At 32.6% G+C, this 144,179-nt stretch overlaps 6 protein-coding genes and 1 long non-coding RNA gene across 10 annotated transcripts; 6 read left to right on the forward strand and 1 right to left on the reverse strand.

Annotated features, from left to right (window-relative positions):
- Positions 1–3,933: 3,933 nt before the first annotated feature.
- On the forward strand, positions 3,934–9,364 carry LOC134726494 (uncharacterized). The gene is made up of 6 exons (XM_063590899.1): positions 3,934–4,031; positions 4,765–4,930; positions 5,935–6,560; positions 6,829–6,945; positions 7,156–7,259; positions 9,173–9,364. The coding sequence occupies exons 1-6, from the start codon at positions 3,944–3,946 to the stop codon at positions 9,362–9,364; spliced, it is 1,293 nt and encodes a 430-aa protein (XP_063446969.1). The 5' UTR covers positions 3,934–3,943.
- Positions 9,365–12,250: 2,886 nt separating this feature from the next.
- On the forward strand, positions 12,251–24,957 carry LOC134727111 (uncharacterized). Its single transcript, XM_063591495.1, has 6 exons — positions 12,251–12,513; positions 13,193–13,349; positions 15,358–15,812; positions 16,911–17,015; positions 17,617–17,720; positions 24,703–24,957. The coding sequence occupies exons 1-6, from the start codon at positions 12,363–12,365 to the stop codon at positions 24,901–24,903; spliced, it is 1,173 nt and encodes a 390-aa protein (XP_063447565.1). The 5' UTR covers positions 12,251–12,362; the 3' UTR covers positions 24,904–24,957.
- Positions 24,958–29,733: 4,776 nt separating this feature from the next.
- On the forward strand, positions 29,734–33,229 carry LOC134726495 (uncharacterized). Its single transcript, XM_063590900.1, has 4 exons — positions 29,734–29,884; positions 31,258–31,414; positions 31,899–32,353; positions 33,090–33,229. The coding sequence occupies exons 1-4, from the start codon at positions 29,761–29,763 to the stop codon at positions 33,227–33,229; spliced, it is 876 nt and encodes a 291-aa protein (XP_063446970.1). The 5' UTR covers positions 29,734–29,760.
- A 1,006-nt stretch (positions 33,230–34,235) lies between these two features.
- LOC134727112 (uncharacterized) lies at positions 34,236–35,276 on the forward strand. The gene is made up of 2 exons (XR_010108719.1): positions 34,236–34,349; positions 34,996–35,276. It is a non-coding gene; the product is annotated as an uncharacterized LOC134727112 (long non-coding RNA).
- An 886-nt stretch (positions 35,277–36,162) lies between these two features.
- Positions 36,163–41,251, forward strand: LOC134727113 (uncharacterized). The gene is made up of 6 exons (XM_063591496.1): positions 36,163–36,352; positions 38,589–38,745; positions 39,087–39,568; positions 39,952–40,041; positions 40,498–40,601; positions 41,065–41,251. The coding sequence occupies exons 1-6, from the start codon at positions 36,241–36,243 to the stop codon at positions 41,236–41,238; spliced, it is 1,119 nt and encodes a 372-aa protein (XP_063447566.1). The 5' UTR covers positions 36,163–36,240; the 3' UTR covers positions 41,239–41,251.
- Positions 41,252–43,453: 2,202 nt separating this feature from the next.
- LOC134726496 (uncharacterized) lies at positions 43,454–48,564 on the forward strand. The gene is made up of 6 exons (XM_063590901.1): positions 43,454–43,578; positions 44,193–44,349; positions 44,818–45,317; positions 46,907–47,020; positions 47,614–47,717; positions 48,385–48,564. The coding sequence occupies exons 1-6, from the start codon at positions 43,470–43,472 to the stop codon at positions 48,562–48,564; spliced, it is 1,164 nt and encodes a 387-aa protein (XP_063446971.1). The 5' UTR covers positions 43,454–43,469.
- A 3,849-nt stretch (positions 48,565–52,413) lies between these two features.
- Positions 52,414–62,197, reverse strand: LOC134725227 (uncharacterized). Of its 4 annotated transcripts, none has more exons than XM_063588878.1 (2): positions 62,067–62,197; positions 52,414–53,390 (listed from the first exon to the last, which is right to left on the reverse strand). In XM_063588878.1, the coding sequence occupies exon 2, from the start codon at positions 53,386–53,388 to the stop codon at positions 52,432–52,434; it is 957 nt and encodes a 318-aa protein (XP_063444948.1). In that variant the 5' UTR covers positions 53,389–53,390; positions 62,067–62,197; the 3' UTR covers positions 52,414–52,431. The 4 variants fall into 4 exon arrangements, with proteins under 4 accessions (XP_063444948.1, XP_063444947.1, XP_063444945.1 ...); XM_063588877.1 differs by having other exon boundaries at positions 62,062–62,196; XM_063588875.1 differs by lacking the exon at positions 62,067–62,197 and adding an exon at positions 61,564–61,940.
- Between the last annotated feature and the right edge of the window lie 81,982 nt (positions 62,198–144,179).

A 144,179-nucleotide genomic window follows, 5' to 3' on the forward strand; every position in this document is an offset into this window, starting at 1 on the left:
GAAAAAGCTGAATTATGTCCCTTGGGAGTATCAAATTCCAACAAAAGTCCTTTCAAACAGTACAAAATGACAAATTATATATGCCTGATATAACAAAAGATAGAAACTACAAAATGAAGCACTATTGAAATATTTGCTGCATGAATTGCCAACAATGTGAGCAATTCTTTACACAGGAGAGTATAAATTCTATCTAAATTTAGCCGCAAGTGGGCCTCTTTTTTTTCTTAGATGAGCAATTCTTAGAGTGAAAATGCTTCTAGTATGACCAAATACTGCCTTACTATATAAGCAGTACAAACTTAACCAGATAATATCCAATTTTAATAGATTGTGTCAAGGGAAATACCCAATTGAAACATTTAGGGAATTCCACAGCAAAAAAGGCAAATATTTCAGTTCAAATATTTGTCGCGACTTGAATTCTGGGTTTTCGAATTGAATTAATCATTGCGAAAGGTGAAAACAAATACAAAAGAACAATAGTTTGGTGCAGTTTATACAATATAGTTAATATTGACACCCTAGAATAAAGTTTTATATCAGTACCCACCAATTTGACTGATTAACATGACTCAGCACTTTTCTCAACACAGTACTGTTCTCAGAAAAAAATCTCTATTCTTTGTGATAAAAATCAAATGTTCTTATCAAATGCTTCAAAATAGTATAGTATGACTGAAGTCTGATTGATTTTGATTTCCCTTGCTATCTTGAGTATAGGAAAACGGTACTATTTATTCTGCCATAGGCGACAATACTAACATTTTCTAAATTTACCAGTTTTTATAATAAAAACCTGGACAAAACAGGTATGTGTGGTGTTACAACTGTATTATTGTATTCTAAAAATTGAAGCCAAATAGTATCATGACCAATTTTCAACGGAGCTAGTTTATGTTATCCATGCCCACCGTCATTTTGCACCAAATTTTTGAAATTTTGTAAGCCTTTTCGAATAATTATCTAGAAAATATTTCAATAGGTTTTAAAATTTATTTTATAAATTTACACACTGCAGTTATTCATAGATAAATAAAAAAAATATATTGTACCCTACATCCAATCACAGCGCTCCTAATTTGACTTCCTTCACCTGTCTTGGGTACACAAAAGGCCAACCTAATGCTGGGAAAATTAAATACTACCGTTTTCCCTATAACGTTCACCTTTGTTTCAAGTTTCTAACATGAAATTACTTGCATGTTCTCAACTTTACATTACAATTTGCCTTACTAGTATATTTTGAACATAATTATACATCGTTCATCATTTTTAGACGAAACATTCATCTGCCAAACACACTTTCAATCCTGTTACAAAATGCATATATGAAGAGTTTATAATGTCTGATATTAGACTTTATATTTGTAGGTACATCTGCTAAATAAAATGTTTTTTGTTTGAGGTCCAAAATCCTTGCCAAACTTCCAACTATAACATTATAACCACCGTTAAGGTCATTTTATAAAAATCATTAATATTTTGATATGATCCAAGGGTTTTATTGCTATTGGATATACCGTGTGCGAAAATCATCATTTCGTTAAGACCTTGTCTCATATCTACATTTTCCAAACACTACGTGTACAGCGTACATAAACAAACAGATAAATATGCTAATAAAAACACGTTTAAAACAAAATAACATAATAACGACAACTATTTTCTTTGAAATTTTCAAGATTACATCACACTATTAATTAAGCTTTGAACTTGCATAATTGTAAACGCACTAGAAAACTTATGTTCATGTCAGATAAAAACATTTGTAAACATTGGTAGACCTCCTCCTGTTGCTTTTTTAGTCAAAGGCGTCTACACTTTAGAAAATGATACAATAAACATTACAATATGACATTTATATATATATTTATTAATTAATAAGATAAATAAAGGCAACAGTAGTATACCGCTGATTAAAATTCATTAATCGATTGAGAAAAAATCACAAATCCAGGTTACAGGCTAAAACTGAGAGAAACACATTAAATATAAGAGGAGCCGTACGACACAAGAGAAACAACATTAAAATGTAACACACGCAGAAGCGAACTATAATATAACAATGATAATTTGAACCTGGATGTGTGCCATGCCAAAACTCCCGATTGTATGGCGATGTTAAATATAACATTACAATGACGACATTACATGACAGGACTACTATACACATAAATGGGAGAACATATAGGACAGAGAAACACACAAATAATAGCTAACAAAAGGTACCAGGTTTAAAATTTAATACACCAGACGCGCATTTCGTCTACACATGCCTAACAAGTAACGCTCAGATGAAGAAGGTTCGAAAGCCAAAACAAGTACAAAGCCGATTAGCATTGAGGACCAAATGTTCCAAAATGAGTTGCATTCAATGTAAGTGGTATATCTTAGAAAAAGTATTCCACCGTATAATCTGTTACGTTTATTGAATACTAAAACTATTTTTCTACTCTTAGATTTCTCATATATCGTAATATATTGACATTTGAAATTCAAAATCCATGTCACATTTTGAATAGAAAAAAAAATCCAAAAGGTTAGGGTATATTGTTTGCTTCTGTTCGTCCTAATATACGTTTTTGCGTCTATCTGCAGAAGCCACATATCTGTCGTTTTTATGTCGTCATTTTCAAGTCTGTTTATCTTGGGTACACAGCTTCATTTCGTAATATCATGTCTTCAACACCAGGCGAAACTTTATGTTTGACGAAAAGATGGATTTTAATTATTTGCATATGAAGATATTTTGAAAATGTTTATAATATGAAGTTGTCATCCCATATTTCTCAGCAATCAACATCCAGTTTCATAATATTGCTTCAAGCCTTTTTCTCATATATTTACTGTCATTCCGATCCGTCGTAAGTTACTGCGAGTTCGTTCACCCTAATGTCATATTCGTTTCACAGATAATTACACTTCTGTTCATAATGTAGTGACTACCCTTCCATCATCTTTTTCCCGAATATGTCCTACTGAATATGAATGTTATTGGGTTTGTACTGACGTGAGCAACATGTGGATCAGGACCTACCTACCATTTTGGAGCATCTGGAATTACTCCCAGTTTTTGTGGGATGCGTGTTGTTCATTCTTAATGTTTTGGTGTTTGGTGTACTAATGCGTGTCTGTTAGCCTTTTCTTCCTTTCAACCATGATGTTGTCGGTTTATTTTCTTCTCATAACTTTGAATGACCTTTTGGAATTTTTTTCCACTTTTTAGCATGTGACCTGAAATATTTAGTTTTTTTATTGTTTGTTAACGATGCTCAGTCATTTTGTATTCATCTGGTAAAATGTAACATTGTTGAGATGCTATCCTCTTAGAGCAATTTGAAATATTCATGTGCAGGTCAATTTGGCAAAGATTAAGTAGGTATAATCTCTTACATGATACAGATACATATATGAACGTAAGGGGAATATTTTAACATTATCTAAGTTGTAATACGTATTTAATAAAAAAAAAATCAATTTCGATGTGGTTTCCCAAAAAACTTATAAACAAAATTAATACTTTATAAATTTTGACAAGTACGTAATCGCCTTGTTTTTGCATGTACATGCAGTACAATAACATAAGTGCACTGAGGTGCGTAAAAGGTTTGTTCTTTTAACTTGAAGCTTATTCTGAAAAATTTAAACAAAAACCAATTTATTTTTTGATATCACAAAATTAAAATGTCTCAAAATTTTAAGATATTAAAGTTTCAAACGCAGATTAAACAACAAACATTCCTTGGTTTTATAAACATAGATGTCTCTTTGACACATTACCCATTTAGATTCTCAATTTCGATTACACACTTGGCTACACGTATCACGTATATTTCAATAGTTTTTTTATGTTAATTAGTTCTGGGAAATGTCGTTATTTTGCTATATAAACATACATGTATATCTGCTTCCAAATCACTCAATGTGTGATACCTATAACATGTTAATTCCTCATATCGTGGCCGTAGTTGCAGCACTTTGTACTTGCAATGGAGAATTACTGGCAATACAACAATATAAATTGGATAGTAAGTTATACGAATAGTAAGAAATATAATTTGTCTTTAGACCAATTCATTATTGAAATGTTTTACAATATTGTCATACCACGTGTACGTTAACAGTACTCTGAAATATATATTTTGTACAGTCCACACCATATATCTTAATGTTTATAAACATATATATGCAATCTAATATCTTAATATTCCAGAAACAAACTAGACGTCTTAACATAAAAAATACATACATGATAATATATAATATAATCAATCAATAAAATCTCAATTATAAGTTTTTTTTTATTCTGAGTTATCTAATTAAAGTATACGTTGCTAACACTTTTTTACTTGAATGCACTATATGCCATATTTAGAACAGTTACACTAGCACTGTTCTGTACATACATATATTTAAACATCTATATTATAAACTAATTCATTGCCTTTTTCTTATGTTGTTACCGACCGGTCAAAATCTATAAAAAAAAAATTGAGAAAATATCATTTTTGAAATTAGATTCGTTTATGACAATTGTCAACTATTGATTTTGACATACGAAAGCTGTTTATTTGTTTTGCTTAATTGAAATTTCTTTAATATATTTACTATTGAACAATAAAAATAATTTAAACGTCTCCTTTATTTTAGAAACAAGTTCCCGATCGCGAATAGAGTAAAGCAAACCTTACACAAACTTAAGTTTTAATATGGTAAAGATATTATGAAATTAAAATGATTTGAAATCTTATATATTTTCAGTAATAAACGTCCAAACAAGCGCAGTTCTGTTTGACTATATCGTTGCTAAAATTAATGACACGGTAGATGAGGAGAAAGTTTTTACACAATCATGTGACACCAAAGTAAACCAAACTTTAAAGTCATGCGATGAATGTTTACGAAATGTTTGTGAACAGGTACCAGAGTAGGTAGAAATGATTTCATAATTTAACTTAAGAAATTCTTATAATATTGGAATTAAATGCATTATGCTGAACGCTTAATATTACAACACATGTTCAAAAGCCTGATTCCTTTGAAGGACTTCATAGAGGCAATCATCATATTGAGGTTTGTCTCCTATATAGACTTACAACGAAACTTCATCATCTTGAATTCAGAAATATGTCCATTTGTAGATAATAAAAGTATATTTGTGCCGAATGTAAAGTTTTGAGTTTACTATTCAATGTTTTTAAACTGTTATTTGTTTGTTGGTCGTTTGTCTTCATTTTCCCTGGCGATGCCAGTTTATTTTTCGACTAACGGTATCTGAATCATTTATTTTGTAAACACCTTATCAAGATTTCGTCCAGTCCGAATAATGTTATTTAATCATCCTCCTGTTTAGGTCAAGTGCCGCAAAAATAAAGGTGAAGAATCTTTGTTTGAAGTATTACATGCATTAACGATAGCTTAAAAAACGTTTCTTTGAAACTTTTTATGCACAATAAATAAATCATACAATGCACAGATTACACCAATTTGATTGTGTGTAATTTCAGAATTTATATGGTGTAATACTAATGATCATTATAAAAAAAAACCCGAATATTAGATGGTTTTCTCAGCATATATTTATGATTGTGAGTTTTTTTTTACAAAACACGTTGAAAGTTACATTTACCCATACTTGCATTGTGTAAAAAAAATGGAGTCGAGTGAAACACATGTCTTTATTCGCTTGGGTTATAAAATATATGAGACACTTAATAACTTTGAATATTTACCTCTAGCATGGAAAGCTCAGATATGTCCCATAACCGAACATAATGTCAGTAATTATTTTTCACGGGGAAATGTGATTTTGTTATAAAATAAAATATGTTTTAATGTTTGTATTTAAATACAAAATATAACATTACTTTCGTATAACTTTAATATTTCTTTTATAATATTTGACGTTGTCATCATTTTTAATCTCAATAGAATATCTAGACCAGACTCGGAACATTCGCTGAGCCCAAACCCAGAAATGTTCCCGCAAATGATCAACATACCTATTCCAGATATAGCTAAATTAATCAAGGAAATTGGTAAAAGAGTTGGACATGAAGCTGCTAGATTTGGAAAGAAAATAGGAAAGGTTTTACAAAAACTTGGTGGAGGAGTCGGACGTACCATAAGAAAAGTTGGAGGAGTTCTAACAAAAGTTAGAGGTGGGATTAAGAAAATTGGATCTAAAGTAGGAAGTCATGTTAAAAGATTAGGAAAGGGTGTCGCGAGAGTCGGTAATCATATTGGACAAGGTGTTGGTAGAATCGGCAAGCATATCGGAAAAAGTGTAGGCAGAATCAGCAAGAATATTGTACGAGGTGTTGGCACAATCGGAAAAAATATTGGACGAAGGGTTGGCAGTATCGGAAAGAATATTGGACGAGGCGTTGGCAGAATCGGTAAGAATATTGGACGAGGCGTTGGTAGAATTGGAAAAAATATTGCACGAGGTGTTGGCAGATTTGGCAAGAATATTGGACGAGGTGTGGGAAGATTAGGCAAGAAAGTTGGACACGGTATTAAGAATACTGGCAAGAAGATTTGGAGTGGATTTAAAAGTATGTCATAAATAAAAAGATAAATGAGTTAATTAATTCATAGTTTCATTAATCGAAATCAAATAATGTAGTTTATGTATTTGATGATTAGTTGGCCGTCTATAGATTTTCAAGTAATATTAAGTAAGTTCCCACTTTGGAATTCTCCCGTTTTATCATCAAACATTTATCGTAATTTTCAATTCAGGGTTTCAGTCGATTTATTTATTTTTCTCGATCTACGTTGTTTTTCATTAGTAATTGACACCCTTGGTTTTTTTCATTGCAGAAATATTTGGAAAACGATCCACACGACATTTAATTGCGAAGCGTTGTGTTCACAGTTGTCCAGTTTGTGATGTACTTGATACAACTAAGAACACTGACGAACAAATAGTTCGAAACAGTAAGTGTATATAGCTTCATTAAACATGTCTATTTTAAAATTGAAGTGTTGATTTAAAAAAAATTACCTGATACCCAAAAATCGATTTGTATATCATTGAAAAATTTTGTCTTTTTTTTTAACAACAAACGACCATTTAAAGATAGAAAATGTGTTGTCTGAAGTTTATATATAAGGAAATGTAAAGAATAAAATTCCCTTTATTTGCAGTATGCGGATCAGATTTTGTTTCAAGACAGCAACAAGTATTTGACAAAGTGAGAGGTTTCGAGGACACATACAACTACATAGTTGATCAACCTGTAGTTACAAAGGTAAATGTTTTACTAGTATTCAAATCATGCAAGAACGAAACTTCGTTTGTCATACTTTATAAAGTTACAACATACATGACAAAAAAAATGTTTCCGTTTTACTATTGATACAAAAAATGTTTTTGCTGATACATGTATTACCTTTTTAAAGATGAAATGAGATGTTCATATTTATAATATCACGTTCTGTAACTGACCTGCATTTATTCTGTATAATTGACATGGGGTACACTACTTAGGAAGCAACCAAACAACTCACACAAAACCAAAATAGAACACATGCTGTGTGTGTATAAACAAATATTTAAAATGCAAAGTTGATCATCATTTCTGTTTATTATTTTAAATATTTTATATCAAATCAAAACTGTATGGATCATATTTTATCTAACAACAAAAATGTTGTGTAGATATACGGCGGATAGATTTTATGTTGATTTTGTTCTTTCTAAATAAAACGATTAACAATTACTGAATCATTATGCAATTGTAGAAATTTGAAAATGTAGAAATATAAAAATGTAGAAATATGAAAATGTAGAAATATGAAAATGTAGAAATGTGAAAATAGAGAAATGTAGAAATAAAGAAATTTAGAATAATATATTTTTTAAATCTATTTCATTAGTGTTGGATCACCAGCTTTACTTTGATAAAAACGATTATACATGAGCTATTTATTTTTATTCAACATATAGGGGAAACTATTACATACATTTTCCACAGAGTTCAAAACATTAACGGTCTCATTCAACTATTCACAATGCTTTATATTCAAACAAGTTTAAGAATTTTAACCCATCCTTAATAATTTTTTTACCGTGACGTTAAGTTCTTGACAACTAGATATATTCTTAAATGAAATTGTATTATAATAACCTGCACAATGTAGCACAATTATATGAATATTTAAATGCTATTCACGGACAAGTAAAAGTGGGATCAAAATGGTCTTAACACATGTGTTTATTTCATTCATCAAATGTTTCGTTTATGCAAATTTAGTGAGTTTTAATTAACAAAAGAACTATGTTTGGTGAGAGTAGAGCTTTTCTTTACCCTACGTCCCCAATGCTAGTTGGTTGACTTATAGTCGCCATCACGTAAAATTGACACCATGTTTTTTTGTCAAAATTTTCTTAAATATCGACCGCGTTTACTTAAGTCATGTTTTTCAATTAGCGGAAGAAAAATCCTGTCCAAATATCCACTACTGTCCTACCTTTTATTGTGTTGGCACTGTATAATCCTGACCTTCACATAATCCAAGATTCTTTTGTATGGTGGAATCCGTTAATGTTATTACCGGATGTGTTGCCGTGGAGTTTCACGTGCTCTCCATTTACTTTTGTCTCTCGGAGCTCTTCACCATCCTTTCGTAAAAAGCGCGGAAAATTGTATCATCACGGACAATGATATTACCGGAAAGTAACGAATGTTATTGAATAAGGGATCCTCATAGAAACCAAGGTTTTACAATGTAAATAATCTTGAAAAATGTGAAGGTCAGGATTATACAGTGCAAACACAATAAAAGGTAGGACAGTAGTGGATATTGGGACAGGTGTTTACTTCCGCTAAATGAAAAACATCATTTTTGAGTAAACGCCGCTGACATATAAATTTTTTTTTGGTTAAAAAACATGGTGCCAATTTTACGTGACGGCGACTATAGTATCAATAGTTTTAATAGGGCGTTTAATAAACTGTCGTTAAAATATGAATTAAATAACAATCTTTAAATCAATGATCAACAGACAACAACAGTGTTATTGTTGAGTAACCTTCAGGTAATTTTAATATATGATTTCCTTTTTTCATTGGTATCGATTAGAAAAAACACGACTACTGGTTTATAATAATAATGTTATATTGATAAGTACTATTGACTAAACTTTATGTTTTTTTTTTAGGTGGAATATGACACAAGCAGTCTTATTGTTGCTAGCGGGAAAATGGCATTCAAGAAATCCTTTGTTACATTCCAAACGGACAAAATTAAGAAACGATTTCAACTATCCGGAATATTTGAATTCTCTAACATAGAAGACATGGCCATACAAATTTCAAAAGACATATTAGCTAAAATGCTCTATGTGCAATAACATGACAATTTATCTTCATCAATACAACTGTGTGTGATATTTTAATATATACTTGTTAAAATTGTAAGTTTATTATAATTAAATAACAAAAATTATTTTGTTAAATATCTTTTTATCTTTTAATTGTATTTCAATTTTTGTTTTACTTTTTACTTAAAAATAAAATTTAATTATTTATCGTTGTCTTTAATATGCTGCTTTTTAAAAGAAATTATAAAATACAGATTTTACCTTTGCAAGGAGTGATGTTTTAAACATTCAATGTATGTATAAGATTCTACCAAGAAAGACATGTTATGAAACAATGGTACGGAGGAACCTAGTCTTTTGCGTTTTATATGATATAGTGTGTACTATTGTCTTTTCTGTTTGTCTTATTCTTTTTAAGTCATGTGTTGTCAGTTTTTTTTTATCTATGAGTTTGATTGTCCCTCTTGTATCGTTCGCCCCTCTTCTAGAGCTGTTTAGCAATGATTTATATGGTGCTTACTCCGACTTGAAAGCAACAAAGGTGAAGGGATAACTAAGAATATTAAGCTAGGAATAAAATCCCAATCCACTTATAAAAAATGATTTTAACATGGTCTACGTTAAAAAAATGCGTCTTCCAAGAAAAATAGAATTAAGCGTTGCGCTGGTTGCTAGTTCCAATAAAACACAAATGGACACATAGGTTATATACTTTCTGCATTCAATTTCTCCGTTCTAATGAAAATAATAAAATACAAATTTTGAACTTGCGCTGATCTGCATTTCACTTTTTATTCTTTTACTTGCGCCGATTTTGACTTTCATTTGTGCCGATTGTGTACAGGTCAATTATAGGTGAAAGTTTTTATTTATTTATCATAATGATAATCCTCCTCCGTTATTTAGCTGTAAATAATAATTAGACCTATACGTAATACATTTAGAAGATTCGATATACTGGCAACGAATGCATGCTGAGATTAACTTATATCTTGATGATTCTCGTTAAATAACGTCTGATCTTGAATGAGGTTAAATTTTACTTATTCTGCATGATTAATAAAGATTCGTTGTCTTTTGTTATTTGTTTAATTTCATTACGTCTTAAAGAGAATTAATAATGATTTCGCCTGATCCAAATAAAGCTAAAGGCAACACATATAAGAAATTAATACTCGGTGAATGTGAATGAAAATGAAAATTTACGGTGTGTAAAACTAAACTGGTAGTAAAAATATTATAATGATAAAAACAATTGCTTTAAGAATAAGATTTAACATAAGATTTCTCACTTTCAAAAATCTACAATGATCGGAAAGATTGAAAACAAATTTCAATTTCCAATGCTGGCAATCTATACATGCATCAACCTTGTCTTTGTTTCAATTTACAAAACGAGCAATTTTGACGCATACTATTTCATACTGTTTTGAGAAATACTTTATAGTTTTCACGAAAAATTATTTCTTAGATTCTAAATTATTCTAAATTAAACAATGAATATTTGGATTTTAAATTTACTGTCTCGTTTATTCAAACAATATAGTATTACCGGGGATCTATTTAATGACGTTAAAAATCAACAACTTTTCATGGATTATAATAATAATTTTAATTCCTTATGTTTTAAATATTCAAAAATAATGAATCTACAAACTGAATGGAATGATTTGCATACGCCCGGTTGAGTTGGAACACATATTAAAATAAAGAATTCCATGCTCATGTCTGTCCGTCTGTCAAAAAATTCCCTCTACATATGTTGTGTAATATAGTCAAATAGTCTGTTAGTTGGCAATTGTGGTCTTTCATTTCTCCTTTAATTTTCAATTAGTTTGCTAATGAGAGGGAGAAAACAAAAAAAGACTAAAGTGGCATGAAAGGTTATTTCGAACAATTTTCCATTACGACGGATGGTATTTTGAAAGATAATTTTGTGCGGCAACAATATCATGTGATCTCACACTGGTACATACATGTGATCTCTTATATTACTGGAAAATAAAGTAGATGCATAAAGTTGTTGTTCTTGAAAACTTAAATGTGGGTTTTATACGTCTAATTTGCGATTTTGTCAAAAAGTGCGCCAGCAAGGACAACTTGTTATATGACGTCATATTCAATGTTCTGAAGTAAGACAACACTTTTCTTCAAAACGAACGAAAAAAACATGAAAATTACTCATAAAGGTTTTTGAAAGGTCGGTGATATATTCATTTTGATATTCATTTTGAAGAGTACGTATGGTACTTTCCTTCATGAATTTGTTGTAAAGAAATCACTGGTAGATATTTTTTAATACTGAAAACGTTTTTCATTCTTACGTTTATTTTTGGCGGAAATGAAATAAATCATTTTTTTTCAGATCAAAACAATAAGAGTGTTTACCTCTTGAACCTGTATTTGATATATACAAACCTGCTGCTTAACGTGAAACAAGAATTATTCTTGAAGGTGTGACCGTGTGAAATAATTGGAATTTTCGAGAGTTTAAATATCAAGCAAATTTCATGTTTATATTTGCGAAAACAGGAAACTGAGGTTGCTATAGTGACAAAACTAAGTTGGTGTCCCCTAATTATTTTCATCATATTTTGTTCCTTAAATCACGAAATACCTTCACACAGAAATTTAAGGAAAAATCACTAGTGAACTGAACAGGCTGTTTGGTCTTTAAATACACATTACAATCGATTTCTTATGTCATTGTCCTCACTTTCTAGATAATTCGCAGTCGACATATATATATATATATATGATGTCCAGTGTATGACATACGAACACTTCCTCTTTTAGACGAAATAATTGTGAATGATTTATTGTTGGCAAGTTTTACATTGTCTGAATGAATTTTCATAAATAAGGAAATGTTTTAAGGTAAATCATGTCAAAAGTTTTGACAACTTACATGCGTTTGTATACAAATTAACATGTCAAAACAAACGTATGTGGTATTTCTGTAAATGTGTAATTTGAAGGTATATAACACACAGTGCTACAAGTTGTGTATATTAACCTCTAGATTTAAATGACTGTGCAAGCTGTAACGTTTACGATGACTTCAATCTCAGTGTATCTTTTTTGCTTTTGTTTCATCAACTTCTCCTTTACGTTAGCTGAAGGAAGATATAAGCGTCAAGCAATAAACTTGACGGAACTTGATATAACCAGTGTCAGAAGTAAGTTATGAGATTTATTTGCTTTACAAACTGCATGCAAATTTTATCTATCTGTTTGATAAGTTTTAATATGATATACAAAATGCTTTCAAAATAATATTATTAAGAAAAAGTACTTTAAATATGTTCATGTAAATTTCTTTTTTAATCACCTAGTTTTGCAATTTGAAAACATGATCGGTATGATGATGGATGACTTCTTAACGTTCAACTGTAAAGATCAATTTTGCGGAAAGGATTAAGTTTATTTAAAATACTCGTACAATTAAAAGTAAAAGTTAATAAACTTCATCATATTAGAAAGGAAGTTCACCAGCAGCGGCAACAATTAATTGAAAGTTACAGACAATGAATCTGATTTTTCTGCTCACAAAACTTGTTTCTTCAATGAATACGCCTTATCATGTACGCTCTAGGCCAAACGTTTGGAGCATACAAAATCATTGAACAGACCATTCCACATCGGTTCAAAGGTAAACATAGACGTATGTCGTTGGAGCATTTTAGAACAATTATATCATTTACAAATGGCCTAAAAGGTCGTAAATGAATTTTATATACAATAAGTCAACCTGCTGCTAAGCAAGGTATAGGTAGAATATATTATCTTATCATTATATTTTCTGTTTCCATTAATTACTTCTCCAAAAGAATGTTAGGAATAGTCAGAATTTTTCAGGTATTGACAAAGAAGCTAGGAAACAGCTGATGTTCCTGATAGCAGATCGTTTAAATGATACTGTGGTTACACAATCAGATTTGGCTGGCACCTGCCAAAGTAAACTTAACAGTACAATAGATGGATGTACTACGTGTAAAGCAGATATATGTGCTAAGTATGTGGATTTTGTACAATCATGAAGAAAAAATTTTAAAACAAAAGTTTTGTAAGAATTCAAAAAAATATCATCTAACTCAACTTGATTAAAAGTATACCTTTAGATATATATATATATAAATTAACGTCCTACAATGATATAATGTTCCGTTGAAATATACTAATTAGAGTATTATTACGGTGAAATTACTAGTAACATATACCAATTACACATCAGCAGATTAAGTCGCTCTTTTGATATGTTGGTTCGTTGGTTTTTTCCTAAAAAATATTGAGAAAGCCTTCGGAATATACATATATGTCAAACTTGGTAGATAAGATTTGAGTACCAGTCTATTCTTCTTCGCACACGCTATCAAAACCAATAAATTTACCCATCATAGATTCCAGGATAAAAATTTAAGTATATATGACTGTCCGGTCATGAGATCTTCACTTGGAACTTTATTTGACCTTTTGTAAATTTTAATCCGAGCGTCACTGGTGTAAATGGAGATGCTCTGGAAGAATACGTAAAATCTCTTTAAAACGTTTTTTTCATTTGAGCGTCCCTGGTTATTGGTGTGTTTTTTGTCTTATATGTTCTCCCATCTATTAGTATTGTAGTCATGTCATGTTATGTTGTCGTTTAAATGTTATATTAAACATTGACATAAAAGCGAAAGGTTTTGCATGCTACAAAACCATGTTTAAACCACTTTTTTTTCTTTAAATGTTCTGTACCAAGTCAGGAAAATGGCCATTGTAATATTATACTTGTGTCGTAGTTCTCCTCTTATATTTGATGTTTTTCCCTCAGTTTTAATTTGTATCCCGGATTTGCCTTTTCTTTCAATCAATTTATGAATTTCGAAACAGCGGTATACTACTGTATACTACTGTTGCCTTTATTTACAAATTGAATTATTGGTAAAACGGTAAACAATTGTTTTGAAACATCGTACTTGTAATTTTGATGTAAATTAAATATTAAAGAAGATCGAATTCAAATCAATTTCATTTTTTTTTTTTATCTATAACATAATATATAATAATATAAAAAAGAAGATGTGGTATGATTGCCAATGAGACAACTATCCATAAAAGACCAAAATGACACAAACATTAACAACTAGATGTCACCGTACGGCCTTCAACCATGAGCAAAGCCCATACCGCATAGTCAGCTATAAAAGGGCCCGCTAAGATAATGTAAAACAATTCAAACGAGAAAACTAACGGCCTTTTTATGTAAAAAAATGAACGAAAAAAGATGTAACACATAAACAAACGATAACCACTGAATTACAGGCTCCTGACTTGGGACAGGCACATACATAAATAATGTGGCGGGGTTAAACATGTTAGCGGGATCCCAATCCTCCCCCTTACCTGGGACAGTGGTGTTACAGTACAACATAAGAACGAGCTAAAAAAATCAGTTGAAAAAGGCTTAACTCATCAGATGGACAAACAAAAATACTAGTGGAAGTGGCATTATATAATATTTGAAATAACAAGGATTTTCTACCTTAGCCGTTTTCGCAACATCTGAGGGGGATTTTGGGTTCTCAAACTTTATACTTGTTTAGGTTTTTAACTGTTTTGATCTGGGCTTCACTTATGAGTCCTATGTAGACGAAAAGCGCGTCTGTAGTATTAAATTATACGCATTATACCTTTGATAACTATTTACGGAAATTGTTATAAAAAATAAATGGCAAAATTGACTGACAAATACTTATACCGTATAGCAGGTTATTTTCGCGGGTGTTAATTTTTCGCGATTTTCATTGAATAAGGTGTACGAAATATTTTGGCGGATTCCAATCATTATCTTTACCTTTGCTTGTGCATTTTTTAATTGGCGGAATTGTTTTTTTCAAGTTTGTTCTATCCGCAAAAATAAGCGACAATTTACACCCCGTGATAAATAACCAGCTATACGGTACCAGACAATCACTTATTCATTACACATCAGGATGTCACATAATGATAATTGAATGTTTACATAAATTTTGTTACAGTGTAGAAATTCCATCGTTGTCTGAGGAAGTGTTTAATAGAATTTCAAATGGCAACTACCGTCCGATTACCTATGCCGGGGAGGTTATGAAGGAAATTGCTCAATGGGCAGTTGGAGCTAAAGACTTCTTGGGAGATCGAATGGGTCCGTTCCTTAAAAACATAGGAGAAGATCTGCTAGAAGTTGCTAAGGTGCTTATAAAAGGTGGAAAATATATAGCAACACCTGCAGTTAATGCGTTCCAAACACTTGGAGGAACAATTGCGAATGCCGGAAGGGAGATAATTCAATCTATTAGTGGTGATGTAAACAATGTCATAGGCGATTTAAAGGGGATAGTTGGAAAGCCTTTCGAAGACTTTGAAAATGCATTGAAAACAGTTCGTCAGACGGTATCAGAAAAGGCACCTGTCGTTTTAAATGCAATTAAAGATGCAGTATTACCTGTCTGGGAAAGTAAGTTTTTACTTCAAAAGATATTTAAAGTAGTACCAATCTTTTTTATATATAACACTCCGACAATAAGAATAGAATAAGTTCTCTAATGTTTCACCAGCCCGGTTGCCTACTGCGCTTCAGGACGTCTTAGTGAAAATTGCTGTTATGTAATATTTAAATCTTTGAAAATACAAGAATTATCTGACTTTGGATTTTGGAAACGTTGTTGTATCAGCTATTCGTCGTTTGGTTAAGGTGTTTGCTTTTTAATTATTAGTTAAACATAAGGGGCAATGATCAATAATGCTATCATTTCTGAGAAAAATAGATAAGTGACATCATTAGGGAAAACTAAATGGTATGAATACTAAATTTAAGTCATAAGTTTTTTTTGAATAAACAGGAACCCCCGATGTACTGTTAGAACCGGTTCCATTAGTGAAGTTTGAATTTTAACCTCCCGAGTAATTGAGGTCATCGCCAGCTTTGTATGGCGCTCGTGCTGGTTTTTTTCTGTAAAGTATTTGTCTGTTTGCTCTTCTTTTGAAATGATTTTGACATGATGCTGCATCTCTCTTTAGGTTATGTTATTGATTGCCCTCGATCGTTGATACTCACCGTCGTTTTACACAAACTGACTATAAAGAAAGGAATGAATACAACGAATTGTATGGTTCTTAGCCTGAAAAATGACGTTATATGAAAATAATTAACTTAAAATAGTATTACTGCCTAACAGATGTGTAACAAAATTTTACAAACTGCTATGACCATCATATATACCGTTTAGGAACAATGTTTGGCATTTTTTGTCTATTTTCGATGCAAAGAAATTCCTCCGTTAAAAATGTTCAAACACCTAATAGAGAAAAGTACACAGATAATTTTAAAATATCGACCATTTTTTTTAAGACTGTGTTGTAAGCGACAGGAACATGCAGATCATAAATCAATTAGTTGAAAAAATTTCAACAAATCATTATAAATAGTAACCAACGATGTTGAATTGTTTCAAACATAGATTTAAGTTCAGACATATAACACCGTACTGAATTTTATAGAGTAAATAGCCAAAACATGACACATGAGTTGACGTATTCTTAACATTTATTACAGAGACACTTGGAAAATTGTTCAGGAGAAAACGTTGTGTATCCTCTTGTCCGTCTTGTGACAAATTGGACATTAAGAAAAACACAATAAGTCAGATCATCGATTCAGGTAGGTATTTGGTTATATCAGTCTCCAAGCATAAGGAGAATAGAACTCATCTGAACTCCTTTTCAAATAATATTGACTCATTAAAATCTAAAATGCCCCTACCATTTCTTTTAGGCAAATTCATAAAGCATTAATTGCTACTATTATTTTGTTATCATGTTTACATTTCTGATAGGGAAGGTTTGTCTGTTGAATAAAAATGAGTGTTTAACATTTCGGAACAAGTATGAAAACGGAGTTAACCAGTGTAAAGAAGTACACTTCCGAAGAAGTTTAAGTATTCCCGTAATAGATAGGACTGCGTCTTGTAGATTAGGTTCAATTTCGATGAATCAAAAGCTGACTACCGTAAAATATTATCAATTTCAGTATTTAATCTGTTTATAATAGTTAAGCTTACATGAAATTTGAATTATAATCAGCAAACAATGAACTTTCAAAAGACACCCAAAATAACCATCATATTTATTTCTATCCATTCAAGGGAAGCCTTTATTTACCATAATCGATTCCTCATTATAAAATATAGTTTTGTGAACAATTTTGCGATCACATTGAATGTTACATACCTTATATCATTGACACGTACTTTTTATCATAGTTTGTGGTGCAGATACAACAAAACAAAAGACACAAGCAATGACCGAAATAACATACCTCAAAGACCTGTACAATAAAACAAAAGACAACGAACAGATAACAAAGGTATGTACCTATAATGTCTTTCATAAATACAATTTGTATTTTACTCGACTTAACTGTACAATATTACAAACTGAAAAGGTAAAGATTTGATTTGTTTTTAATGAGTTTACTTGATTTAACAGTTTGTTTATTTTCAAATGCTTTTCATGAACATAAAATGAATACTTTGTGTCGCGAGAGTAACAATATTTGTACTATTTTCTCCTGTGAAATTATCATGATTATGTCGGTTTTTGCTTTAACCAAGACAGTTTTCCCCTGTTCTGTGAATGACTGCATGTATGAAAGCGTATTTGGAAGTACAGCAACAGATTTTAGATTGTACGCCGGAACGATTTCGCATTATCTTTTAGACTTAAATATAAAAAAGGCTACCTGTCTAATTATAGTTATCAAAAGTACCAGGATTATAATTTTATACGCCAGACGCGCGTTTCGTCTACATAAGACTCATCAGTGACGCTCAGATCAAAATAGTTAAAAAGCCAAACAAATACAAAGTTGAAGAGCATTGAGGACCCAAAATTCCAAAAAGTTGTGCCAAATACGGCTAAGGTAATCTACTCCTGGGGTAAGAAAATCCTTAGTTTTTCGAATAATTCAAAGTTTTGTAAACAGAAAATTTAAAAAAATGACCATATAATTGATATTCATGTCAACACCGAAGTGCTGACTACTGGGCTGGTGATACCCTCGGGGACGAAACGTCCACCAGCAGTGGCATCGACCCAGTGGTGAAAATAGTTATCAAAAGTACCAGGATTATAATTTTATACGTCAGACGCGCGTTTCGTCTACATAAGACTCATCAGTGACGCTCAGATCAAAATAGTTAAAAAGCCAAACAAATACAAAGTTGAAGAGCATTGAGGACCCAAAATTCCAAAAAGTTGTGCCAAATACGGCTAAGGTAATCTACTCCTGGGGTAAGAAAATCCTTAGTTTTTCGAATAATTCAAAGTTTTGTAAACAGAAAATTTAAAAAAATGACCATATAATTGATATTCATGTCAACACCGAAGTGCTGACTACTGGGCTGGTGATACCCTCGGGGACGAAACGTCCACCAGCAGTGGCATCGACCCAGTGGTGAAAATAGTTATCAAAAGTACCAGGATTATAATTTTATACGCCAGACGCGCGTTTCGTCTACATAAGACTCATCAGTGACGCTCAGATCAAAATAGTTAAAAAGCCAAACAAATACAAAGTTGAAGAGCATTGAGGACCCAAAATTCCAAAAAGTTGTGCCAAATACGGCTAAGGTAATCTACTCCTGGGGTAAGAAAATCCTTAGTTTTTCGAATAATTCAAAGTTTTGTAAACAGAAAATTTAAAAAAATGACCATATAATTGATATTCATGTCAACACCGAAGTGCTGACTACTGGGCTGGTGATACCCTCGGGGACGAAACGTCCACCAGCAGTGGCATCGACCCAGTGGTGAAAATAGTTATCAAAAGTACCAGGATTATAATTTTATACGCCAGACGCGCGTTTCGTCTACATAAGACTCATCAGTGACGCTCAGATCAAAATAGTTAAAAAGCCAAACAAATACAAAGTTGAAGAGCATTGAGGACCCAAAATTCCAAAAAGTTGTGCCAAATACGGCTAAGGTAATCTACTCCTGGGGTAAGAAAATCCTTAGTTTTTCGAATAATTCAAAGTTTTGTAAACAGAAAATTTAAAAAAATGACCATATAATTGATATTCATGTCAACACCGAAGTGCTGACTACTGGGCTGGTGATACCCTCGGGGACGAAACGTCCACCAGCAGTGGCATCGACCCAGTGGTGAAAATAGTTATCAAAAGTACCAGGATTATAATTTTATACGCCAGACGCGCGTTTCGTCTACATAAGACTCATCAGTGACGCTCAGATCAAAATAGTTAAAAAGCCAAACAAATACAAAGTTGAAGAGCATTGAGGACCCAAAATTCCAAAAAGTTGTGCCAAATACGGCTAAGGTAATCTACTCCTGGGGTAAGAAAATCCTTAGTTTTTCGAATAATTCAAAGTTTTGTAAACAGAAAATTTAAAAAAATGACCATATAATTGATATTCATGTCAACACCGAAGTGCTGACTACTGGGCTGGTGATACCCTCGGGGACGAAACGTCCACCAGCAGTGGCATCGACCCAGTGGTGAAAATAGTTATCAAAAGTACCAGGATTATAATTTTATACGCCAGACGCGCGTTTCGTCTACATAAGACTCATCAGTGACGCTCAGATCAAAATAGTTAAAAAGCCAAACAAATACAAAGTTGAAGAGCATTGAGGACCCAAAATTCCAAAAAGTTGTGCCAAATACGGCTAAGGTAATCTACTCCTGGGGTAAGAAAATCCTTAGTTTTTCGAATAATTCAAAGTTTTGTAAACAGAAAATTTAAAAAAATGACCATATAATTGATATTCATGTCAACACCGAAGTGCTGACTACTGGGCTGGTGATACCCTCGGGGACGAAACGTCCACCAGCAGTGGCATCGACCCAGTGGTGAAAATAGTTATCAAAAGTACCAGGATTATAATTTTATACGCCAGACGCGCGTTTCGTCTACATAAGACTCATCAGTGACGCTCAGATCAAAATAGTTAAAAAGCCAAACAAATACAAAGTTGAAGAGCATTGAGGACCCAAAATTCCAAAAAGTTGTGCCAAATACGGCTAAGGTAATCTACTCCTGGGGTAAGAAAATCCTTAGTTTTTCGAATAATTCAAAGTTTTGTAAACAGAAAATTTAAAAAAATGACCATATAATTGATATTCATGTCAACACCGAAGTGCTGACTACTGGGCTGGTGATACCCTCGGGGACGAAACGTCCACCAGCAGTGGCATCGACCCAGTGGTGAAAATAGTTATCAAAAGTACCAGGATTATAATTTTATACGCCAGACGCGCGTTTCGTCTACATAAGACTCATCAGTGACGCTCAGATCAAAATAGTTAAAAAGCCAAACAAATACAAAGTTGAAGAGCATTGAGGACCCAAAATTCCAAAAAGTTGTGCCAAATACGGCTAAGGTAATCTACTCCTGGGGTAAGAAAATCCTTAGTTTTTCGAATAATTCAAAGTTTTGTAAACAGAAAATTTAAAAAAATGACCATATAATTGATATTCATGTCAACACCGAAGTGCTGACTACTGGGCTGGTGATACCCTCGGGGACGAAACGTCCACCAGCAGTGGCATCGACCCAGTGGTGAAAATAGTTATCAAAAGTACCAGGATTATAATTTTATACGCCAGACGCGCGTTTCGTCTACATAAGACTCATCAGTGACGCTCAGATCAAAATAGTTAAAAAGCCAAACAAATACAAAGTTGAAGAGCATTGAGGACCCAAAATTCCAAAAAGTTGTGCCAAATACGGCTAAGGTAATCTACTCCTGGGGTAAGAAAATCCTTAGTTTTTCGAATAATTCAAAGTTTTGTAAACAGAAAATTTAAAAAAATGACCATATAATTGATATTCATGTCAACACCGAAGTGCTGACTACTGGGCTGGTGATACCCTCGGGGACGAAACGTCCACCAGCAGTGGCATCGACCCAGTGGTGAAAATAGTTATCAAAAGTACCAGGATTATAATTTTATACGCCAGACGCGCGTTTCGTCTACATAAGACTCATCAGTGACGCTCAGATCAAAATAGTTAAAAAGCCAAACAAATACAAAGTTGAAGAGCATTGAGGACCCAAAATTCCAAAAAGTTGTGCCAAATACGGCTAAGGTAATCTACTCCTGGGGTAAGAAAATCCTTAGTTTTTCGAATAATTCAAAGTTTTGTAAACAGAAAATTTAAAAAAATGACCATATAATTGATATTCATGTCAACACCGAAGTGCTGACTACTGGGCTGGTGATACCCTCGGGGACGAAACGTCCACCAGCAGTGGCATCGACCCAGTGGTGAAAATAGTTATCAAAAGTACCAGGATTATAATTTTATACGCCAGACGCGCGTTTCGTCTACATAAGACTCATCAGTGACGCTCAGATCAAAATAGTTAAAAAGCCAAACAAATACAAAGTTGAAGAGCATTGAGGACCCAAAATTCCAAAAAGTTGTGCCAAATACGGCTAAGGTAATCTACTCCTGGGGTAAGAAAATCCTTAGTTTTTCGAATAATTCAAAGTTTTGTAAACAGAAAATTTAAAAAAATGACCATATAATTGATATTCATGTCAACACCGAAGTGCTGACTACTGGGCTGGTGATACCCTCGGGGACGAAACGTCCACCAGCAGTGGCATCGACCCAGTGGTGAAAATAGTTATCAAAAGTACCAGGATTATAATTTTATACGCCAGACGCGCGTTTCGTCTACATAAGACTCATCAGTGACGCTCAGATCAAAATAGTTAAAAAGCCAAACAAATACAAAGTTGAAGAGCATTGAGGACCCAAAATTCCAAAAAGTTGTGCCAAATACGGCTAAGGTAATCTACTCCTGGGGTAAGAAAATCCTTAGTTTTTCGAATAATTCAAAGTTTTGTAAACAGAAAATTTAAAAAAATGACCATATAATTGATATTCATGTCAACACCGAAGTGCTGACTACTGGGCTGGTGATACCCTCGGGGACGAAACGTCCACCAGCAGTGGCATCGACCCAGTGGTGAAAATAGTTATCAAAAGTACCAGGATTATAATTTTATACGCCAGACGCGCGTTTCGTCTACATAAGACTCATCAGTGACGCTCAGATCAAAATAGTTAAAAAGCCAAACAAATACAAAGTTGAAGAGCATTGAGGACCCAAAATTCCAAAAAGTTGTGCCAAATACGGCTAAGGTAATCTACTCCTGGGGTAAGAAAATCCTTAGTTTTTCGAATAATTCAAAGTTTTGTAAACAGAAAATTTAAAAAAATGACCATATAATTGATATTCATGTCAACACCGAAGTGCTGACTACTGGGCTGGTGATACCCTCGGGGACGAAACGTCCACCAGCAGTGGCATCGACCCAGTGGTGAAAATAGTTATCAAAAGTACCAGGATTATAATTTTATACGCCAGACGCGCGTTTCGTCTACATAAGACTCATCAGTGACGCTCAGATCAAAATAGTTAAAAAGCCAAACAAATACAAAGTTGAAGAGCATTGAGGACCCAAAATTCCAAAAAGTTGTGCCAAATACGGCTAAGGTAATCTACTCCTGGGGTAAGAAAATCCTTAGTTTTTCGAATAATTCAAAGTTTTGTAAACAGAAAATTTAAAAAAATGACCATATAATTGATATTCATGTCAACACCGAAGTGCTGACTACTGGGCTGGTGATACCCTCGGGGACGAAACGTCCACCAGCAGTGGCATCGACCCAGTGGTGAAAATAGTTATCAAAAGTACCAGGATTATAATTTTATACGCCAGACGCGCGTTTCGTCTACATAAGACTCATCAGTGACGCTCAGATCAAAATAGTTAAAAAGCCAAACAAATACAAAGTTGAAGAGCATTGAGGACCCAAAATTCCAAAAAGTTGTGCCAAATACGGCTAAGGTAATCTACTCCTGGGGTAAGAAAATCCTTAGTTTTTCGAATAATTCAAAGTTTTGTAAACAGAAAATTTAAAAAAATGACCATATAATTGATATTCATGTCAACACCGAAGTGCTGACTACTGGGCTGGTGATACCCTCGGGGACGAAACGTCCACCAGCAGTGGCATCGACCCAGTGGTGAAAATAGTTATCAAAAGTACCAGGATTATAATTTTATACGCCAGACGCGCGTTTCGTCTACATAAGACTCATCAGTGACGCTCAGATCAAAATAGTTAAAAAGCCAAACAAATACAAAGTTGAAGAGCATTGAGGACCCAAAATTCCAAAAAGTTGTGCCAAATACGGCTAAGGTAATCTACTCCTGGGGTAAGAAAATCCTTAGTTTTTCGAATAATTCAAAGTTTTGTAAACAGAAAATTTAAAAAAATGACCATATAATTGATATTCATGTCAACACCGAAGTGCTGACTACTGGGCTGGTGATACCCTCGGGGACGAAACGTCCACCAGCAGTGGCATCGACCCAGTGGTGAAAATAGTTATCAAAAGTACCAGGATTATAATTTTATACGCCAGACGCGCGTTTCGTCTACATAAGACTCATCAGTGACGCTCAGATCAAAATAGTTAAAAAGCCAAACAAATACAAAGTTGAAGAGCATTGAGGACCCAAAATTCCAAAAAGTTGTGCCAAATACGGCTAAGGTAATCTACTCCTGGGGTAAGAAAATCCTTAGTTTTTCGAATAATTCAAAGTTTTGTAAACAGAAAATTTAAAAAAATGACCATATAATTGATATTCATGTCAACACCGAAGTGCTGACTACTGGGCTGGTGATACCCTCGGGGACGAAACGTCCACCAGCAGTGGCATCGACCCAGTGGTGAAAATAGTTATCAAAAGTACCAGGATTATAATTTTATACGCCAGACGCGCGTTTCGTCTACATAAGACTCATCAGTGACGCTCAGATCAAAATAGTTAAAAAGCCAAACAAATACAAAGTTGAAGAGCATTGAGGACCCAAAATTCCAAAAAGTTGTGCCAAATATAAGAACTATTATCATAATTTAAAACATCATGAGCTTGAGATGGCATTGTTGTGACGCAGTGTTACTTCTGTTTAAACATACAATAATATTATATTACCTAATTTACCAATTAATTGATCAAGATTTAAAATGGGACGAAATGACGTTAGGTATGTTTTAATGCCATGAACAACCTTTTCAAGGAAATACTAGTACTACGAAAAGAAGTAAATCCCGCCTAATGTTAAGGAATAACGTTTTACTACGACACATTATTTTTAAACCAACAAATGAATACATGTCGTTGTATTCTGTCAAGATCTACTTTCAACCTATGACATTGGAATTCATGCTATGTTAACAATGAATAATAGATAACTTAACGGATGCCAACTACAGTATTGTCATTTTGTATTTCAGATTGAGTATGATTTGTCTTCAGTTGCACTTGATAGTCCAGATAAGATTTATATGGACTCATTTTACACGATCGGAGGATTACAGATGCAATTGTTTGCCGGTGTCCTAAACATTTCATCACCCGAAGAGACAGGGATGTCAATAGCACAACAGTTTTTCGCTACCGAAATAGCTGATAGACAATCACGCACGACAGTCTAGTGACTTGTATGTGTTTCATATAACCTAAACTAACCATTTGTATCATTTTCTGTCATACAGATTTTTTTAGAATACAGTATTGATTTTTATCAATATGCTGTTAGCTTCTGATTATATTTCATCTGCATGATCTTAAACATATTTTAGCCTTAAACAAAACTGATAATTTTTAAGATAATTTTGCTCTATATGTGAGAGAAAAAGGGCAATATAACGGACTTTTCTTCAAATAGGTATTTCACGAAGTTCAATTTTAGATGACTCTTAGAGATTATGGTTTTTACAATAATTTTTTGTCCCTATCATTTTTGTTCGAATGTTTATAAAAATGTGATCATTCTGAGGCAAATTTCAGTTAACATCTCAATTTAAATGATTTCTACTGACAAAAGTTATTACAATGACTAAAAATGTTTAATCAGTTAATGGACAAGTAATCATATAATCCGGAAGAGTTATTTTTAAAAGCTTTTTAAAGAGAGGCAAAGATGCATAGGTGAAAATAAACTGACAATGCCACAGCAGAAATACTAAAAAACGACAAAAAGACAAACATTATACATAAGACAAAATAGAACAACAACAACTGAGCAGCATGATCCCAACCAAAAACGGGGCTGTCATTTCCAGTGTAAACATCGGCGTAAACTGGATAATGAGATTAAAAAAAACTTGTATTCTTATTTGAATAAATTTATAAATAATGAGTATATTCGCATGCCACATCAAAGAAGACACACATTAATACTAACAAACACATAACTCTTACGCCTTTTACTTGGATATGACAAAAAAACTTCAATAATATTTGTTTACATACCAGATGAGAATACAGATAATAATTGTATGACGTAAATACAACAATAAAGTCATAATTTTAATATTATTATAATTTTTTCCATATTCACGGTTGTGAACTATCACAGAGTCATTTAACAAATATCCATAGTTTAAATTACAACATCTTACCTGAATGCAACTCTGAGAAGTTTAAGGTCTTTAGGATGTTTCTCATCAGGAAAAGGTTTTCCTCGAGTCATTTGAAAAAGTGCGAAATTTAAAGTGAATTTTCCTCGGCGTTCAGTATTTTTGTGGTTTCAATTTCTTCAACCTTGACGACACATGACATCTATAACATTTTGATCAATCTCTAGTTAGTGAGTTAAACTAGCCTTTCTTTTTTACCAGTTTTGTTACTACAATAGTGTATCTGCTAATTCTCTTCTTAATTAATTATTTATTTTAACAAATGGTTTCACTTTTGAAATAACATACATTTTCATCGATATTAAAGAACTAGCTAAAAGAGAAAGATTACTGTACATGATGTGTCTTACTGTTAAGTTTAAAAAAAAATCTTTTCAATTAAATACATTTTATTTCAATTTACCAACATTCCTTCAATAATTTTCAACAACTACTGGAAAAGTATTTCAGCAAATCAAGCTGAATAAATTAATATTTTTGTATAAAGATTTCTCTTAAATGGTATTACTACTACTCATGTGTTGGAAGTACTCAAAGCGTATCTTTGAAAATAGTTCAGAATAAATAAAATATTTGAAAACAAATATGACTTCTAGTAACTACTCCATTTGTATCTGTGACCAGCCTGTTGTCCTGTTCAGTGTGGAACTGTATAAAAAGCCATGTGTGGTACCTAATCAAAATGAAGAATATTGCAAACTTTCACCATCGATGCCTTCCGTAATTCTATAAACATACACTTGCGACTTCTTATCGTCTATTTATTTTTGATTGTTCTTTTATCTTCAGTATCTGTTCTATGCTTAGTCTTTGTTCAAATTTATTGTTCCCACAAATTTTGGTTGCCTTTCAGAAATTTGTTCAGGAATGTTAAAATCATGTTCATTTTTTTTGTAGAGGTCAGAGTTACCCTTTGACTTGACGTTTCGCTTTATATTTCGCCTTCCAGTTATTAATCCAGACTTCATTGACTACGTATATAAGTTCATTCTTTGAGACTTAAAACAAATTATACTTCGTAATAGTATAGTACTTTATAGTTGATGGCTTACACTCGTATTCTATATATTAGCAATTAGGTTTGAGATTGATAAGTTTGAAGACATGTCGAATGCTCATTTATAATGCAAGTTGATTCTTAAAGCACCTACAATCAGCATATCGAACTTTTTGTATCTTCTAAATACTTATCATGTCATGATTTTCCTATATACAAATCTCAGTTTCATAAATAAGGAATAACGTGGCTGAAGATAAACTCATCCCTGTGTCTTAATGATTTGTGAGACATTGCACAGTGTTTTCAACTTTGCGTTAAAACCACCATACAAAGAGTTGATATGAATGCATATTTTAGCTCGGAAATGTGACAACAGCGACACACATTGTTTCAAATAAAGCTTCGAATAAAATCAAATTGATCAGATCATACACCGTCAGTATCAAGAATGGAAAACATATTTGTTAAACAGGAAGTTTAAAGATGTATACTTATGGTTCATAAGCGTTTCTCGTTTTTTTTTATATAGATTATACCGTTGGTTTTCCTGTTTGAATTGTTTAATACTTGTCCTTAATAGGGATCCTGTAATAGCTTCATTGTGAATCTTTCATAAATTTACATCATACCAATGTATACTTTGTAACGGAAATGATATAGACTTCAACAGACAATACAAATACTGACCGAATTGTTCATCCGATATTTTGGGATGACCGTGAATGCAGTTACGGTCATCAGCTTTACCCCAGTGATAGCTTGCTGTTCGATGTAAGTAAAGGCTTCGTGTTAAAGGTCGAGTATTGACTTATAATTGTATTTTTTTTGTAAATTGTGACTTGGATAGAGAGTTGTCACATTGGCAATCATACAACGTCTTCTTAATTCTATGGATAAATTCAGAAATTCAGCGGTGTGGCAGTCTTATTTCGATAACCAAGATTTTAAATAAGCTTTATTTTCTTATTCCATATTTAGGGCAAATTAACATCTGACAACGTTTCTGCAGATTCTAAGAAGGTTTGGCTATACATAAAAGCAGGTTCGACCAAAAGTTTTGTCTTAAAATGTTCTGTACAAAGTCAGGAATATGGCAGTTGTTATAAAATATACCGTTTCTATGTATGTTTTTTCATGTTGTTTTTGGTTTTTATAGTAGTTCAGTGTGTTCTGTCAGTTTTGGTTTGTGAACCTGATTTGTTTCAGTTAAATCGATTAATGACTATGGAACAGCAATTTACTACTATGGTCTTTATTTACAGAAACGTTCACTCCATACCAAGCAGCTATATCCTTAATTGAACTTGAACCACAAAATGTAAAACAAAGAAGTTCATTAATCCTAATATTTGAATGCAAATGCATGGACAAGTATACAATATACATGAACGATTACCATTTTAAAATTTTACGACTAAATTTCAATTATAACACTAGTTCTTTTTAAATTAATAACTACTAAGCAAAATAAGTATTGGCTTATATGCTGTAGTTACTGTACAGACTTATATAAGTCGACTCAGATTACTTTTAAAAAAAATTGTGCAATTAAATAAATGACAAGGTGTCTTAATTAGTCAATATAATTGTGTGAAATGCTTAGAGCATTCTTGTTGATCTTGTTAGTGTTTTATTTTTATGCTATGTTTTTTCGAATGTTTAATTGTACTTTCAATTTTATCTTATGTTTTACTTACAATAAAGATCAGTTATTTACTGTTACAGTAGTCTTTGTTGCATTTTTAAAGAAATAAGAAAATGTATAAAATTAGCTTAGCCATGTCACAGTAGGTAATGTCTAACTGTGACACTAAAAGGGACATATTATCTGACTAATTTACGGAAAATCCAAGTGTTGTAAACCTGTACTGGTTCTAAACATGCTAAATGTGAATCAACTCTAAAACAAACAATGGATAAGTAAGAGGCTCACCCCGAGTTTTTGGTGGGGTTCATGTTGCTCGGTCGTTAGTTTTCTATGTTGTTTCTTGTGTAATATGATTTGTCTGTTTGTCTATTTCATTTTAAGCCATGGTGTTATCAGTTTATTTTTCAATTGATGAGTTTGGCAGTTCCGTTGGTATATTTTATCCCTCTTCTTTTAGCTAAATATAGCACCACTGTTTTTGTTTGTTTCATAAACTGCTGAGATCCCATTTTCTTTTTTTTTTCAATATGAACGTATTGATGATAGAAAATTTCTAGACTGTGGTGTCTTTCAAATTTGGCTTTAAAGTAGAATCCGAATACTCAAGTATTCAGCATGTTCGTTTGTCTTTTCAATTACGTTCAAATTTATATAAACGATTTGATGACGTAATCATTATCCCCGCAACTTTGAATAGTATCATTCTTTTGGCAACAACCTGCCACAGTTAGACGTACTAGTATCTTTTGATGCTTCTGTATCATATTCCCTAATCAAATGTGACGGGGAATATACAGAAAGTTACAATTTTTCACGACACGTGCATGTATCTCTTATGAAACACACATATAAAGCAATTAAGTTTGTCATTACCTTCACCTTCTAGATTATTCGCAGGCGACCTTTTCGAAATATATATAGGCGGATGACCCGAATTACTTGTGAACATTTGTTTCCTCGTTAGGGCAATATAATTGTAAATAATTAGTTATTCGACAATTCATCTTAAGTTTTACATTGTCTGAAATTTTATAAACAAAAAATTATGTGAAAAGTTTTGACAGCTTATATACATAAGTAAACAACTTATCATGCAAAAAAACAACCGCATGTTTTAATTCTATGAATGTTTATTAATTTTGAAGGTATAAAACACACAGAGCTTCAAGTTATGTACTTTTGCCTCTAGATTTAAGTGACTGTGCAAACTATAACTTTTACGATGACTTCAATCTCAGTGTATCTATTTTGTTTTTGTTTTCTTTCCTTCTCGTTAACTTTCGTGGAATGCAGAAATAACCTCAGAGCAATGAATGTTGCGGAACTTGATGTTAACATTGTCAAAAGTAAGTTAAGATTAATATTTTACAAACTGCATTTAAATTTGATCTCACTGTTTGTAGAAATTAAACATACAAAATACTTCAAAAATAATATCATCGGGGGAGGAGGATAAATGGCTATTTAACGTTTACAACAAATTGTTTTGTTAAATATTTCTTTGTTATGACAGTGATTACGATTATAACACATTGTTGACTGCTGTACCCATATTTTTGACAATTTCGTTGTCATTATATGTGACTGTTATACAAGTGAGAGGTTTGTCTAGCTATACAACCAGATTGTATCCACCATTTTCTGCATATGAAAATGCCGGTAACAATTCAGGAATATGACAGTGGGTATGAATTAGTGTTATGTGTTTGAGCTTTTGGTTTTGCCATTCGATTAGGATCTTCCGTTTTGAACATTTTCTCGGTATTTTGTTTTTTAAACGTTTTAAATGTATATTCAAGAGGATTATAAACGATGAGTCAATACCCTGATTTTACTACTGAGTTGGATTTGTAACGTGTTACTTCACATGATGAAATCCGACTAGGAGACATTGCATACACTTTATTCTGACCCCACGCCGATCATTCTTGGGTCTTACTCCTTAATCCCGCGCGTTTATTTATCAAGTTAGGTATTTAGCTTATTGGTGTTAAAAATTATTTTCCCTATAATGAAACTCCATAAGAAACCTAAAAAGTTATCAAAGTTACCAGGATGATAATTGAATACGCCAGACGCGCGTTCCGTCTTCATAAGTTAAAAAAAAGTTACAAAGCCAAAAAAGTACAAAGTTGAAGAGCATGGAGGACCCAAAAATTTTAAATGTTGTGCCAAATACGTCTAAGGTAAATTTATAAAGAACACAAAAAACAAGGGACACCAAGAAAATCAAATAACAGGTGAAATAATTTATACGGGAACTATCAAGTACAATTAAATAATCGTAGACAGCTTAAAAATTACAGTTAAAATCATGCTAGCACGACAGTCCTACAGCAACGGCAACAACTAAGGGAAGTGATAATTAAAAGGAAACATAGTATACTGGTCATGAAACAGTTGTTTCAAGGAAAAGAGTTTTATTCTTGTGTGCTTGAGGCAGAAATTGCAGTGCATGAAAAAAAATTAATCCAGGAATAGATTTGTCAAAATCGGTTTAAAGGTCAATTTGGCCACAGAGAATTGCAACTTTAGAAAGCAAACGAAGTCAAGTTGTAAATGGCATCAAATACACAGTATGGTGATCTGCGGTTTATCAAGGTATTAGAAGAACACTTGATCAAATCATTGCTACTTTCCTATTACAATAAGTTTATGATCCGATAAGGATTAAAGTGATTAAAAAGAAAATGTTAGTACGTTTAGCTTGAATTTTCAGGTATTGACAAGGAAGCTCGGAAACAGTTGTTGTTCCTGATTGCAAATCGCTTAAATGATACTGTATCTACACAATCTGTTTTGGCGGGAAACTGCCAAAATAAACTAAACAGTACAATAAATGGATGTTCTACCTGCAAAACAGATCTTTGTGCTAAGTAAGTTATGTACAATTAAAAGTTATCATGCTAAGGATAATGAGATAAATCAGCAAATTCTGAAACAACGGCAACAAGAATGATGCTGCCACTGTTTCAGAGTTTGATAAATGAGAGGCAATAGTATTTCAAATCTCACAAACACAATGCAAAGATACAAATTAATGTAAAAACAAAGCATGCGCAATTCAGAAAAATTTGTCAACAAAACGTTTATGCAGACAATGCCCACCATGACAAGAATAAAATTCGAAGTTCACAGTCCAGGTTATGTATAAATTTCTCCACAAATCTATGTCTTCCATGAATTATTTCTACATATTAGCAGCGTTTCTCTGCTAAGTAAGAACTTAAGGGGGTAGTAAGGTTTATGGCATTTTTAATAACTGATACCTATTGCCAGACAATCATGTATATATTACATATCAGGAAGTCACAATTTAACATAAATGCTAAATTGTTATTTTAATTGATTTTGTTTTAGCGTACAAATTCCATCTTTATTTGAGGAAGTGCTTAGTAAAATTTCAATAGCCAATTACCGTCCGGTAACCTACGCCGGAGAAGTAATGAAGGAAATTGCACAATGGGCAGTTGGATCTAAAGATTTCTTTGGATATCGATTGGGTCCGTTTCTTGAAAACATAGGAGAAGATCTGATAGAAGTTGCTAAGGTGCTTATAAAAGGCGGGAAATATATAGCATCACCTGCTGCTGAGGCGTTCCGGTCGCTTGGCGGATCAATTACGAAAGCCGGAAGGGAGATAATTCAAGCTGTAAAGGGGGATGTAAACAATATTATAGTCAATTTAAAGGGGCTTATTGGTAAGCCTTTTGAAGACTTTGAAAATACATTGAACACAGTTCGTCAGATAGTATCAGAAAAAGCACCTGTCGTTATAGATGCTATAAAAGATGCAGTCTTACCTGTTTGGGAAAGTAAGTTTTCAATTGAAGATATATTCAAATTAGTGCCAATCTCTTTTTGTAATCTTTATACAATTTTTGTAAGACAATAAGAATACTATGTTCTCGCTTGAATTGTTTTACATTGTCTTATCGGGGCCTTTATAGTTGACTATATGCGGTATGGGCTTTGCTCATTGTTGAAGGCCGTACGGTGACCTATAATTGGTAATGTTTGTGTCATTTTGGTATTTTGTGGATAGTTGTCTCATTGGCAATCATAACACATCTTCTTTTTTATATAGAATAAATTACATTGTGTAAAACCTACTTTGTTACCAACTGTGCCTTGGTAATGGCTTAAAAATACGAATACTGTCTTTTGTGAACCTTGCTGTTATGGAATATTTAAATCACTGGAAATCTTGGAATCTCACAGTGGCATTTAGTTCCGTTTTATCAGCCTTATCATAGTTTTAATTTCAAACATTAAATACTACATAAAGTGCCTTAAAATGGGTTTCAATAATGATATCATAACTGAAAAATGAGACTAATGACAATTATTAAGGAAAAGTTAGTATGTTTCTTTAGTACGTTTGACCCTTCCGAGGAATTGAGATCCTTGCCAGCTTTTTGTGGTGTTCCTACTGTTTATATCATAATGTTTGTCTTTATGATTTTGACTCTATATATGGCAGGGTGTTGTATGTCCGTCTATGGCTTATGTTACTGATTGCTGATTTTTTAACACATACTGACTCTGCAGAAAGGAATAATTTACATCCTTACATTTTTCTATCTGCCGCCGTCATCCATGAGGACAATTACAACAATACATTAAAAGATAAAATATATTCCACGTGTACACAGTGTTACCTCAAATACATTGAGCCATTATTTAAATAAAGTAAATAAGTAATTAAAATATTGTGAAGACTATTTGTTTTGTGCTGTTTTAAAAAACATTTCTCTGACATAGTAGTGTTTATACATCGAAAAATAGACGCATAACAAAAGTGAATTGTAAATTCACCGGAACATAGATATTTGAAACAATTTTCTTAAAACGACCGCAATAGACGAGACGGGTGCATCTGTGTGTAGTACTTATAAAATATATCAGAAATACCAAAACATCACGAATGTATGAATTTCTTTTAGGGACGCTAGGAAAACTGTTCAGGAGAAAACGTTGTGTATCATCGTGTTTGTCTTGTGACAAATTGAACGCTAAGAAATACACAATAAGTTGGATCCTTGAGTCAGGTAGGTATCTGTTTATATTAGTTTACAAATGTATGGAGAAAAACGTTATATAACTTCCTTTTCAAATAATTTAGGATCTTACTAAAATTACTCGAGGTCTTTACATTTATTTTGCGTATTTTCTGAAAATAAATTGTAATTGCTATTATTATGTTTTTATCATGATTAAATGTCTTAAACTGAAATTTTGTCCGGATCCATTGAATACAAAATGTGAGTTTATATTATCAGTACCAGTATGAGAACAAGGTTTACATGTATAATAAAATATATATCAGACGCATTCTTAGTATTTCCTTTTAAAGACGTTATATGTGAGTAACGTTCATAGTGTGTAATTTTGAAAAAAATCAAAGCTGACTACATTATTCAAGTTAAAGTGTTGTTCTGTATTAAAAAAAAACCTTAATATTGTTATAAAAGTGAAGGATTTTCGAGCTGAGGCTTACATGGAATTTTCACTATAATACAAAATTATAGCAAACAATAAACTTGCACTAGATGTAAATAAAGAATCGTCATATTTATATCTAGCCTTTGCAATGAAGCTTTTAATTACCATAAGTAATGCTTATCAGAAAATATAGCTTTGTAAATAATTTTGCAATCATATTGAATGTCAAAACCTCCGATCATAAATGTGCTTTTTATCATAGTTTGTGGTTCAGATACAGCAAGACAAAAGAACAAAGCAATGGCTGAAATTACATTCCTAAAAGACATGTACACTAAAATAAAAGACCACGAACTGATAACAAAGGTATTTACTTACAGTTTATGTTATCATATACGTTGTATATCCTCTTCTTTACTGCAAAGTTTTGTCAAAGAATGTAGATATTGGAATTTCAAAATTTATTATCAAAGATACAACTTTGGAAGGCTTATAATTTAATACGCCAGACGCGCGTTTCGTCATCAAAAGACTCACCAATGACGCTCAGATCAAATTAGTTAGCAAGCCAAACAAGTACAAAAATGAAGAGCATTGAGGACCAAAGCTTCAACAAAAGTTTGGCTTAATACGGCTACGGTATTTAAATCTATTCCTTGGAAGAGAAAACCCTAAGTATTTAGAATATTTCCATTTTGCAAACAGTAAATTTATAAAAATGACCATATAATTGATATTCATGACAGCACCAAAGTCCTGACTACTGGGCTTGTGGTACCCTCGGGAACGAAACGTCCACTAGCAGTGACATCGACCCAGTGGTGTCAATAATTATCAAAGCTACAAGGCGTATGATTTAATATGCCAGCCACGAAATTCGTCTACATAAGTCTCAATAGTGACGCTCAGATCAAAAAAGTTAAAACTATATTTTCTTATATTTATACAGTTGTTTAGACAAAGAATAAAAGATTTCTAAACAGATGGTAATTCATTTTATTTCAAATTTCAGATTGAGTATGATTTGTCTTCAAATGCATGGAGTGGTCTTATGATTTACATGGACACATTTGCCTCGATCGGAGGGAAACTGGTGCAACAGATAACGGGTGACCTGGACATTTCTGCACCCGTAAGAACAGGGTGGTCAATAGCACAACAAATATTCGATGCAGAAATAGATAATAGGCAATCAAGCACGACAGTCGGGTGACTGTAACGTATTAAGGACACATTCTTATTATATATCCTCTCATATCGCTTTTTAGAATAAAGTGTTTGTTTTTGTTAATATATGTTTTATCAATTTGCCTTCTGTCTTTTTTATCTATTGATAGCTACAGACTTTTTCATCAACACTATCTTCGAAATGTCTTAGCCGTAACTAATACTGATAAAGTTGATTTTTCTCGATATGCGCATATACAGTGTGATCTAAAGACATTGTGTTTGTTTCTAATTGTAAATTCCAATGTGGCATTATATTTCCAATAGAAATTATTTAAAATTAAGGAATCATGGATCTCCCTCTTGCAATGCTCTGGTTCATTGCTCACCTTTGGCTGTACCTTTTATACCTTGTTTAATTAAGGCTATTCATCTTTTTAAGTTTTTGACTTTCAAAAAATAACTGAAGTTACATTCATTGCGCATCTGGTGCAAAATAAAATGGTATCGTAAATGTTATAACTATCACTGGGCCAATGGCTCTGCTGGTGGACTGTTGGTCTCCGAGGGTATAAAAAACCAAGTAACCAGTATTCCGGTACTGCCAGGAAAATACGGATTTTGTTGTTATTAAATTTTATTTTTACAAAATATTAGAAACTATTTTAAATTAAGGATTGTATCTTCCTCATGCAAAGCTCTGATTCCTAGTTCGGCTTTAACTATACTGTTTGTACCATTTTGGATAATTATATTCAATAGATCTTTATCTTTTAAATAAGCTTTTAATTTGCAAATAGTTCGACCTCTAGCATCGCCGATGAGACATTTATTGTTGAAATACTCATCTGGTGCTGAAAAAAACTGTACTTTTAACGTTATTTAAAGTTCTCGTTTACACATTTTATTTAAATCTTTCAAACATTGATACGAAATATTCCGTAAAGTATGTGTTCCTACTATGACGTAATAGTACACGAGACATATGTATTCGATTTGGAGATAAGTCATAACATAGAACTGTATATCACGAGCCACACTACTGATATCTTCTAACAACATTTGATCCGACAATACTAGTACTGTAAATATGAGGTCGTTGATATTCTTGGTTGTTATAACTGCTGCTGTATTCCAATGTAAATGTTCTAGTATTGCCAAAAGGCAATACTTTGCAAACTTGGACGATGGGAACTTACAAAGTATGTATAAGTTTTTCAAAATTATGGATTGAGTAAACAATAAATAACATGATACCTTATATTAGGACAATATAATGTTGGTTCACAGTGATTGAAATGAAAAAGCTGAACCGTTCAAAATGTGCATTTAAAACATCGTACAACTTCAGGAGAAGAACACACACTCCCGGTTCATCACATTAAAAATTGCTAGTCATCACTAACTAGTTGAACCTAGTTCAGTTATGTTATCGATGTTTAAAATGTTATGTAGTCAGTTAGTCTCCTAGTCGATACGATAACCCGTAAGTAACATAACAATATAGATGACTTTATTGACAAAAGGTTAGAAATTAAAAATGAAGCTATTAAACCATGGTGATAAAGTTGAAGTCATCCTTTCGAAAAAAAAAAATTCTCACTGAGGACGACAAGTATGTTCAATGTTCTCTTGACATCTCGTTAGTTAATTTGAAGGCTTTTGTGTATTTGTGTGAATTATGTTCGTCTTTATCTTGTGTTCGTTTGAGGGAACGGTGTTGGTTGTATTTATAAATAAAAAGAAATGGATTGAATGCAAACGAGACCATTTTCCATCTAAGTCACAACTTACAAAAGTTAACAATTATAGTTGGCTCACACAAAACAGTAAGCCTAGGCTCTAAAGGGCCCAACACGAATAGGTAGTATATAGCTTTTCAAACAGAAATACCACCGGTCAAGTCTATATGTTAAAAAAAAACGAGAAACAAGAAACAACTATAAACCATTCCAACAAACGACTACTACAGAACAACAGGTTCCTGACTTAGGACAGGTGCATACAAATGCAGCGGGTATTAACGTTTTTGTTAAACACCTTTGCCCTAACCCAAGACAGGTCACAATAGTGTAAAAAACATAAAAAGACGCACTATAAAATATAAATTGAGATGGGTTAACTCGATCAAAAAGATATTTAAACAAAAACAAGTAAACATACACTCAACGAATACGTTTGATCTATCGCAATATTAAAACGTAGGTGTCTGTATAAGTAAACTTAAAAAGTTACGAATCGATTGAGAGAAAATGAATCCGAGTTACAAACAAAAGCCGAGGGATACACATCAAACACAGAACTACTGAAGTGGAAAAAAACACGTCAGGTACATGACAGGAATACAGCACAAACAAACTCAGGAACACTGAGCACAATTATAAATAATATAATAATAGTACATTACAACATGTAAACCACAACAGAATAACTACGTGCATCTTCCATTAGGGACAGCACGGGACGCCACAAACAGTGACGTGTATTATATAGATGTTATAGGTAGTAACAAAAAAATAGACATAGGAAGAGTGTCAATATAGCAACCTGTACCTCGAATAAAAAAGGCGTTAAGGGCATACGATACAGTTACAGGGGAGGTAATGACGTTGTTAACGTAAAATGGTATTTTCGCGCCGTCAAACTGTGACTTATCGGGAAAAGATGCATTTTTCGACTGATTTTTATCATTCAAACTGATTTAATTTGAAAACCAGTTCATGGACCCCTATTTTTTAAAACGTCAATTTGTTTCATTTTTCAGGGAGATTATGTGACCCAAATTTTATAAAACTGTAAATAGAGGATTTTTTTAAAATTTTGATAAACATGCAGCCAAAAATGACGTTTTTCCCTCAATTCATGAACATTTGATAAATATGAGTTATTTCTAAATAAAAAATGCATGTACGAAATACAGAAATACACGATTATTTAACCAAAAACAATTTGTGATTATCTTTTATAACAAAAAAGTTATGTCTTTCTTTCGAAAAAGAAATTACGGCCACAAATCTGAATTTTGAGCAAATATACAAAATTTCGACCTCATTTTACTCAAAAAGTAGCACATGAAGAAATATTTTTTATTACATATTCGCTTTAATCAGGTAAAAAATAGCCTGTATGCAAATGTTCATGAACTTGTAAATACAGGATCAAAACTGTATCGTATGCGTCCACATTTAACTTTTGGTATAATTATTTTATTGCAAGAAGTACGGAAGTAAATTTATTTTACAAAATTCATTAATTTGTTGTTCATTGTAAGAGTACAGAAGTGACTAGGACTACTGTATGATAACATTGGTATCTTATTACTTTAAACTCGCCCACAATGAATCATTAAGACAACTTTTACATTGTATATGTAGCATGCGTGTGTATAATCATTCTGATGAAATGCTATTTAATCAAAAATGTTTGAATTTTTTTTAGAGCTTGATATTGAAGTTAGACGAGAAATTCTAATAATGATCGTAGAACAAATAAACAAAACAGCCGAACAACAAAAACAGTTGTCAAAGACGTGTGAAGTGAAAATTAATGGCTCTATCGACAACTGTAAAGCTTGTAATCAAGACTTGTGTGTCCCGTGAGTTGTTTAATCATGATTTTGAATATTTCTAGACACAATGTTCTTCAATATTATAGAATTAAGAAACGAGCTCCTGTCATTGCTGTAAAACATGGAAGAATTGTTAGCAACATTAAATTCAACGAAAACATTAATAATTTTGTAGGGAAGAGAATCATTGTTAAGTTATAAAATGTATATACCTTAGAATAGAAGAACGTCAGTGACAACTCTACAACAGAATAGAAGATATACAGTAGATGAATCATACTTTCAAGGGTTTGTTTTTAATGAATAAAATGTGTTGTTGTTACTCACGTAAATGAGACATTTATGCAAAAATGTATATTTGTTTTTAGACAGCCACCTCCTGTTTATGAAGCTATTCTGATAGCTCTTGGAACAGAGGCCCTCAAACCAGTCCTTGCTGCAGGAGAATTTGTAAAATCTATTGGATCACAATTGTCATCCACTACCAAATTTCTAGGAGGCGAAGCAGGCGAATTTGTCAAAGACCTCGGAAGCGTTTCTAAGAACATCGGCAATGGTTTGAAAGATGGCGTAAATAAAGCTTTGGATACGATAGGATCAGGATTTGAAAGTCTTGGCAATAAATTCGCTGATCTCGGTAACAGCTTGGCTTCTGGAGCAACTGATCTAGCAAACGGTCTAGGAAGTGGTACAACAGATTTATTGAATGGACTTGGGTCAGAATTTACAGGTCTGTCCGGCCAGCTTGGTGGAGGACTAGACTCACTAGGTGGCTCGCTTACGGATCTTGGTAACAAACTCGTAGATGGAGTCAAGAATGTAGGAAATTCGATTGGAAATACATTTGGTCGTAAGTTATACTACGTTAAGAATACTAGATTTCTACACCATGTAATTATTTCTCTAGAATGGGTACAATGATACCGCTCCCGTTATTTCAGGAGCGAGCACAACTTTTAACATAGAAATAATTAATTAAGCTATATAAGACATTTAATCATCATACATATTCATATTAATAAGTCAAATCACAATACTACAAGGTGACGTTCTTAACTTTAAAATGGTTTCATAGGATATTGTGGTAGATGACTGTATTTAAATTTTGGCTTTCAAATAAATATTGAACATGTTTAAAATCAATTTTGAATAATTATAATTAATTTTAAGTATTTTAATGACAAAATAATTGAAAAGAGTCGAATTTCAAATATGTTCCTGTCAAATTTACAGATATTTTCGGTAAACGATGTGTACAGACATGCCCAGTATGTGAAAAACTAGATATACAGAAACACACAAAAGAAGAAGTTTTACAATCAGGTATTATTTTTCATTTTATAGACTGTAATAGTTTTAGTTGAGACTATATATAGATTTTCTATCTTTCTAATCTTTAAGTGTTGGTTTTTCGTTTATGTTGGCCAAATAGGCTTCGTATATCCATTTCTTTTCAACTCTGCTGTGAGATGTCTCTTTGGCAATAATACTACATCTCCTTATATTCATATTTATAATAGTTCACTAGAAAATCTATGTTTAAAGTGCAAAATTATAAATCATATTAACTTCTTTTTGTCTCTTATTGATAATTGTCTTTTTTTATTATCACTAATAAGCATCACTGCATATCCTTGTTACATTTATTTCTATAAAACTAAACAAACAAACAAAAAACGAAGCAAGCAAATTAAATATGTCTCAAAAATTTTCAGTGACTCTTAGAATAAAAAGAGTTTTTTTTTAATTTTGCTCAAAAAGTTATTTTAACAATTTCAGTGTGTGGAGCAAATACGATTTCCAGTCAAAAGAATGCTATTGAAACAATTGCATATCTCAGATCTCTTTACAACACTACCCTCACAAACCATATCGTATCTAAGGTAAAGTATTGATAAAGATTTAAAGACAAAAGTATACCTTATGTTCACTTTATCCTCTTTTTTTTTTTTTTTTTTTTTTTCAAAAAATATCGGTTTAGTGGTCTCATAAATAGGGAATGTGAAGATACTATTACTATGGCCTTTTGAGTCAAAAGAGGAACAACATACCGAAGGAGTATTCAAGTTCATGGGTCGAAAATAAGCTGACAACGCCATGGCAAGAAAAAGAAAAAAAAACAAGACAACAATACAAGTCATACTTGTATACAAAACACAGCGTAGCAAATTATATACTGAGTAGATATTTCATAACTGTCAACCAACTCGTAAGAGTTCCGAAAACAAATTGTGAGAAAGTTGTTCTACTTTAATATCTTTGATATATAAATTGATGAAGATAATGTGCTGTCTTCATTAACTATCTAAAATAATTGAACATATCTTTTTCTGATTTCTCTTGCAGGTTGAGTATGATCCAACTTCAATTAAAACAGTTGGTGGTGTCTCCTTTACAAATAATTTTGTAACATACACACTGTACGGACAAACCGTCCGTCTTCATTCTACCACAGACTTGAAAATCACAGACATAACAGCAACGGCAAAGACAGTTGCTCATCAAATATTGAAAAAATAAAAATTCAGACTTCTTTTGATTTGTTATTTAATTTACATTGCAGCAAGGGTATGTATAGTGTCACTATACAAATCTTTGATTGCAGCCCAAAAAAAGCCAAATTACAAGAAAAACTAAACGGACAGCCTGCCATTTTGAATCTCATCCATTTTATTTTCCATGGCAAATAAATATAGTTTGAACTTTACTTGTTTAATAAGTCAAAAGTTTATACTGATATTTTTATTCATTCGGATCACAGATTAAACATAACAAAGGCATTTTATATGTAGAATGATTGCCAAGCGAGAAAACTAACGACCTAATCTATGTATACAAAAAAAATGATAAACAAAAAAAACAAATATCTTACACAGCAAGAAACGACAACTGAGTTACAGGTGCTTCAGAAGGAAACTCAGATCATGCTCCACATGTGGCACATACTGTGTTATGTTTATCATTCAAGTAAAAAATACGTGATGGTCTAGATCTAATTCCGTAGGTCACATTCGAGGAAAACAATATGTGGCCTTAACAATCTAACTGGTACTGCTTAATGTTTGCATGATGTTATCATTTTTCAGCAATTAGTGGAGACAAGGAATTACACACAGTTCTGAAGAAGGTGTAAGACTAAAAAAGAACGCCTGTCCCAAGTCAGGAGCCTCTGGCCTTTGTTAGTCTTGTATGGTTTTTAATTTTAGTTTCTTTTGTATAATTCGGACTTTTAGTATGACCTCCATTATCACTGAACTAGTATACATATTTAATTTGTTTAGGGGCAAACTGAAGGACGCCAACGGGTGCTGGAGTTTTCCACTACATTGAAGACATGTTGGTGGTCGTCTGCTATTGTCTGATCTATGGTCGGGCTGTTGGCGCTTTGACAAATTCTCCATTTCCATTTTTTAATTTTATCATCCCTTCGCCAAGTGTAGTCACTCAAGTCTAGTGGTAAAGACTAGCATTTAAAGACTGAATTTTCATACCCCTGGTTACCGGTCCCCTGGTTCTATACATTACTTATATCGAGAAATATTTCAAAACAAAGGTATTGATACGTGGAACACAAACGTTTTAACACAGTGTTGCCAGTTTGTTTATCTTTTTTTTTATTATTAGAACCACGACTAACATAACAAATAAGAGGATGTGACATGATTGCCAACATGACAACTATCTACCAAGGTTCATCAATAATTGATTTGAGAAAACTAACTACATAATTTATGTCTAAATAATTGCTTTAAAACAAATATGACAGACACGAACCAACGACCACAGAAATGCAGGCTCTTTGCTTTGGACAGAAAATAAACCAAATTTGCGGAATTAACATGTTTGCAGGAGGACAGGACAATTTTATTGACACCCTTCCCCAACCACGATTGTTTACCCCTATCCCAGCAGCCCAACTTTATAGATCACAAAGTGTCTCAAAAATCTATTTAGACCAACTTAAATAAATTTGACATTAACCATGTGCAAATATAGGATTTTGCTATTTACTATAAAAATGATCTTTGTCATATACTTTATAAAAAACGGTCACTGTTCATTTAAGCTTACAAGCTGCCTTTAAAAGAAGCATGCATTTTTGTTAAGGTACTTTTATTCTATTGTAAATAGGAGAAAATAGGTAATATCGAAATAAAAGAAAAAAGAACTAAATTACAGAAATCGCTTAAATTTTACAATTGTTTAGTTTTTTTTTAAGTACGGCTTATTTCAAAAAAAGTAATAAAAAAATATAGGTCACCGATGAGTTAAAAAAGACATTTCAATTTTAATGCTAAAAAAGGGTATATTTGCACCGAGGGAGATAATGTGGAGTTTTTTCATCTTGGGGCCAAAACAAATTGACTGTTTGGTTGACTTTTGTACCATATCATAAAGTATCAACCAATAATGTAATAAATAAAGTAAGTAATGAAAACAAAAATGTTTGAATTTTTGCTGAAAGTTTTGTACCCTCGAGTCTACTGTAATTTTTATAATGGGCTCGCAAGATGGCTTTTCCTACCAAACGTTTTGAAAGTACAGTTTGTACTTGTGTTTATGCTGGTCATCACCTTACTGTGTAATTGCCACCTCAGCAAATTTTCAAATATTTATAGAATTATCGATTCTGTTCGTCACTTACTGACCACATGTAATTTCCCTGATAGATTGTTAAATTCAATAGAGTCCGAAGAGATAAGAATTACCACTTGTTATCTTATGTACATTTTCTGTATACAACTTTTGAAATGGCGTTCACAATGTTATTAGTTTTACTGTGTATATCATTAGTCGCTCTATGTGAGGGAAGACAAAAAGTCCTAACACTAGCAACGTTGGACACGAATAGTACACAAAGTAAGGTATTTTAGCACTTTCGTGATCATGATGAGTGGTTCTATAACAATATACCGGTATACATATATTAAACAAATTCAACAAATTTATTAGTGTGGAGGACTTTTGTTTGCTTCTCTCTGTCAAATACAAAGTTATAAGTTTTTAAAAGAATTAAGTGAATGGATAATATATAAATAATAATGGACTGGGAAAAAGAAAAAAAATGAAAGTTCATTGGCATAAAACTTTGAATATTTGGCGGGAAATTATTCTCTCTAGATTTTTCGGACATTTAACAATGAAACCTTTTTCTTTAACAAAAAAAAAAACAATCTATGAAACATAACAAGAACAAGATTTAAAAAAAATAGCTTTTTAAGCTATAATATGTGATGGAATTATAAAGAGGAAATTCAGAGTTAGCAGACACATTTTTAATTGCACTACATGGATAAGACCAGAGGATTCCAAATATCTGCCAAGAATTAAGAAGAAAATCAGCGATCATCCTTATATCTTAAATTTCTAATCTCGAAAAAATCCTTTGGACATTTATCAAAATCTAACATGCTGTTTAACGTTTAATATCTTTTTCTTAACTTGTTGTTTTTAATATAAGCTTTTATATGTAGAATTTGATACCTATGTGAGAAGAGAGATACTGTTTTATATACTTAGCAAGATAAATGAAACAAACTTTGCCCAGCTCTCATCATCCACTGAGTGTGAAATGAAGATTAACAGCACTGGTGAACAGTGCCAACAATGTCTCGCTGGAGTGTGCCGAAAGTAAGTTCTATGACTTCACGTTTTGTGAACACACAACTAAGGATGTGTGTGTTAATATGTGTTCTATGATCATTTTTAGCATTCAAATACGTTCTTTCTTCTCCGAGTTTAAAAACATTGACATATATTTATGTTCAGAAGTATTTATTATGGTAATTATTTGGATTTTCGTAAATATAAAAATGTGGAGGTGTAGTATTGTTGTTAATGAGACAACTATCCTTCATATACCAATTGTCCCAGATTAAAACACATATAGGTTACCGCTCGTACTTCAACAATGAGTCAAACCATACCGTTTAGTAAGCTATAAAGTTTTCAACAGGTAAAGACAACTCAAACGAGAAAAAAACAACGGCCTGATCTTTGGACAAACAATAATTTTATAACGTTAATCAAATATGACAAGTAGCAACCAACGACAAAATATATTATGTTAATATAAAAACGAACTTTTATACTTTTCAGCAATACGCAAATGTTATATTATCAAAACTCGATAAAACAGATCATGCCAACTATCTTTAAGCCAGTATTAGAAGTGAGTAATTTTGTGGACAAAATGGGAAAATCTCTACCAGCTGCTCTGGGATTATTGGGAGAAGAATCCGGATTGTTCCTTGAAGGACTTGGTCAAATATCTTCTCATCTTGGTTCAGGTTTGACAGGCTTAAAGGAATTCTCTGGAATCGCTTCCAATTTACAGTCTTTGGGAGGTAAATTAACATCACTCTCAAAAGATGTGATAACTGTAAATATCAACAAATTACCAGAGTTTGGTAGTCAGGGCAGCATATTAGAAACATTGGTACAGCTTGGAGCTCAGAGTTTACTTGATCAAGTCAAAAATAGCTTTTCAAGTATCGGCGATGCATTAACAGATCTTGGTAACAAAGTGGTTGGTGGAATTGCAGTCGCTGGAAATGCTGTCATAGATACCGGTAACACTATAGGGAACGCCTTTCATAGTGAGTATACACTTTATTTATTTTGCTGATATATTGATTATGCTAAACTCCAAATATTACAAAATTGAAATAACTTAAGGAGATTTATTTCTTGAGTTTTCGACTCTAGAATCTCCAAACTCGGTCAATGAAAAACATGTAATTACATATCAAAGGGGGATTAACTACGCAAAAAAATACATGTGCGATATCTTAATATATTGAGGTAAACTGCGCTAAAATCCCGATACTGCTTTATGAGGGAAATGCATGTCGTCGTGTCATTCATGGGTGGTAAAAACTTAGGAAATGATAATCATATTTGGTGTATCAATAAACATGGAAATAAGGAGGGATTAGGTCTACGACAAATTGTATTATCCAGTCATGTGCGATAGAAAATTGCGTATCAGCAAGTCATAAAAAATCGAGATGACTTTGGAGTTACCATAAAATCATTGGTTCCACAGCTTCATAGTGATCGTAACCCTTTATCAGCATTAGCTAGTTTCTTCTAATAGTCGTGCGTATAATATTACCGCGATTAGTTTAAACATATTTATTTAGAGTGGATTGGGAAACAAGTTTTGCAACTTATATTAATCCCTTTCCACTTTGCGGGTGCGAGTGCTGCCTTGTAGCGGCATTAGCCTACTCTTTTTCGAAATCTACAAGGGTGTCTTTAACGTGCAAGAGATATGGCTCTCTCTTAACACAGGTCAGCCATTTATCGTCCCCTTCCGACGGACTATCATCGTTTCCTTGAGACCATACTCGCAAATGGTGTCAAGGGAGTGCCGAAAATTGAGTTCCTGAAATTTTCATCCCGAACGGGAATCGAACCAGGAACCTTTGTGTTAGTAGTCCGATGCACTAACCACTACACCACGGCTCTCTACCGCGATTCGAAACCATCTGCAACTTTTTACTCTTCCTTTACAAGCTAGTAGACCTCCTGATGTTAGTTGGACAGTGTGCTGCTTTTTTATTATTATTATTCCACTTTAAGAACTGGTGGTCGAACAAGACAAGCAAAGACTGCTATGACTTTTTTTTTGCTATCAAATTAATTTATCGTAAATTTACAAAGGGACAAAAGAGGAGCGAAAGATACTAGAGGGACTGTCAAACTCATAAATCGAAAATGAACTTTATGTTATTACAAACTCGATAAATAGTCAATTCGGTGGGTCACAATCGTGAAAAGGGAACGGGATTAATTGTAGTTACGACATAAGGAACATAACGGATATCATCTGTGAAACTGATATTCCATAACGGTCAACCAACTCCTGATGGCGACTGTAAAATTTACGAAGGCATGACTTCAACTTCACTATTTAAGTGGAACTCTTGGTATGATAATTTCCTTGTGAGCACTAACCCTCTATAAAGGAAATCATGATTGGAAATACAAGCCCGGGAATATCGTATCAGTTTGGAGATATATAATACTCCGTATGCAGGCGCTGCAGGAATGTTGCTACATAGAAACGGAAAGTTCACAATTGGCAAGCTCTTTTGTCGGAAAGATTATGTTTTCAGTTTTGAATGAATATTCAGTTGGAATGAGAAGCTGAATTATGCCATTATTATTTCTTTATTTTTAGGTATATTTGGAAAGCGTGTTTTGTCTGTTGAGAAACGAGACTGTGACTACCAGTGCCCGGTTTGTGGTAAAATTGATCAGATGTCACATGACACAATGACTATTTTAGCAATAGGTAAATTATACTTTGTGTGAATCTAACATACACTAACTTAAGTCACTGCACTCAAAACCTTTATTGATGCATCGCTGTAGCATTTGGCCCAGGAACACAGTTATTGTCCTTTTCAAAATCTAAGTCTTCATTTTTATTTCTCAAATAGAAAGTAGGAGGAGAAAATTTACACTTTAAAAAAAATGGGTCATGAATTTTTAAATTAAATAGTGATTTGGTCCAGCTTAAGGTGAAAGATTAGTATTCTGGAAACTGTCAAAAGAGTTCAAGACCGCCTTAACATAAAATAGACCATTATATCTAAAGTTAGAGCTGATAAAGAGTTATATAATTTTGAATGGGATATAAAAAAAATTACCTAGAAAAACAGTAATTCAACCTTTATTTAACTATCATGACGAAATGCTTACTATGTATTTGCTGAGAAATTGCAGTTATATCTCGAGTTATATAACCGTGACCAGTATTGTTCGTATTATTGACTCCTGTGCAATTAATTACTATCCTCAAGATATTCAAGCACAAGGGATCTCATATAAGTTTTAAAATATCAGGATCTGTGAAGAAAATGTGCATATTTTTTTTAATTACAGTTTGTGGCGAAGGAATAATATACAATCAACGTAATACTCTGGAGCAAGTCAAATACCTACAAGGAATTTACAACAATACCATCCAAAACCAACTAATTACAAAAGTAAGTATGCTGTTTATCTTTTAATAATAATATGTTCTCTTTGATATATATCAAATCGTTTTGAGTTTGTAAGTTACATGTCTGATGAAGTATTCTCTGAATCACCAGGTCCCATGTTCATCGTGCTATTTGGATACAAAATAAATATAATAGAGAGACGTGCAACCTACCATGAACAAAAAAAAAACATAGCTTCAACTTATTCATCACTTCTTTGTTTTTTACAGAAGATTTATGGACCCCATTTTTATTTTATTTTTTGTGTGTGTGTGTTTTTTTAATTACTATTCATATCCAAAAGTTAATCTATGTGTCTCGGTTTATGATATATGGAAACCATTACTGCAACAAATTTGTTATAATATTTCTCCACTCGTGACTGCAAAATTTGATATTCAAAGCGCGAGTCTTACCGGGCGTTTTAAATAATTAAACTTAATTAAATCTGTTGAGAGTGGAGACAAATCTTACTAAAACGAGTTATAGTGACGGAATCTGTTTCTCTTATAGCATTTTCATCCCTTCTTTTCAAATATTTGCTGAAAGTTGTGCATGTTCTGTTTGTGTGACGTTGCCTTTTTCAGGTATATGTATACATGTAGTAAAAACAAATTGCCTCGTCAAATTTATTTTGTAAATAATAATTGTTATGCATATATGATTTCAGGTTGAGTACGATCCTTTGTCAATTAAAACAGACCACCGAATAGCTTTTTCCAGGGCTTTTATGACATACATAGTCCAGGGAAGTGTAGATAGATTCCAGACTGATAATGACTTTGAAATAAGTGATCTAAAGAAGTCTGCAAAAGATGTCGCTAAACATATTTGGCAACTCATGAATTAAATGATATTATTTTACTAATATCTTAATTTTTCCTATAAATCCTATAATCCCTTTGATTAACATGTTTATATATATACTGGATTATAAAGCCACATTTGCATATAAAACATACGGATAGTTTATTTGAATGTACTAGCCATAGCAGACTATAAGGCATAGGTTTTGTTCATTGTTGAAGGCCGTACGGTGATCTTTACTTGTTAATTTATGTGTCATGTTGGTCCCTTGTGGACAGTTGTCTCATTGGCAATTATACCACTTTTTTTATATATAACATTTAAGACAGTCCATTCTGATATTACACTAAGCATCTTCATTCAAATCAAAAACTCCAATATACAATGTCTTAGACTAGTGTACGTATATAACATACGTAGAATAATAAATGACTTTGGAATTTATCAATTTTTCTTCGGGAAAGGATGATTAGCACTGGGGTACAACTGATATCCGTAACTGCAGTTACGTATATCCCAAGATGGCAGACGGTGTTTCAGGTAAATATTTCTTTTGTCGATTTTGCGATAAATATGCATCATTCTTCGGTATTTCGTGTCTTTTTTAATGTATTACTAAATTTGAAACGGGAATATTGACGTGTTTTGTCATAGTTAAGCCGCCTAAGAGAGAAATCAGCAATCCAAAAAAAACGCGATCATTTTAATGGGCTTTGCTCATTGGTGAAGGCTGTACGTTGATTTTGAGTTGTTCATTTCTGTGTCATTTAGTTTCTTGGTGAGAGTTACATGTATCTCATTGACAATCATATCGCATCTTGTTTTTTTTAAATTATTTTGATTCCTTCAATGAAGTTTCTACGAAATGTTTCATCACATTTTTACCTTTTCCCCGTTTTTTAATTTATTAATTATGGCTATGGTGATATCAATATGTGTAACATCCAAAATTGCTATAAAGGTAAAGAGGTTAAGATCTAAAATATATTTAAAATCTTTGAATATTCAGACAACCAAAACCTTATTACTTATAAATACACTAGGAAATACGTGACACTTAATAACCAAGTTGATATGATTTAAGCTTTATTTTTCAAATATTCCAAAACACTTTATAAATATTGCCGAAAAACAGGCGTATCATGCCCTTATCGCGCAGCCGTTTACTAAAAAGATAATAATAACATAATAGTTTCAATGTCATTATACAAATATTTGATCGGATTTATCCTCAAAAGCATTGTTTCACCTTTTCAACGTATAGTTCAACTTAAGATAATCTTAAGCAAACAAATGATCCCCTCAATTGAATTAAAAAAACAAATTCATTGATTACGCCATGACGACTGAGTCGCGTACTGTAAAACTTGGTCGTGGTCTTTCTGACAACGGCGGGGTTAACAATAATTTGTTATGGTCTGTGAATTGGCAGTTAAAGGGGAACTATTTATGGGAGACATGATTTTTTTATATTCTATTTGCAGTTGAATAAGACGCCAAACTAATAAGTTAATATAATTTGCGCCCCTTTTTTCCACTGATGGTTTATAGACTCATTAATTTATTCTTAGTTCTGGTGTTTAAACATTTATGTAACAAGATCAGTTTAAGGGTACACTAGAGGTAGACTAGTAATGTTTGATGCATCAACTCACTTCATATCAATGGACAAAATGATAGTTTCTGCGTTCAATAGTCATGGTACGTAGTTAGGTCATTCAAAGGGGGACCACTATGATAAGTCAGAAGTATTTGGTATACAGTTCACGGTATTGGCATTGATCTATATTACGGTTATAACGTGGTGCTGCACCTTTTGTCATTGTTCCCATATTACAGTATTGCATCAGTGAAACGTGTCATCTGTCAATTAGTTATTTGTTATGATTGTGGATGGCGTCATATCATGGTTGTCCACCCTCGCTTTTAAAATCTGTCTCTTGTCACAAAAAACTCCCACGATCGGCAATATTGATCGTATCCAATATTGTATTATAGTCAATTGGGATTTAAAAAGTTTTTGTTTACTTAGATCGCATTAATAAATATCTCTTAAATAAAACGGCAGTTAAATCGAATTTTGGAATTACCTTGTAACAATCTAGCTCGAAATTGGGACACTTACAACCCCGGAATTATTTTTTACTTAAAGATTTCAAGAATAATGTAAATAAATTATAGCCACTTAGAAGGAAATGCATAAATACATAATCTTATCAAATTTAGAATCAATAAAATGCGATTTCAAATAAAAAAAAATTACGCTATTATATGTAATCGGAATAGTTTAAGTAAAAAGGGGGTGGGCCGTAGGTGGATAGTTATAGCTAAGTTAGATGTCACTTGTGTGCATGACAACACAGTATGGTGTTCATGAAGTGATATATATGACAACTGCAAATTCGAATCTTTATGAGGAAACCTATAAATTTGCAAGTGCACACATTTTTAATAGAGATTTTAACCTATATCCTAACACATTTAAAGTTTTAAACCATAAACTAACCATATCAAACACTTTTAAAAAGACGCATTTATTCAAACATCAAAATCGTACATAAATGAATCTTATACTTGTTTAAATATTATGTCTAGCAAACTACACATATAATGTATTTACTTTGAATAATTAATGATTAAATTTCCGAAATAAATTTCTCGTCAAAACAGCTATTTCTACAATTGAAAAAAAAATAGAATATTTCAAACAATCGACACAACATATTATCATGTCATCAAGAACATACATGTAGTGGTCATTTTCAAGTTTAAGTATTGATTATCACAAAAGGTAAAGATCTATTAACCTTTTTCTAAAAATAGGACAGTCTATTGAAAAAACAATTAAGTTAATCCTTTGAAACACTCATTGCTAACCAATTTTGCAAGGTATGGTTATTATTAAAACTACAACATAACCAAAATGTCATGCTCAATTATTTTTTTTAAATTATTTATTTTTGGGGGGGGGTATCAGAGATTGGGAATCTTATGGAGGGATGGTTTGACGCCAGAAAACATGTTTAACCCGTCACATTATATATGTGCCTGTCTCAAGTCAGGAGTCTATTATTGAGTTGTCGTGTATTTCTGTTTCTCATATTTGTTTTTACTGTTCCATAGTTTGTTTCTTTTGTTGTGTCGTTACACTATATAGTTACTCAAAGGTACCAGGATTATAATTTAGTACGCCAGACGCGCGTTTCGTCTACATAAGACTCATCAGTGACGCTCATATCCCACTGCCCCAGATTAAAGGGAATTGGCGCCTGCAAAAATGGTTTATCCCTGCCAGATTCTTTTAAAAGTGCCCGTCCTAAGCCAGGAGCATGTACATTTGTAGTTCAGTAATTGTCGTTGGTTCAGGTCAGTCATATTTGTTTTTGGTAAGTTTTTTTTTAAATAAGGCCGTTAATTCTGTCTTTTGAATTTGCACATTTGTTTTGTCACGGCAGGTCATTTTGTAGCCAGTGACTATACGGTATATTCCAATTGTTGAAGGCCATCCGGTTGCCTCTAAATGTGTACCGTTGCTTTCCCGTTTTTACACTAGTAATTTTGGGGACCTTTATAGCTTGTTGTTCGGTGTGAGCCAAGGCTCCATGTTGGAGGCCGTACATTGATCTATAATAGGTTACTTTTATAAATTGTTACATGTATTTGGATGGAGAGTTGTCTCATTGGCACTCACACCACATCTTCCTCTACATCTACTTCATTTTAACATTGGATAGTTGTTACGTTGGCAATTTTTCTTTCTATATTGGTATACATGTATCTGCTTTCTATGTTAACTATCGGTAGTGATATCAAATGAAAAGTAATTTTAAAATTGAAAGACACAGAAAAGCCTTTATCTTATAAATAAATTAAAGAATTTGAACACAATAACTTCTTTATATCGGTGTAATTATGATATATGACTATTTCTTCGTTTTCCAACAGATGTGTTATTATTTTTTAACGTCACCACTATAAAAATTATTACTGCTAATATTATCAATTTTAAAAATAATGGTCCGTGGTTATAAAACCACCAAATTAATTCTCCATCCCAGCTATGCCAGCTTCCACCGTGATAATGTTTAAAATATTTCCCTTCATACAACGCAGGACTCACAATATGTATTTCATGCTTATTTTTGTATAATCCATATTTTGCGGTGAAATATAATGGACCTGCAGATAGCAGCACTGTTAGGTATGGGATTGGATGTCTTGCTTGAGCTGGTATCAAACCAGATATCACTGATTTCATAAATGGATGACCTTTCGCAGAAATCAACACCTCTAAAGAAAATCCGTATGGTCTAACTTCCATGACCCCGACCCCTTCATGACCTTCTATACTTGACAATATCTTTCTTATCGATTGATTATTACAACCTATATCCAAATCGGAATAAACTCCACCATAATGGTATAACAAAAAATATCTTCCCGCGTCTGTCCGTGAAATAGGAAAATGATAACTATGGAACGCATTGTAAAACCATGGATACTTCTCCTTTATGAAAGTGTCTAACATTTTATCGGTCCATAACATATACACGAACTCGTTGTATTTTCGTTTTAATGGATATATCACCGATTGATTTGTCCAAGAGGCTTGAGCGTCTTTCCATTTGTCTGGAACATTTTTAGATTTCCACGTTTGGTGTATGATTAGAGGTATACCGTTTACAGTTGTCTCTGATAGTGGATGTACACTCAATTGTCTTGGTGCCTCTGACATTTTAACCTTCCAGTTGAATCTTAGAATCGATGATATAATCAAAAGAAGTAGAGTTATAGCTATACAGATGAGTATTCCAATGAAAATCTTTAGTCTTTGCAGTATTCGAGTGACGGAAGCTTTCCTCATCATATCTGAAAAAGAAGTAAAGTCGTGAAGCGCTTATATCACATTATCATAATTATACCAAAAGAAGATGTGGTATGGTTGCCAATGAGACAACTCCACAAGAGACCAAAATGACACATAAAATTATAACTATAGGTCACCTAACGGTCGTCAACAATGGGTAACATAGCGCATAGCGCATTTAGATCCTAGACAATCATGATCATTTCTTTCTCAATGTTAGTACTAGTTATATTTGTTTAATTTTAAGTTATTGATAATAGATATAGGAAGATGTGGTGTGAGTGCCAATGAGACAACTCTCCATCCAAATAACAATTTAAAAATTAAACCATTATAGGTTAAAGTACGGCCTTCAACACGGAGCCTTGGCTCACACCGAACAACAAGCTACAGTGGAGATCACTTCTAACCTCTCATTAAATCTGTCAGAATCTGTCAGGAGAACTGTTCTAGGACAGTACGTAGAACTGTCAGCCTGACACCTTTTAGTCAGTTCTAGGTTAGAACTGTTCTAGCTAGAACTGATTTGGTCAGTTCTACCTAGAACTGATTTGGACAGTTCTACCTAGAACTGATCCTGACAGTTCTACCCTAGAACTGATTTGGACAGTTCTACCTAGAACTGATCCTGACAGTTCTACTCTAGAACAGTTTTAGTCAGTTCTACTTCTAGAACAGTTCTGATTACAAATTCTACGGCTAGAATTGATTTATAAATTGATTTCTAAATTCTACGGCCGCTAGAATTGATTTATAAGGCTACGGCTAGAATTGATTTTTAAATCCGACGGCTAAAATTGATTTATAAATTCTACGTCTAGAATTGATTTATAAGTTTTAAGATTTCTTTGTCTAAATATAAAAGCTTCGGCAAAATAGCGATTAATATTATAAAGAGTTTTGCTATTTTGCCGGTTTATTTCAATTTTTTCGTCGGCAAGAGAAAATGTTTAACCCCGTCATATTCTGCATGTATGTGACTGTTCCAAGTCTGGAGCCTGTTATTCAGTGATTTTCTTTTGTTGATGTGTTACATAAATTATTTGTTTTTCTTTCATTTTTTAACATAGATTATAAGCCGTTAATATTGGGAAAAGGGGGGGGGGCATTTTTATTTCAATTGTTTTACATTTGTCATTTGGGGAGTCAGGATGGCTCATTTTACATAAAAAAATTATCTGACCTTAATCTTTTGTGTAATATGTTATTCTGGCCCAAACCACCAGGGACGTATCCAGCAGTTTTAAAAGGGGGGGTCCAACTAAATGTCCTCATTCAAATGCATTGATCGTCAAAAAAAGGGGGTCCCCACCACTTTGGATCTGCCATTGAGCCACTATTAATAACTTAAACTGATCATATTTGATTTCATCATATAAATCTATATACATTTAGCTGCAAACTGCAGGAATCCAGTTTATCTTTAGGCAAGGATACCAATTATATTGGAAAACATTAATGTTTTCAAAATTTTATTTGCACTCAATTTATAGTACTAGCATGTCCTCTTTTTATTTAAAATATTGAATTGTAAACAAATGTGATCTCTTTTTACAAGTAGTTTTCATACCTTGGACGGATCTGTTATACAAAAATCTTTTGACCGCATCAATCTAAACTGACCTTATTTGCTCTTTCTTCCTGCAAATCTATATAGCTGTACAGTAATTCAGTTATAAATTTCGGTCAAGAGGGACTGTAATATACAAGTTACAGCAATATTGGAAAACAATGATCTCAAAATGTTGTTCACATGAATGTAAAGTGCTAGCATGACCTCTTTCTATTCAAAGTATTGAATCGTAAACAAATATCAGTAGTTTTCATACTTCAGACTGAGTCGTGTAATAAAATATTTTGACCGCACCAATCTAAACTGACCTTATTTGCTCTTTCTTTCTACAAATCTGCTTAGTATATAGCTGCACAGTTATTCAGTTATAATTTTAGGTCATGAGGGACTATAATATACAAGTTACAGCAATATTGGAAAACAATGACTTCAAAATTTTGTTCGCATGAATTTATAGTGCCAGCATATCCTCTTTTTATTCAAAGTATTGAATCGTAAACAAATATCAGTAGTTTTCATACTTAAGACTGAGTCGTGTAATAAAATCGTTTGACCGCATCAACCAAAAATGACCATATTTTCTTTTTTTTATGCAAGTCTATATAGTTGGACAGTATATCAGTTATAATTTTAGGTCAAGAGGGACTGTAGTTTATAAATAACTGCAATATTGGAAATCAACAACCACAAAAAAAAATCGCATTGATTGAGAGTGCAATCATTTCCTACTTTTATTCAAAATATCACATCAGAAACAAACATCAGCTAGTTTTCATACCTCAGACTGACTCATGGAACAAAAATATGTGTCTGGGCAACAACAACCCAACCATAGAGCAGACAACAACCGATCATGATGGATTGTATAATTCAAATGACAGCATGTCCTCTTTTTATTCAAAATATTGAATTGTTAACAAATTTCAGAAGTTTCGATATATCAGACTGAGTCATTTTAATAACAAAATTATTTGACCGCATCAACCAAAACTGAACATATGGGACCTTTTATAGCTTGTTGTTTTCGGTGTGAGCCAAGACTCAGTGTTGAAGGGCGTACATTGACCTATAATGGTTTACTTATTTTTAAATTGTTATTTGGATGGAGAGTTGTCTCATTGGCACTCACACCACATCTTCATGATCTTCCTATATCTATATATTCTTTATCATGTCAATATATATGGCTTCATTGTAAACCAATAATATTTCTAAGTCAGGACACAGGGACAAAACTTAAAGGGGGCCCAGTCGCCCATGGCTCCTAGATTTTGAGCTGGGCCCCTAAACTTTCAGTTAAATTTCAGTTGAACATATATAAACTAATTATGAAATATCTGGTCTGGGCTCCTAGCTTGAAATTCCCAAGTTTAGTCCCTGAGGACAGATATTGTATGATAAAGAGGACACCAAATTTTATCCACATCATTTTAGAGCGCCATTATTTCCTCTCTGTATTGATAATATTACTATTTAAGGAATGACTGTAATATTTTTTCTGTCTATGAAGAAATAACATAAAAAATTTGGTGCACACTGATAAATGCGCGTAGCGGGTATTTTAACAGTGTGCACCACATTTTTTACGTTATTTCGAATAGACAGAAAAAATATTACAGTCATTTCTTATAATTTAATTCTAAATTTCATTTTAACAAAATGTTTAAACCTTGGCAAACCATAAAATAACGTTGATGATGTTACGTTCACATGACTAACTTATGTCTATGGATGTTGATAACAAAATAACGTCAGAAGACCCGTTACATCCAAACTTAAATTATTAAATATTGAACCGTCACAAAAGTGACTTTTTAAGTCAGTAGTTCATGATGTTTTTTTTAAACAAAACTATTTAACGGCATAATCCAACACTCACATGACTGATTGATATACTTTATTTTAAAATGAAAAGTACATGTACATGTATGAGAAGTTCTCTTCGTGGAATAGTATACTGACTATACTGTTAATATATAATTTGAAGAAGGACAATGATTGGTTTTGTTTGTAGCCTTACGTCCAGTGGCAAATATTTCATTTATGTTCAGATCGAGTATATTTTTCAGACTTTCAGGACTCCCAGATATTATTCATAATCGTTATGGATAAGTTTGGCAACGAGCTAATGCAAATGTACATAGTTTTTTTTTACGTTTAACAACACTGTCACTGATTTCATCAATCCCATAATCCATCCACTGTACAATTTTCGTTTGAACATTTGTCAAAACAGAATCCTAAATCATGAATGTAAATCCAAGGCAAACAAGGTGAATTAAGATTAAATTTCCATGAATTAAATGCAGAGTTATATTTATGAAGAGACTGTTAAAAACGGGGAACGAAGAAACGTAAACAATGATGTTTCATTTGCAATCTTATAAAAATATTTCTCCAATGAGTTGGATAACCTCCTATCCACTTCGACATTTGAACATGCATAAATTTTGATCAGTAAAAATATAGAAAAATCCGCTATTATATAAAGTAAAGTAATTGAAACTGATTTTTTCTTCTAAATTCTAAAGTGCCCTTTCTGCAATGACGTCATTTAGAACTGTTCTTCAGTCCTGACTGATTTGGTCAGTTCTGCTGACAGTTCTACAGTTAGAACTGATTTGGTCAGTTCTACCAGTAACCTAGAACAGTTTTAGACAGTTCTACCCTAGAACTTATCCTGACAGTTCTACCTAGAACTGATTTAGTCAGTTCTACCTAGAACTGATCCTGACAGTTCTACCTAGAACAGTTCTAGGGTAGAACTGTTCTAGCTAGAACTGTTCTAGGACAGGTTAGAACAGTTCTATGACAGATTATTCTGACAGTTCTAATGAGAGGTTAGAACTGATCTCCACTGTATAAAGGGCCCCAAAATTACTAGTGTAAAACCATTCAAACGGGAAAACCAACGGTCTAATCTATATAAACAAAACGAGAAACGAGAAACACGTATATATTACATAAACAAACGACAACTACTGTACATCAGATTCCTGACTTAGGACAGGTGCAAACATTTGCAGCGGGATTAAACGTTTTAATGGGCCCAAACCTTCTCCCTTTTTCTGAAACAATAGCATAACATCACAACATATAAAAACATACGATAAAATATCAATTAGTATATCAACTTCAATTGAACTTTGATGGATAGTTGGCGGATTGGTAATTATGCCATATCCTCCATAAATTTATCAACAGTAAAAAAAAATTACCAATGGCTCAACTCTCCATTTTGTATATTTTGAAAAAAAATGGATTTCATACCAGATCAGTTTTACTCCAGATGTTATTCATTAGTTTATTTTATTTAGTTACATCAGAGACATATAATATGTCTCTGGTAACACTAGTAAAAATAAACTAAAACTAAGTAATTTTCATCAATATTTGGTGGGACTTATGTTGCATAATTTGTAGTTTTCTGTGAACTTTTGTTTAAAAAAATTAAGAAGATATTTATGTGATTGGTAATGAGCACACAAATGACAAAATGACATGAATTAACATCTATGTATATAGGTCACCGCACGGCCTTCATCAATGAGCAAAACCCTTAAGCATGGTCAGCTGTTAAAGGCTCCGAAATGACAAATGTAGATCAATTCAAAGGATAAAGCTAACGGCCTGGTTAATGAACAAAATAATGAACGAAAAACAAATGACATGAAGCACCAAACGACAACCAATGAATTACAGGCTCTTGACTTGTGGCGGGCAAATTCAGAATGTGGCGGCGTTAAACATGTTAGCGAACGCCAGACCTTATATTCCCCATTATCATGTGAAAGTGGTTTGTTTGTAAGTGAAATGTCAAAATATGTGACAAGTTTTAATCCGTTTAAATGACACTCATAACTAAATATTAATAATAAAATGACTAAGAGTGATTTAAGTCAAACTCATAAACCGAAAAGAATTTGTTAAAATCAAATGCGAAAAACAACCTGATTTTCTTTTTCTTTTTTATTTATTTTATCGCAATTTCTCTCAAAAATGGCGAACCATGAATATTGTAGCAAATAATATCGGTTTAATCGACATAATGATGCAACTAGGATAATACTATTTACAAAAATAAAGGACGAATCTTCGGATGGGATCTAGATGCGCAATAGATGGTTAAATAAACTTGCTTTAGAGTGATCTTTGCGTATAACATCATGACAGAAGTCCTAAAGTTTTCGATATAAATCCATCAATTTTATACAATTAAATCATACTTTAACACAGTAGAAAATACTTTTCTCTACGCGTAAATTTAGTAATGTTTTCACCTGGTTCAAGATTACCGTCCGCCATGTTGCCGTAAAGGTGTTTTTTTTTATTTGAATGTCATTTCGAACAGTAATGCACGTTCTATATTATATTGCTGTACTACTAAATGGTATCTTGCAATTTGTAATTCTGTATGTGTACATTTATAGCGGTAGAATACTAACGTGCGCAGTCACAGGCATTTTTTTTTCTGAGAAAAGTGCCTGTGTGCGCAGTCCATACCAATAAGTTTTACACCTCTGTATGTCTATATATAGTAACAATAAATTAATACGAGTACTCCTATCCGATTATAGTTATGTACAACTCGTACAACGGAAAAGATTAATTGAAACTGGTGAGAACATCCTGAGAATATTGAATCTCAGGTACATCTCATTTTTAATTTATATTTAATGGGAATTAAGTTGCATAATCTGTAGTTTTCTATGGACTGTTTTTTTGTTTGCTAAGCAAAATTTATGTCAAAGTACGCAAATTTGATTAATAAGGAGTGATTATAGACGAAATACAACCTATTTATTTAGAGGGCATAAACAACAAGGGATTAAAAATGGAAATATGATGACTGTGTTTTAAGTAATTTAAATTTCTAATAAAAGTATAATAGTGAAATTAAAATTCGCTTTTTCATAGCCAGTTTGGTTCAATTCTGTCAAAATAAGTTATGAAACATTGTTGCTCTTTCTATTTTTTCTTATTTTCTTTTTTAATCGTTTTCGTTTTCAAAATGGTTTAACATGTTTCATAGAATTAATATCGTAGAAAATAAGAGCACTAGTATCGACACAGTGATGCAATAAGATTATAATATTTTCTATTTATCAATTTTATAAAAAATAGAAAAGTTTTTACCTGCTTCAAGATTACCGTCCGCCATATTGCCGTGTATAAGATTTTGTTCATTTGAATGCCATTTTTCGAATGAACAGTTCAACACGTTCTATATTATATTGCTTTATGACTTGTCCCTGTACTACATGTACTATACAACAATAAAGCTATAGATAAAACTTCATATGACTTATAGTCGTAAATTATGAAAATCACTATTGTATTATAAATAATTCATTCGAGCATTTGGCAGATAATTGTGACAAATTCTACAAAGTCAATACACCTGTAAGTCTGCTCACTTTTGTAATACCTGGTCCTGATGCTGATTCCCAGGTGTCCGGTTTATTTCCGTGTTTGTTTTATCGTACAACTATGGATTCTTTTCACTGCTATGAATTTGATACGATATTTCTCCACTCGAGACCGTAAACTTTTAAATTAATAACGCGAATCTCGACGGACGTTTTAAATGTCGAACATTCAACTGTTGAACGTGGAGAAATTTTCAAGATGTCTTGCATTAGCTTTGGCGGTAGAATCTGTTTCTCTGGTTATTTGTATATGATAGGCAGACAACTAAAACCTTTCTTTCATCAGAACTTCAAAGAAATGTGACATGTTTTTTATAGTAATATCATCAAGCATACGGTTGCAGTTTTCGTGAAGTCACAAGAGGAGAGCAAAGACAATTTGTCGCAACAAGTTTGACCAATAAAAACTTTTATGTTACAGAAAGATGAAATCTATTTTGAAATTTGTGAAAATTAACTAAGTTGTGGAACTAATTTGAGATGCTCCCTCAGGTAAAAAACTGGTTTGTATTGTTTTGATTGTCCTTAGTTGACATGGACAGTAGGTATCTTCGCAACTATAGGTGAGTTAAAGAGTTTATCTGAGCATGCGGAGTGGACAATATCAAAATAATTCAGGTGTTTGTTTATTCATACACCTTCTGCAGAAAGGAAAAAAATGCCTATCAAAAACGTGAAAAAAAATCATCTTTCTGTAACACAAAATGCATTTAACTTTTATATATCTAGTGGATGCTAGGCCTTAAAACTTTCCAAACAGCACAGGTAAGTCCGTACATAGAGTAAATTTTGAGTTAAAAATACGGCCATATTTGACCATTTATAAATAAATAATAAATAAGCTTTAATTGGAGTCGGCATGGTATATAAAACATTGACAAACATAAGCTCTAATGAGCTTTTAACCGACATTTGTTATGATGAACCTTGGTTTTCACGTTTGAATGGTTTTACACTAGTAATTTTGGGGCCCTTTATAGCTTGTTGTTCGGTGTGAGCCAAGGCTCCGTGTTGAAGGCCGTACTTTAACCTATAATGGTTTAATTTTTAAATTGTTATTTGGATGGAGAGTTGTCTCATTGGCACTCACACCACATCTTCCTATATCTACTTAAAAAGTATTTTAACATTTAATGGCCGAAATGCTAACTACATAATTTAAATATGCCTTACCTTCATAAACATCGTAATAACTCCTCATTGGTAACATCATACTATTGTCCATTTAAAAATTAAATATTTTAACGTTGTTTACATTCTATGAACAAACATAATGTGTGCTGTTCAATTTTACACTGCAAATGGATTTTAACTAATGTTAAACACGAAGGCTAATAGAAATTCAATGTTTAAATATTCATAATTGTTTGAATTTGCCTTTTTGAAGAGACACCTTATCCTATTTCATTGGGCTTGATATAATGCAGAACGTTCTGCAAAACCTAGACTGTAATTTTATTGGACAAGAATCCATCATATTCGATATATTGCACAACTGAAAAAGGGAGAGGGGTTTCAATGAAAGTCTTCGTTTCCTTCGATATGATTTAAAATCATGCATATAACAGAATCTTTAAGGCGTTGATTTTATGCTGTGTATATAGAAAATTGCACTTTCAATGATAATGATAATAAAATCAAATAACAAATATTTACATGAAATAAACTTACCTTACAAATTCTCTATAGTGTCCTCAGATTTACGAAATTAATAAACAATGTCAATAAACGTGTTTCGCCATGAATAACTACATGTAATAATTGGTTTATTGGCATGAGTGAACACATTACTATTTTATAAACAATGGGGATTTAAAAATAGTTGGGTCGATTTAAATCTAAAACCCGGACATTTTAAAGTTTTATAATTTATATAGCCCATACAACACATAGAGGATTAAAATAATTTTGACACAATATACACGTAATTTTATTTAAAAGTGTGAATTATTACACGTATTTATATTGTATTTCGGATCTATATCTACCCTCAGATTATGTACCAGTTTTTCTGTCACGGTGATATATTATTACATCGATAACAATACAGTACAAGTAATTGCTTTTATAAAAAAGCATGCCGTTTTTTTGTGTTTTTTTTTTTATAGCATAACATAGAAAATTGTATACTTTTTGCTTTGTAGTTTCATCCATGATTCATACTATTGCTCGGTCTATAAATTGTAATGGGATGAAAATAAAGTGGAATAGAGAGGCCACTATATTATTTAAAGGATTAACATTTTCTTTTAGTACGTTGCCTTTTTAACCAATGGAAAGAGCTTAAGTTATAATACATATCTTTTGAGTTTTTTTCTGTACTTATTTCGGTAACATTTTTATGAATAAATTTTTTGTCAGAGATGTGTTCTTATTTATCTGAATCAGAAAAATTCAAACAATTTAAATATCTTTCATGTATTGTCACGACAAACCGACTTGCTTAGGGGGATGGTTGGGATCCCGCTAACATGTTTAACTCCGCCACATTATTTATGTATGTGCCTGTCCCAAGTCAGGAGCCTGTTATTCAGTGGTTGTCGTTTGTTAATGTGTTACTTATTTGTTTTCGTTCATTTTTTTTTCTACATAAATGAGGCCGTTATTTTTCTCGTTTGAATTGTTTTACATTGTCTTATCGGGGCCTTTTATAGCTGACTATGCGGTATGGGCTTTGTTCATTGTTGAAGGCTGTACGGTGACCTATAGTTGTTAATGTTTGTGTCACTGATTTTGGTCTTTTGTGGATAGTTGTCAAATTGGCAATCATACCATATCTTCTCTTTTATATTTTCAAACGTTTTAGATCACATTTAATCTTTAATTATACCTGAACCAATTGCTCCCCCGTCCTACGTAAGGTATAGATTTTTATTATACTTTGCCAAAATAAAGATTTTTCTTTTTACTTTTTTAACACAAATATTTGGTATTTATATAAACATTTTGAATAATGCAATAAATCATTAAGTTTTCTTTTTATAAATAAAAAGTCTAACCTATAACTTGCCAATCTCTCTCCAAATTTGCAGATTTTGGCGAAGATCTACAACAAGAAATGTAGGGTATTTATCCAAGACACAAATCAGTACATGAACATAAAACACAAAAAAAAGAGCAGCGTGTTTAAAGGTGTATATCAAGCTTGACCACCAATGTCTCAGGGTAGGGTGAATCACTCTGATTCAAACAAAAAATTCTCTGGAACTGACATTATCAATATGCTTGATTACTTGATTGACAAAATATTTGTTACGTTGGGAGGACGTGTTTTTCAACAGACTGTAGGAATTTCAATGGGAACCAATTATGCCCCTCTTCTTGCCGACCTGTTTCTTTATCATTATGAGGCTGACTTTATACAGGAACTGATAGGGAAGAAAGATTAGAAGTTAGCAATATCCTTTAACTTTACGTTCCGTTATATACAAGATGTTTTCTCACTAAATAATTCAAAATTTGGTAACTATGTTGAACGAATCTTTACAAAACATATATTAAACATAAAAATAATAGTTTGCAAAGTCAAGTAAAAGGACACTTATATAACAAGTAATTAAGATGATAAACAATGTCAGTACCTTAATTCTATGAATCAAGACCATTGTGTATTGTTGTGAAGTTTATGCAAAATATCAACAAGGTCTTGGTCTCTTCTGATGAATAGTTTATTGAAGAAGTATACCTCAAAATTCAACAAAATATGTTGTCAATAAGAAGCTATAACATAATGATTACTTTGGTCCGTTGTGTAATATGTTTTACATTTTTGTTCACTATTTACAAAATATGCCATATGGTATCTCGGTTAATAAAACGTTAAAACTATACTGCTGTTTGTATGTAAAAAAGCATAATTATTTCTTCCAGACGATTTTTCAATTTGACACGAGGAATGTGAGTAACTATACAGTTTGTATGTTAAAAAGCATGATTATTTCTTCCAGAGGATTTTTAAATTTCACATGAAGAATGCGGGTAACTATACAGTGGTGAAAATTCTTAACTTTAGATAGAATAAATTTCAGAGAAAGATCAAAATTAAGTGGAAGTTTTTAAAAACTCACATATATATTAATATGGTTGATACCTCGAAGTGTAAACAGTCTCGCAGTGTTTCTGAAGACCATCTTTCAATGCGGACAACATTTTTGTCAGTCTAAAACACATTCCAATTTACCTTTATATAAAACAGAGTACTCAAACTAAATTTTTTGAAAAATGTCACCCAGTCCCAAATTTCCGTTATTTTTCGATTTCTCGATTGTCAAACCTACTTACACTTATCATGCCGTAAATCTAAATTGATTTATCTACACAATGGTATATGAAACGACTACAATTGATGTCGGGATCAATATAGTAGCAGGCCTCAGAAGTCGGTCAACGTAATTCTTTTTCATACCGCTCCAGACTTCCCAATTTGTCTGTTGGCCCATTGGAAAATCCTGGAATAATAAATCCTAATTATAAACCTTGTACATTTTCTCTCTCATTGAATTAAGATGACTTTTGAGCAGAAAACATGTATCATTGCAGATGGATGAAGCAGAATGTTATAGTAATTTGCAGAGTGATGTTAAAAAAAGAGTAGGCATCCTCCTCCCAGAGAACAAATAAGAAAGAGGTGGAGTACCTCGAAAACTCATCTCTCAGAAGGGCTACATATTGTAGGAGGGGTAATAGCTTGATACTGGCTGTAAGCATGATATAATTTATCATTACATACATGCACATAGAAATGTGGTTGTTATTTTCTGTTCTTTACTTTTGTTTTAGTATTTTTCTGTTTTGGTCTGTCTTAATCCCTCAATATACAATTTGTTATCACTGTTGTAATCACTGCTCACTTGAAAATAAAGTGCAATGAAAGTTTCCATCTTTGTTTAAGACGTTCAAAAACTGTGCCATAAGTTTTCTTTTCAATAGGGCCAATCAATCACAATTCTCATGTATCGGATTCAAAATGACAAAACAAATAAACAAGAACTTTAAGTAATTTTGTTCCTCAGTGCTATTCAACTTCATACTTTTTTTGGCCTTTTTAACTTTTCCGGATTCGAGCGTCTATGATGAGTTTTTTGTAGACGAAACGCACTTTTGACATAAATACCAATGCGACAACTATCCACAAAAGACCAAATTACACAAACATTAACAACTATAGGTCACCGTACGGCCTCCAACAATGAGCAAAACCCATACCGCATAGTCGTCAGCTTTAAACGGCCCCGATAAGACAATGTAAAACAATTCAAACGGCCTTATTTATGTAAACAAATGAACGAAAAACAAACATGTAACACATAAACAAACGACAACCACTGAATTACAGGCTTCTGACTTGGGACAGGCACATACACAAATAATGTGGCGGGGTTAAACATGTTAGCGGTATCCCAACCCTCCCCCTAATCTGGGACAGTGGTATAACAGTACAGCATAAAAACGAACTATTCAAATCAGTTGGAAAAGGCTTAACTCATCAGATAGACAAAAAATACAAGTGGACGTGGCCGGGTACTTATACATCCTGACACAATAAACTGATCTGAGAGTACTCGCAGTTATCTGACAGCTTGTTCAAAGCCACTAAAAACATATAAAAAAATCATGCCTCTAAGACTAAACAATCAATCCGTACACATCCAACATACAATGGATTTAGTGTAAAAACGTCATAACAGCCAGAGAAAAACATGACCTTGTGCAATGCCAAGTTACAGGTATCGACAGATTGTAGATCCATGAAAATGTATATGTACATAACATACTAGTAATAATTAGTTAGCTTTTAATCTACTGATAACAAAATCAATATTTATACCAAAAAAAAAACAATATTCAATGATTTTATTACAGTGTTGAATAGGTAACCTTTTAGAATAAGTTTATTTAAAGGAGCAACAAGTTTACATGGATCATTTCTAAATTTCGGGCACGGTTAACAACATTTCCGTAAAAATGAGGATGTTTTCTCTATTTTTTTGGAAGGTGTCATCACACCTGCTTGACATAATCCATTCATCTTTGGAAGGGACTCTAGGGGGAGGTGCTGCTTCTAGTTGCGATTTTGATTTTCTGTTACATAGTCCCAACCTTCATCCTTTGTGCTATCACCTGAAATGGAAAACGATTCTGATCCTTTTAATATATATAAGAACCTCTGGAGGTGCTCGCAACCTGTTCATAAGGTCCTTAACTATCAGGTTCTGGTAGATTCTTACTTTCCTATATAGATCAGAACAGCTACTGTCTGTCTCCCAGCAAGTATCAACATCGAGTTATTCTTCCGCACACCACTACGGAATCATTTCAATCCAAGACAAAGTCTAACAAGAATGTGTCCAAAGTACACGGATGCCCCACTTTCATTTTCTATGTTAAGTGGACCGTGAAATTCGGGTCAAAAGTCTAATTTGGCTATTAAATTAGAAAGATCATATCATAAGTAACAAGTGTACTAAGTTTCAAGTTGATTAGACTTCAGCTTCATCAAATACTACCTTGACCAAAAACTTTAACCTGAAACTCCCACTTTCATTTTCTATGTTAAGTGGACTATGAAATTGGTCAAAAGTCTAATTTGGCTTTAAAATTAGATATATCATATCATAAGAAACAAATGTACTAAGTTTCAAGTTGATTGGACTTCAGCTTCATCAAAAACTACCTTGAACAAAAACTTTAACCTGAAACTCCCACTGTCATTTTTTATGTTCAATGGACCGTGAAATTGGGGTCAAAAGTATAATTTGGCTTTAAAATTAGAAAGATCATATCATAAGCAACAAGTGTACTAAGTTTCAAGTTGATTAAACTTCAGCTTCATCAAAAACTACATTGACCAAGAACTTTAACCTGAAGCGGGACTAACGAACGGAGCCACAGACCAGAAAACATAATGCCCCTCTACTATCGTAGGTGGGCCATAAAAATCAAGTTATAGTAAAAGTTAAAGTTGGGATTCACAACTTTACTTTGTTTCCATTCCACAAAATCTGACATGGTTTAGTGTTTTTTTCCAGATACCATACTTACCATCATAGGCCTGCCATTGGAAAGCAACTGGGGTGCATACCTGAACCATCCAACAGATATGATGTAAATGCTGTCTTGGTAAAATCACATGCAGGGGCAACTGTAGGACATTTTCCAAGGAACATTTGTTGTATCATATCAACTGGAATAAGATCCATCACATTTTAACAAGGACTGTTTGTATCTAACCTGGTGAATTTATACATGATGGACCTGCAGTCAGAAGTGGAGGTGTGAAATTACTATGTATTTATTTACGTTATTTTGTGAACAGTGATGCACTTCAAAGAGTAGGACTACGTAATAAGCAATACATACCTGACGACTGCTTATTTTTTTTATTAATTTTCTTGTTCTTTACTGCGAAATAAGTTTCCATATTGTTGACCTTCATAATTTTCTTCTAGATGAAAGGAAGTTAACAAATTCAGTAACTTCCTGTTAAAGGAAGTTAACAAATTCATTAACTTCCTGTTAACAAATTCGTTACATACTAAAATTCTAAAAGGTTAATTATGGCATGGACTTTCAAGCTTAGTAATGTACATTTTCTTTATAGTGCTGTTATTTTTCAACAGAAACAAGGTGATACGCTGTTTAATTTTGTTTTAAATGCATCCATTTTGACAACGTTGACAAATTTGTTAACAGGAAGTTAACGAATTTGTTAACTATTGACAATTCAATTAACTAAGCAAATTTTATGAGTTGTTTCTAAAGATGTTTGATTCAAATCTTATTTAAAAAAATTATCTTATGTTATATTGATTTCACAAAACCAATATTTTTTTATTCATAAAACATTGATTATGTTGGTGCTTACAAATTTGTTAACGTTAACGAATTCGTATACGTTAACGAATATGTACCTCTCCTAAACAGTTTTTGTCGAGCCTGCAACTTTTGTTGCAGAAAGCTCGACATAGGGATAGTGATCCGGCGGCGGCGGTGTTAGCTCACTTATTAAAAGCTTTATATTTTAGTAGGTAGAAGACATGGATGCTTCATACTGTGTATATAGATGCCTCATGTTACGAACTTTCCGTCAGTCACATGTCCAATGTCCTTGACCTCATTTTCATGGTTCAGTGACTACTTGAAAAAAAAGTTAAGATATTTTGTAATGTTAAATTCTCTCTTATTATATGTAATTGGATAACTATATTTGGTATGTGCGTACCTTGCAAGGTCCTTATGCCTGTCAGACAGTTTTCACTTGACCTCGACCTCATTTCATGGATCAGTGAACAAGGTTGAGTTTTCGTGGTCAAGTCCATATTTCAGATACTATAAGCAATAGGTCTAGTATATTCGGTGTATGGAAGGACTGTAAGGTGTACATGTCCAACTGGCAGGTGTCATCTGACCTTGACCTCATTTTCATGGTTCAGTGGTTATAGTTAAGTTTTTTGTGTTTTGGTATGTTTTTCTTATACTATATGCAATAGGTCTACTATAATTGGTGTATGGAATGATTGTAAGGTGTACATGTCTAGCTGACAGGTGTCATCTGACCTTGACCTCATTTTCATGGTTCAGTTGTCAAAGTTAAAGGTTTTTAGTTTTGGTCTATTTTTCTTATACTTTATGCATAAGGTCAACTATATTTGGTGTATGGAAATATTTTATGATCTATATGTAGGTTACGCAGGTTTTATTTGACCTTGACCACATTTTCACGGTCCATTGCTAAGTTTTAAGTGTTTGTGTTTTGGTCTGTTTTTCTTTATTTATAAGCAATAAGTCAACTATATTTGTTGTATTGAAGAATTGTTAGCTGTACATGTCTGCCTGGCATGGTTCTTCTGACTTTGACCTCATTTTCATGGTTCATTGATCAATGTTTCATTTTCTTGGTTAATGTTGAGTTTATGTGGCTTTATGTTTAGGTCTATAAAGATAGTATCAAGGATTAGTAAAGAAGGCGAGACATTTCAGTGTGTGCACTCTTGTTTTTTATTTGAAATAATCCACTAATGTTAGCTGCAATTGTTTTTCTTTTCGCTATTGGTGGTATCATTTTAACAATGTGTTCTGTTTTAATATCCTAAGCATTGGACTCTTCATGCTTTTCTCGACCTCTTTCTTTCTTTTGCTTTTCTCTATACTATTAAGCCTCTATCTTTTCTTAAGGTTGCGCCCCTTTGTTCTCATTCCCGTCTTTTTCTTTGTTTTTGCTTTTCATTAAGCATCAATTACCATGATATCACAATTACACAATAACGGGATGTTTAAGTACTGAGCCACGTCATGGATACTACCAACAGTGATATTGTTGCTTTTCCTTGTTTTTATAGTTTTTGGGTTGTAAACATCCCTTTTTAGACAATTTCCCTGACAAGATAGATCTATACTACATCAGTTTGTTTTGTTCACGCGTTCATTGCTTCGATTATGACTATTATGACGTCATTTTAACTTGTTTGGTTTCTAACCATTTTGATCTGAGCGTCACTGACGAGTCTTATGTAGACTAAACAGTGTCTGGCGTATTAAAATAGATGGCCAGTACCTTTAACACCCACCTCTGTGACGTCATTGAATATTTTTATTTGGATTAAAATCATACCATGGAGAAAAATCTGTTCTAAGTAATCTTTATTATTTTGTAAGTCTGGGGCCAGTGTATGCCATATCACCAACTTTTAAATTTACTGCAATCTGAAAGGTGTTTAGGTGTGTTTTCAAACACCAATGCCAGGAGATAATATTACTCGTTCTGTCAAAGGTGGTCATATCGAATTGTTTAATGCGAAGAATTCCGATAGTGTATAGTTCAAAATGAAGATACCGTTCTCCAACATCTTTTGAGCTTTTCTCTCAATCTTTTCCATCTGATTTCTCCTCTTTACCTCCTTCTTCCGTTGTAATTTAACATTCTTTGTGTATCTTTTCGTGATACTGTCGACTCTTTTGGAAGTGCAACTTGACAAGCTTTCCCCTTCCCTTTCATGAATTTGACCTACCAAATTAGACTATTTACCGGATTTGTAATCACATAAGCAACACGACGGGTGCCGCATGTGGAGCAGGATCTGCTTACCCTTCCGGAGCACCTGAGATCACCCCTAGTTTTTGGTGTTGTTTATTCTTTAGTTTTCTATGTTGTGTCATGTGTACTATTGTTTTTCTGTTTGTCTTTTTCATTTTTAGCCATGGCGTTGTCAGTTTGTTTTAGATTTATGAGTTTGACTGTCCCTTTGGTATCTTTCGTCTCTCTTTTCTTCAGCTATATTCTCCCTCAATTTTTACTCTTTCACTATTTTTTGCTTGAAAATAGCCCAATGATTTTAAAATTCTGGGCTGTATCCTATAAAATATTATTTTGTACTACTTGTAATACTTTTACATGTATAATCGTTTGAGAAAAATATTTATAAAACTTATCTCCGAATCCCTGAGAAGGATTTCAGCAATTAACCCAACAAGATGGAAAGTACAACATACCACATCGCCTCTTTACTTTGCAGAAATATACGAACAAACAACGTCGAAAGAAGAACGAACACCAAATGACAGGGATAGCTAGGTGTAGGTGTGGTAGTAACTATCAAATTCCTAAATAATACACGTTGGTCTTAACGTATAGATTCAAGGTATTGACGTTGTTTATAAATATTAAACACTGCACACGGTGTGTCCAAAGGGACATCAATGGCATCATTATTCAGTTTATCATTCTTCGACGCTTTCACAGAGTCAATTGCAAAAGCAGTTTCACTGAGGCATTCGAGAATAATGGATAAACAGACTGAAGTGCTTTGGTGCGGGCAACTGCCCTGAAACATCCCCTGTTAAACGTGTTTTCCTGACCAAAACTTTGAAAAAGATTAACCCGCCGTCAACCTCCATTTTCAACTGGTTCCTTTACACTGCATTAGATGAAACGTTGACTATTAAAACAGGGAACCGGATGGGATTTTTAGAATCAACATTGAGGGTATTCAAACTTGAAGAAAAAATCGGAAAAACAGGGTCGGCGGATCCGTAAACCAACAAATAAAAAAAAGTGACTAAAGGCAACAATAGTATACCGATGTTCAACCTCATTAATCGATAGACGTAAACAAATCTGGGTCACAAAAAAACCGGAGGAAACGCATGAAATAATATAACAATGACCATATTCTTGACTTCGTACAGGACATATTTTAAAGATAAAAATGGTGGGTGTTCATTGTTTTTTAATGTTTATCACCTTAAATACATGTTGTAGTGTTTTTATTTGTCTTTGTAAATTTAAAATACATCTACTGTTCAGTCTATTTTTCGAAATAAGCATTTAACGTGGCTTGGTACTTATACATCCCGTAATCTTCTTGACTTACCCCTACCATTGTGACGTCTTAAGTATTTGTATGCGAGATTTAATAAATATAGACTCGTATTCGTAATATTAATGGAGAAACAATCCGTTCTTGTTTTATTTATTTTTTAATTATTTTGTATATCTTGGGACATTGTATGCCATTATAGCCCGTACTCCTTTTAAATTTACTTCGTATTTTAACAAGCGAAAAATGTTGGTTGAATTAGGATCATAAATTTTGAATTTACGATGTACTTATTTATCATTTACATGTGTTTTAATTTTTCGAAAAACTAAGGATTCTCTTAACCCAGGCATGGAATACCTTAGCCGTATTTGGCAAATACTTTTTGGAATTTTGGATCATCATTGCTCTCCAACTTTGTACTTATATTTTGATATGAACGTCACTGATGAGTCTTATGTAGACGAAACGAGCGTATGGCGTACTTAATAATAATCCTGGTACTTTGATAATTATAAAATAAATGTCCTGTCAAGAGCGGCCATGTGAAATCGTTTAAAGAAAAGAATTCCGAGTGAACAGTTGAAAATGGAAAATACCTTTCTCCAACATCTTTTGAGCTTTTCCCTCAATCTTTTCCATCTACTTTCTTCTCTTTAATTCCTTTTCCCATTGTAATTTTATATTCTATGTTTTTCTTTACATGATCTTGTCTACTCTTTTAAAGTATATACAAACAATCTTTTCTTTTCTTTAGCTATTTTCCTTTCGCATTTTCTTTTTTAGTTAGGTTGATAGAAGAGCAATAAATTCAGAATTCTGGGCTGTATCCTTAAAAAAATGTCCTGTAGTACAACTTGTAATACTTTTTTTTATATTTAATATAAAACTCCTCTCCTTATCCCTAAAATGAATAACAGCAATTACCAAAAAAAAAAAAAAAAAATTCAAACCAAAATGTAAAAGTTCAGAATTAAAATTCCTAGAAGAAACAAGTGGAAATGAAATTCAGGAGGTTAAGTCATTACTTGATGCTCTTGTAGATGTCCACTGCTTTCTGTTGTTCTACTGGATCTATTTCCTCCTCAAAGGTTTACAATTCATCAGATACACTTTGAATGTCTTCTTGGAATGTCAACTCGTTCTCTTATTTCTTGTTTAGTTTGAAAGAACCGAAAGGTAGAATTGCAAGGTGGATAGAAATTTTATCCCTATTTGATTTTTCTGTTGAATATAGACCCGGTAAAAAGCACCAAAATGCAGATACTATGTCCAGGTTATGTTGCCCCCTTAGAGATTGTCAGTATAGTCAGCAAGATATGCGCGAACCCCTTAAATGTGGGCTTTGTAAGAAATGCAAAACTAGAATGCCTGATATGGAAAGCAGTATAGTAGTTAAAAATGTGTATAGGGCGATATACAAACTAGGGCTCACAAAAATGATGTAAAAGACCGAAAGTCTGAAAGTTTAGGAGATGAAAATGTTTCCAGTTGGGAAAAGGGAATTAACTTTGATATTTGGAATAAATTTGATTTAAAAAAAATTGCAGAATGAAGATGAAGATCTCAAAGTAGTTATAGAAAGCAAGAAAAATGGGGGAAAACAAAATTATTCGATTATAGCCATGTCCACTCCTGCATATAGATATTATTTTAATCTATTGGACTCGTTAGAAATATATAATGATACATTGTTTAAAAGGTTTCATAAGCAAGACGGAACTGGGGAATTTTTACAATTCATTGTCCCCACGTCTATGAAAAAGGAAATTATGTACCAAGTGCATAACACTGTTTGATCAGGACATTTAGGTCAAAAGAAATCAAGAGGAAAAGCCTCACAGAATTTTTTCTGGTATTTAATAGAGGAGGACATTAATAATTATGTTAATACATGTGACATTTGTGCACGGAATAAGCCACCACATAAAATACCGAAAGCTCCATTGGGAAAAATGGGAGTTGGCGCTCCTATGGACAGGCTTGCTACTGATATTATTGGGCCGTTGCCTAGAACACCCCGAGGAAATAAATATATTTTCATGGTCTCTTATCATTTTACCAAATGGGTTGAAATTATCCCAAAACCAGATCAATCAGCAATTACTTGTGCTGAAAAGATACTTAATGAAGTCATAAGTCGTTTTAGTTGATAGAGGAAGCAATTATGAGAGTCAAATTTTCAATGAGTGGTGTGCAATGCTTGAATCAAGAAAACTATGACTACCGTTAGAAATCCCAAATGTAATGGTCTTTCAGAAAGATTTAATAAGACATTATGGAGAATGATAAGGGCTTATTTAAAGGGGGAACAAACTGATTGGGATATAAACTTAGGTTTCTTAGCAGCAGCATAAAGGGCCACACCCCAGGAGTCAACTGGACTTACACCAAATTTATTAATGTTGGGGAAAGAAGTTAGATTGCCAGCTGAGTTAATGTTTGGATCAGTAATTAATGGTCAAAGTAAAATAGAAACATATGGAGAATATGTTGAAATTTTAAAAGAAAGAATGTTACGAGCGCATAGTGTTGAGAGAAAACATTTACAAGCAGCAGCTAAACGACAAAACATTTACAAGCAGCAGCTAAACGACAAAAAAAAATTATGATGCTAAGCTATCATTTCAAATTTATCATCCAGGACAACCAGTTTCGTTACTAAATTAGGCAAGACAGGGAGGGAAGTGTCCCAAGTTACAAAATCTTTAGCAGGGTCCCTTTTTAATTTTGAAAAGGTATAATGACTTGCTGTATTTACTTTTAGTGGATAAATGGGGAAAATCTAAAGTGGTAAACCATAACAAGTGAAAACCAAACAAAGGGCAGGAAGTTCCGAAATGGAATTATAAAAAGTTTCCTAAATGACAAAATTTAAGATTTATATTTATATTTAAATGTGACAATAAAAAAAATCAAAAAAAAATCAAGACATATATATATATCATGTTATGATACAGAGATATGTTCAAAATAATAAAATAAAGTTACAGTTCACTTGTTTCAACAGAGGTGTAAAATGCAGTTGAATACTATGAATAAATACAGCATGTATATAATTATATGCATGCATTTCATTTGTACAAATAACTTTAAACATAGTTATACTACATGTATTATATAATATGACATTACAATGTACAAGTTAAACATTGACATAAATAGCAAGGCTTATCAATGATAATAATTGTTGTAGATGGATAGAGATCCAGATTTAGTTTGAACAAGAGGCGACTCGTATGTCTGCTGGAGGTGTCCTTATAGATGAGAGAAACCCAATGTGACAGACCTTTTCTACAAATATCATGTACCATTGGAACACTGTGATTATTTTTGCACCTTGTGTATGTTTAGGTGTAGGAATAAGTATGACCTTAATAGCCATACCCGTGGGTATGGGAAGCATGTAAGGGAGGTCAAAACGCTACAAAAACATGGACAAATTTATAATGAAAGAAACTACTTGAAGAATGCGTCAATACTGTACTTATTTGAAGATGGACGTGATATCGTGAAGCAGTCACACTCAGAATCACAAAAGCATTGGGTTTCTAGGTCAGGCATCCGTATAAAGTCGTCCCCTAAGCCTATAAAGCCAACCGTACTTATCTACACGGCTACTCCTATTCAGATATTTCCAAAACCTGTAGCTCCGTTGGAGACATCCACAATTATTTCTTCAGCAGCATCTATAGACAGTTATAGTAGATTGTTGCAATCAAATATGCCTTGCCTTAGTATGCCAACTTTCTCTAATTATTATGTGGCACAGACAGCTTCACCATATTGTCCGCCTTAAGTTTCATCTAGGGAGTCAACGACTGTCACCAAGTTTGTATATTAGATTCCTGTTGCCACATGTATTTTAAATATGGAAACACCTACAGAGTCTTCTATGCCAGTTCCACCTCTGGATCAGTTTCAATTTGATCTAGAGGATACATTTGTAATTCAGAATGTGGAAGCTGGAAGTCTCCTGTCTCGGTATCATCTCAATCTATTGGAGATGAAGTTGAATGCCCAGATGATATAGTTACAAATAATGACAACAACAGTGATCAAAATAACATTCATATAGATTTAACTACATCTTCTTCATTCCCAGAGGCACACGTGTCTGATGTGCAGACTGTTGATCATGTTGCACAACAGAATTCAGAAGTTAACCTATTACGGACAGAACTTCGAAGGTTATCTGGAAATGTAGAGTTTTCATCGGCTCGTCTGTCAGAAGCTATTAATGGGTTAACAAATGCCATGACTGTTCAAACGTCAGCATTTAATGCCATGGAGCAGAGTGTAACTCCAGTCAGCAGAGGCCGCTACCGTCCATATGAGGGAAAAACACTATAATCCTAAAAAGAATAATAAAAACAAAAGATTTAGGGACTAGTTTAAACTGTTTGTGTTATTTGGTGTTGTTTGATAATAAAAGTTAGGTTGAGAGGGTGGATATTAAAATATATTGTATGATGTTATATAATTCAATAATAACGGTGGATTCCACAGCCAACAATAACATCTTTCGCTTTTTTGAACGAAATCCAAGTTTTTCAGACATCAGATCCAAGAAAACGTCCTTGCAAAACACAAAAAGGGCTCTCAATAGATTAATTTCAATGTGACCTGTACCAGGGGGTAAGTACTAAAGATTCAAAACATTTCTCATAATCAACTTCAATTCCTCGATGCTTTTCATCGAAATTTCTTTTGAAAAGATTGATATCCAAGATCAACTTCAAGCTTGCATTATTGGCATACCACAATATTTTCTATTAAGTTGTCTGGAATATTAAATGGAACACCATCACTATCTATTCTTATCTATTGTCTGTTTTGGCCTGTTTACATTGCTGCATTATGTTTTGAATGACATGCTTTACAGTTTCTCTGCTTTTTGGATTGACAGGAATTATTTCCCCAAGTTTAACTTCAGGTGAATTTGGAGGGTATTGTGACTCAATATGATGATATAATGCTTCTCTACTACTTACCAATGAACTGTTGTGCGAACAGTTCGGACATACATTGTGCTCTTTAACAAAAACGAACCTACACTTACAACAAACATTTTTATCTTCATCGTTAGCATGGTAATAAACATGATCTTTGTAATTTCCTGCCTCCTCGTCATATTCTATTTGTGCTTTAGTTTCTTTTAAAAACATCAGCTTGCACTCTACGCTTGTATTCATTCAATCTTTATTATGCTTCCTTATAATTACATTAGATAGATATAGGAAGATGGAGTGTGAGTGCCAATGAGACAACTCTCCATCCAAATAACAATTTTCAAAGTAAACCATTATAGGTTAAAGTACGGCCTTCAACACGGAGCCTTGGCTCACAACGAACAACAAGCTATAAAGGGCCCCAAAATTACTAGTGTAAAACTATTCAAACGGGAAAACCAAACAAGAAACGAGAAACACGTATATATTACATAAACAAAAAATTATATATAAATATACTAAATAAATAAATGATTTGCAAAATACGTTGAAGGTATAAAAAGTCATGAGAATTCCGAATGCAATAAGGTTCTATCCGGGCACTCTGGTTCTAAACCTTGGTTCCATCTGGGTTGTTTGGTTCTGAACCTTGGTTCTTTGGTTCGAAACCATGGTAACTGGTTCAACATCCGGGTTGTTTGGTTATAGCAACCCGAATTCCTGGTTCCATCTGGGTTCTATTCTAGATTATTCTAATGTTCCCGTTGAACTTGGAGAAGATAACCACAAGTATCCGAATAAAAAGGTAAAGTAGGTCAAAGACGCTAAAATTGTTTATAACATTAAACATTTCAGGATCGACGGTAAAAGAAGATGTAAGGTATTTATTTTCTAATTCTAATGATTAGGAAACTACATGTAGATAAAATCAAGCATCGTTTAGATTTTAAAAATAAATCGAAATGGTACATTATATCGAACATTATTTTTATTTAATTCAGTCGTTCTGTTTTTATTTATTTCCGTTAATATTTCTAGACGTTTTAAAACAACAAAATTTGGAGACCTGGCGTTCAATTGGCCTACGGTATATGAATCTAGCCACTTGACCAGTTGACGACTTGCATATATATTTAAATGCACATGTAAAATTCGAATGCATTTTATTTAATAGCTGCTTTCTAATAATGTCAGATTTGATAGAAATACGTGTGAAGTATATATGAAACAAATCGTTTTGTTCAAAACGGAATCTTAAAAGACATATAAAAAGAAATTGATGATCAATTTAAGTTTAATTGAAAAATAAGTTATAAAATATAACAAAAATGTTTATGTACAATAAATTTGTCAAATTTGATACTACTTGTGAAATTAAGGCATGCATATAATCATTATACGCCAAAAATCAAATCAAAATTAAGATTGAATATTTTTATAATAAAATTGTGTTGGTGTGTGTGTGTGTTAATGACATGCTGGTGGAATGAGTAGCACCAGCACACTAGTCGGAACTTCTGTGTCGGTACCATAGATAAGGGGCATAAACTACGGAGTTACTCTAGTCCGTTCGTCCCGAACGTCAAAAACAAAGGGTTCCGTTTTTTTTTAACTTTAGTTGCCCCAACCAAATACTACAAAACTTATACACAAAATAGAAAAGATGTGTCATGAGTGCCAATAAGAACACTCCACAAAAGATGAAATGACACAGAAATTAACAGCTATAAGTCATCCTACGGCCTTCAACAATGAGCAAAGTCCGTACCGCATAGTCAGCTATAAAAAGCACCGAAATGACAATGTAAATCAATGAAAACGAGAAACTAGAGGCTCTAAAGAGCCTGTGTCGCTCACCTTGGTCTATGTGCATATTAAACAAAGGACACAAATGGATTCATGACAAAATTGTATTTTGGTGATGGTGATGTGTTTGAAGTTCTTACTTTACTGAACGATTTTGCTTCTTACAATTATATCTACCATTAGTAACAGAGAACTATATTTGGTAAAAATTTACATAAATTTACCAAATTAATGAAAATTGTTAAAAATTTACTATAAAGGGCAATAACTCCTTAAGGGGTCAATTGACCATTTAGGTCATGTTGACTTATTTGTAGATCTTACTTTGCTGAACATTATTGCTGTTTACAGTTTATCGCTATCTATAATAGTATTCAAGATAACCAAAAACGGCAAAATTTCTTTAAAAATTACCAATTGGAGGGCAGCAACCCAACAACCAGTTGTCCAATTCATCTGAAAAATTCAGGGCAGATAGATATTGACTTGATTAACAATTTAACTTCTTGTCAGATTTGCTCGTGGCGGCCATCTTGGTTGAATGGCCAGGTCATCGGACACATTTTTCAAACTAGATACCCCAAAGATGATTGTGGCCTAGTAGTTTCAGTGGAGATTTTGTAAAAGATTACTTAGATTTATGAAAAATGGTTAAAGATTGACTATAAAGGGCAATAACTCCTAAAGGGGTCAACTGACCATTTTGGTCATGTTGACTTATTTGTAGATCTTACTTTGCTGAACATTATTGCTGTTTACAATTTATCTCTATCTATAATAATATTCAAGATAATAACCAAAAACAGCAAAATTTCCTCAAAATTACCAATTCAGGGGCAGCAACCCAACAACCGATTGACCGATTCATCTGAAAATTTCAGGGCAGATAGTTCTTGACCTGATAAACATTTTTATCCCATGTCAGATTTCCTCAAAATGCTTTGGTTTTTGAGTTATAAGCCAAAAACTGCATTTTACCCCTATGTTCTATTTTTAGCGATGGCGGCCATATTGGTTGGTTGACCAGGTCACGCCACACATTTTTTAAACTAGATACCCCAAAGATGATTGTGGCCAAGTTTGGATTAATTTGGCCAAGAAGTTTCAGAGGAGAAGATTTTTGTAAAAGATTACTTTAATTAACGAAAAATGGTTAAAAATTGACTATAAAGGGCAATAACTCCTAAACGGGTCAATTGACCATTTTGGTCATGTTGACTTATTTGTAGATCTTACTTTCCTGAACATTATTGCTGTTTACAGTTTATCTCTATCTATAATAATATTCAAGATAATAACCAAAAACAGCAAAATTTCCTCAAAATTACCAATTCAGGGGCAGCAACCCAACAACCAATTGACCGATTCATCTGAAAATTTTAAGCAGATAGATCTTGACCTGAAAAACATTTTTATCCCATGTCAGATTTCCTCAAAATGCTTTGGTTTTTGAGTTATAAGCCAAAAACTGCATTTTACCCCTTTGTTCTATTTTTAGCCGTGGCGGCCATCTTGGTTGGTTGACCAGGTCACGCCACACATTTTTTAAACTAGATACCCCAAAGATGATTGTGGCCAAGTTTGGATTAATTTGGCCCAGTAGTTTCAGAGGAGAAGATTTTTGTAAAAGATTACTTTAATTAACGAAAAATGGTTAAAAATTGACTATAAAGGGCAATAACTACTAAACGGGTCAATTGACCATTTTGGTCATGTTGACTTATTTGTAGATCTTACTTTGCTGAACATTATTGCTGTTTACAGTTTATCTCTAACTATAATAATATTCAAGATAATAACCAAAAACAGCAAAATTTCTTCAAAATTACCAATTCAGGGGCAGCAACCCAACAACCGATTGACCGATTCATCTGAAAATTTCAGGGCAGATAGATCTTGACCTGATAAACATTTTTACCCCATGTCAAATTTGCTCTAAATGCTTTGGTTTTTGAGTTGTAAGCCAAAAACTGCATTTTACCCCTATGTTCTATTTTTAGCCGTGGCGGCCATCTTGGTTGGTTGACCGGGTCACGCCACACATTTTTTAAACTAGATACCCCAATGATGATTGTGGCCAAGTTTGGATTAATTTGGCCAAGAAGTTTCAGAGGAGAAGATTTTTGTAAAAGATTACTTTAATTTACGAAAAATGGTTAAAAATTGACTATAAAGGGCAATAACTCCTAAACGGGTCAACTGACCATTTTGGTCATGTTGACTTATTTGTAGATCTTACTTTCCTGAACATTATTGCTGTTTACAGTTTATCTCTATCTATAATAATATTCAAGATAATAACCAAAAACAGCAAAATTTCCTCAAAATTACCAATTCAGGGGCAGCAACCCAACAACCGATTGACCGATTCATCTGAAAATTATATGCAGATAGATCTTGACCTGATAAACATTTTTATCCCATGTCAGATTTCCTCAAAATGCTTTGGTTTTTGAGTTATAAGCCAAAAACTGCATTTTACCCCTTTGTTCTATTTTTAGCCGTGGCGGCCATCTTGGTTGGTTGACCAGGTCACGCCACACATTTTTTAAACTAGATACCCCAAAGATGATTGTGGCCAAGTTTGGATTAATTTGGCCCAGTAGTTTCAGAGGAGAAGATTTTTGTAAAAGATTACTTTAATTAACGAAAAATGGTTAAAAATTGACTATAAAGGGCAATAACTCCTAAACGGGTCAATTGACCATTTTGGTCATGTTGACTTATTTGTAGATCTTACTTTGCTGAACATTATTGCTGTTTACAGTTTATCTCTAACTATAATAATATTCAAGATAATAACCAAAAACAGCAAAATTTCTTCAAAATTACCAATTCAGGGGCAGCAACCCAACAACCGATTGACCGATTCATCTGAAAATTTCAGGGCAGATAGATCTTGACCTGATAAACATTTTTACCCCATGTCAGATTTGCTCTAAATGCTTTGGTTTTTGAGTTATAAGCCAAAAACTGCATTTTACCCCTATGTTCTATTTTTAGCCGTGGCGGCCATCTTGGTTGGTTGACCGGGTCACGCCACACATTTTTTAAACTAGATACCCCAATGATGATTGTGGCCAAGTTTGGTTTGATTTGGCCCAGTAGTTTCAGAGGAGAAGATTTTTGTAAAAGTTAACGACGACGGACGACGACGACGACGGACGACGACGGACGACGACAGACGACGACGGACGACGACGGACGACGACGGACGACGACGGACGACGGACGCCAAGTGATGAGAAAAGCTCACTTGGCCCTTCGGGCCAGGTGAGCTAAAAAACCTGACAAATTATGTACAAAAATGAACAAAAACAAATATGTAACACATAAAGAAACGACAATTCATGAATTAGAGTATCCTGACTTGGGACAGGTACATACAAACAGAATGCGGCGGATTAAACATGATAGCAGGATCCCCACCCTTCACCTTATGTGGCAAAGAAGATACCAAGTACACAGAAATTTAAAACAACTCAGTGGGATGTCACCATACGGCCTTCAACAATGAGCAAATATGTATAGATAATGTTGTATGAGTGCCAATGAGACAAATCTCTATCCAAATAACAATTTATAAAAGTAAACCATTATAGGTCAATGTACGGTCTTCAACACGGAGCCTTGGCTCTCACCGAACCACAAGCTATAAAGGGCCCCAAAATTACTAGTGTAAAACAATTCAATCGAGAAAACCAACGGTCTAATCTAAATAAAAAAAAAAACAGAAACGAGAAAAGCGTACAAATTCCACAAACAAACGATAACTACTGTACATCAGATTCCTGACTTAGGACAGGTGAAAACATTTGCAGCCGGATGAAACAATATTATAACATCACAACATAGAAAAAACACGATAAAACAAAATTCAAACGAGGAAAGAAATGGACAAATGTATCTAGGCCACTGACTTGCGACAGGTACATGCATACTGAATAAAGCGGGGTTGAACATGTTAATGGGGTCTTCACCATCCCCCTAACCAGCTGGTACAATGGTTATTTCCACATACAAAAAAAATGAATTTGAAATTTGGTAGCGTCACTTTTACCGTTCAAGAGTTATCAAATTCCTTTAAAAACATAGAAAATGCTGAATTTGCGTTTTCGTTCTTTTAAATAAGTTGTACTCAATCAAATTTTATAAACCTTATACGTAATGCTTATTACCCCATAACACAAGAGTTATTATATATATGAAGTTGGTACTAGTACTAATGATACAAATATCAACACGTAGACTAAAGATAGGAAAGATGCTTAAGCTGTTGTTTCTGTTCTTTAACTTTAGTTTGCATCAACCAAATGTTTTGAAACTTATACACAATGCTTATGGTCACTAAACAGTCGAAATTACGTGAATCCTGCTTCTATATGTGGAAGGTTACTTTTGTTTTCTTTTCACAGACAGGGGCATCTGGGGCCCATAGACATATTGTACATTTATTTCAGTAAACAGTTTATTTATTTCCTTTGGATTCTACTTCTATTAGAATTAGCATACATATTTTTTTTCAGGATGGCGGTGCAGTTTGATAACAGACAGTGACCAGCATACAAAAAGTTTTTCACTAGATTGAGCTCTTTGTCTAAGTGTACTTTTTAAATTTTCTTCGCACTGAGTTCAGTCTATTGATATGCGTATACCTTCATGTGATTTTTAAGATGCTTAAACAGACTATCCATATCAACATGTCCATGAAATGAAATCCAAGGTGAAATGATTGAACCATTTTGAATTATCTAGCTATCACAACTGGCAGCACATGGTGCTACTAGAGTAGTAAATGTTCTTTCTAATTTTTCACGGCAATTAAAAAATTTAGTTTTCATTTGATCAAAACATTCCTTATATCAAAAATTGAGAATGGAAATGTGAAATGTGTTTAAGAGACAGTAACATGACAAAAATGCAAAAAAACAGTTAAAGGTCACCAATGGGTTTTTAACATAGTGAGAAAATCCCTCGCCCGGCGGCGGACTTCAGATGGCCCCTTAACAAAATGTGTACTAGTTCAAACTCCAATTCATCATACCGATCTTACAATTAAAAACATACAAATATATCTATATATTTAATATAGATATAAGAATATGGGATATGAGTGCAATCAGACGATTCTCCATATACTTGAAACAAAATATGCAAGTTGTACAATGAGGGCAAAGGTCAAGATCATATAAAGTTTCTCGTGCCACAAGACTCACCATCTTATGACAATACATCTTCATGCTAAATATTCAGAAGCAAGGTCAATTTAAAATTATACGTCTAGGTCAGGGTAATATACAAAGGAACATACTGTATCATGATGACACACCCAAAGTGCATAGGTCAAGAGTCAAAAAGTCATAGTCTGGTCAGGAGTTCCGTGTAAAAAAAAACCACAAAGCAGTCCTGCACAAAAGTTCATCACGGTACACGTAACAATGTCTCATGGCATGATGCACTACACATGCCGAATACAGAAAACATGGGTCAGGGACAGAAACAGGAGACATGTATCTAAACTCAATGGAACAGTACTTGTATTTCAGGTCAATATATACAAGTGCCTTCAACATTAAACATAAACTCTCGCATCAATTTAAAGTTAAAACCGTTTTTGACAAAAGTTTGAGCGGGATTTTTTGTAACGATGACAAATGTACCTTACATGTACCACTGTTAATTGAAAATCGGATCGTGCTGTTATGTCAATAAATTAAAACATTAAGATAAGACATTAAAACGCTTACAACTAGGGTTAACCATTAATTTCTAACCTTACCATGTGGTAGCACTATGGTAAACTGATAGAAACACTTGATGCAGTCATGAAATTGAATATTTGCAATAGTACGACGAGACCAATTCAAGACAGAGTAAGAAACAAATGAAAGTAATTATACATACAAACTTTTAATCACAATGCACAAATAAGAAACCGTAGTTTTCATTCAATTTATTCATTTAAAATGTACGCTCGCGTTAAACAATGGAAATTAGCGCTGTATATTTATATAAACGATCAACCTTGTAAATAAATAAATAAAAAGAAAATAAACAAAGGACAACTACTGTACATCAGATTCTTGACTTAGGACAGGTGCAAACATTTGCAGCGGGATTAAACGTTTTAATGGATCCAAACCTTCTCCCTTTTTCTGATACAATAGCATAACATCACAACATAGAAAAACACACGATAAAATATCAATTGGCAGACTTAACTCAATCAAAAAACGTATGATTACACAATGAACGAATAAATTTGATCTGCGATATCTGAATACAAATGCACAGTTTATTGAACATTAGAGACAAACATGTTTCATCAAAATACGTTATTCTGATTGGCTAACTACACATCACTTGTTATTCCTTAAGCAGTTGCATTACTCAATAAAACTTATTATGCATGATAACACGAGGTCCTACAACAATGTTCACAGGTGAATTAAATAAAAAATCGACAAAACTCGTGTTTTCATGATCTTAATTAAAAAATGTAATTATACGTATTGAATGCTTCTTTTTGTAACTTCAATAGAGTTGTTGAAGCGTTGACCGTGCATCATTCTTAGAATGTACTTCGGTCAACGCTTTTACACCCAAATTAAGTTACAAAAAGAAGCATTCAATTCTTAAATGAAACTAAACAATTTGACATGGTTCTACATCTAACCGATTGGGAGGTTTAAAATGTGTTTTAAACTGGACATATTTTGTTTCATGTTGCTTTATAAAGACAACATTCGACGCAACATTTACAGGAGTTGATCCTCCTTCTCTTACCCTTCGTGTGCAGGGATATAAATAAGAAAAGACCATTGACTTGCCCGTGTTTCTGTTAACTTGCCCTACTTGCTCGTCGCTCTTACGGCGGGGGCCGCTTAAGGCCACCATAAGCTCTGGGGTAAATGGTGCCAAATCCTGCATTCTAGACCTCTCCTGATAGATGATTTCAAGTTTCCATACACCCTTTTTCAAACAAAAACTTTTACTTTTACAAAAAAAATTACAAAAACATTTCAGATGTACATGTAGAAACTGACCCAATTGTCAAAGTTCCTGTAAAAATATGCTTCATTCTAAACAGTGCAATTATAATTTATTTTACATTTTACAGCAATACTATAAGAGCTTGTTTCTACATTGAATGAATTTGAAACCTTTAATTTTGAGTCAGCCTGTTGAAGACCTTGTGGTGACCTCTGAATGTTTGCTGCTGTTGATGTTTCCAGTGAATTAGGTGCATCTGGTCTTTAATACTCTTTATTGTAACTAACTGACAAATTCAAATTACAATAGATAATTGTTCACTGCAGAAATGAGCACAATTAGTATGCTCAGCTGTAAAAGGTAAAGAATTGAGAATATCTTAATTTTAATTGTCATTTAATTTATATCCACCATTTTACACAAATGAGTGTATGCATCTACTGCATCAGACAGTCTGTTCTTGTAATCATCTTTTGCAATCTCCAACTCATCCTCTTAAGTTTCAAATTCATAATCCTCATCTGATTCGTAATCTTCAATAATTTCATCATCCATAGAGTCATTTAACACTTCATTATCAGTACTGTTCGGATTGTTTTCTATCAAAGGGGACATACTTTACTAAAAAATGTATATAATTATATTAATTGACATGATAGAATGAAACACACTATTTCAACTTGCCCGGCGGACAACTATGTGATGGGTTTCACTTGCCAGCTGCAGATTTTACTTGCCTTGGGCAAGCGGGATTGCGCTTATTTCGAACCCTGCGTGTTTTGCAAATTTTTTGTGTATTGTCAAAAAAAATATGTCAACATCTCCATGGTTGAAGCATTCAATTGGTGTTATTGAAAACTCTTTTACAATTTTTTTAAAGGATGTTTTATACTTCCAGCTGCTGTTGAAGAGCCATCTAGTAAATGGGACATCTTACTGCCGGACACCATCCACTTTAACAAAGACTGACTGAAAGAAAAGGACCCAATACAATTTTGATTACATACATAATACAACTGCTCTATAAGAATGCAAATATAATTCAATAGCTTTTTTGACAAATGAATTAGTTCGTTCTCAATCATGTTGCAGATCAAAACTACCAACGGTTGTGGCCTGTCATGCAGAAAGTCTATGCAATCGAAACGTGTTAATGAATCAAAGCTTTTGTTTGTTGTAGAGACTGTTTTGCTATCTAATGATATTAAACTCTTCATCAAATCTCCAGATTCTAAATGCATCGCGTTTTTTTTTAACAAAATCATGACAATCATTTATCCATATGCTAATGGTTTCATTTGAGTTAAGGGCCTCATCATTCACCTCAATTATAGGTTCTAATCCAAATAGTCAAGATCCTTTAATATATCCTCTCTACTTTGTACCTCAAGATTTTCTTCATTATGTGCATCATTTTCTCTTTGGCCTAAAAAGGTTGGATCTTCAGTCAAAGCAAGACATCTGTCACAGATATATTTAGCTTTCTTTGATACATGTCTTTGATCGATGAGCTGTTTTAAAGGTGTTTTCCTGAAGTCGTTACCTGACGTACGAAATAATTTACAGTAAATATCAGTATCAAAATTGAGGTCACATCCACATCTCTTTTCAAATTGCTCTCTGTTTCTCAGTGATCTCAACTACTTTCTTTTTTGCTTAATTTCCCCCATATTTTGTTTGATGCATAGTTGAAAATTCACCGCTTACATTAAGGGTTCTGAAAAATTAGAGATTCACACTTGACAGGTGGGGAAAACTTTTAATTATTTATACAACTTTAATTGATTTCATACAGCAGAATGTCTTATTCTTATTATTTAAATGTATCACAAGTTACGTCATAAAATCTAAGATAGTTTACACCATATCTGGGGAGATAACTCCTGTCTTGTTGAATGGGAAATAACTCTTGCAGAAAGGAGTAGTACACTGGTTACAAGATTGAGATAGCTCGGAAAAGACAGTAGCTCCAGAAACTACATGAAATGACAAGAGAAAATGGATGGGAAAGAGATGATGATGTTAAAATGGCAATGTTTTCAACAATGACAGGGTATATAAACAGTTTTGTGGTCAAACAAACACATGATGATCAACCAAATAAACACATTACTTATTTTTTACTTGTGGAATTGATTCTAAATATTTTATCAATTAATTACACCTAATATTTTGGGTACATTAAACAATTTGGGTTCTTTTTTTTCAGATACCATACTTACCATCATAGGCCTGTCATTTGAGAGCAACTTGGGTGCATACCTGAACCATCCAACAGATATGATGTAAATGCTGTATTGGTAAAAACACATGAAGGGACAATTGTAGGACATTTCCAAAGAACATTTGTGGTATCATATCAACTGGAATAAGAGTCAATCACATTTTGACAAGGACTGTATGTATCTATACGGGTAGACTTATACATGATGAACTTATCAGATCAGAGGTGGCGGTGTGAAATTACCTTGTATTTATTTACTTCATTTTGTGAACAGTGATGCACTTCAAATAATAGGACTACATGTTAATCAATACATACCTGATGACTACTTATTTTTGTAACTTTCTTGTTTTTTACTACGAAATAAAATAGTTTCCATTTTTTTTATCTTCATAATTTTCTTCTAGGTAAAAGGAAGTTAACAAATTCAGTAACTTCCTGTTAACGAATTCGTTAACATACTAAAAATCTGAAAGGTTAATTATGGCATGGACTTCCAAGCTTAGTAACGTTCATATTCTTTATAGTGCTGTTATCAACAGAAACAAGGTGATACGCAGTTTAATTTTGTTTTAAATGCATACACTTTGCCTACTTTAACATGAAGTTAACTATTGACAATTCAATTAACTAAGCAAATTTAATTACTTGTTTCTCAGGCTATTTGATTCAAATCTTATTTTAAGAATTTATCTTGTTATATTCACAAAATCAATATTATAGTTTTATATTCATATGACATTGATTATATTGGTGCTAACAAATTTGTTAACGTTATCGAATTCGTAAAGTATTACGTTAACGAATTTGTTTCTTTATTTTATTAAAGAAAGCTCAATTTATACTTGTTTGGTTTCTAACCAATTTGATCTGAGGGTCACTGATGACTCTTATGTAGACTAAACGGGTGTCTGGCGTATTAAACTATGTCTAGTACCTTTTACACCAAACACTGTGACGTCATTAAATATTTTTATTTGGATTAAAATCATGCAATGGAGAACAATCTGTTCTTAGTAGTCTTTATTATTTTGTAAGTCTGGGGCCAGTGTATGCCACATCACCTACTTTTAAATTTACAGTAATTTAAAGGTGTTTTGGGGTGTTTTCAAAAGTATACGGACAAACAACGTTAAAAGAAGTGCGAACACCAAATGACCGGGATAGCTTGAAGTGGTAGTAACTGTATCAAATTCCTAAATAGTTCACGTTAATTGGTCTTAAAGTATAGATTCTAGGTAGTGACGTTATTTTAAATAAAGGCAACACAGTAATATACCGATGTTCTACATCATAAATCGTTAGAAAAAAACCAAATCTGGGTCACAAACCTAAACCGAGGGAAACCAATTAAGTGTAAGAGAATGATACAACATTAAAATGTAACACACAGAAACAAACTAAGCATTAGACAAATTCCGATGAGAATAACAAATATAACATCAAAACTAAAAACATGAATTTGGGATAGAAAAGTACCGTTACACGTCTAGTAATAATGTGAATTCACACTCAAATATCAAAGGAAACAAACGATACAAAAGAAACACAGCGTTAAAATGTATTGCACACACAGAAACGAACTATAATATAACTATGACCATATTCTTGACTTGGTACAGGATAATTTTTAAAAGAAAAAAATGATGGGTGTTTATTATTATTTAATGTTTATCACCTTTGATACGAATTATAGTGTTTTTATTTGTCTTTGTAAATTTAAAATACATCTGTGGAGTATCTGCCGAAATAATCATTTAACGTGGCTTGGTACTTATACATCCTGTGATTGTGCTATGATAATGTTAATCTTCTGGACTAACATATACACCTACCTTTGTGACGTCATTAAATGTTATATGCGAGATTTAAAATAATTATTGACTCGTATTCGTAACATTAATGGATAAACAATCTGATCTTGATTTTTTGTTTTTTATTATTTTGTAAATCTGGGGCTATTAAATTCCATTATAGCCCTTGCTCCTTTTAAATTTACTTCGTATTTTAACAAGCGAAAAATGTTGGTGGAACTAAGGATCATTAATTTAGAGTTTACGATGTAAGAAATGTAATTACAAAATGTATATATCATTGACATGTGTTTTAATTTTTCGAAAAACTAAGAATGTTCTTATCCAAGGTATAGATTACATTAGCCGTATTTGGCAAAACTTTTTTGGAATTTTGGATCCTCATTGCTCTTCAACTTTGTACTTCTTTGGCTTATAATCCTGGTACCATTTTCCTTTCAACACTGCTCTATTACAACTTTACTCTTAAGACACAGCTTCAATGCGATCAACAGATTTCCTTTAAAGCATTTCCGAAAGGGGAACTACGGGTTGCAAAGTAGACTGTACCGCAATCAAAGTGATAAAGTTTCTTGATTGAACAAGCATAGCTACGAGCTTCCAAGTCACCATGTTGCTCTATCTTCTCTAGGGAATCAACTATAACTTTCAACACAATAAGAAAAGTATACAACGGTTTTGATCGACTGGCCCAATGGTTTTCAGTTTTTGACTTCATCCATTTCTTCTCTTACTACTGCATTCTGTTCCTGACTTTCTTTATAAAAGAGGACTCTTTTTGCTGAGTAATCGAATGCGAAAGCAATAGCCTGCACACTATTCATAAGATTTCTAATTAATGGTTCTTTACTAGCATGTACTATTGACAAACCCAGGTTATGGGCTTTGCAATGTATGTAACTTGCTCCAGGTATTCTTTTTTTTTATTATTCTCTTTTCGACGCTTTGGTGTATACCAGACATATTAGCAGCCCCGTCGTAACCCTAATTATAAATGAATAAATGTCCTGTCAAGAGCGGCCATATGAAATCGTTTATAGAGAATTCTGATTGTACAGTTGAAAAAGGAGAATACATTTCTCCAACATCTTTTGAGCTTTTCTCTCAATCTTTTCCAACTGTTTTCTTCTCTTTACTTCCTTCTTCCATTGTAATTTTATATTCTATCTTTATCTTTTCATGATCTTGTCTACTCTTTGAAAGTATATCTGAACAATCTTTTCCTCCTATTTAGCTATCTGTCTCTCGCATTTTCTTCTCTTCTTTTCTTTTTTTCGCTAGGTTGATAGTTGCCCAATTAGTTCAGAATTCTGGACTGTATCCTTAAAAAGTGTCTAGCAGTACAACTTGTAATACTTTCACATGTATAATCGTTTGATTTCTTTTTTTTTATTTTTTTTATTTTTTTAAAAAACTTATCCCCTTATCCCTAAAATGGATAACAGCAATTTAAAAAAAAGTATACAAACCAAAGTGTAAAAGTAGTCCAGAATTAAAATTTGTAAACAAAACAAGTGGAAAAGAAATTAAGGAGGTTAAGTCATTACTTGCTGCTCTCGTAGATGTCCAATGTGCTTCCTGTTGTTGTACTGCGTCTATTTCCTCCTAAAAGATTTTTAATTCATCAGATACACTTTGAATGTCTTCTTGGAATGTCAACTGGTTCTCTTATCTCTTAATATTTTCTTTTCAGTTGTGTCCTGTTGTTTTAATTTGTCTAACTGGAGAAACACGTGTATATCTAATTTTTTATTTTTTATTAGAGGAATTGAATGTTTCTAGTAGTTTAATCCTTACAACTCAAGCAAACAAAAATATCGGCTTAATTGATTTATGTATAACTTTTAAAGACCGGGGACATTTTGATAATGCCATAGACCTTGCCTTATTGTAAAGACGTTTGTCTACCATGTCTCCATACACACTCATAATTCTCTTATTTTGTGTTTGTTTATCAGTTTCTATCATATCACTAAGAGAACATTTTTCATTTTTAAAGATGACAAGAAAAGCTTTTTCTAGGAGAAAATCATATTTACGTCTCCCTTTTAATGCTGTAAATTTGTTGATGGTTTCAAAATCTTTTAGCCTTATTCTACATTCTAAGCGATCATTGTTTTCTTTTAAAGGCAACACACCTTTTGGCAAATTCAAATTAAGTAATTGTATGTAAGTCAGATTATTTAGTGGACATATTTCCGACATTAACTTTAAAGTAGCCTTAGGTAAAACAATCTTAAAACATACTTTTGACTCTGACCCCGAGAATCTGTTTTTACTTTCAAATCCTTCGGTGCTATGTTCCAACTTAAACTGAATTTTCTCTTTATCAGCTTGAGGCAAATGATCACTCATGTTCTTAAATAAACTGAATAAACATGTAATAAAAGAGGGACGAAAGATACCAAAGGGACAGTCAAACTCATAAATCTAAAACAAACCGAGAACGCCATGGCTAACAATGAAAAAGACAAACAGAAAAACAATAGTACACATGACACAACATAGAATACTAAAGAATAAACAACGCGAACCCCACCAAAAACTAGGGGTGTTCTCAGGTGCTCCGGAAAGGTAAGCAGATCCTGCTCCACATGCGGCACCCGTCGTGTTGCTTATGTGATTACAAATCCGGTAAATAGTCTAATTCGGTAGGTCAAATTCATGAAAGGGAAGGGGATTGTAATTACGACATGAGGAACATATCCGATATCATTTGTGAAACGGTTATTCCATAACGGTCAACCAACTCGTGATGGCGTCCGTAAAATTTACGAAGGGATGATTTCAACTTCACCATTTGGACCTCTTGGTTTAATAGCTTCCTTGTGAGCAGTAACCCTCTATCACGAAAATCATGATAGGAAATGCAAACACGGGAATATCGTATCAATTGGGAGATATATACCCCGTATGCAGGTGCTGCTGGAATGTTGCTACTTAGAAATGGAAAGTTCACAATTGGAAAGCTGAAATCATCTCTTTTGTCGTAAAGTTTTGTCTTCAATCGACCCTCATTGTAAATTTCTAGATGTAAGTCAAGATATGAAGCCGACTTAACTGTATCTGTAGTATCCTTTATCTCTAATTCGATGGGATAGATGCGATCCACATAGTCACCAAATTTTGAATTGTTTAGTCATATAATTCTTTATTGCAAAAGACATGAAACCCTGACGGATTAAAATGCAAACATAGTACATTGTATACACAAGTGACAAGAAACATAACTATACATGATAAATGTTTTTAAAAAGTGAAGTTGATGAAAGAACGTCATCTATATAGCGGAATGTAGAGTTAAAGGATATTGCTAACTTCTTATCTTTCTTCCTCAGAAGTTCCTGCATGAAGTCAGCCTCATAATAATAAAGAAACAAGTCAGCAAGTAGAGGGGCACAGTTTGTTCCCATTGGGATGCCGACAGTCTGTTGAAAAACACGTCCTCCGAACGTAACAAATATGTTGTCAATCAAGAAATCAAGCATCTTGATAATATCGGTTTCAGAGTGATTCTTTACAAAGTAGGATTTATCCCTCCCTAAAACAAGATAATTGGCCATTCTTTTTTATAAAGCAAAGTAATACCAACTCTTTTAATTTGTTTTTTAGTTTGGAATGTGGAATACTTGTGTAAAGAGTAGAACAGTCAAATGTTTTAATTCTGTTACAAGATGAAAGAGAGTTAGATTGTATGTAATAATTGGTACGCAATTTTATGTCCCTCAATTCAATTTTAATAATTCTTTGTTCAGTTGTTTTAAAATCTGTCTGTTGTAAAATCCACTTTTAAAAGCTTAATAGGCATTCTTGGTGCTTCTTTCAAACTTCCTTCACTATCAAATACAAAGTGTTTTCTCGACCACCTTAAAACGGGACGCAATGCAACCGGAAAAAAACTATTTTTCTGCCTTTTTCTGTGTATACGAGCTTGTCCCAATTTTGATGAAAATTAAAAGTTTCAAAGTCAATTCTGGTATATGAAGTATCTTTGCCTTTACTTACAATACCCTTTCCTCCAAATAAAAACCTGAAAATGTCGTGATGGAATGAAATATAGAAATAATTTGCCGTTCTTTGTGCTAATCTTGAGTGACAAGCTGATGTAATATCGTCTCTTGTAACGGCAATGCCAGGCGGTGGAGATGAGGGGAACTTGAAGTCGTGTATAATGTTATTTGGTAGATTATGATGTATAAATATATTTGTATTATTACCACTGAGTTTTTGTCGCATCTCCCCCTCAACTCTTTTTGAGAGAAAAAACTGCTGACATCAATTTGCTTTAGCGTGCATCTTTAAGATAAAAAATTCGAATTCGTAATATTACACTTTCGGACAATTGATTTTGTAATATCTTCATGTTTTTTCTCTATGCCACCGTGTTCAATCCGGTCCTCTTATGTGCCTCTCAAGCGTTCATGCATTCTATGTCAGTATGAAAGTCGATTTATTTCTTTAAAATGACTGGAAAGTTATAAAATGAGTTATAGAAAACATAATGGGAGTGGGGTATCTACTTAAGGTAATCATGATTTTTAAGTGTGTTTTCTATTAATTGCAGACTTAAGATACCGGAAAATATATGCACTCATGGACATGTGGAGCAAATATATGTTTGACTCATTTCGGTCAAACCTACCCTATCTTTTTTCCTTGAAGAAATCAGTCTTTCCACTTCAAAATACCCATCTCAAAGGTTTCTTTCCACTGGTCTATATCTTTTCTGGTATGGTATATAACTATAAAACTTGGAAAAATCTAGCTTCAACTTTCGTGTCTGCATCTATAAGGTAAAACGTGGCTGTTCCGGGATGGATTCGTATTTTAAAAATACCGCCCTTGAAACTTCAATCGGCATTTTTCGGGTAATTCCGCTACTCTTGAAACTTATGAATATTTATGATCAAAACCGTGGCTCATTTCTGGTTATACCGATCTTCAACCTCATAAATCGATAGACAAAAACAAATATGGGTCACAAACCAAAACCGAGGGAAACGCATTAAATATAAGAGAATGGCTACACAACATCAAAATGTAACAAACACAGAAACGAACTAAGTATTAGACAAATTTCCGATGAGAATTACAAATATAACATCAAAACTATAAAACATGAATTTAGGATAGAAAAGTACCATGACACGTCTTATAATAATGTGAATTCACACTCAAATATACAAGGAAACAAACGATACAAAAGAAACACAACGTTAAAATGTAACACACACACATAACAATGACCATATTCCTGACTTGGTACAGGACATTTTTTAAAGATAAAAATGGTGGGTGTTTATTGTTTAATGTTTATTACCTTAAATACGTGTTATAGTGTTTTTATTTGTCTTTGTAAATTCAATATACATCTACTGTTCAGTCTTTTTTTCGAAATAAGCATTTAATGTTGCTTGGTCCTTATACATCCCGTTATAATGCTATGGTAATGTTAATCTTCTCGACTAAAACCTACCATTGTGACGTCTGAACTATTTTTAAGCGAAAATTAAAAAAAACATATTGACTCGAACTTGTATAATGAATGGAGAAACAATCCACTCTTGTTTTTTTTTATTTTTTAATTATTTTGTAAATCTGGGGCCATTGAAAGCCATTATAGTCTAGTCCTTTTAAATTTACTTCGTATTTTAACAAGCGAAAACTGGTTGAATTAAGGATCATGAATTTTGAGTTAACGATGTTATTATACATCATTGACATGTGTTTTAATTTTTCGAAAAACTAAGGATTTCTTATCCCAGGCATGGATTACCTTAGCCGTATTTGGCAAAAACTTTTAGAAATTTTGGATCCTCATTGCTCTTCCACTTTGTACTTCTTTGGCTTTAATAAATATTTTGATGTGAGCGTCACTGATGAGTCTGATGTAGACGAAACGAGCGTATGGCGTACTCAATTATAATCCTAGTACCTTTGATAATTATATTAGACAAATGTCCTGTCAAGAGCGGCCATCTGAAATCGTTTAAGGAGAAGAATTCCGAGTGTACAGTTGAAAAAGGAGAATACCTTTCTCCAACATCTTTTGAGCTTTTCTCTCAATCTTTTCCATCTGCTCTCTTCTCTTTACTTCCTTTTTCCATTGAAATTATATATTCTATGTTTATCTTTTCATGATCTTGTCTACTCTTTTGAAGTATATCTGAAAAAAAAATTCCTCTTCTTTAGCTATTTTCCTCTCGCATTTTCTCACCTTTCTTCATTTTTATTGTTTTTGAAGGTTCAGAGTAGCCCAATAAGTTCAGAATTCTGGGCTGTATCCTTAAATAGTTATCAAAAGTACCAGGATTATAATTTTATACGCCAGACGCGCGTTTCGTCTACATAAGACTCATCAGTGACGCTCAGATCAAAATAGTTAAAAAGCCAAACAAATACAAAGTTGAAGAGCATTGAGGACCCAAAATTCCAAAAAGTTGTGCCAAATACGCCTAAGATAATCTACTCCTGGGGTAAGAAAATCCTTAGTTTTTCGAATAATTAAGTTTTGCAAACAGAAAATTTATAAAAATGACCATATAATTGATATTCATGTCAACACCGAAGTGTTGACTACTAGGCTGGTGATACCCTCGGGGACGAAACGTCCACCAGCAGTGGCATCGACCCAGTGGTGTAAATAGTTATCAAAAGTACCAGGATTATAAATTTATACGCCAGACGCGCGTTTCGTCTAAATAAGACTCATCAGTGACGCTCAGATCAAAATAGTTAAAAAGCCAAACAAATACAAAGTTGAAGTTGCAGTACAACTTGTAATACTTTCACATGTAAGATAAGATAAGATTATTTTTATTAACCAATCATGGTGCCCAAAATTTGAGCTATACAATCAAATGAATGAATTACAAAATAAAGCACATAAAATGATTAGAATGATTAAAGTACATTTAGACAACAAAAAACAAAAACAACACATGAATACACATTTACACTAATTAACCTGATATAAACCAAGTTATTGACAAAACATAGTTGTTATGGGTGCCACTATGACCTGGAGAAATAACATAATTCTTTATAGTACTACGTCTATGGGAGACAACTCCTGATCAATTTTATTTCCTATAATTATATATCTATCTATATTTTTCTTCTATTTTTTTTTTTTTTATTTTTTTTTTTTTAAACAACAATATTTTCTATAATTTTCTTTCGTTCTTCAAAAAGGGAGTGCAATAAATTAGATAAGTTTGAAGTTACAAACAAATCTTCAGATGAAAGAATCCAAACAAATTTCATTTCATCAGATAATCTTGAAAAATTTTTGAATTTGGAATTTAAATTAGATAGATGTTGAGATGTATGTATAATCGTTTGAGTTGTTTTTTTTTTTTTTTTTTTTTTAAACTCATCTCCTTATCCCTAAAATGGATAACACCAATTACTAAAAAAAGTATACAAACCAAAATGTAAAAGAAGTCCAGAATTAAAATTCGTACTAAAAACAAGTGGAAATTCAGGAGGTTTAAAAGTCATTACTTGCCTCTCTCGTAGATGTCCACTGTGTTTCCTGTTGTTCTACTACGTCTATTTCTTCCTCAAAGTTTTTCAATATATCAGATACACTTTGAATGTCTTCTTGGAATGTCAACTGGTTCTCTTATCTCTTAATATTTTTCTCTTATCTCTTAATATTTCCCTTCAGTTGTTTCCTGTTGTTTTAATTTGTCTAAATGGAGAAACACGTGTATATTCTTATTTTTTATTAGAGGAATTGAATATTTCTAGTTGTTGAATGCGAGACCAGGACATGTCAATATTACAACATCCTTACAACTCAAGTAAACAAAAATATCGGCTAAATTTATTTATAACTTGCAAAGATTGGAGACATTTTGACCATGCCACTGACCTTGCCTTAATTTAAAGACGTTTGTCTACCAAATAAAGCTGCTTATGGACCTATGTATGCCGAGTCTTATAAAGTTTCGTGCCATTTGGTTTCTGTCTCATTTCTGGTATACACGACGCCTCTATGTAATATTATATATGAAAAGCAGACGTGCCAATACACCGATTTAACTGGTAAATTTGGAACTAACATTAGTGAAATTTGATTTAAAAGATATAAAGAATGAAAGATGGCAAACAAGAACATGCATAGTGTTTGAAAAAGTGAATAAAAATTATATTTGTATGCTATTTTTAGGGGCATTAGGTTTTCTCGTCTGTCCCGCTTCAGGTAAAGTCTTTGGTCAAGGTAGTTATTGATGCAGTTGAAGTCCTATCAACATGAAACTTAGAACACATGTTTCTTTTGATATGATCTTTTAATTTCGAATAAGAGCGTTGACCCCAATTTCAGTCCACTGAACATAATAGTGCGATTGGGGCATCCGTGTACTATTGACACATCTTACATATCTGAGAAATCTTGTATATCTGAGAAATGCATATTGAAAATATTTCTCAACTTTACCTAAATACAAAATCATTTACAAAAACAGTTTTAATTGTTAAAGATACTAGGACATTTAATGACATCTTTAATAAAACATAAGGGTATCATTTACCTAAAGATAAAGAGAAATACTAGAAGTGGTCAAAAAATGTACAAAAGGATCGTAAGAGGAAAGATTATTTGATGGGCATACCTTAAGCATTTATCAAGGCAGTTTCCTTATACTCTATTGCACGTACAGTGGAGATCACTTCTAACCTCTCATTAAATCTGTCAGGAGAACTGTCAATCTGACACCTTTTAGTCAGTTCTAGGTTAGAACTGTTCTAGCTAGAATTGATTTGGTCGGTTCTACCTAGAACTGATCCTGACAGTTCTACCTAGAACTGACCAAATATTTGGTCAGTTCTACTTCTAGAACATTTCTACGGTTAGAATTGATTTTTATAAATTCTACGGCTTAAATTGATTTATAAATTCTACGGCTAGAATTGATTTTTATAAATTCTACGGCCTGAATTGATTTATAAACTCTACGGCTAGAATTAATTTTTATAAATTCTACGGCCAGAATTGATTTATAAATTCTACGGCTAAAGTTGATTTATAAATTCTACGGCTAAAATTGATTTATAAATTCTACGGCTAGAGTTGATTTATAAGTTATAAGCACACTTTGCCTTATTATAAACAGGTCGAGAACTATAGATTTTCTGACGTCAGAATATATTTGCATAGTAATTTCCAAAACACAAGGCCAATATGGCCTTGAAAAACTGACCAATCGACTCAATGAACTACAATGCATTGTGGGCTACTACGAGTAAACTACTACTTAAAACACGTGGAATTAGTGGGAAAACAGTCAACTAATATATTGTCTGGGACTCTTATTTTCAATGTTTTTATTCTGCAAATATATTTAATGTAAAATCTATAAAGTTATCCTCAATTTGCATGCTCAGATTAAAAAAACATTGTTTACTGGCTTCACGATTCGACTTTCTTTTTCGCCCTGCAAAAGTAGTTGAACCGGTTTTGTGCATTGTTATGAATTGAACCTGCATTAATTTCACGACATGAAACAGTGAATTATCCAATGAAGAGACCACTATCAAGTAAGAAAATCATTTGAGCTCTTTTAAACCGGTATAATGTCATTCCAAAATCATTTCCGCCTAGAAAACACGAAAACTTTCATTGAAACACTTCTTTCTGTACTGAATGTGTATTTTTTTTTTATCAGGACCTGAACTAAAAGTAAGAACATCATAATATTCAGTATGCTAAAAATAAGTGTTATGAAAGCGGCAGAGGCGGATCCAGCCATTTTAAAAAGGGGAGGGGGTTCCAACTACATGTCCCCATTCAAATGCACTGATCGTCCAAAAAAGGGTGTCCATCCCCCGGAACCCCCACCCTCCTGGAGCGGGTACGGTATATAGTTCAATTCATTTTTTATTGTTTCATCCATTGATAATATCCGTTCGTTTCTAATTTCATCGCAAAATATACCTTAGAGGGTTTTTTTTATCGTTCGGCTGCTGTCCTGTTGACATTTGTAAAATATCTCCAATATCAAAAGTATCTGGATCATAGTGGGTGCCATATTACCTATTATTTTTTTCTTCTAAAACGTGCTTTGTATATAGAAATAAGAAGATGAGGTATGAGTGCCAAAATGAGACATCTTTCCAACAAAGACATAAGTCAGTATATAAGCAGTCATAGGTTCAATACTGAAAAATTAAGTAAGCTATAAATGACCAAAAAATAACTTGTGTAAAACAATCCAAACAACAACAAACAAAAAAACGGCCCAATTAAATATATCAAAGGAGAAGAAATCTATCCCATCAAAAAAAATAATTGTATAGGAGCCTGTATTTCAGTGGTTGTCGTTTGTTTATGTGTTACATATTTGTTTTTCGTTCAATTTTTTGTTTGTTATATAATTAAGGCCGTTAGTTTTCTCGTTTGCAATTGAATTGTTTTACATTTTCATATCGGGGCCTTTTATAGCTGACTATGCGGTATGGCATTTGCTCTTTGTTGAAGGCCGTACGGTGATCCATAAATGTTAATTTCTGTGTCATTTTGGTCTCTTAAAAAAATGTGGACAGCTGTCTCATTGGCAATCATACCATATCTTCTTTTTTTTAATCATAGGTCCAACGCTGCAATTTTCACAAAACATATAAAATATTCCACCTTGTCGCACATACATATGGATAAAATTATTACAGCTTATTTCGTAATGCATGTAGACCAAAACTTTGGTTAGCTTGCTTGATTTCTTTGTATATTGTACAAAATATAAAATCTACAAGTTAAACTATGCCTATATATATATGATATATTGTTTAAAGATGTCAATATTTATTTAGTTTTAAGCTTCTATAAACAACTATACAAACAAAGCAAGCAAGCCAACCAAAGTTTAACTTTGCAGGTATAAGAAATCAGCTGTAATGATTTTTTTTTTAAGTACGAAGATAGATATAAGAAGATGTGGTGTGAGTGCCAATGAAACAACTCTCCTTCCAAATAACAATTTAAAAATTTAAAAATTAAACCATTATAGGTTAAAGTACGAGCCTGTTTAAAAACGAACAAACTGAAACTACAGTTGCTGACTTCACTACCTTGAAAAAAAGGGAACAGCTGACAAAAATAAATACTTCTTCGCCTTTTTTTACGAACACAAAATTCAAGGATCACACATTTGCCTTTAATTATCTATACGAAAATTGCTGTACTCGTGAATATTAGCACTGGCTGTTATCGACGGCTTATTCTTACACTAGTAAGTTTTTCTCACGGGTAATTGTGTTTTTCGCTGTTGTTTCGTTGCTGTCTGGTAGACGAATACATGAAATCTCTGTGCCATCATCAAACATGTTAATGGCTATATATCGGGTAATTCAAACCCTGTTTTCTTCGCATAGAAACACGTCTTCGTTAATCTGAGCATGGAAGTAATACTTTATATCACGAACTATAAATGAGGATACACGAAATGAAAAACTGAGCGAAATTGTGAATCCCGCATTGCACAAAAAAATGTGTTGTATTTCAGTAAATAACACGTGTTCTTGGTTGATTGTAAACACGTAGTAGTCCATCATGCATTGTGACTCATTTAGTGGATTGGTCAAAAACCTAGGTAAAAATAAATTGCGTCACATGTAAATAAACAATTACATGTGCGAGAAAATAAGTATGCTAATTTATGCATTTCTATATAAGGTAGTGGTCCTGACCTGATAAAGGCTTGGGTAAAAAAGAGATTTAAATGATATAGAGTTTTGCTATTTGGCAGGTTTTATTTCAGATTTATAATCGGGAAGAGAAAACATGTTTAACCTGTTAACCCCGCCATAATCTGCATGTATGTGCCTGTTCCAAGTCAGGAACATGTAATTCAGTGATTTTCTTATTTGATGTGTTACAAATTTTTTTGTATTTCTCTCAATTTTTGTACATAAATTAGGCCGTTAGTATTAGGGGGTGCATTATTATTTGAATTGTTTTACATTTGTCATTCCGGGAGTCAGGATGGCTCGTTATCGTATAACAAAATTTTCGGACCTCAATAACCAATATAATATCTGTTTACGAGTAGTTTTCATACCTCGGACGACCTTTTTAATAAAAATCTTTTGACCTCGTCAATCTAAACTGCCATTATTTGCTTTTTCTTTCTGCAAATCTATATAGCTGCACAGTTCTTCAGTTTTAATTTTAGGTCTAGAGGGACTGTAATATACAAGTAACAGCAATTTGGAAAAAAAAATGTTCACATCAATCTGTATTGCCAGCATGCAGGGGAAGATCCAGGCTGGGGTGAGGGTGGGGTCCAACTATATGCTCCAATTCAAATGCATTGATGTTAAAAAAAAAAGTGGGGTTCCAACCCAAGGACCCCCTCCCCTTGATCCTCCAATGAGCATGTCCTCGTTTTATTCAAAATATTGAATCATAAACAAATATCATTAGTTTTTAAACTTCAGACTAAGTCGTGTAATAAAATCTTTTGACTGCATCAATCAGAACTTACCATATTTGCTTTTTATTATGTAAATGTATATAGCTGCACATCATTAGTTATAATTTTAGTTCGTGAGAGTATATTAATAACTGCAATATTGGAAATCTATGACCACAATTTTTTTTCCGCATTAATTGTGGGTGCCAGCATTTCCTATTTTTATTCAAAATATCGCATCAAATTTCAGTAGTTTTCATACCTCAGACTGACTTATGAAACAAAATTATTTGTCTGCATCAATCAAAACTGACCATATTTGACAGCATCAACCAAAATTGACCATACAGTATTTGACCACATCAACCAAAACTGACCATATTTTCTCTTTTTTATACAAGTCTTATACGTAGTTGCAAAGTAAATCTGTAATATTTTTATGTAAGGATGGAGTGTATAATCATTTTAATACAAACGATCTATATTATAGGGTTATTGCAGGAATATTGAATATTGGAGCATATTGTTCCGAGTAGGATTTTGTATTGCGCGTGCTTATATTTTTATATCAGGATAGATTGTTCAATATAAAGGAAAGCAACATTGGAAAACAAAATTATGCTCGCATCAGTTTATAGTGCCAGCATGTCCTCTTTTTAATCAAAATTTTGAATCGTAAACTAATTTCAGTAGTTTTGATATCTCAGACTGACTCATGGATTTAACAAAATTATGTGTCCGCATCAACCAAAACCATGAAAACTGACCATATTAATATGACAGCATCAACCAAAACTGACCATATGTGACAGCATCAACCAAAACTGACCATATGTGACAGCATCAACCAAAACTGACCATATTTACACTTTAAAATGTAAATCTTAATACTAGTATGTATATATATAGCCGCATAGTAAATCACTTAGTTATACATGTAGTTACATGTCACGATGGATTGTATAATTCAAATGACAGCAATATGGTAACACATTGGCTAAAAAAAAAATTTCACATCAATTTAGAGTACCAGCAATTTTCTGCAAGTCCTCTTTTTATTCAAAATATTGAATTGTTAACACATTTCAGTAGTTTGGATATACATGTATCAGACTGAGTCGTTTTATCAAAATTATTTCACCACATCAACCAAAACTGAACTTATTTACACTTATCATGTAAATATATATGGCCTCATTGTAAACCATTCTAATATGACGTCCTTATTACACTTTGTAAACAAAGCCGTGTTCTAATGAGCATAAAACATATGTTTGACACATGCGCACGAACTTACTGTGTATTAACGTTATTTCAATCGTTATCCTTTTAAATCTATACATTTAAGCAGCTAGCATACACTTTTATTATATATTTTTATAGAAACAATATATATTTACCCACGTAGTTTTTAAACTTATCAAATATGAAATCTTAATGCACAAACTCCTCGGGGAGGAAACGGAAAAAGCCAAACATTTTTACGGTATTTTCGTATGCTTCGACCTATAAAAATACTGTTTTTCTCCTATTAGAATCGAAATAGTTCCTTTGTGTCATGCTCTATCCTCATTTTAACATGGGTAGGCATTATATTTGACCACATTTTACACCTCGCTTACGCTCAGTGTAAAATATCGTGTCATGCTCTATCCTCATTTTAACATGGGTAGGCATTATATTTGACCACATTTTACACCTCGCTAACGCTCAGTGTAAAATATCGACAAATATAATGCCTACCCATGTTAAAATGAGCATAGAGCATGACACGAAGGAATTATTTCTTAAATAATATATCTATGTCAGGACGGATCGTATGATGAAAATGACACCAACTTTAGAACACAATACACCTATATTGATAATCCTGGCTGACCCGGCCTCTTGAACTTTTGAAGCATACAACAACCACTTTTCCATTGTGGCGTCAGATATTTTGTTTTATGACGTCAAATTTTTACGGGAACCTGTGTGATATCCAGTAATGGCAGACAAATAGCGATAAGGTGTATTTATACCTTTTTAAAAAAATTTAGCGCGCCGTTATTTCCTCTTTGTATCTATAATAATGAACCGTCACTTAAGTGACTTTGTAAGTCATTTATTTGTGATATTTTTTTTAAACAAAACTTTTTTACGGCATTAACCAACACTCACATGACTGATTCATATACTTTATTTTAAAACACCTTATCGCTATGTGTCTGCCACTACTGGATATCACACAGGTTCCCGTAAACATTTGACGTCTTAAAACAAAAAAGTACATGTATGGGAAGTTCTCTTCTTGGTATAGTATACTATAGATATAATTTGAAGAAGGCAAAGAAAAATGCATGATTTTGTTTGTAGCCGAACGTCCAGTGGCAAATGCATTCATGGTCAGATGAGTATAATTTTCTGAGTTCCAGACTCCAAGATATCATTTATAATCGTTATGGATAAGTCTGGCTAAATTGACGAGATGGTGCAAACGTATATATAGTTTTTTACGTTATAATACAACACTGTTTTCATTAATATCTCATAATTCATCCACTGTACAATTTTCGTTTGAACATTTGTCAAAATAGAATCTTAAATGAATGCAAATCCAAGGCAAACAAGGTAATGATGTGAAAATCCATGGATGGTACCAGCTGGATTCGAACCCTCAATCTCGGGATCTAAGGCAGCGCTGTAACCAATTGAGCCAAAGAAGATCTCCCCTAACTCAACCAGTTAAACTGTTCAATAGACTACCTTTATATCTCCAGGTCTACAACTCTCTTCCCCTTTTTTTCTTTTTTCAGGCTGCATACCATCCATCCGAGCAACTTACAGGTTCACTCACTACCTGTACGACCTCGAGACATCGACTCAGAAATACGCGGTATATCTAAATACCGTACTGGCTACATAGTAATGTCACGTCCATTTTACTATATTACACAACAGTAAATTACGATTACAATTCCATGAATTAAATGCAGAGTTATATTTATGAAGAGACTGTTAAAAATGGGGAACGAAGAAACGTAAACAATGATGTTTCCTATGCAATCTTATAAAAATATTTCTCCGATGAGTTGGATAACCTCCTATTCACTTCGATATTTGTATATGTAACGTTTGGTCAGTAAAACATATAGAAAATCTGCTATTATATAGCAAAGTCATTGGAAGTGATTTCTTTCTTCTAAATTCTAAAGTGCCCTTACTGCAGTGACGTCATTTAGAACTGTTCTACAGTCCTGACTGATTTAGTCAGTTCTGCTGCACAACAGTTCTACGGTTAGAACTGATCCTGACAGTTCTACCTAGAACTGATTCTGACAGTTCTACTTAGAACAGTTCTAGGGTAGAACTGTTCTACGACAGGTATTACAGATATTCTGACAGTTCTAATGAGACGTTAGAAGTGATATCCACTGTACATGTGTGTTCCTCGCGAAATTAACCCATTGCTTAAGTATAAACTCAAATACGGCAACACGTAGGAAAACTTCATAGAAGCCAGCCTGCCTTGTGTTCCTTTTATTCTTCCCGGGCTGACCACTTTACACTTAATCTGTTGTTTATGGAGTCACAAGATATAATAAATGCTTATGGATCGAACTCCCTCATTTTTCCCTATTATTACATGTATTTTGTAGGAAATTATATGCCACTGTATTAAAAGACAGGACAATGTAATATCGATTTGACGTTGCGCGGTACTTGTACATCCCATTATAGTGCTGTAGTAAGTTTATGTGTGATTGTCTTTTGTGTTTTTACTCTTTTGTTCTTTGATACATGCATATTTGTTTTTCTTGGCAACATATTTGTTTGTTTGTTGACTGCTTTTCTCCTATTTTGACACATGTTCACCTTTTATGTTGTCAATATAATGGAATTTTAAGCGACTGTCCTGCAAGGTTTTGGTTTAGTCCAATATTTTATACATAGGAAGATATGGTTTTCAATTTCATATGAGTTTTTACCCCAATTTCACAGACAACTAGACATAGAAAATCATAGTGCTATTAGTGTCTGTCGGTCTTAAATCTTTCGCCACTCTTTTAGGGCATCCGTGTCCAGTGGACCCATCTTGTTTATCTGAGAAATGACATATTGATAATTTTTATTAATATACAGTATTATTTACAAAAAATAGTTATATAAATCAGAAATATATTGAACGACTGTAAAAACGCAACACTCATTTTGTTGATTTTATTACCAAATCGTGTTTGATTCTCTTACAACTGCTTTTCTGAGGTTATTGAACATACCGAATTTTTTTAAGTCGCACGAATTTTTTAAAGCGAAATTTTGGACCCATCAAAGATTGTTTCAGTTTTTTTTGCTTTGTGAAACAGTTCTTTTAATCCTTTGTCACACTTAAATCAGTTAAAAATGTTGCATCTCCATATTGCCAAGACTGAGAAATAAAAAACTGAATCAGCCCTTAAGAATACTACAAAAAGGAAAACATAAACATGATGCAACAATACTCTATGACTTCAGAAACTCGTTTTATACTAAATTTAGTCCTGGTATCTATGATGAGTTTATTTACTGTCCTTCCGACAACGATACAAGTAGACAAGATTTGTTACTGGCCATCAATGAACAGATCAACGTGTATTGACAATGAAACGTCAACAGAATTTGATTACGCAACGTCGTTTGACAGACATGTTTACGGCCGCAACGTCAAATTGCCAGACGCGATTTCATACAGATTCATGCCATAAATGTTTTCCATCTACTGAATTGCCAAAGAATCGACTGAAGGAAAACATTTTAAGCCCTCAAGTTCCAACCGCATAATTGCCAAAACCAATTAATGAGTTGAACAAATGCAAAAGGTGTAAAACAGAACTCTTATCATGTCAGACAGAATTTGAACACCTTTCTGACAATCATTTTGGCCTTTGTAACAGGCAGTCATCGCTTTTGACGGTGACACATTCATTCAAAAATAATAACAAAATAATCAAGTGTTGCGTTTCTAAAGTCGGTCAGTATTGTAGCATCTTTAACGACAACTTTTACAAAACATCAAGATATCATTTATCCATAGATTAAGAGCATAAGTGGGGAAGATTATTTGATGGACATGCCGTATAGCGGGTTATTTTCGCGGGGTGTAAACTTTCGCTTATTTTCGCGGATAGAACAAAATCGCCAAAATAAATTCCGCCAATTTAAAAGTGTGCATGCAAAGTTAATGTTAAAAATGTTGAATCCGCCAAAATAATAACCGCCAAAATATTTCGTATACCTTATTCAATGAAAATCGCGAAATTTTACACCCGCGAAAATAACCCGCTATACGGTACCTTGCGCATTGTTAAGGCGTTTTTCTAATCTTCAATTGCACGTACATGTATGTTTCCCTAACATTAACCCATGGCTTACGAATAAACTCAAATACGACAACACTTAGGAAAAATTTACAGAAGCCAGCCACTGCCTGTTGTTCCTTTTTACCATCTCGGACTCCATAATTAATCTGTTGATTATGAACTCAAAAGATATAATAAATGCTTAAGAAACTGTTGTAGCTCTTCCTCATATTGCCCTTTATAAAATACATCAAATACTTGTATTTTCAGGAAAATACATGTTACTGTATTAATAGACAGAAAATGTAATGTATATTTCACGTGGCTCGGTAGTTGTACGTTTTTGTGTTCTTGCCGTCGTTTTTGCTTATGTGCTTTGCTAGATGCCTATTTGGTTCGTATTAATAAAAACTGATTAAGATTATAGCACAATGTTGACTGCTGTACCCCTATTTTACACATGTTCACCTTTTCAGTCATGTTATGTAGCTACAAATGTAGCTCTAAAACCAGGGTTAATCTAATATTATCTACATAAGAAAATGACTGTATCAAGCCATCAGAAAGATGATATGTATTTGGCCGATTGCTAAAGAATAGGTAATCGGCACAAATATTGACTTCAAAGAAAAATCTAAACGGAAAGTCCCTTAGCAAATGGAAAAATTCATATGGAGTTTCCTTTTTGAATTTTCTTACGAGTTTAGTTTTAGAGAACCCCAACATATCGATTTGAACTACAACTTCAATATGATTATGGATTCCATTGAGGACTACGCCAGAGTATTTGCTAAACGTGAAGAAGTTGAAAAGGACACTTTTCCGAATGGGTCAAACGATCGATTCTCTGATAAAAAGTTGCATTCATAAGTTAAAAAAACCTGTGTGATTAATTGGCCAAAATCCGTTTTCAAAGACCAAGAAGCTATGAAATGTCTATCATCTCTCTAAGTATGTTCTTTGTATGTAAATCGTACTACTTGTCAATAGTTATCAAAGGTACCAGGATTGTAATGTAATACGCAAGACGCGCGTTTCGTCTACATCAGACTCATCAGTGACGCTCGGATCAAAATAGTTATAAAGCCAAACAAGTTCATTAAGTGTTTTGATAAAGAATTGTGAATAAATTAGCAATCATGTTATCCTTCAACAAAACAATATCATTTGACAAGGGTTATTTTTTGACGAAAAATAAGACTTTCATTAATTCAGTGAACGTTACAACAAACAGCAAATCGGAAGACTCACGTTTTGTAATGGATACCCAAGCTTAATAATTATGTTGGGGTTCTCTAAATTAAAAAAATTCTGTACAGAAACTGTTTACTCGCGTAGTGGTATAAACAACATGTGGATTCGAGATGACAATGAGATGACACATAAATGCTCACACCCTATTGGTCATTTGGTTGATAATTGTCTCATCTCTTAGTTTAGGGATAAAATTTAACTTGTTTCACAAAATCCAGCTGGGCCACTTGCCTTTTATTTCCTGGGGCCCATCAAAATTGTATGTGGTCCTGTTTTTTCTTCGAGAAAATACAAAAATACGTCAAACAGTTCTTTTGTCTAATATAATATTTATCAATGCCTATATGAAGAAAAAAGCATTACAATTGTGTAACTGTAATATTAACCTAAGATCACCCCAGTTGTTGGTGGGGTTCGTGTTGCTTAGTCTAGTTTTCTATGTTGTGTCTTCTTGACTTTTATTTGTCTGTTTGTCTTTTTATTTTTAACCATGGCGTTGTCAGTTTATTTTACAAACTTTAAGTTTGGCTGTCTCTCTATCTTCTTTCGTCCTCCTTTTAAAAAACACCAATTAATTTAATCTAAAAGTTTAGAATAAACAGTTGATTCATCCATTTCAATCTTATTTTCTTTTTCATCAAGCCCTGAATCACATTCATTGTCACATCATTCTTCCTTTACCCTTTTTATCATATTTAGAAAGGCTTATCCAATTAAAAGTCACTCAGTGGTCGGTTTTTCTTAACTATTGCATGACAGGTTCTAAACATTTAGTTTATTTTATCCAAAAAATTATTAATGTTTGGACTATTTTTGCAGCATTGGTCTCATATTTTGTTTTATTTTAGGCCTTTTCAATCAAAAACGATTTTACATGTATTTTTGACCGCTCATGCTTAACAATACTGTCTAATTTATAGCCTTTGCATCAAGAGCTGAAAATGACTTTGGATCACCATATTGTTGACATGTTAAACAAATAATTCCTTCCTCACTATCTTTTAACCAGAACCTGTCTTTTTCCCATTCAGTTGCGAATGACTATAATTCCTCGTTGTTTTTATTTTTATCATATTCGCTCAAGTATTTAACCTCATCCTTATTTATTTTTTCCTTTTCTGTGGAGGCCTAGCGCCGCACATATATTTCCTCATTTTGATACATAAAGTTACAAATTCTTTCTAATTTTGAATATTGCAAGATAACATGGACCAAACAAAAACGAACGTGCATTCCATTAAATGCATCCGGATTGAATAAGCCGTACCGATTTTACTTCGTCTGTTCAATCGTTAACTGGCTCTCCGTTTGAAAACATGCGACTTTTGTTAAAAACAAAACCAGCGATGTTTTTTTTTAAGGAAAGCTTTTCCATAATGTGTTTTGGGTGATTAAATAACCGTCGAGTAGCGATAGAACACACTTGTCGGTTGGAGCAAAGACATAAATATATTGCAATCGCCATCTGGGTAATCTGGAAAGTTATGTGAAGTCGTGCATGTGATATTATGCTCGCCATAGGCGACGGGGCGACCGTTAGATTTTTATTGGTAACGATAAAGGTATGACTTGCAAAATACCTTGGCTTACATTTAGATACACAAATGATCAAGATCAGAACAATGCATATGATTGTGAGCTTTCACATGAAAATTAGAGAATGGAAGGAATTTAGATCAGTACATTGAATTCGGTCTCAGAAGTCTTAATTGTTCTATGTAGGTTCGCCTCTTTAGGCTCGTATATACTAAATAAATAAAACAGAAAGTGTTTAGTCTCTGATGCATGCTTTTTTTATAAGATATATATTTTTCTAACTATTAAATAGCTTTCAGTAACTGCGAGCACTCTCAAATAGTACTTTCGTGTTTACTTGGCTTGTTGATAAAATTTGGAATGCTTTTTTGTTATTTAAAATTTACTTATTTAGTATTATATCTCGTCTCTCTATTTTAAAAATACACCAGCTTTGATAAGTGTTAGGTATGACTCTATATTTTCACTTATGTTTTCGTTCTATGAAAAAAAAAATGTATTTTGTAAAAAATATTTCTGTTATGCATTTATACTGTATACTTTCAAACAAATTCAGTTCATTCAGTTCATTCGTTTTTGATGTGTTTTGTCATTTGATTTTGCCATGTGATTATGGACTTTCCGATTCGATTTTCCTCTGAATTCAGTATTTTTGTGATTTTACCTTTCATTAGCCTGTGTACACTATTCTATTTGGTGGCATTTTGTTCAAGGTTATGTTGACTTCTTGAAATTATTTAACACTTTATCCCTCATTTTATTGATTTGGTATTTACATTGACATTCTGTGAGAGGAAATGTATTCGGTCAGTGTGTGTTCACTTGTGTTGATATGTCTTTTGAGCTACATGTAAGTTAGCCATTTCAAATAATATCATTTTAATACAATTTTTTAAGCAAGGATGAAGGTTGGTTCCTACTGAAAACCAACTAATGTTCGCGAGCAATCTATTTTCGCGATGTTATATTTGTTATTCTTATAGGATTTTGTCTAATGCTTAGTCCGTTTTGTGTGTGTTACATTTTAATGTTGTGTCGTTTTTTAATGCGTTTCCCTCAGTTTTAGTTTGTTAACCCGATTTAGTTTTTATGTCCATGGATTTATGAGTTTTGAACCGCGGTATACTACTGTTGCCTTTATTTTTTGCGAGTAGAGAAAAACCAACGCGAATTAAAATCGTCGCGAATATGTATAACTTGGATCTTCCCTTATTTGATAACATCAAATTAATTAAAAAATCGTGGAATTAAATGTCCGCGAAGTGGACTAGAAAGAGGTAAACGCGAAAATAAGTTGGTTTACAGTTTAATAACGTTAAGCCTTATGCTTTTGTTTGCACCTGTTCTAAGTAAGGAACCTTATGTGCAGTAGTTGTCGTTCGTTGATGTAATAATAATAATAATAATAACTTCTTTATTTAAAGAGGGTAACTTTATTAGAAATAGTCTAATTTTCATTGAGGCCCTCAAACAAAATACATGCATACAGTTAACATTGATACATTAAATTACAATATATATTACTAGTATATACAACAATTCAATCATGGAAATATACAAAGGGTAATAAATGACAATATTTGATATAGTTTTGTTAGAGAAAAACAAATTATTTGACTTGCATATAATTTTCAAGAAAATGATTATAACTATGTTTCTTGAATAATTCCACATTAGGACATTTTTTTATTTCGAGTGGTAAATTATTCCATACTTTGGTTGCAGAGTAATGAAAAGATTTTTTATAAAAAATTGTATTTGGTCTTGGAACAAAAAGATCATTATTAGAGAGAGATCGTAAGTTGTGGCGTTGCACATCATCAATATTTAGAATTGCTAAGTAATCAGGTGTTAGCCCATTTACAATTTTATACATTAAAATTGATTGTTGGTATTTTATTCTTTTGGTTAAAGAAGAAAACATGAAATTAGATGGAATAGAAATATAATGTGGTTCATTAGTGTTTCTCGTTTTTATATAATATATTAGACCACTGTTTTCCTATTTGTAGTCCAGTCAATCTAGCATAAATGTTACCCTAAACCGAAAGTAATTGCAACAGAAGATTTTAAAGTTTTAATCTTGAGCTTTGTAGCCCAAATATACACAGAAAAAATCTCGTAAAATCTAACTTGAGGAAGACCTAAAAAAACATTTTTAATTTTTTATGTAGGTTTTCATTGAAAAGGGAGATAACGCATGCAAAAAAGGCAGAATATCAATAAAAATGGATACAAAATTATAAATTTACCGCTTCTATTCATCAGAATATATTGATTCATAATTTTTTTAGCGGTCTTTAGAGTATACCAAACAACTCTAAAGGTATTTTCGTATATTTTTTCAAGCTATAATCTAGATTTCGTAGTTGTTATCGCCCATTAATATAAGAGATCATATAGAGACAAGCCTTACTCGTTTACTTAAAAAGAATGCAATACATTCAGGTTGTTGTGGCTTGCTATACATACAAGTAACATTTTTCAGATTTTTTATATTTTTTCAAATGACTGACGATGAATGTTAAATAAACTCATCACAGATTCCATGATTGAAATTTTGTATTTGCGGCTGACGCGCGTTTCGTCTACAAAAGACTCATTGTTGATGCTCGAATAAAAAAGTTAAAAAGGCCACAAAGAATGTAGTTGAAGAGCATTGAGGACCAACAATTCATTTGAATTTGTTAATCTTCGTTTTGTTTACATCACACTTTCCTTTGCACTAGCTATCTCTTTAAATACAAACAGCCAGGTTTCAATCACTTCAGAGTGTGAAAAACTTAAAATGTCAAAAATATGAAAAATATAGCATAAATACAAGTATATATTACGCGTTGTCCCATACATGAACATATTTTCTCCATAATATATTTACCATTTGATATTTTTAAATAATCATATCAAATGAATTGAAATTACACAATAATATTATAAAAATAAATTCAGTCATTTGTCTATTTGTATAGGACAACTGTCATCCTGCTTTTAAATGTCTACACGTTCATTATACCGATGATGCACCATACGTTTCATTTGTTATATGAATAGGATATTGAATGGTATTCAAACTAATTGTGTCGTAATTTGACATCCTTGACGATTCTCTGTTTGATGATGTCTCTGCAGTCGTTTGCTTTGAAACTTGTTTTCTTGACCTAGATTACAAGAAAAAGTATAACATTATTATATTTACTCATAGTCCATCATGTGCTGCCCCTTTCGATGTGAAAACAAATATTTAATAACAAAACTGAATCATGTAGGCACTAGTCATCCTAGTTCTGAGGCAAAAAGTACTGGATACTTAATAAATAAGACATAATGTAGCAGTAACATCATAATCGTCTGCAAAACACTAAAAAATTGTCGTCTTTCATACTATGATTTTATTTGAAAAGCAAAATTAACAGAACGAGTTTTCTATTATCACTGTTTTATCATTGAATTATGTTTTCTCGAATTCGTATTGTAAGTAAGTGATTTTTTTTTTTATCATAAATGTATACCTGTGATTCTTCAAAAACAGAACAATCCAAACAAGAAGTACCAGAATACATAGCACACAGTTGCAAATAATCAAACCGTAATTGACTAAAATGAAAAATGGAAACACATTTAAAATATGAAGTAACATAAAAGACTGAATTATAATAAGCATTAAAGAAATAATACAAATTGACTTTATTTAGTGCATTTTGATTCAACTTTGGCCTTTTTAAGAACCGACATCTTGACAAGAATAATTTAATAAAAAAAAATATGTATCATGCTTAAAATACTTGGTCCTGAAATGAAGAGACGGTTTTAAATAAAAACACATGGAAACAACTTTTCATACTGCATTACAAATAATGAAAAACACCAACTCACTACCAAAACCTGAAAATGAAAGTAAATGAAACACCTCTTGTAAACAAACGTCGATGAACACAGGTTCTGCAAAATGTTAACCAGTATCTGTTTCACGTTTGGTTCCCATTGTTAAATCTTGGAGGGACGGGTTGTCCTACCGGTTATAACTTTACTGTGTCAAAAAGGTGTTTCACCTATCACAGGAAGTAACTCGTATGAATATAAAAAAAACCGACATAAATAGCTAATATCGACATCTTCATATTTGGACAATTCATTACCTGTTTGTGTTGTAGGGTCATATATGGTTATAGCTGTAGCGTTTAAAATGCTGTTGTTTTGATCAAAGGTGGTTGCTTGCCCTGCATAAATAAACATCGTATGATCGAGTGTTAATACTGTAAATTCAGAAAATATTGCGTGCATTTATTATTGCGATTTTGTCATTATAGACTTAGGGCGGTATGGGTGTCTTCTTCCATCTTGGATTGTAAAAAACAGTGAACCAAAGGTCCATATTTTCTATCAAGTAAGCAAAATTTGATGCAGGAATGTAGATATTTAATATGAATTTTCATTTTAAAGAACCAATTTATAAGAATTTAACTTATAAATATTAATATTTTGCAAAAATTGAATATTTTTGTTTGTTTTTTTATTTATTTTTAAAATTGCCATTTTAAGGGGAGGTAACTCTAAAATAGTGCATTTTCTGAAGGATTCTACATGTAATTTTCCTATTTTTTTTATTTCAGCCGGAAAAAACTCACGGTGACCCTATCTTTTCTTTTGAAATTCTCAAAGCATTGTCCATGTTGTCTTAAAGCTATCTTTTCCTAAAGTATTTAACAATTTTATCATTTTGGTTAGTTTCTAACCACACTGGTGTTTTTTCCTGTATAATCCTTACAAAATGTGTCATTTTGTCGCATCCTGTAGCTTGAGAAAATGCGCGGTGACCTATCATTTTTATTATATATTTCAACATATATCAATAGATACTACGTTTTTGCAAAGTATGAACAAATTCTATCATTTTTATTTTAAACTCCCATACCATCTTAAATGCGATTTTAATTTTAACAATTAAAAGAAAAATCCTGTTTAATAAAAATCTTGCATTAATTTCAGAATTTACAGTATACATGTGACGTCTTATATTGGTCAAGACAGACTTAATTTACCCTACCAAAATGTGGTGAAAATATTTGCATCGTTCTCTGTTTATGAATGATACATTTCTTTGTTTGTTTGAAGTGATTTTTCTTTTCAGCTCTGAATTAATCAAAATATTATAGGATAATCCAAGATATTCAAACTTGAAATAGATGATTTTTAAAATAAAATAAACTGCGATGTGAATTTAAGCACTGAACCATGGAAATGGATGTGGAAATCAAAGTCATGCTGCCAATTTTCTAGGCACTCCTACTTCCTCCTGCAACAAGAGGCTCTCATAAGCCAGAATTGCTCACCTGTAACTATTTGCTGAAAATCCTTTTTTCAATGACTATTTTTCGCTTTTCATTAAGTTAATATTAATGAGTGGCTTAAAAATGCAATTTCAATGTTTTTTGTATTTGTCATATTTTCTTCCAAATAAAAAAAAACAACATTGTACCCCTATGTTCATAGCCATAATGGCTATGTAACTTGACCATGTTGACGTGCAAGGAAATAAAATACACAATTATACTAGATACTCTGAAACTCATTCAGCTCATGATTGGCTAAAACAATTCAGCAGTTTCAAATCAGAATATGTTTTAGTAACATCGATCAATGTATAATGCATTCTTTGTTAAATATATAATGGTTTTACTTTACCGTTTTAACGTGAATTCATATTTTGTAGGAGTATCATACATTTATTTTCTCTTAAGTCAAAATTAGTTATTCAAAATGGTTATAAACATCAATGAGATTGTAATATTTGATAAATACATTAATCTGCTAGTGTAAAATTTGTAGATGTTATGCTGTCCGTAAACGTGATAATAGCATCTTCAATACAACTAAAAAGAATTGGCATGTCATGTTTTGGGGGTTTCTTGAAATACATTGCTGCTATTTTTGTTTTGCAATTCTCTACTTACGATTTTTGAAGCCGTAAATTTATTGATAACGATTTTTGAAAGCGTTGATACATGTATTAGATATTTGGTAAAAGTGAGGTGCCCATCCATATGTATACTCATTTTTTCTCATTTTGAAATGACTGAATGTGAAGCACCTTGGTAAACCCCGTTTTTGGAGGATTCGTATAGTTTAATATTTAGTTTTCTGTAACACGTTTTCTTATGGTTATTTGTCTTTTTAGCTAACCTGGCCTAAAAGGCCACGTGAGCTTTTCTCATCACTTGGCGTCCGTCGTCGTCGTCGTCGTCTGTCGTCGTTAACAATTTTTCAAACATCTTCTCCTCTGAAACTAGTAAATGGATTTGAGTGAAACTTAGCATGATTGTTCCTTAGTACATCCTGCACAAAATTTGCGCTTCGATTTTTGATCCGTCAAAAAACATGGCCGCCATTACTTAAAATAGAACATAGGGGTCAAGTGCAGTTTTTGGCTTATATCTCAAAAACGAAAGCATTTAGAGCAAATCTGACTGAGTCAAAATGTTCATTAGGTCAAGATCTATCAGCCCTGAAATTTTCAGATGAATCAAACAAACCATTGTTGGGTTGCTGCCACTTAATTGGTAATTTTAAGGAAATTTTGCAGTTTTTGGTCATTATCTTGAATATTATTATAGATAAAGATAAACTGTAAACAGCAAAAATGATCAGCAAAGTAAGATCTACAAATAAGTTTAATGACCAAAATTGTCAATTGACCCCTTAAGGGGTTATTGTCCTTTAATGACAATTTTTCACAATTTGTTCATCATATTTGCTAATTTTAAAAAATCTTCTCCTCTGAAACTACTAAATGGATTTGGTTAAAACTTAGCATGATTGTTCCTTAGATTATCCTGCACAAAGTGTGTGCTTTGATTTTTGATCCGTCAAAAAACATGGCCGCCGTTACTTAAAATAGAACATAGGGGTCAAATGCAGTTTTTGGCTTATAGCTCAAAAACGAAAGCATTTAGAGCAAATCTGACATGAAGTAATAATGTTCATTAGGTTAATATCTATCAGCCCTGAAATTTTCAGATGAATCAAACAACCAATTAGTGGGTTGCTGCCACTTAATTGGTAATTTTAAGGAAATTTTGCAGTTTTTGGTCATTATCTTGAATATTATTATAGATAAAGATAAACTGTAAACAGCAAAAATGATCAGCAAAGTTAGATCTACAAATAAGTAAATATGACCAAAATTGTCAATTGACCCCTTAAGGGGTTATTGTCCTTTATTGACAATTTTTCACAATTTGTTCATCATATTTGCTAACTTTAAAAAATCTTCTCCTCTAAAACTACTCAACTAAATTCAACCAAACTTCCACTGAATGATCAGTAGGGTGTATAAAATAAAGTTTGTGCTTTATTTTTTATTTCGTCAAAAAACATGGCCGTCATGGCTAAAAATAGATCACAGGGTAAAATGCAGTTTTTGGCTTATATCTCAAAAACTCCAGCATTTAGAGCAAATAAGACAAGATGTTAAAGTATTTATTAGGTCAAGGTCTACCTGTCCTGAAATTTTCAGCCGAATTGGGTTACTGGTTTTTCAGGTATAATGCCCCTGAATTGATGATTTTAAAGAAATTTTGCAGTTTTTGTTTATTATCTTGAATACTATTATAGATACAGATAAACTGTTAATAGCAAATATGTTAAGCAAAGTAAGATCTACAATTAAGTCAATTTGACCAAAATTGTCAATTGACCCCTTAAGGAGTTATTGCCCTTTAAAGACTTTTTTCACAATTTGTTCATCATGTTGACTTACTTTAAAAAATCTTCTCCTTTGAAACTGCAGCTAAACTTAGGCTAAATGAGTTTCAGAGTATCTAGTATAAATTTTATTTCCTTGTATGTCAAGAAACATAGCTCCTATGGCTAAAATAGAACATTGGAGAAAAAGTTGTTTTTTTGCTTTTGAAGAAAATAGGACGGTTCAAAGAACATTTAAATAAATTGAAAAGCCAAAATAATCATTGATGAGAGATTTAACCAAAAAAATTAAGGTGAGCGATTCAGGCTCTTGAGAGCCTCTTGTTTCTTTTTCGAACATAGTGCATGTAGTGTTGTCTATTTATTGGATTTATATTTGTTTTGTCCCCTTAAATCTTCTAGGTTGTTTTGAATCATTATTAAGAATACATGTTGTTTTCCCAGCACTTGGTTGATACATCTGCTGATGGACTGTCAGTCCACGAGGGTATCATCAGCTCAGTAGTAAGTGTTTCGTTACTGACATGATTTATAACAACCTCAATAACATTGTCCTTTTATACATTTAGAAATTATAAAGAAACTAAGTATTCATTTCCCTCAAGAAAAGTTGACCTTAAATTGATTTTTGATGTATTAATATCCTTTTTTTGTCATTTTGATCTAGAAAAAAACTATTAAGATCTTCAGCAATATTTTAGTATTATTAAAAATCTCGTGATGTATAAACAAGAGGCTCTCAAGAGCCTGAATCGCTCACCTGAATTTTTTTGGTTTAATCTCTCATCAATGATTATTTTGGCTTTTCAATTTATTTAAATGTTCTTTGAATCGTCCTATTTTCTTCAAAAGCAAAAAAAAAATCATTTTCTCCTATGTTCTATTTTAGCCATAGGAGCTATGTTTCTTGACATACAAGGAAATGAAATATAAAATGTATACTAGATACTCTGAAACTCTGAAACTCATTTAGCCTAAGTTTGGCTGAAATTGATACAGCAGTTTCAAAAGAGAAGATTTTTTAAAGTAAGTCAACATGATGAACAAATTGTGAAAAAAGTCTTTAAAGGGCAATAACTCCTAAAGAGGTCAATTGACAATTTTGGTCAAATTGACTTATTTGTAGATCTTACTTTGCTGATCATTTTTGCTGTTTACAGTTTATCTTTATCTATAATAATATTCAAGATAATGACCAAAAACTTAAAAAATTCCTTAAAATTACCAATTAAGTGGCAGCAACCCAACAATTGGATGTTTGATTCATCTAAAAATTTCAGGGCTGATAGATATTGACCTAATGAACATTTTTACTCCGTGTCAGATTTGCTCTTAATGCTTTCGTTTTTGAGATATAAGCCAAAAACTGCATTTGACCCCTATGTTCTATTTTAAGTAACGGCGGCCATGTTTTTTGACGGATCAAAAATCAAAGCACACACTTTGTGCAGGATAACCTAAGGAACAATCATGCTAAGTTTTAACCAAATCCATTCAGTAGTTTCAGAGGAGAAGATTTTTTAAAGTTAGCAAATATGATGAACAAATTGTGAAAAATTGTCATTAAAGGACAATAACCCCTTAAGGGGTCAATTGACAATTTTAGTCATATTAACTTATTTGTAGATCTTACTTTGCTGATCTTTTTTGCTGTTTACAGTTTATCTTTATCTATAATAATATTCAAGATAATGACCAAAAACTGCAAAATTTCCTTAAAATTACCAATTAAGTGGCAGCAACCCAACAATGGTTTGTTTGATTCATCTGAAAATTTCAGGGCTGATAGATCTTGACCAAATGAACATTTTTACTCGATGTCAGATTTGCTCTAAATGCTTTCGTTTTTGAGATATAAGCCAAAAACTGCATTTGACCCCTATGTTCTATTTTAAGTAACGGCGGCCATGTTTTTTGACAGATCAAAAATCGAAGCGCACATTTTGTGCAGGATATACTAAGGAACAATCATGTTAAGTTTCATTCAAATCCATTCAGTAGTTTCAGAGGAGAAGATGTTTGAAAAATTGTTAACGACGACAGACGACGACGACGACGGACGCCAAGTGATGAGAAAAGCTCACGTGGCCTTTTAGGCCAGGTGAGCTAAAAAGGATATTATTTGAATGTACAGTATACTGGAAAGCAGTTGATTTGTTGTATTTTATTTACTTTGCTTAAGCTGAAAAAAAATCCTTAATGTGCTAGTGCACGATGTGTGAACAAAACGAACAGACTTTAAAAAATATTCACATTTGCGTGAATATTTGTTCTTACGCTTACGTGAAAACGAAAATGCTGCCCTTTTAAATTCTTTAGAATAATACGGGATTGCTCGTATTGTAAAATAAAATCATCTTTTTTGTCCAGTATACAATGTACCAATCCTTTCAACCGACTTTGACAGCTACTTTATTGTTCATAACACAAAAACTGTCAACCTGATTGAGATTAAATCAAATTAACCAATTTAAATTACAAAAGAAAAAATACCTACCCTTATTTGTAGTTCGGGATAAGACTCTGAAGTAGATTTGACATTTGTAATCTTTCACCTTTTTACAAATCCATTGTAAATATCTATTTCCTGAAACTAAGACGTAATTAAGAGTTATTCATTATACCATTAATTATTTAAAACCCCCACAAAAACCACAATAATTAAGAAGTGTACGCTATCAATTTCACCATGTGTATGCATATTTTGAAGAAAAATGTGGTGTTTTTTAAAGCTTGTAGATATTGAAAATGAACTGACTTGAGCGTTTTCCATATATTTGATGTCCATTGATGATAATCGTCACTTGTATATAAATCAGTAAGTAAGTATATTTTATTTAGAGTCGGGAATGGTACGTACGATTCAACAAGGTTAACATGAGCTCTTTGGTAGATAACAGTCGAAGTGACACAATAGATTGCATGATGTATCTTTTCCTGGAACACTCTTACACGTCCACCTCCCTTTTTAAAAAAAGAAATTAGGCCTCAATGAGCCCCTTTCTTAAAATGTTTAAGACCAGCGAAACTTTATAACAATATCTATACAATATTGATACATTGGAAAAACGTATTTATTTAGTTATGCTACAATAACCTTAGTGAATAAACTCATCATAGATACCAGGACTAAATTTAGTATATACGCCAGACGCGCGTTTCGTCTACTAAAGACTCATCAGTGACACTCGAATCCAAAACAAAGTTTAAAATGCCAAAAAAGTATGAAGTTGAAGAGCATTGAGAATCAAAATTCCTAAAAATTTTGTCAAATACAGCTAAGTTAATCTATGCCTGAGGTAGAAAAAACCTTAGTATTTCAAAAAATTTTTTTTTTGTAAAAAGTCAATTTATAAATATAACCATATCAATGACAATTCATGTCAGTACAATAAATGCTGACTACTGGGCTTGTGATACACTCGGGGAAATAAATCTCCACCAGCAGTGGCATCGACCCAGTGGTTGTAAATAAACTCATCATAGATACCAGGACTAAATTTAGTATATACGCTAAACGCGCGTTTCGTCTACTAAAGACTCATCAGTGACGCTTGAATCCAAAAAAAAAGTTTAAAATACCAAATAAAGTACGAAGTTGAAGATTATTGAGAACCAAAATTCCTAAAAGTTTTGTCCAATACAGCTAAGTTAAACTATGCCTGAGGTAGAAAAGCCTTAGTATTTCAAAATTATTTTTTTTTTGTAAACAGTCAATAAAAAAATATAACCATATCAATGACAATTCATGTCAGCACACTAAGTGCTGACCACTGGGCTTGTGATACACTCGGGGAAATAAATCTCCACCAGCAGAACTAGTGCTACTAAAGTATCAAATTGTTGTAAATATTTTTAAGAGCGCCAATGAACCGATCTCATATATGCAAGAATATGTATGGAAACGTGTATTGTGATATGAACAATTGTATGCAGTTGAAGTTAATAGTTTTTTTGCTGAATTTGCTTCTAAAAAAACAAAATTAGAGCATTTGTTTAAGCAACATAAACAAACATAGAACATTTACTCATTTGGAATATGAAGCTGTCCCCAATGTTTTCATACTGTATTGTCTTCAGTTCTTTACTGCAATATTCGATCTCATTTGTATTTAATAGACCTTCCACAATGACAAGACAATTCAAATGTGTCATACTGTCCAGATCCTGCACTGACACATGAAGCTTTTCTTCAGTTTGAGCTAAGTAAAAAAAAAAATAACAAATCAGAAGAATTTTAGTATACGGTACATTCGCAGAATACCAATATTGTAGATATCACGAGTGTTATAGTAATAATAATTTAGATATTGTTGCGAGAATTATTATAAAATGAGAAGAATGCTAATATAAAACTTCTATCTATATTCTTGCGATTTTAGCATGGAAAAACATATAACAAAAAAGTAATTGTCCGTCACCAAGAACTACATGTATTAAATAATTACATGTATATTTTTTTGCTTTCGAATTAAATGTATTTGTGTTCCTTTTAATTGATCAGAATGTTAGTATTATTACCCATCTTATCATATTAAAATGATATTTTTTAATTTACTACAATAAATTCAATATCTTACCTGTATTGTTTCTTTCAATTGCAAAAAATAACAATCCAATATCACCCTGACAGTAATGGTCATAAAGTGAGGAACATACATTCAAACAATAGTTGCTAAATGTGTCCAGTTTTAGATCTTCAACATCAAAATTTATAATACACTGACAAACCGTTTTCTAAAAATGAAGTTGCAAAAAGGTATAAAAAGGCATTATATAATTAAAAACGCGACTGTGAAGATCTAAAGTAAATACACAGTATTTAACGATTATCAGGTTGTCTGCTTATTGATATTGTAAAATATCAGCTTTCGAGTCACAATATCAAGTTTTTGTCGTAGAGTGAGCGTAGCGAACCAGTTCAAAAAGTTTACATATTGTGTTGAGCAACTGGTATTTCACAATTTAACTATACAGACAAACAGATAATCGATTTATCAGATTATTTTGCGTATTTTTGCATGACAAACTAGAGGTTTTTTTTTTGTTTCACGAACGAACCAGAATATGCCTTGACAAGTTCGGGTAAAACTTAACAACGTCGGTTCATCCATTATTTTTCATGATGTTTTTTTTTATATAAATTGCAATATTTGTAACTGGCTTTAGGGTGTACCAATAGTCGATACATTGATTGCAACATCGACAAAATTGTAACATCTGTCGAATTACTCACTCGAAAACGCACTATATCCAAGTGTTTGACATACACTGCACTTTTGGTTTTTGGTATTATTACAATTTCCGCGTTGAAGCGGATACTCGTGTTTATTTTATATGAACTAATGTAAAAAAATCGGAAATAAATATCGAGAAAAAATTATCTAATTATTTAAAAAAAAAAAAAAACAGATTTCAATGATTTTTATTGCAATGTCCTGGTTTACTCTCAATTTACAGTTTTAATTTCAGTGGTCTTTCAAAAGATTTTTTTCATTATATAAGCCAGTTTTATTTAAACAAATAATAATAGCGCTGCATATACACTATTGAAAATGAGAGTGAGAAAGAAATTCTTATATTGAGATAGAAAACCTGCAAACATTGTATATCTGTATAAGCGTCGAACACCTACGTATTTGCAACGAGACCTTTGATCGATATAATTAACTATAGGCTGTAAGAAGGTCGGATTTATATGCAATTGAAATCAGGAATATAGATAATACGGTTTATAGTTGGTCCATATTTTAGTGCAATTTCAATTTGGGGAATTGGACATCATGCAATATGAGATGCATTAAATGCATTTTGATATTAATATAAACGAATCATTGATTTATCAATGGCGAATGCTGTACGGTGACCTATAGTTGTTCACCCTGTCGTTTCGTTTCTGATGGAGAACTGTCTCATAGGCATTCATGCCAGATCTTCTAATTGTAATGTCTTTGACGATTATGCTCCCCGGAACATTCTCCATAAAGGAGTAGGTCCGGTAAGGGCCGATTTTGTCCTCAAATTTCAGGTTCATCTAACGAAAGTTATTGGACACTTTTTAAACACTTAAGTGTCTATTGATTCGATTAGTTTATTTGAATGATTTTAACTGATTTGGTCATTAAAAACGCTCTGATTCAAGCTTAAATATGAAAAATCTATCAAATGTGCCAAAAAAATGTCACTTTTCAGATGGTTTTTGTCATAAATGAAAGTGGCCTCATCCGTGTTCATCCTCAACCTTTATATATGTTAGGTATAGTTTGCAACTTTCATTCCAATATTATGAATGAACACGAATGCGGTCAATTTCATTTTAGACGGAAACCGTCTAAAAATTAACCAAAATGCTAAAATTTTGAAGATTTCAGTAATTTAGCATGACTTAATGATGCTAGAATGCGATATGTGTGCATGGTATTGTCAAAAAACCTTATATTTATGAAGCAAATCATTTTACTTTCCAAAATATAGCTTAAAGATAACATTTCACAATTTTCAAAAACTGCTATATTTTGGGGCCAACAATTGGTCTTACTGAACCTACTCCTTTTAACACAGGAATTGTAAGAAAAAGGTTTAGAACAGTAGTTGTCCTTTGTTTATGTAGTTTATACGTGTTTCTCGTTTTTATAAAGATTACACCGTAAGTTTTCCCCATTGAATTGTTTTACATTGCTAATTTTTGGGGCCCTTTGTAGCTTGCTGTTCGGTGTGAGCCAAGGCTCCGTGTTGAAGGCCATACCTGGACCTATAATCAGTATAATGGTTTACTTTTATAAATTGTTATATAGGTGTAATACCACCGAATCATGGTACGGCACATCCGGTTGCACACGAAAGTAGGTCTAAAAAAAATTCCCTTGAATTTGACCGTTGTAGGTAATTAATCCTACATTTTATTGCTGTAAAACTATTTCTGTGTCATAAACATATGTCTTGGGTATTTCAAAACACTATTATTTTTTATTTGTGATTTCTATAGAATATTTTGTAATCTTCAGGTTACATGGTGACTAAACCTTGTACACAGATAGAATAAGGGGAGAAATTTGATTGGTTAACTTCCAATGATGGTTATTTTCTTATATGCAATGAAATGTTATGTGAAACTTTTTCTATAGAACTGGACAGGATAAAACTTTACTCATGCCAAGTATTTCTTTATTTGAAACTAAGATAAATTCTGCACAATTTTTTGAAAAGTGCAAATTTAATAAAGACTAATAGGGGAAAATCAATGGTGGTATTACACCTAATATGGGAAGCTGTACATGCACCTATGGCCTTGTGAGTAATCTCATGTGTTAAAATTTCTTGCTATTTAAGTGAAGTAATACATAAAATGAAATATTCTGAGTGGATTGAGTCTCCAAAACACATTTTATGAGAAAATTGTCTTGAAATAGGACTGTACCATGAATATTCAGTTGACAGAACAAGCCATACTAAGTGCATATATTTATTTTTTTGGACGGGGGTGGGCTTTTTCTTCTTATTTCTTATATTTTGCTATGATATAACATTTTCCTAGGTAATACTTAAATTAATATATAGTTATAAGTAGATGAAATTATTTTTAATGTTGTAACGACAAGTTATTCGCTAAAAGAGAAGCCTTTTATGTCCCTCTTTAGAACGCGGCATAAATTTAATTTTTACGTAAGGACTTATTGAAACCTCCATGGAGACAGTAAACTTTTATATGGATTGTTCATTCTGCTAAAATGCTTCAATTACTCATTTCTTATAACATTTCTACCATAAATGAGTGAAAGTTACCCCAATATTTTTATTTATTGGCCTGAAAAGTTGAAATTTTGAGGAAATGAGAGGTATAAATTGACCCATAGAGACCTTATGAAGAAGACAAAGAGGTTTATTAGTGGTATTTTATCTTCCTAAAATCATCTTGTGTATCAATTTCAACTGTTTGTAGGCAGATAAAACAGACATTTGATCATTTATTGGTCCACATTCTATTCTATCTTGATGCGGCTTGGTTTGGATTTGTCGAAGAAATTTTGCTCGAATCGCTGTAGATGTCATCTTTCAATATACTAGATTTTTCTCAAACTATTTAACTGATTATGACAAAACTTGACAGAAATACTTGAAATAACCAATATTACAAAGGGAAAAAGTCACATTCAGTTTATTGAACAAAAAGGTCTTCTTTACTAGTCGACAAAAGAAACGATACACGACTTTTTTTCTAATTAAAGATAAAAGTTTTCCATTTATAGGACCAATATTGAAAGTAGTAATACTTAATTCTTATCGAAACATAAATCCGTTTAAAAAACATTTTTGTTTGCTTTCGTGACGTTTTTTTGGCGATTTTTTTTTAATAGAATTTACATAAAATTTTTAAAGTCAATTTTAAAAACAGAAGCTCCAACTAATGGTGGCAATCTCTCATTTAAAGGTAAAGACAATGTTTGCCATCAATTTGTTTTTAAAAATCGTACAGTTTCTTCGTTTATTTGTTGAGCAAAGTTGGTCCCTACAAGAAATCGTTAAAATGTATACATTATCAACTTATTTACCATAGACAGTAAAAGTACAGTGAAATTAAAAAAAAGAAACAATATTAAAACTAATCCGAAATATTCCAAACTTACTGTGTGTTTTTTTCATATCTAAAATGTCTAAAGCACTGATTTGAGACGAAATTAAAAATAATTTATTTTTTGCATTTTTTAAAATTTCAAAAAATATTTTTTTTCCCAAAAAATTTGAAAAAAAATATATTTCAACCCATTATTTACAACATGAACATAACTTGATTAGCATATTGGATATTTTTATACACATTTGAAATTTTATTTAGTACTTAAAAAAATATGTGTCGATTTATTATTCAACTTTCCGCTCAACCAATTTGCACCCTATGATCGTTTACACGGAATTTAAATACTTTCCATCAAATTTTGATTTTCATTATCATATGTGAATGCATTGCAAATGAAAGCTTTTCAAAATAGTGTATCTCAATTTTGTTTTATATTTAATACTTTTTGATAAAATTTATTCCAAAGTCGTGTATCGTTTCTTTTGTTGGCTAGTATAATTTTGATTGAGAGTTGTCTCATTGACACTCTTACCACATCTTCCTATATCTATTTAGAACTCTGAAAAACTTATCTCGTATTTTTAGGTTAAAAAAAAACAGTTTATAGTGCCTGCTTGAAACTACCGAAGTTTTCATTAATATAATTTTGTATCAAATAAGGAAAACCAGGGAATATATAAGATATATGTATACTCACAATATAGACAGCATAATTTGCACCTTCATAAGAACACTTAACAGCACAATCATACTTGTTTTCTGCTTTAAGTGACTCGTTTTCAAACACTTGACGGAAATATTCTTTAACCTTTGTTTGTGTATTATATTTTGAAAAACTTCCATATCCACAACCATAATGTTCACAATATGAAATATAATAATAAACACAAACAAGAAATATTCAACACTTTTGGCAATTTGTAAATGTTATGTTTTGTGACGTTATCATAATTTTTAACGTTTAACATATCACGAACGAACTTTTACCATGATATCGTATATGAAAATCAAGCAACAATTGCTTCTTTACCATCTTTTCGGTTATTAATCTATTGAATTCAATGGTCAATGAGAACACATACTGTCTTTCATTACTGTTACATGTTCATCAAAACGCAAGACATTCAAAACATTAAGAGTTGTAGATGAAAAGTAATTTTAAAAACCCTGCCTATCAAAATAACTCTAAATATCAGGTTGATAACACCCCCCCCCAAAAAAAAAAACAAAAAAAAAACAAACAAAAAACAAACAAAAAAACCAACCAACAATATTTTTGAGATAGATTCTTCATTTTTCCAATGAAACTATAGAGATATAACTTTATAACAACAAGTTGATCGATTGAATGACACAAATGCGTTTCTGTAAAATATTTATTTTTATAACAGGTAATATCAGTTTCAAGTTACTTTAATAAGTAAGTATAATTAGTGTTATTAAAAAGATTAAGTTAATATGTTTTACCTGGAATTTTGGCGATTTGTTAAAATTATAAAGATGTACTGACTATTGAATTTTAATTGTCGCATTGCTTTAGTTTTATCAGAGTAATATGATAATGATCAAAGCTGACATAGTGTTATACCTGCAAAGGAAATCCATGGAGAGATCTCTATTGTTTTTCTGGAAGATACTTCATTCACGTTTGTAGAAGTTTGAAGTGGGATATTGGTGGTCCATGGTAAATATTTTGAGATATCTTTCGGAGTTCTCATTATAGTTGTCTGTATTTGAGTTGCTATAAAGATACAACTTTACCAAAACATATATATGTCCAAAATACAATACCAAATAAACAACATTTGTAGTATCACTATCAAAGAACTGAAACATTAAATCTTTTATTTCCGTTATAATTTGAATGCAAATAAATGTTATTAGAAGGTATGTTTCGTTTGCAGTTTAATTTCTGTTGTAAATGGGTTTTCTCCTTATAGTTGATGCGTTTTCCTCGATTTGATTTTAGTTTGTTACATCGTTTTTGTTGTTCGCTCGAACAATTTGTAACTTTTGAACAGCGTTATACTATGGTTGCTTTTATTTAAAGAGAATTTTTTATTTTGGTCAACGGTTCACGTTTAGTGCACATGACATATATCAATAACGTCTACAGATAATCTAAAACCTGCATGCCCTATATGTCCTTTAAGTTGAATCAACCCATTGCTGTTGATTATTATGTATAGAACATGAATTAACAGCTAATGCCCCTTTAATATATCGTATAACGAGCTAACATTTTTAACACCTAAACTCTTATAATATATGGTTACTTACCAGGATTTAAAACAAGATTTATCATCATAATAGTGAACAAAAGACGGCTAATGTATGAAAGCATTGTCGAGTCTAATTGAAAAAGATATACGTTCGGAGTACATTTTATCAAATTAAATAATTAATTTTCGATTCAATGATGTACGTTAACCAATTGAATATATTAATTTTAAAAGTGTCAACTTCCACTGTTCCAAAGGTCATATAGAACAATATTAATATCTAGTCTATTTGTGTATAATGGTTTGGAAAAATTTCCTCCTTCAATCATAAACATGATATATATTAACCTATAAGAATAACGACACATACATGACATGATAATAATTCATTTTGGAAAATGAAACAAACAATGTGTGTTTTGTGTACTGTTTCCAATATACTACATGAGTTAATGAGATCACGCTCAGCTTTTGAGGTGTGTGAGTTATTCAGTCATAAGTTTTCAATGTTGTGTTTAGTGTACTGCTGTGTCGTCGTTTTTTTCCTTTTTTGTTACTTTATTGTTCGACTTATGAGCTTGAATTTTCTTTCTGTATATTTCGCCTCGTTCAAATATGTAATTTTTCGAAGAAAAAAATATTTATGATGTTAACCTTTATTTTTTTTTTAAATATCGATTTCAGCGATACATTTATTTAGTACTGCTCCTCCTTTCATTTCATAGATGTTTTGTCTTGTATTTACAAATTTGATATTTGTTCTAATATATATCATACTTTCAGCACTACAATATGGCTATAAATAAAATATAGATGAAAGAACTTTAACCCAGAGCATAATAAACATTAGATCTTAACTTCATCGCAAGTAAGTACTTCCTACAAAAATTTATTGCAATTATAGCATTATGAGCAGGTGAATCTAAGAAGATGTTTTTTAAAATCAACGTTTTCATTTGACTACATGGGATAATAAAAGTTAAATTCCCCTTTGTACATTGTTTGAAAATTAAATACATTGATTCTTAACAGAAAATATTACAAAGAGTTTCGTTTCTTTTAAATATATAAGAATCACAAGAGAGTAACATCACAGAATATGGCAAACCTCCTACCGATCCAACATAAAAATCAGTTGATGAAAATCCTTCACAATAGTTATCAAAGGTACAAGAATTATAATTTGATACACCAGACGCACGTAAGACTCATCAATGACGCTCAAATCAAAATGGTTATAAAGCCAAACGAGTACAAGTTGGAGAGCACATACGACCCAAAATTCAAAAATGTTGCACGCCAAATATGGCTAAGGTATTCACAAATCTTGCACATATATGTTCAGTGTTAGCAAACTAACTATTCCCAATATATAAATGGATTTATCCTATTCAATACACCCATACTCAATGATCTTTAACGATATCCTTATTTGTCTTGATATAATAATTTAACTGGGTAACAAGATTATTTGTAAATGTACAAATAAAGCAAAAAAAATAATATTTGTTTACCTCTTATTTGTACAATAGAAGGCTCATTGCATTGTTAGTCATTAACATATGTTTTCGTGGTTGTCTTGATACCAAAATTGAATCGTCATGTTTTTCAAAGGACTTTTATGATTTGGTTTATGAGTATGATGGAATATCTCAAAATAATTGTTACCGGTTTTATTTGATTTGTAAGTACTAAATCACCGTTTTGTTGCCATTGGATGTGACCTTTTTTCCAGAATTTGTGTTCGATAGGTGGCACATGACAGAAGATTCACCCCACCCTTCGAAATCATTTCATGAGTGTCGATATTTTGTGGTAAGTGTTGGTCATTTTTTTATTATCTATGTAGTGTCATTAGACTTGTTTTTTCTCTGAATTGGATTGTCAGTTTTCTTAGAATTCAAATGTTTTTTTCGATTTTTCTTATTTTTTATGATATTTGTGATTAACTTTTAGAAATTTGTGGTACTCAATGATCTTCAACTTCGTACTTTATTTGGCCTTTTTGACATTTTTTTATACGAGCGTCACTGCTGAGTCTTTGTAAACGAAACGCGCGTCTGGCTTTTATATGAAATTTCAATCCTGGTATCTATTATGAAATTAATTATACAAAATAATGTAATTAAATTTGAAAAATATCACGGACCCACTAACCAGGCAATATGTATTTAAGACAAGTTGATTTAAACTTGTTTTCTTTGTTTATGCAGAAAAAAAGAAAATTAAAATGACAATCAAATAAATCCATTGTTTGTAATCTATACAACTGCAAAAATAGTGGTCCAATTTGTTAGTGGCATGACGTACAAATAACGAGTTAAAGAATTCAACTTTATGCAATGATAATACAGATATAAGACAATGGTTTTGATTAAAAATTACACCATCCAAGACCCTTATGTTTTCATCATACCCACTGGATCATTTGATACCCGGTCTCATCAATTATACTCATAATGGGATATATCATTGATTAATATAAACATATTCCGTATGAAGTAAATGCTTTTTCTTAAGGTAGCAATACACAGTTAGGAGTTTAGTTTCGCATTTTGGCCCCTGTGGATTTTTGAAATAGGAAAGTAATCGTGTAATAAAATTCATTTTTAGACAACTGAGTGCTAATTCAGCCTTCAAGGATGGTTTATAATAGCATCAAGATTATTTTTTTACATGTTTTATGTATTGTTTTCTGTTTGACAATCCGTATTTTCATAGCTAGACCGGCAATCTCTCCAGAAATTAATGTAATGTTTACACACACTTTTTTCAGAACGAAATTGTTGACGCAATTTTACAAAACAAGAGACTCTCAATAGCCTAAATCGCTCACCTTAATTTTTTTTGGTTAAATCTCTCATCAATGATTATTTTGGCTTTTCAATTTATTTAAAAGTTCTTTGAATCGTCCAATTTTCTTCAAAAGCAAAAAAAATAATTATAGTATAACTTATCGCCGTTTTTGAATATCAAAAAATAAGACAACACGTGACCGAACGACGCATGGATTAAACGAGTGCGCTGCACGAGTTTAATCCACAGCGGCGTTCGGTCACAAGTTGTCTTATTTTTGATATTCAAATACGGCGATCAGTAATACTTTTTATTACATTGTCAAATTGTTTTTTTTTTTAATGAAATTAATGTAGAAAATGTAAAATTTTAGCCATAGGAGCTATGTTTCTTGACATACAAGGAAATAAAATATAAAATTTATGCTAGATACTCTGAAACTCATTTAGCCTGAAATTGATACAGCAGTTTCAAAGGAGAAGGAAAGTAAGTCAACATGATGAACAAATTGTGAAAAAAGTCTTTAAAGGGCAATAACTCCTTAAGGGGTCAACTGACAATTTTGGTCAATTGACTTATTTGTAGATCTTACTTTGCTTAACATTTTTGCTATAAACAGTTTATCTGTATCTATAATAATATTCAAGATAATAACCAAAAAATGCTAAATTTCTTTAAAATCATCAATATAGTGGCATTATACCTGCAAAACCAGTTACCCGATTCGGCTGAAAATTTCAGGACAGGTAGACCTTGACCTAATAAATACTTTAACTTCTTGTCTTATTTTCTCTAATTGCTGGAGTTTTTGAGATATAAGCTAAAAACTGCATTTTAATCTGTGTTATATTTTTAGCCATGACGGCCATGTTTTTTGACAAAATAGAAAAACAATGGGTTGTTTAATTCATCTGAAAAATGCAGGGCTGATAGATCTTGACCTAATGAACATTTTTACCCCACGTCAGATTTGCTCTAAATGCTTTCGTTTTTGAGATATAAGCCAAAAACTGCATTTGACCTCTATGTTCTATTTTTAGCAATGGCGACCATGTTTGTTGATAGATCAACACTTTGGATACAATTTATAAACTAGATACCCTAAGGAACATTCAGTTAAAGTTTGGCCTAGTAGTTTCAGAGGAGAAGATTCTTGAAATAGTTTACGACGACAGACGACGACGACGGACGCCAAGTGATGGCATAAGCTCACATGGCTATGCCAGGTGAGCTAAAAATGAGATGAAAGACATGATTTTCATTGGATTTGCTGAATGATATATGTACACAGTTTCTACTTTTAGTCAAATTGTGGGGAAATATTTGACATCTTTCCCACCCTTTTTGTAGTATTTTATAACAAATAAATGCAGATTTTTGCCAATGATACTACCACAAGAAATTATATTTTACCATGTTATATACTGGATATAAAATCTATGGAAGATTTTGATTACCTACATATGCCCATATATGACACAAACAGTAAGCTTGTCCATGGACAAAAAACAAAATCCGGGTAGCAAACTAAAACCGAGGGAAACGCATTAAATATAAGAGGAGAACAACGACATAGCACTAAAATGTAACACACACAGAAACGGACCGAGTATCAGACAAAATCCCACGAGAATAACAAATATGAATTTGGGATAGACAAGTACCGTGGCACGTCTTATCGCAATGTGAATTTACACTAAAAAATTAGAGAAAACAAACACAACGTTAAAATAAAATACACACAGAAACGAACTGTAATATAACAATTGCCATATTCCTGACTTGGTACAGGGCATTTTTAAAGGAAAAAATGGTGGGTTGTACCTGCTTTTGATAAAAAAAATCATGGGTTCCATTAATATGGAAATTAATGTTGATTTCAAAACATGTGTTACCTATAAATATAATGGATTATTTGAAATCCTTCAAGCAGCCAGACATGTGTGAAGAGTTTTGATTTAAACAGAATTTCTTGAAAGTGTAATTTTTTAATCCAAGAGAAAGGTTAGCAACCATGAGTAACCATACGGTATTCACCAATGAACCGGAGAAACTAAACATGATATTTAATAAAGAGGGGCAAAAGATACCAGCAGGACAGTCAAACTCATCTATCGCAAATAAACTGACAATGACATTTCTAAAAATCAAAAAGACAAAGAGACAAATAATCTTACACAAGCAACGACATAGAAAACCAAAGACCTATTAACACAAATCCCACCAAAAATTGGAGGCGACATTACATGTCCAAACATTAAAAATGTTAAACAATTCAAAATCAAAATTTTAATAGATTAACTAATTTGCTGCCTCTGTACATAGACTAGTCGTCAGCATGTTTAGAGTTGCCGTAGTTATATAGTTTTAGTAATCTTGTTTAATGCAGACGATGAAGAGTTGTTTTTATGATTTCGTCCAAATTTTTAGACGACTAACAAGTTTGAAGATTCATATAATGATTATTCATGTCAACTCTTTAAAAATAGAATATGATATTGTTACTAATTTAAAAGTTATTAAATACTCTCCTTTTTCAAAGTTTAATAGCCAATGCAATCTAATGATGCAAACATGTAAAAGATTATGTGTTCACTGAACTATGATTAATGTTTTTCATACGGATAATTTCATAATTTATCATGAGTGATATCTTGCATTGACTAAGCATGATTTAGTATTGGTCATTTTCTAAGTTCTCTCTGTTTTTTTTATTATATTTCTCATTCCTAATCTCTGTGTCTTTGATATCTAATTTCCGCATTTTAAATTTGTCACCGGCAGGCTTTTAATAGTTATGATATAATCCTTGTATATATATACAAAAGCATAGACGAGAAATCAGTTTCAAAGTAGTGTCATGTTGAATCACACTGTCTTTCATTTTTCTTGAATGAGCTAGAGAGAATAAGATATCCAGATGAATCCACATTTAGTTTTTGATGGATGCTTGGTTGGCTAGGTGGTCGGGGCACTGAGGTGGACATTTCAGATAATGGCAAAATCTCGTGATATTGATCTGCATCAGACACATGAGTTGTTATTCCGTTGTAAGTGTTTTGATCTCTGTGAACTGTCAGACATGTATAGGAAGCCTTTCTCAGTTTTCTCCTTAGAATATGGACACTGGAAATTGATATAAAACATTTATAAGTATGCTGATATATGGTACCATCTATAGCATCTATAGCATCTCACTAGTCAAAACGCTCGAATGAGCGTTATTTGACGTTTGTTTCATTGCATTGGATGTGTTTTCTGCATTTTTTTAAAACTGATAAAGATGATATAATAATATATATATATATGTATATATATGTCAACATATTAGAAGGCAAAATCTGATAGAGCTACGTGATGCTAAGTAACGTAAATTGAATATTTGGTTCTGTCATTTTTATTCAATTTCTGTTTTGACATTTGTTTATTTACCTAGGTAACAATGCATTAAAATTGCGGGGGAGTTGAAATGTAACAGCCAGTACTCGGGACATATCTGAGTCTGCACCTAGTGTAGATGTATCGTAAATTTTATAAAAAGTTTGTTTACGAAGCAACAGAAGCACGTCATATTAGAATTATTAGTAACATGCACATATATCATCGGAAGATGAGTTATTACTCGAATCAACATATATAATATCTATATTGCAAACATTTTCATTCATAGAAGTGATCTTGTTTTTCTCTTTATTTTCCTGGTGTTTCCTAGTCAGCATCTACAGTTAAGTAAGTTTTAATTTGTGAATGTCATGATGTGGCCTTCGTGAAAATTGAAACGTTTGTTTAACATATAACTGGTGGATGAATATAAGTGTTGAATAGCAATTCCATTTTAGTACCATTTGAATAATATGTTCCTTATCTCAGAGACAAGAAAGTGACATATGCTTTTCATGCAAAATTTTCTTACGGGGATTTAATTGTTTATGAGGTTACTTTTATGCAACATTGTGTATTACTTTCTTTTGGCTTTAATATGTTTCGCCTAACTTGTAGACGAGACGACTGTAATACTTATGTTTTATTTGTATAAGTTTTTTTTATAGTCGATAGTTTTGTTGTATTTAATATTTCTGCGTTTGCATTGATGCATTAAAATTGTATGATTTGTATTTTTTTAATGTTGGATTAATTTAATTGTTTCTTTCTTTTTAGTGTTAACAACAACCAAAAAAACTGAAATACAATATGGTATTGGATCATGCACACATTGTCAAATCAGTTTAATTGATGTATGGAGCTGGCATGTCAGCACCCGCTAGTAGTCCCTTTTATACTTTGCTCAGTCTTTTCAGTACTCTTTCTGACATCGGATTAGGTTAAAAAGGTATCACGGAACAACTGGGCTAAGAGTGTGTTTATTTCCAAAAAGCCTATCGTCAATTATAAGAAAAGAAGATGTGGTATAATGGCAAAAGAAACAATTCTCCACAAGGGACCACATGACACAGAAATTAACAACTACAGGTCATTGTACGGTCTTCAACAATGAGTGAAGACCATATTGCATAGTGTCTTTTAAAAACCTGACAATGTAAAACAATTCAAACTAGAAAAGTAATGGCCTTTATATGTATAAAAAAATAATACATAAACAACGACAACCACTAAATTACAATCTACTGATTTTGGACAGGCATAAACATACATAATGTGTTTGGGTTTAACACGTAAGCGGAATACCAATCCTACCCCTAATTTGGTACAGTTGTGAAACAGTACAACATAAGAACATCTTTATCGTTCTACATATAAATCATCATAGAAAGTAGAACTTAATGATTAAAAAACAAATAATTGTTAAGGATTACTACATATCCATCAACCAAATACCTAGATATAATTACTAGTACTAGACATTAACAAAAACATGTCAGGATGGCTTAGTATTGATATACTAGTCATTAAACTTTTCAGGACGATAACAAAAATAAATGAAAATAATAACTAGAGGCTCTCAAGAGCCTGTGTCGCTCACCTTGGTTTATGTGTATATTAAACAAAGGAAACAGATGGATTCATCAAACAATTGTGTTTTGGTGACAGTGACGTGTTTGTAGATCAAACTTTACTGATCAGTCTTGTCACTTACAATTTTCTCTATCTGTAAGTAACTTGGCCCTTTTAATAGTTACAGAGGAAAACACTTTGTAAAAACTTACCAAAATTTACCAAATTAATGAAAATTGTTAAAAAATGACTATAAAGGGAAATAACTCCTTAAGGGTCAACTGACCATTTTGTCAATGTTGACTTATTTGTATATCTTAATTAGCTGAACTTTATTGCTGTTTATAATTTATCTCTATCTATAACAGTATTCAAGATAATAACCAAAACAGCTAAATTTCTTTAAAAATTACCAATTGGGGGGCAGCAACCCAACAACCCATTGTCTGATTCATCTAAATATTATAGGGCAGATAGATCTTGACCTAATACACAATTTAACTGAGTGCCAGATATGCTCTTAATGCTTTGGTTTCAGAGTTATAAGCCAAAATATACATTTTACCCCTATGTTCTATTTTTAGCCATGGAGGCCATCTTGGTTATTTTGGCGGGTCGCCGGACATAATTTTTAAACTAGATACCCCAATGATGATTGTGGCCAAGTTTAGTTAAATTTTGTCTAGTAGATTCAGAGAAGAAGATTTTTGTAAAAGTTAACAACGACGGACGCCAAGTAATGGGAAAAGCTCACTTGGCCCTTGGAGCCAGGTGAGCTAAAAATGAACAATGCGATTTCAAGAAAGACCGGCTTACTTTTAATTATCAAAATAGCTCCATATTATGTATTTGAGGCTGTGGAAAACAACTATAAAAATGTTCAGCACTTCTGTCTCCGATTACAAGTTGATATGATAGCAAATGCTTTAGAATGTTAACATCAATATGAAAATTCTTATTAAAAAATCTTAGTCTTTCAAAAATTTATAAGTGAATATACAGTTATATGTTTTGAGTTAACCGAATTAAGTACATTAACTAAGAAAGATCCATGTAGTTGGTCGGATCAATAGGTTTATTTTCGTTTAAATCGACAATATGAACTTTTCTAATAATCTTTGTTTTCGGGAATTGAAATGCTTTAGAATGATAGCAAATATTCGTCTCTGAATGTTCAGACATATTGACCTTCTAATAGGATATTTATTTGCATCAATATAATGAAAATATTATCGAATCATACCAACATCGGACGCTTTTATTCCAATGAGAAGTGGCATGAAAAGATATTGATATTCTGACTTTTTAATTTAATTTTTAACTGTGTTGTGTTTATATTTCGGTATGCCAGGAAAGTAAACTAACTACTGAATTGATATCAATTACTTCAACAATTATTCATCTTAATATCCGACATTTCAAAAAAATGACCGCAAGAACCAATTACAGGTATTTGTCATTTACATTAATGACGAAATACAAAGCTATTTTATTTAAAACGAAATTTGCTGAACCGAAAATGTCGGTTAGTATTACTGGAATCTATACTTTTAAACGAGAAGACCTCATTTTGGGTGTCGCTTCTCTTCCTTCCACAATAAATCAATCATCATGTCTCTGTGTCCTATAGGTAACATGCATAGTCCCATTTGTCATCCATTCTTATGATTATTCAGATTGAGTTATTTTGGGAGAAAAACAACAAAAAAGGAGTCCGGATATGATTCCGTCATCTGACTAACTTTTAGTCATAGATTAGATTTCCGGTTTGAAAGATGCGCAAATACAACCAATCGTATGATAGATAACTAAATATGAAAAATAAATAAGCCAATTAGAGCGTTATCCATAGCATGGGGTTTAGATCGCATGAACCACAACTATCATACCTCCTTATAGAGGACAATAATTATTTTTCGTGTTCATCTATATGTAAACTACGATTATGATACTTTAATATATAGAGACTCTCTGTATTCTGTCTACTGTTTTCTTTGAAATGTTTACTATTAAGGGGTCATACCAGTTGTATATATATATATATATTAAAATAAGTAAAATATTTGACACAAGTACAACCAATCGTATGATGGATAACAAAAATGGAGAAAAAAATAAGCCATTCAGAGCGTTCTCCATATCATGATGTTTAGATCGCAAGAATCACAACTATTATACCTCCTTAGAGAGGACAATTATTTTTCGCGTTTCATATCATGGCGTTTAGATCGCAAGAACCACAACTATTATACCTCCTTAGAGAAGACAATTATTTTTCGCGTTTATCTACATGTAAACTACGATTATACTACTTTAATACATAGAGACTATCTAATTCTCTCAGGGACTTTCTATGTTAGAAAAGAAAGTCGGGCCTGATTCTGTCTACTGTTTTAGTACTTTAGGGGTCATACCACGTGCATATATATTAAAATAAGTAAAACATGCTTAACTTCATCTAAAACTACCTCGACCAAAAACGTTAATCTGAAGCGGGACAGACACGGGCGGACGAACGAGCGAACGAATGGACAGACTAACCTGAAAACATAATGCCCATAAATGCGGCATACAAATTTATTGTTGAAAGGAAAAATAGTGATTTTGCAAAAATGAAAGTAAGGTAGAGATTAAAAGTAGGCGAGCATTTTTCGGGGCGTGGGGATCGTGTGTTTTTAAGCTCGGGATTTGGGGATTGATCCTTACTGGATCCTGGAATATAGTTTTCGATTTCGGGATATGCCTTTCTTTTTATTCTGCATCTCTGGATTTCATGGTTTTAAGCTCGGGATTTCGGGATCAGGACCCCTCCGGCCACCCTTCAAATTAGCCTAAGTCATTTATACATCATTCATATCCTACCATTGACATCTTAATAAGGCTCTCAAAAGAAATAAAAGACTGACGGATTGTCCTATAGAAGCATATTTTATTAGACTAATAATGATCTATATATAAGCAGTTAGATTTATTTCATGTTTGAAACGGTGCAAATTGTTATTTTATTTTTACTTTTACCAAAAGCAGCATTGTACCAAAGGAGAAGAATAATTGTGGTCTGAGGCCAGACACACGAAAATATTTGAATTTAACAGAATGGAGCAAATAAATATCGGACTTTTGAACTAGGTAGAAGGCTTTTTATACCTTTTATGAAATTTCCCATACATACTATCTTTACAAAAAATCATCCTACAACAGTCCACAAGCTGTATATGCCCGCGATTTCGCGGGTGTGTTCTAGTATTATTTTAAACTTACACAACTAAGAGAAAAACAATAACTGTTCCTAGAAAAGCAGCTACTCCGATAATAAGTTTGATGCACAAATCTATAATATAAATACAATGAGTAAATATTCTCACAATACAAACACAATGTTTCTATCTAAGCTGTATTAGGAAAAAAACTTTCCGAATTCTGAATGCCTAATGCTTTTCAACTTTGAACTTACTCGGCGTATTTTGCTGCAACTATAGAGCGTCACTATTTAGTCATATCAAGATGAAAAGCAATTGTTCAGCCTGTCGTCCTTGAAAAGTTTATGTACGCCAAAACCGAAGGGGTACACAGACCAGGTTCCCCTTGCAGCAGCAATCGTGTTACTCGTGATAAGTATAGATCGGATTGATAATGAATTGTGCTTATGACATTGCTAACATATTTATGGTCAAGCTAATAATTGATAATATATGAAACATTTAACATTTTTAATCATCTATACACATGGAAAAAAGTATTGCAACACCTTGATTTTTAAAAACTTGAAAAATCTGCCTCTTATTTTGATTGGAATATGTTAAAATATTTGTAAAATAATATTGAAACATAGTTTATGAAATCATTGGCATTTAAAAGAACAAAAAATATTTGAAAACAAATGATTTATCTAACCACAATTTTAGTAACAAAATGAAGTGTCTTTTGTACAGAAAAATGCATTTTACAACTTTTACTGTAGTCGAACTTTACAATATCAGACATTTCAAAATTAATCTTGTTCACATCATGTTTAGTCGTTATACGCCAAAGAATCAGTACTTTGTGCGCAGCATCTTATCAAACGGATAAGCGCCTCTTAAAGTCTTCTGATTCATGCCATAAATCGACTAATTTGTTGCTAAGGTAGCAGAAACCATTTCTGACGAAGGGCTTTGTTTATTTTATGACGTGTTTGAACGGGGATGTCCTTTCGCACACTTTACGCCTAATAGTGTCCCATATATGCTCGATATGGTTGAAATCCGGGCTACGATCTGGCCAAGGAAGATGAACCGAATTCCATTGGAACATTGGATCTTCCTTCACGATGCTAATTTCCAACTTTGACGAGCTCTGCACTACATTGGATACGGCCAACTGTGTGTCTGTTCGTAACCAAAGGTCCCCGAAATGGTCTTATCGCATGATAACCAGTAGCAATGAGTCGATCTCGAACAGGTTTTGTTAAAAAGCTCCTGTATTCCCACCACTTTATTTTTTAGGATTGTATTGTATGCAATGGGTTTCTTTCTGACCAACCTTCACCATGCTTGATTTTCCCTAGCAGATGGTATAGGGATCTCTTGATGTCGGAAGGTATTTAATATCGTTTATTTCCTGATTATTATTCTCAACACGGCTTATAGTGGAATGGTGATGACCAACAATATATGCGGTTGTCACAGCGACATTCCTGCTTTTCTCATGCTGATAATCAGCCATCTTGCTGCTGAGTTGTGGAGGACCAATTACAAGGTGTCAATCACATAACTTTATAAACTTAGTTATTTAAAGTGTTTACAACAATGAGGATAAAAACATCTGTTTTGCTGTTTACGGGTACAGTAGCTGCATGATTGTGCAGATAAAAACTTATCGAGTCGATATTTATTAGTTAAACTCAGGTGATATTCAAATAATGTTTCACTTGTTCTATTTTAACAAATTATATCACAAATAAATAAATTTTAATTTCAATTTGGTGTTGCAATACGTTTTGCCATGTGTATATGTTTATAGAATATGAAACAAAACTTCGACTAAAATTCACATTTAACAGCTAACTTGCAATTCGTTACCTATTTTTTACCAACACATTAATATGCCTCGTCGTATATAATGAGAAAGGCAATTCCTCTTTGCAAGAGTTGAATATAAATGATGCCTACCAATAAAAATAAAAGAAAACTAGCAAAACATTGAATTATGAAGATGGTGCAAGATACCTTCAGGACATTTAAACTCATGAGTTGAAAATAAATTAACAACACCATAGCTAAAATGAAAATGCTAGCAGAAAAACATTAGCACACAACACAAAATACTAAAGACTAACCAATTCGAACCCTACCGAAATTTTGAAGGGTCAGAAACGTGTTCCTCATGTTAGTTCAAACAAGGTTATAAACTGGATCACTTTCGAGAAAAATGTGGCGGGATTGCAGTAACGACATCAGGAACATACCTTCTATCAACAATCGAACGAATATTCCAAACGGTCAAATATTGAAACTATTTTGAAAGAATTTAGACTATGGATTCTATTCAAACATCATGCAATTCATTTACAATTTGAGCCAGCATTTTAAGTTTCCCTACAAATATGTTCCCGCCATTATATTCGACCAGACATACTTTTTTCAAGATGATAACTTGTAATCAGTTTTCATTCATAAAAAAGAAACTATAATTTTAGCACGTCACCACTTACCTGTCGTTTGTCGTATTGTAGCATAAACCATATGTTTTTGAGAAGCTTTCAAGATAAAACCAGCCTCACATTACTACTTTACAAAATATGGAGGTCTTTAATAGTCTTATTCAATCGACTGATGACAAGTTGTTTTTAATTGATGGTCACAGTTTACCATTTGAAGTGACCAGTGTGTACAATTTGGAAATAAGTATGGCGTTCATGACCACTGAACTAGTATATATTTGTTAAGGGCCAACTGAAGGACGCCTCCGGGTGCGGGAATTTCTCGCTACAATGAAGACCTGATGTTGACCTTTGTCTCTTTGACACATTCCCCATTTTCATTTGTGATTTTATAGAGTATGTCAAGTCTTCACATTTAATTGGAAACAACCTTGTGAATTTAAGAAATAAATGATTGTACATTATTTACTTTAATAATTTTCAAACCTGTAAAAAGCATTGCATCGTGTCTAAATGGAATATCTGTCACATTGTCCATGGTATCTGCATATACAAAAGTTACATTTTATATAAATAAAGCATTCTGCATCATAAACACTACACCTGTGCATATTGTAGAGGAAGGGCGAAAGATACCAAAGGAACTGTAGAACTCATGAAACGTAAATAAACCGACAACGCCATGACTAAATGAGAAAAATACAAGCAGACAAACAATTGTACAGAAAACACAACATAGCAAAATAAAGAATAATCAACACGAATCACATCAAATACTGGGGGTGATCGCTGGTGCTCCGGAACAGTAAGCAGATCCTTTTGTAAAGTTGGCATCTGTCGTGTTGATCATGTTAGTACACATCCGGTAATTAATCTGCTTCGGTAGGCCACACTCGTGATGCGTTCTTAAAATTTACGGAGGTACGATGTCAGCTTTATCTCTCTTGTCGTTAAGTATCGTTTTCATTCGACCTTCATAGTCGTTTTGTAATTGTAGGTCAAGATGTGTGTCAGACCACTATATCTAGTGTATTCTTTATCTCTCAGTTCGATTGGATAGTTGCGTTCATCATAGTTACCAAATGTTCAATTTATTAGGGAGAGAATAGCATCTATACAGCGGAAAGTAAAATTAAAGGATATTGCTACATTTTTTAACCTCTCAAAAATACTGGAACAAATTGAGGGCCACAGTTGGCTACCATGGGAATGCCAATAGTTGTTCATAAAAAAACACTTGAAATCCTTCTCAACATCTGCAATATGATTATAACTTACAAACTCGTAACTTGTTTATATTGGTAATTTTTTTTATAATGACAACATTATTTTTTTTTATTATTTTTGGGTTCAACATTATATCCAATTCACAATCATACTTGTAAACCCCAACGTATGTCTAATTAGTTATAGATTTATACATTTGAACCATTGGGCTCTGAGTTTGACCAACAAATAAAAATATACAACTCATCACTGTTCAGCTACTGACCAAATATAAGGTTCTTCCGAAAAGTAAGACAGAAATATTTGTGTAACGAATGTATGGCCCACTGTTCAAAAGCGGGTATAAAAAGGTGCTTGGTCTATAAAATTTTATCATCACAAAAAAACATACAAAGGGATAATAAAAAACTTATTTGTTTTACTTTAAAAAATGAGGGATAGATAATCTGATATGAACTCCAACATGTGAACCAATTTTGCACGTTAAATTTGACTTAATCGGAACTTCATCGTTTTATTTTGAACGTGATTAATGTGAAATACATGTTGTAATCTCATATATGAACGAGAATTTGCACCATATCTATCAATAATAGTGACAAGGTCGTTGCTGTCTGCATACATACAAAATCATACATTGTAATGTACTATAAACAGGTGAAAGTCGTATATGGTTTGAATTAGTTCGGATTTAAAGAAGTGATGTACCAAGTCAGGATATGACAGTACTGTAGTTATTTATTCTTTTGATCTGTTTGAGCTTTAAATTTTGCCATTTGATTACGGACTTTCCGTGTTGAAATTTCCTCAGAGTTCGGTATGCTGAAATTTACTTTTTACTATTTTTAATATGATACAACGTAGTAGTTAACAGCTATTTTATCATGGTTCTTAGCGAAAATTCTGGAATAAGTTGTAATTGTTCTCGGTTATGCGTAGTTTCTATAGCGTTAACAATATTTTGTAAAAATACTCTACGTATTTGGTTCGAATCGTTCAATCCTTTTCATACTCATAGTTCCTTATACTAGGGATAGCCCTCTAAT

This window comes from Mytilus trossulus, chromosome 7 (assembly GCF_036588685.1).
Source record: "Mytilus trossulus isolate FHL-02 chromosome 7, PNRI_Mtr1.1.1.hap1, whole genome shotgun sequence".
NCBI lineage: Eukaryota > Metazoa > Mollusca > Bivalvia > Mytilida > Mytilidae > Mytilus > Mytilus trossulus.

Excerpts from the sequence above, each read along its gene's own strand:
- LOC134726494 (XM_063590899.1), top strand. The coding sequence starts at position 3,944 with ATGTTAATTCCTCATATCGTGGCCGTAGTTGCAGCACTTTGTACTTGC. Across the intron at positions 4,931-5,934 it reads GTTTGTGAACAGGTACCAGA|AATATCTAGACCAGACTCGG; the intron begins GTAGGTAGAAAT and ends TAATCTCAATAG. Across the intron at positions 7,260-9,172 it reads ATCAACCTGTAGTTACAAAG|GTGGAATATGACACAAGCAG; the intron begins GTAAATGTTTTA and ends TTTTTTTTTTAG.
- LOC134727111 (XM_063591495.1), top strand. The coding sequence starts at position 12,363 with ATGACTGTGCAAGCTGTAACGTTTACGATGACTTCAATCTCAGTGTAT. Across the intron at positions 13,350-15,357 it reads AAAGCAGATATATGTGCTAA|TGTAGAAATTCCATCGTTGT; the intron begins GTATGTGGATTT and ends ATTTTGTTACAG. Across the intron at positions 17,016-17,616 it reads AAGTCAGATCATCGATTCAG|TTTGTGGTGCAGATACAACA; the intron begins GTAGGTATTTGG and ends TTTTTATCATAG.
- LOC134726495 (XM_063590900.1), top strand. The coding sequence starts at position 29,761 with ATGACTTCAATCTCAGTGTATCTATTTTGTTTTTGTTTTCTTTCCTTC. Across the intron at positions 29,885-31,257 it reads TGATGTTAACATTGTCAAAA|GTATTGACAAGGAAGCTCGG; the intron begins GTAAGTTAAGAT and ends TTGAATTTTCAG. Across the intron at positions 32,354-33,089 it reads AGTCTTACCTGTTTGGGAAA|AAAGGAATAATTTACATCCT; the intron begins GTAAGTTTTCAA and ends CTGACTCTGCAG.
- LOC134727113 (XM_063591496.1), top strand. The coding sequence starts at position 36,241 with ATGAGGTCGTTGATATTCTTGGTTGTTATAACTGCTGCTGTATTCCAA. Across the intron at positions 38,746-39,086 it reads AATCAAGACTTGTGTGTCCC|ACAGCCACCTCCTGTTTATG; the intron begins GTGAGTTGTTTA and ends ATTTGTTTTTAG. Across the intron at positions 40,042-40,497 it reads AGAAGAAGTTTTACAATCAG|TGTGTGGAGCAAATACGATT; the intron begins GTATTATTTTTC and ends TAACAATTTCAG.
- LOC134726496 (XM_063590901.1), top strand. The coding sequence starts at position 43,470 with ATGGCGTTCACAATGTTATTAGTTTTACTGTGTATATCATTAGTCGCT. Across the intron at positions 43,579-44,192 it reads GGACACGAATAGTACACAAA|AATTTGATACCTATGTGAGA; the intron begins GTAAGGTATTTT and ends TTTTATATGTAG. Across the intron at positions 44,350-44,817 it reads CTCGCTGGAGTGTGCCGAAA|CAATACGCAAATGTTATATT; the intron begins GTAAGTTCTATG and ends TATACTTTTCAG.
- LOC134725227 (XM_063588875.1), bottom strand. The coding sequence starts at position 61,615 with ATGGACAATAGTATGATGTTACCAATGAGGAGTTATTACGATGTTTAT. Across the intron at positions 53,391-61,563 it reads TTATTACGATGTTTATGAAG|ATATGATGAGGAAAGCTTCC; the intron begins GTAAGGCATATT and ends CTTCTTTTTCAG.